Source organism: Mus musculus, chromosome 8, assembly GCF_000001635.26.
Source record: "Mus musculus strain C57BL/6J chromosome 8, GRCm38.p6 C57BL/6J".
NCBI classification, from domain to species: domain Eukaryota; kingdom Metazoa; phylum Chordata; class Mammalia; order Rodentia; family Muridae; genus Mus; species Mus musculus.
In genome coordinates, this window is record NC_000074.6 from 40,282,879 (window position 1) to 40,412,764 (window position 129,886).

The 129,886-nt window shown below is 39.0% G+C and overlaps 2 protein-coding genes and 1 non-coding gene across 5 annotated transcripts in view; 1 reads left to right on the forward strand and 2 right to left on the reverse strand.

The window, feature by feature from the left end:
• The window catches only part of Fgf20 (fibroblast growth factor 20), a 7,788-nt gene extending 3,713 nt beyond the window's left edge, over nucleotides 1–4,075 (reverse strand). The window contains exon 1 of the mRNA NM_030610.2: nucleotides 3,544–4,075. Within this exon, the coding sequence (NP_085113.2) occupies nucleotides 3,544–3,829 (286 nt within the window). The 5' untranslated portion in view covers nucleotides 3,830–4,075. The remainder of the gene's footprint in view (nucleotides 1–3,543) is intronic.
• Nucleotides 4,076–24,559: 20,484 nt separating this feature from the next.
• On the forward strand, nucleotides 24,560–105,904 carry Micu3 (mitochondrial calcium uptake family, member 3). Of its 3 annotated transcripts, NM_030110.2 has the most exons (15): nucleotides 25,145–25,532; nucleotides 52,932–53,085; nucleotides 57,420–57,451; nucleotides 66,062–66,140; nucleotides 69,158–69,205; nucleotides 71,425–71,507; nucleotides 73,978–74,049; nucleotides 76,532–76,570; nucleotides 83,271–83,366; nucleotides 92,659–92,759; nucleotides 93,218–93,389; nucleotides 95,954–96,062; nucleotides 97,794–97,951; nucleotides 99,231–99,299; nucleotides 101,731–103,430. In NM_030110.2, exons 1-14 carry the CDS (start codon nucleotides 25,173–25,175, stop codon nucleotides 99,297–99,299), a joined length of 1,572 nt encoding a protein of 523 aa, NP_084386.1. In that variant the 5' UTR covers nucleotides 25,145–25,172; the 3' UTR covers nucleotides 101,731–103,430. The 3 variants fall into 3 exon arrangements, with proteins under 3 accessions (XP_006509585.1, NP_084386.1, XP_017168502.1); XM_006509522.3 differs by lacking the exon at nucleotides 76,532–76,570 and having other exon boundaries at nucleotides 24,560–25,532; nucleotides 101,731–105,904; XM_017313013.2 differs by lacking the exon at nucleotides 57,420–57,451 and having other exon boundaries at nucleotides 25,146–25,532; nucleotides 101,731–105,904.
• Nucleotides 24,997–25,051, reverse strand: Mir7666 (microRNA 7666). The gene has a single exon (NR_106126.1). It is a non-coding gene; the product is annotated as a microRNA 7666 (primary transcript).
• Nucleotides 105,905–129,886: the final 23,982 nt, after the last annotated feature.

A 129,886-nucleotide genomic window follows, 5' to 3' on the forward strand; every position in this document is an offset into this window, starting at 1 on the left:
CAAGGGATCTTACAGCACATAAATAGCCTGTAAATGGCCTGAAAGAGTCAGTGTCCCTAATGGGGAGGTTTAAGTGGGGAAGATAAGATGTAGCAGGAAGGTCTAGGCTCCACAGGACACAAGCACTCTGACGACTATGGATGGGGGAGTAAAGGGGAATCATATCCACTACAAATCTTCTCAGTGGAAGATTCATGTCAGGAACAAAAACATGAACCTGAAACATAATTGGCATAAATACATATAAATGGAATCTCACCCAGGATATAATTATAAATGTGTAATTACTTTAAATTATATTGAATATTCACTCAGATTAAAAAGGACGCATGGCTGACGAGCACCCAATGTTCCTACCCCAGGACACACTCCACCTACGCTTTAAATCTTATCTTCAGATAATGCTGTCCAAAATATGTAATTACATAAGTAAAAATGATTACCCGTGTCTTTAGAATAATTATATCCAATAGTTTTAACTTTTTAAACAACTTATAAAACCATATACACAACCAGGCATAAATGATTTTTTGCTATGGCTAATGGAACTGATGGGGAAAACATTACATGTGGGATTTTTTTTTGTGCCCCTCCTAAAGATTTTAGCCACACTTTTAAATTCTGATCCTTTTTCTCACCAAAGAAATAGTATACCACCTAGTAATTTGTAATCGTTTGATTCTTAAATGAGATTTGACAAGTCTTTCTTATTTATAATATGAGGTGGCAACTAAGCTAATTCTTTCCCAAAGAATAGACATGAAGAACTTTCCTTAAGAGGTAATCACAGATTTTAGGTAGATTTTCTAATGCCCAGTGTCCCATAAAAAGACTTGGAGGTCCTTTGTCTTTCTGGTATCGTTTTCAAAGCCGGCCTTTTCTTAAATCATAATAAACAGGTGAGTCAATCCACAATGCAACCACATCAGACAAATCTAGGGAGAATAAAGGGAAAAGCTTTAAAGGACTATGTTTGATCTCAGGCTACACTTTTTTCTCAAGGAATGATTCTATGTTTACGTGTCAGGCAAAGTCTTCCGTCTATACTACTGTACAGAAAAACTCTGCTAGAGAGAGTCAGGGAGCTCAGGTAGGGTATTCTTTTAGCCTTACTGAGAACTCTCTGTTAATGTTCATTTGATATAGTTTTAAGTTTTTAAGTATCTGAGCTTTTATTGGTTATGTTCAGATTAGTATAGCATTATTTTAGTGGTATTTAATATCTTAAATAGTCATCCTTGAGGGCTTTTTTTCAAATATTTAATTATCACAGAAGTGAGTTTTTTAAAGGGTGGGGGATATCATTTAATACTTAGCTACTAAGGCACTAGTAAAAGGAGAATTGAGAAGCACACAGTGTTGCACACATTAAGTATGACCTTATCCCTTACCCTCTGGCAGTCATAGTGTCCAGACCACTCAGAGCACTGGAAGGTATAAAGAGACTGTTCCTTTACTTTCACATACTAATAAGGGTTCTTTTATGTAACAGTGAGTATTTTTTTTCTCTATAGAGTCTCTCACTAAAACATGACTTAAGCCAACACAGAAACAAAGTCATATTTTCCTAGACATTCAAAATATAAGCTTGACGGTATATTAGTAAGAATACGCCACACCCATTCCTAAAGGATCAGGTTTCAGTACAGCTCCCTGAATCTCACCCCATCTTCTAGTAGTCACCAATCTCTTCCAATAGAATCTGTCTTCCAAGGAGACAGAACACAGTGGAAGAGATACCACCTACGTTACAAGAGGCTTAGAGGAAGCATTTCCTTACCCCGTTGGTATCTGGCAGAAAAGTCAGATGTTGCCTACAGCCCACCTTTAACTTCTGGCTGCTTTGCCTGAAAGTGTTAGCGCAATTGGGGGCAGGGGGTGAATTTTTTAATGTAATGAGTACAGTACTCTTCTTAAAGAAAGAAAACTAGACCAGCTGGTGTCAGGCAAATTCTTTAGAATCATAATGTCAGCCTCCTCCATTTAAAAAAAAGAAAAAGAAAAAAAAGAAAAACACTTTCCAAAAGTGACCCCAGGTTGGCCACTAGGTCATAGCACTCTTGACTCATTGTCAGTGGGAATTTGGAATGGATCAGTGAGAGCTGCAAACACGTGGGGATTTTTAAAAGTCAGTTTTCTAAGCCCTTAAGTGCTGCCAAATGACCACCACATGCCGCTCCTCCCATCTAAGGTTACACATGCTTCCCCAGCGGAGATTTACACTTCGACAAAGTTTTAATGAGCACTGCAAGTGCACAAAGAAATGGGAGTGGAAGAAGAAGAAGAGGAAAACGAGACCAGGAAGAGCCACTACGAAATGAGATGCTCTGGAAATATCATACTGAAAAAGAAAGATGTGTGTCGCGATTCCTCATGATGCTGACAAATAAAAGACACTATGTTGTGTGTGTGTGTGTGTGTGTGTGTGTGTGTGTGTGTGTGTTTTTTTTTAAATAAAATGACACCCTTTAATGACATCACAGGTTAGATAAGGAAAGTCCCTTGAGTGTGTTAGCAGGTTAATTGACGAAAAATGTAGCCACAGGGAAAGTATCCTGGGATATTAGGATCAGAAAGCACCTTTAGCAAACTATCTGATTTAACCTGACTTGTCTGTTGTGCGGGCCAGAAAGCAAGACTCACACTGAGGGGGGCACTTGCTAGCTACCTGGCTGGCTGGGGAGTCATTAAGACTAGATACTTTACTGATCTAATCTAGAGTCCCTTCATCCTATTAACCCCTTCTGCTCCCGGGCATTGCTGTTGTATGTAGAAAAGATTCTCTGTGTTCCCAGCCATATCTTCTTTCGCTTCCCCCATTTCCTCTTACCTAAGGTCAATACCAAGATCTCTGCTTTCCAGTTTCGCAATTTCTAAAGAGAATCTTGGCCAGGTGGGCATGCTCAGTCCTTCTCCCTCCTCCCTTGCTCCATCTCCTTCACTCTCCTCCCCAAACCAGAACAGAGAACTGCAGCCAGGCAGACCTCTAAGTAGACACGTGAAGATTCACATCCTGTTTAAGAACCATCCCTTCGGAGAGAGACAGGGGCAGAACTAGCTGCATAACTGCGGGGCATGTTTTAAGAACTGGGATGCTTCCCGTTACTAATTTTCAAAAAGGTAGCCACAGAACTGCAAGTGTGGAAGGAAGAGAACTCTGAATAGGGACCTCCTAAAATAATAAAATTGACTGTGAAGGAAGGAGTGCAGGCAAGGTTGGGGGACAGATCATGGTTCCTAGTCCAACACTTTGTGCCCCAGGCAGTAGAGCAAACAGAGCAGCATTGTACCAGGAGTGAGGGACCCATCCGCCCTTTCTCCCTCTCCCCACCCTCCACCCCCTGCACCTAGAGTTGCTCTCCTGCATGGCAGGACAATTTCTCACACGCCCTGAGCCCGGGACCTTGCACCCCAAATGTCTAGAGGCTCAGGTTAGCACACAGCTCCCGCTCATTCCCTTCTGCCAGGGTGGTGGTGGGAGGCGAGAAGAGGAAGAGGAGGAGGCGGGGGTTGAGGGCGTAAGGGCGGGATGCTTGTACCTACCGAAGAGACTGTGATCCTGCCGGGTGCCCTGCACGGTGCCGTCGGGCAGGATCTGCAGGTGGAAGCCGGTGCGGCAGTAGAGCTGCCGGCGGCGCAGGATGCCGTGCAGGTGCGCCAGCTCCACGGAACCGGGCCCGCCGCGGGCGCCCCTCTCCAACGCGCCCCGCCGCTCCCCTAACAGCGGTGGCCTCTCCCCTGCAGGAGGCAGCAAGAAGTGCGACCCCACCTGCTGGCTCAAGCCCTCCAGGCCGCCCAAGAAAGCCCCGACTTCGGTCAAGGGAGCCATGGACGGGCCGGACAGGATGACTGAAATTCCAGAAAACAGGAGACTTCCCTCTGCACCGCCAATAAAAAGTGTAGCAAGGGTGGCGAGGCGAATGCAGAAAAATTATAGCCAAATAGGTACCAAAAAAGTTAAGGCTGGGTTACTCCTGTGAGGTCCCTGTGGGGACGGTGCAGTGCACCCTCTTAGATTGATCTTCTCTCCTTGGGTAGGAGGATGCTGGCTGCTGGCCTTGCAGAAACATCTAGAGCTGAGGCTGCTGATTTGGGGCTGGAGCTGGGGGCTGAGGCTCCAGCTCAGCAAACTGATCAGATCAGAGTCCTGTGTACATACACTCCCGGTATATATGCGGGTCCTCTTGACATATGCTAATCAAGTCCTTTCATGCGCGCCGGGGAGGTTGGTTTTGTTTGAAATCTTAAACCAGCCTCCTCTCTCTCTACACGTTGTGCTCCTCGGAAGTGACTAAAACGGAGCACTTGGAAAACTCTTTCCTTGCACTAGGCCAAAGTCAGTCAGCTAGCAAATTCGGGGAGGCTCAGCCAACAACCTGGTATACTACGTTGTCTCTGGGACAACCATGATGTTGTTTAGCCGCTGCTGAACAAACAACCACCTTTGATGTGAGCTCATTTACAGAGATAGATAGCTGGGAGAAGGAGCCCAACTTGAAGAATACTGAAGAGAGTGGGGGGGGGGGCGTACAGAACCGGAGATGAGTGGGAGGAGAAAAATGAAGGCGCTAGAGAATTGGACTCCTTGGAGCTGCTGGGAGCCTGCAGTGGACAGGTGCAAAGAAAAGCAAGGAGGAAGAAGGGGAAAGGGCGTTACCTGAGGCTTAGACCTGCCCAGACACACATGAAAGGAAAATCAAAGCTTTGACAGTTTAACTCACTAATTTTAAAACACTAATAAAATGTACAAGCATTACTCTTTTCTTTTATCATTTAGATGGGGGATTTTCTTTACATAATCAAGCTTAGGGTAGAAACGCCTTGCCCCCCCCCCACCTCAAGTTCTCTTTAATGTTTATCTTAACTCAGCAAATGATATAACCAGGATTCCCTTATGTCTATGGAAATGATAAATTGTGTGTGGAGGTCCTGGGCTCATTAGAATAGTCAAATAGCACAATATAATCATGAGGGGGAGGGGAGCGAGAACAGTCCACTCAAGTAGGCTCGCTCACATTCTTATAATTTGCTATGAATGAAAAAATACTATCTACAATAGTGAAATAAACGATAGCTGCTTCTGTACCCTTATCCAATCTAAGAACATTTCCTTTTGTCTTAGCTGTAGCTTCCTAGAAGCTAACCCTTTTGTTGTTTGTTGTTGTTGTTGTTGTTGTTAAGTTCACACTTCAAGTATAAAAATCTCAAAATAACTAGCCAGAAATAATTTTGGTTCTTGATGAGTATCAGAGATTTCAAAATTACTGGTAAGCTTTAGGAGTTCCTACTCATACTTGTAAAATAAATAAATTGGCCTGAGGGAGTTAGATATGTGTTAAAACTTATATAGATATATGTTAGTTATATGTTAAAACTTTGTTCCACTGGCTGGCCTAGGGAAATCCATAGGTGGCTGAAAAATTGAGAATCACTGGTCAGATGTATTCTTTTCCTGCGCATAGGGTTTCAAAGACTGGCTTAAGATTAGAATTTCCGTCTTGTTTTGTGCCCTATTCAGAAAAAGCCTAAACTTGTGAGTTCAAATGGATTTGACTGGTTTATTTTATTTTCTCTGAAAGCTGGCTCTTCCTCGTCCCTCCCTCCCTCCTCCTCCTCATCTTCCTCCTCTTCCTCCTCCTCCTTCTCCTCCTCCCCTTTTCTCCTTCCCCTTCTCCCCCTCCTCCTCCTTCTGCTTTGGATAATTAATTGGCAGGTGCTTTAAAAGAGGTAAAGTTACACTTTTTTGTCACCACAGGTCTAACTACTGACCCTTGTGGAACCAGGTTATAAAAGAGACCTTAAAATAAGTGATTTACTGTTGATAGATGCAGAATAAAACAAAAGCCCAGGCTAAAAACAACAAGCAGATCAATTACTTTAGAAACATATATCAATAAGTTTCTTCTAAAGGATGCACCAGGTAGATGTCATATTATTTTACCTTTCAAATAACCGCAGCCTGTTTTGTGGTGGGACCCCCAAATCCACCCCAATCAAGATTTCAAAGCACATCTGTGTAAACACTATCACATCAGTGTAAAGCATCAACCAATGAGCTTTCACTTTGAACCAAATCTTCTTAATTGCAGTGTTAAATCAAAGAAAGTTAGATCAAAGTTGTGTGAATCTCATAGCGGGATAACTAAAGTAGCCAGAACATACATTGATCACTTTTAAAGAGGAGGCGCTTAAAGGTTTTTAAACTTAGATCAAGTGCCTTTTAAATGAGGTCTGTTTCAAGATCTAAGTTCTATGCGAAGTATAACACTGTTAATTATTCCACAACATATTATTGTCACCTGCTCCTGGAGGTATTAGTTCAGTGTGCACTTCCTCATGTGAACATTTGCTGTCCTGCTGTGTAATTTATAGACATTAGAATTCTTAAATCTCTTGTATCTCACACAGAGAGAGAGAGAGAGAGAGAGAGAGAGAGAGAGAGAGAGAGAGAGAGAGAGAACCAAACTTTTCAGGAATAGTCATCAAAGTCCAAATACTGTAATAGTAGACCTCGTCTGTTCTTTGTCTTCGTGAGCCTTCGCACTTGTATGTGTTTTCTATCACAACAATGCCCCAGTATGATAAGCATAACCAAGTTATTGAGGAGGAAAGTCCTGTATCCAGTTGGGTTTCAGTTCCAAGTCTAACATCCTTTATTTGTAAAGAGAGCCCCATTCCTTAGCTCCCTGTACTCAAGGTTTCCATGAGACATAAATGTGAAAATACACATTGGAAAGAGGTTTGAAAACAGCAAGGTTTCCTGTGTATAATGCCCTACACTACTTCAATTGTCCAGCAAGGTTTTTTTTTTTTTAACTTTATAATTCAGCAGGTGCAATTTGTCTGAAATGCAAAATAAATCTTTTTTTTTTTTACCCAAACCAAAGCTTTAATGTGTAGATTTTGAATGGTGCCTAATGCTATTTTATAAAAGACCAGAATAGAAACAAAAAGATAAGGATTTCTTTTGTTTGCTCTAGTCATGTGACAGGAAAAGATAACGTTAAAGATTTTTTTTTTGCACATACTGTGATGATATCATGGGAAGTTAAATAATTTTGAAGAGTGTTTTACAAGGGTACATTATTCAACTTTTAAGTATACACTGCAATCTAATCAACTTTACCTGTGCTTCCTAGAGACCACACTTGCTTTGCTGTTGTTCAAATATGTGGTATGATTTTTACTCACACAAAATGTAGTTTCAGAGCACATAATCATATACACCTTTTCAATCAGTGTAGTCTTGTAACATTTGGTTTTACACATTCAATGACTCTATATGTGATTCACTTAAGAAAAAAATAGCTCCCTTAAAAGTCATGATTTATACTTTCAATAAAACAAAAGTCTCTATGTGCAACATTATTTATAACTTTTAATTATAAAACATTGGTAGCAACATAGATATCTGTATATAATAAACTAAATAAATGATGATAAGCATGAGACATTACATAGCTGGCTAAGAAGAGTAATATATATGAACTAATATCCATTATCTTTAGAACACAATATAAAACTTAAAAGTGTATGACAAAAGATTATATACAGAGAGCTATCTTTCTTAGAAAAAAGAAGGAAAGAAGAATTTTATATGTATTGCTTATTTTAAATTAATTAATTAGTTAATTAATTAATTAGAATACATAGAATGGAGAATGGTGGTGCTTCTCTGAGAATTATTTTTACAGAACTTTGTCTTTTTAAAAGTGTTTTTTTTTTTCAGGTAAAATGAAATAAACAAAGGCGATTGGGAGGTAGAATAAAATCAAGAACAAAAGAACCTAGTCTCATAATTTAAAGTGAATAGCATCCTACAAGCCTGTGAGTGACAATCACACAAAAAAGTCATGGAATTCAGAAAATAAGCAGTTCTGCAAACCACTTCTTTGGTTAGAGAATCCAGTTCTAAACATCTAAATAAATAAATACTGAACTTCACCAATACTGAGCACACCTCACATCTAGAACTTGGTCTTTTTAATTTATTCACCTCCTGAAATTATCTGGGAAGCTTGGAGAAATTATTATACTGGTTCTAGGATTGGGCCCTTTTTTTCCCAGCTGACAAGGAAACAGAGAAAACGATGAGAAAGTAAGATCTCTGTGATGATTTGAGCATCAAAACAAATGATACGCTGGGCAGTGGTGGCGCACGCCTTTAATCCCAGCACTGGGGAGGCAGAGGCAGGCGGATTTCTGAGTTCAAGGCCAGCCTGGTCTACAGAGTGAGTTCCAGGACAGCCAGGGTTACACAGAGAAACCCTGTCCGAAAATACCAAAAAAAAAAAAAAAAAAAAAAAGATACAACAAGATGTTTATAGAACATAATAAGAATATCCAAAGGCAACCACCTAAAGAAACTATCAAATGATAAAGGGAAACTTTGTCCTGTGGAAAAATACCAACTAATAAATAGCAAATTAATAATAATAATAATAATAATAATAATAAATATGGAATTAGAGAAAGACCACATTTTTATACTCATCAAAAGAACACTGCTGGTTCAGACACAGTAATTAGTGAATGGTAAAGCTAATTAGTAAGTTTTGACAAAATCAATGACAAAAACTACTGGAAAATGGGGAGGAGGGATAAAGAGTGTCTAAGTGTCTATTACACCGAGAACAGTAGCAACAGTTCATTACTGTGTTGACTACTGTTCTACCCAAGTAATAATGACAGCCATGTGACAGAAAAGTCCCATTTTCCTTTTATGATTACATTAGTTACCTGGGAGAAATATTTAAGCGAGGAAAGTTTCTTTGCTTCCTGGTTTTGGAGGGTTCAGTCCATAAGTGCTTGGTCTCATGTGTTTGAGTAGAACAACGTAGCCATGTAAGCATGGGCTGGATGTGATTCACCTCACTGCAAATGGAATGCTGAGTGAGAGGAGATAAAGAAATAATCCCATGGGCTAAAGAGATGGCTCAGCAGTTCAGCGTGCTTGCTGCCCTTCCAGAAGACCCCGGTTCAATTCTCAGCATCCACAAGGCACCTCATAAGGGTCCGTAACTCCAATTCCAGGGATTGACACCTTCACACAGACAGGCATGCGGGCAAAACATAAAAATCAAGAAATTGAAGGAGAGGAAGGAAGAAAGGAAGGAAGGAGGGAGGGAGGGAGGGAAGGAGGGAAGGAAGGAAGGAAGGAAGGAAGGAAGGAAGGAAGGAAGGAAGGAAGGAAGGAAGGAAGGAAGGAAGGAAGGAAGAGGGAGCCCAGGGCCCAATCTAGCCCCCCAGACATTTCCCTCCCTTCTCCCTTTCACCTCTTCACAATAATATTGTCATGTTTAACCTCATCAAGGGATCAATCTGCTGATTACATAAGAGCTGTCATGATGTAGTCCTCTCTGAAAACACTCAGTGAAAACAGGGGAGTGCACTTTACTAATTGTCATAGTATCTCTCAATCCTGTCAAGTTGACAATAGAAGGTGACATCACAAACACAAGAATACAATGCTACTTCTGTCTTATACCAGTCAAGACTTCACAAACTGATCTCATCATGATAACAAATAACTCCAACTGAATGGCAGTGCACAAAACAACCGACTTGTGCTTCCTTCAAAATGTCAAAGGTTCAATGTCCAGATTAATGAGAACTAAAGAGAAATGTATTGTAAAACATTTAGAAACACAAAACCATTCGCGTTTCATTTACATGAATTAAAAATTTGACTATGGGGGTCCACACTTTTTTTTTCTATAAAGATGAACAAAATAATTGTAGCACATAATTTAATTTTGACTTTGTATTTTTCCTTCCCTTTCACATTTGTTACTCTTTTATAATTTTTTTTTTCTGTCCTTGCCTTGCTCAGTGTAACTAGGATGATACCACTGGTTTACTATGAGACCTTGGAAAAATTCTATTATCTCCACAGAATTCAGACTTTTTCTTTTCATAAAATTGCAATAGTAAAACTTTATTTCTCGGCTTGTGTGAGAAATGTAGGAATCAAATGGATTAATATGTATGAAAGTGTAAGAAATGACTTTTAATAACAACTTTTGTTACCAATTTTTTCCCCAAATGTCAGGTCACATAATATTACAAATTTTGATTTAGGTTCCAAAAAAGAAAACATAGATCATGAAATTTATAACATCATCAAACCTAACAATGATATTTGAAGCCCAGAAAGAAATCTATGTTTTCTGTTGTAGAGAGCATACTCAATAATTGTGTTTTCCTTTTGTGAGACAGAGTCTGCTATGTTGCCCAGGCTGGTATTGAACGATCAGGCTCAAGTGGTCCTCTCACTTCTGCCCCTGGAGTAGCTGAGACTACCCTTTTGAAACGGGTATGAAAGAGTAGACACTGAGACCCTCAGCAGAAGCCGATTTCACAGCATCTGGATAAACATACATCCTTCATCAATGTCTCACATAACCTTTCATTATCATTTCAGAACTCATAAAAATTCACTGTAAACATTCTTAATATTAATTTCGTGTGAGAAACTTACCAGATCACCACAACTGAAGAGCTTCATTTGACAATGTGAAAGGTAGATTATGTCATTATCATCGTTAGTACTATAAAGCTAATGAAAAATATAATATTTAAATTCATTCTACTTGTACCCCCTACTTGTCTTGAGGCAGATCAAAGAAGAAAAATCAATTGCATTGCTAATGTTAAGAACACAGATCATGATAGCATTGTTATTTGAAACCGGCCACATTGGAACGCTGTCTGGGTTCAGGGTTATGCTAAAGAGAAACGCAGTCTCTACTATGATGAAAGCTCAAACAGGGAAGGTTTTGTATCTGTTCTGCTCATTAAAGTTCACTCTATTCCTAACAAATCAAGCTACAGAGACCTAAAAAGGTAATAAAGGCTTGTTTTCTATAACAATTGAAGTATATGAAAAACTGGTTCAAAATGGCAACACGGCTTAATCTACAACTGAACAGTGGATTAGGGAACATAATTACAGCAACTTTCAACGCTTTTTATTATCTCACTATTAACGTGTCCAGAGATGCTACGAAATTGTTTGTTTGTTATTCTTCCATTTCAAGTAAAGAAACTCTTCTTTAACTAGACTTCCTTCTCTGGAATGAACACCACAGAGATATTTTTATTGTGATGACGTACACATTAGATCATCACATTCAAGGAAGTTAACTTTTCCAAGAGAATGAAACTGCCACAAACACTCCCTCCTAAGTGGCACTCTTTCAAACAAGGGGTCTGTCCATAAAATGTAGGGAATAGTTTTTAACAACTAATGGATTTGTTGTCTCTTTAGAATTAGGTAGAACTAAAACTGGCATTACAGAGAGAGGGGTACAAGTTTAATCTATAGTAACATCAATAATGAGAATGAATGACATTCATTTTGAAAATCAGAAAATGGACTAGTGGCTTAAGCTACCTCGAGATTTGATATCGTGACAAGCTGACGAAAGCTTACTTATTCTTCCCTTAATGAAAACTCTGAGCTAACTAGTACAGTTTATGAGAGACTGGAGCCCAGCCTGTAGTCAAGCTGCCCAGAAGTTTAGCCAGACCAGAGCGAGGCGAGTAGGGAAGTGTCCATCCCTTTTGGACAGGTTGGGGGGGCGGGGAGGGCAAACAAATAAGAGGAACGGAAAGAAGTCTTAGGAGTTTCTTAAACTTGGCAGCTGTTCGGAAGACACAACTCGTCTTTCTACAATGACCAGTCTAGAGTGAGAGGCACCGGCACACAGAAGTAGAAGAGATGGCTGAAGCTAGTATCAACTACGTAAGCAACGACACTGCCAGTCACCGCTTATTTGTCTTGAAAGTAGGTTGGAGGAGATAAGACAAAAACCAATTACAGTGCGGATGTTACGAGCACAGATCATGAAGTTAATTTTTTTTAATTGTCTGATTTACAAATGGTCTGGTTTGAATTCCATCCTAACAAAGAATGCTGATTCGCCATTACAGCCCCGCTAAAATGTAAGGTCCGTGAAGGTAGGGAAAAGAAATTAATAGAACAGGAAAAGTAAGGGGGTGGTGGTCGGGCATGGTGGCGCACACCTTTAATCCCAGCACTTGGGAGGCAGAAGCAGACAGATTTCTGAGTTCGAGGGCAGCCTGGTCTACAGAGTGAGGAGTTCCTGGACAGTCAGGGTTATACAGAGAAAGCCTGTCTGGAAAAAAAAAAAAGTGGGAGGGGTGGGAAGATATGGTGCCAGATATGAGCTACCTCTTTTTGAATTGTTGGTTATTATGGTACCATAGATGCTCCCAAAGCATTACATTTGACCGCCATTGCTCTTGATTATCCTCCAGAACCTGAGGGTAAGACCCTATCGCTGAAGATACCACACACTTGAGTCCTAGGACACAGAGGAGTCAAGATGGTATGGACCTGGAAACTTCATCCTTACTGGCTGTGTTCCAGATTGACATGTGCTATGCAGGCCACTGGGGTAGGAAAGCAGTCAACAGTGTTACATAACTGTGAGCTCGGTGAGTTACTGTAACCACAGGCCTGGCAAGATACACTCACTGCTACATTTGTGGCATAGATAGCATAGGCACAAACAATCACCAGCTTTGAAGCGCTCTCCACAAGACAGGACTCAACCCTATTACCACTAACTGGAATCACAACCCATGACTGGCCAGGTCATTGGGCCTAGGGCAGAACCTAATACTATTTTCCGCAAAATGGACATAGTGATAAACTGCCCAATAAGTTCTTACATTTGTATCCATTGATTAATGCATTTCTCAAGCTCATCAGAAGTCTTTATTTGGTTGATTCTGTAGTAGACCGCAATTAATACAAAGCCCCATTACCAGTCAACCTGCAGAGAATAAGACTTTGTAAAACTGAACTTAAAATGGGATGTCTATATGCCCTGCCTCCAGGATCACATCAGAAGGGGATGTGTAAAAATAATAAGAGCCAGAAGAAATAGACATCTGCAGAAAAACAGTATTTCCCAGATATGACAGCTCCTCTGCACAGGTGAACTCTCAGGGGCGTAACTTCATATACATGACCTGCTCAAAATCAAGCCAGTTAAAATCTTCCAAAGAATGGGGAAGAAGCTGGCTAAGTTCTGACCTTAGATAAGGAGTTACTGTCAGTTGACAACTGCTAGGACAAAGACTGAGTTGGTTTTCTTCAAGGCTGTGTTCTGTGAGAGGCTACCCACCCCATGCTCCAGTCCGGTAGCCCAGCCTGCCGCCTATGCATACACAGGCAACACTGTGTGGACTCAGTAGCTTTTAGGAAAACAGAGCACATGAAGATGACAAAGGAATGTTGGGAAAGAGATGGGGGCAGGGAACCGAGAGGAAGCTTGTATGGGGTGGATTTAAAACACATTATATGTACGGACCAAATCTCCAACAATAAAAACTAGAAAAGCTACCAGTCCACATCAGACGTATGTAGCTATGAACTCTGAGGTATTGTAACAACTGGCCTTGGAAAGTGCACTACGATCTCTGGCATATTTTCCACGGTCAATAAAATGCCTATTCGTTTAATTGATATGCATGTTTAAAACTTTTTCAGAAACCTCGAGCACTTGCTTTAATTTCTTGAATTTATTATTGCTCACAATTAACAATTATTCTGTTATATAATCCAGAGAGGTAAAAAAAAATGTAACTTGACTCTCAAAAAATGGGTACATTTGGAGAAATGTATCCTTAGTCTTGAAAAACAAGCTAGACATAAATCCACTTGCTGCTACTGTGGAAAAGCGGCTGCTGGCCTCACCTGGGTCAGCCACTAGAGGACGGTGTGCTCACACGCCACGACTTTGCTAAAGCCCTGCAGGGATCCTGAGAGACTGAAATGATTGCTGCCAAGTTTCTTTGCCCAGCTTCTGGTCCTACCCTTGGCAGATCCTGCATGTAATTCTGGCTTCCAAATGTGGAGAGGAGAAAAGAAAAAAGTAGCAAAGTTAGAATGCGTTAGGTGATTGGCAAGATTAAAAAGTCACATAAAACTGTGACAATGTCAGGAGTCTTGATGGGGAGGAAAATGCAGGTCAGCAGCCACCGTGCAGCTGTCAGGACACTGAGAAAGTGTTGACGCTGTGAATATTTGACTCAAGCTATTCCTGCAAACAGGCTATAAGGTTCTAGTGCGCAGTGAAACTTGGAGCGGAATTCAAGGACAAGAGCTGAGTCAAGTAAACGGAATGACTGGGAGCCAGTGGCTGGGTTTGGAGTCCACTGCTGTCAAGTATAACAACTACTAGCTTAAGAACTGTAAAACTGTAACTCTCATAAAGCTGTGTTTGCTGGAATCGGCAACAAAATAACAGAATTACAGCAGCAACACATGCAATGGGTTTTGTAAAATAAGACCTGAAAAAATTCTGGCAGCCTTTTATGTCTTTAGCAAACTGGGATTCATCATAGCTCCCTCAAAGCTGTCAATTGTAAGCTGTGTTTCTAAGGAGCTGTTCCCACTGAAATTTATTTTGAAGCTCCATCTTTTGTTCAGCTGGAAGACTGCTGATGTGGGTCTCTGAACCTGGGATAATTCAATCGCACTCTTGCTACCCTGAGGAAAGAAGTCCTCTGCCCATTAGATTTGTATAGATTCTAGGTAATTTTATAGAAAACAAATATTTTTATTCTTTCATAAATATAACGTTCTGTTTGTTTGTTTGTTTGCTTACTTGCTTGCTTGCTTGCTTGCTTGCTTACTTACTTGTTGAGACCGAGTATTGCAATACAGCCTTGGCTGGCCTGGAACTTGCTGTTTAAACCAGGCTGGCCTCAAACTCACAGTGATAGCCCTGTTTTATCAGTGGCAAAAAGTTACATTTTGGGGGGAGGGAGGGGGATAATAGATTCTTCTCTCATTCAATACATCCCACATCTCGATCACAGTTTCCCCTCTCTCCACTCCTCCCAGCTTTCTGCTCGCCCAGATCCAATCCTCCTCTATCCCCTCTTCAAAAAAGATCAGGACTCTAAGAGAAGACAATCAAACAAGACAAACCAAGATCCAGTAGGACAAGATAAAAGCCATCATATCTAGTCTGGACAGAGCAACCCAAAAGCAGGAAAAGAATCCCAAGAGCAGGCAAAAGACTCAGAGATACACCCACTCCCACTGTTAGGAGTTCACCTTTTAAAATAATCTAGGATTGAGCCTAGGGCATCCCAGCTCCCCAGATTTTAAGTTCTTACTGCTTAATAGGCAACGGCTATCCTCTTAAAAGGTAAATGCTGTGGAACCCTCCTGGAGCTGTAAAGTCTAGCTGTTGCATACAAACAAATGAGGAGGAACGCAGAAGGAATGGGGAGTTAAGGTCCTTCCCTGGAACTAAGGAGGTTCATAACGCCGCCTCTGGAGAAGGGGAAGCATTTCAGTTAACACACAGGAGTCCCGAGGAGAGGGCCAAAGAAAGCAGAGGCTGAGAAGGAAGCCAGATGAGCCAGTTTCTCCTGGCAAGTATGTCTTAGTTAGGGTTTTACTGTTGTGAACAGACACCACGGCCAAAGCGCGTCTTATAAAAGACAACATTCAATTGGGGCTGGCTTACAGGTTCAGAGCTTCAGTCCACTATCATCAAGGCAGGAACATGGCAGCATCCAGGCAGGTATGTGGTACACGAGAAGCTGAGAGTTCTACATCTTAGTTTGAAGGCTGCTAGCAGAAGACTGGATTCCAGGCAGCTAGGACGAGGGTCTTAAAGCCCATGCCCACAGTGACACACCTATTCCAACAAGGCCACACCTACTCCAACAGAGCCACATCTTCTAATAGTGCCACTCCCTGGGCCAAGCATAAACAAACCATCAACAAGTAGGAATTAATTCTGTTGTTTCCTCTGAATCCATGTCTCTAGTACCACCCAACCTAACACCCTATGATACTCCTTTCAAACTTCATGGAAAAATTTAGTAGAATAATATCGATGGTAAGCTGACTTTACAGACTAAGTTTTACAAGTCTGTCTCTTCAAATTCTTTAAATTCTCCTGCCCTTAGAGTCAGAATTCTAAGACAAAGAAGGGAAGAAGATTCTAGCATTCAGACTCAAATACCAACACTTCATCAAAACAAACCCATAGATAAATGTTTTATATGTGCACGTATAGGCTTAGTTTTTTTTTTTTCAAAATCTACTTTAATTATGGTTCTCTAATGCTTCACTCTCCCTTCTAGCTCACCACTCACCAGAGGTAGGGAAAGGAAAAGTTATTAGGAAACGGGGTGGTGGACCTGTTTAGAAATAGTTCTTTGGGGCGATTCCAATCTTCGTTGTCAGCAGTCCAGCCCACTAGCAAAACACCAAGCATGAATCAGTAGCTGCAGCTTGATCCAACTATTGGCAGGAGTCCTCTGAAGTGGCAAAAAGCAGTTGAACACCACTAGAAGTTCTTTGGTGTGTTTCTCTCTACAAAGTCATGACAAGGAAGGATCATTGTCTCATGTGTCTGCTTCAGAAAAACATCCCTTCACAAGACAGTTTCCAGAAAAACATCACATGACACAACTGAGGCTCCAGGGAAAACAGAAATTCCCACGTCATGTGTGAACAAAGTTTCTGTAGTTCTCTTTAACACACACAGTATTTCCGCAGGTACATCTACAACTTCCCATTTGTTATTGTACAAATGGGTATCTATATAACAAAATCTTTTTTATTTTAACATTACCCACTTTCATATAAATTTTTAAATCATGAGTTTAAATAAATACTGCTTTCAAAACTCAGCTTTCAAAATTTTGCTTTAAAGATAAAAGCTAATTTCAGGTAATTTTTAGGCAATTTCTTTAGGCAGTAGACACCTAAATTTCAGTAACTACATTTTTATGATCTCTATGTCAGATATGAAGCAACTAAAATGCTCATACCTTGTTAATAAAAATGTAAAATGCTTTTGTTTTTATATCTATACAATTATTAAGCAATTCTACATGTAGGTATTTATCCAATAAAAGTAAAAGGATATGCCCAAACAAACGATTGTGGAGGCTAAAACTGAATATAGTACATATGCCCATCAACATGAGAGCGGAATACTATACCACAGTATAGACAAGAAGAATTCTACTTTGCAAAAAGAATAATTGGTATAAACAGAAACAAGGATACATTTTAATAACATGCTGAGTTAAAGCACCCAGGCAATCAGGTTAATTGAAAGTGGTAACATCAATTTGTATAAAACTTCTAAAACAGTAAATACCACGGGATACAATGACAGTTAATTATAGCTATCAGATCAGTGTTACCTTCTGGATGTGGAAGGTAGAGAGTTAATTGGGAGGGGCTGAAGGGAGCTTGCTGAGGTGACAGAAATAGTCTGTCTTGAACTATCTTTGCCAAAACTATCTGAATGGAACCTTTGACATCTAAGTGCTCCAGATTCTCAATGCATGTCAATTACATTTCAATGAAAAAAAAAATGAGCATGGATTGAACATTTCTTGCAAAAGAAAAAGGAGCCCTCCCAATGGTACGTTTCTTCTGGTGTAATGTTGTGTCAGCCTGCGTAGTCATCAGAAAAAAACATTTGACGTAAATTTCACTTCAATAAACAGACCTAAAATAAGACCAAAGGAGCATTCGAACCCCATTTTGAGGTTTATTGCTCAGGCTCTGTCCTGTTAAGACTATTTCAACCCTTCCTTCTTCACTGGGGTAATTTCCAATTTGAAAGATAAAGTTATCTTTTTGGAAAATATTTTGAACTTTGAGGGTTGGCTTTAATTGCACCCTTTCATCTCAGCAGATCCACCATCAGGACAAACTCTGCTGAGGCATATCAGTCAATCAGTGTAACTTCTGTATTTCACTGTAGCCATGAGTGCAATGGTTAATTGTGGGTATTACAGAGCATAAGTCTCTATGACAGAAACTATGATCAAAGTATATGCCTCAAAAAAAGGGGGGGGGGGAAATCAAGATTCTAGCCAAATGTGCCTCCCTTATATTGCACTCAAGGGATGAAGGAACAGATTTCTTTATTCTAGAATGTTTTCTTGTTCAAGGATCCCTGTACACCTGCGTGATGATGCTATGATAGATTGCCTAGTGGCTTCCTATAAGGTCTTATCACTAAGTGAAAAGTCTACTTCTTTTCCCTTGATGTGGTCACTCGGGGTTTGTAGGGGGCTGAGCACAAGATTTGAGATGACCTTGACAGATTGGAAGCCATTTTTGAAGTGTGTGGGTTTTGATAAGCTTCAGTTGCCAAAGCGCTTGGGAGCACCTGTACTTTCAAACTTTGTGTTGAGATCAATCCCTAATTTCTGAGACACAGTAATTTATTTAAAAAAAACACACTCATTGAATAAATGATTCAAATATTACTTTTGTTTGTGACCGATTACCTTCATGTGGACAATAGACAGATTTTAAGTGGAATAAATGTAAGCTTTTGTTAAATGCAATACATCACTGATATGTGAATTTGAAACCTATGTTGATCTAATCTAAAAAGTATTGTTTGCCTATACAAAACCCTCATATCCTGATATTATTAAATAAAAATATTGCTCTTAGGTGGATTCTTGCAGATCTAGTCGCAGTGGCCTCTAGCTGGTGTGAATAGTATGCTGAGCCCATGCAGTGTCTGCAGGTTTGAAGCATTCCCAAATTCTTAAAGAAGAAACAGTGCTGTGCAGGTTACTGGATTTAAGGAACAGTCTGGTGGAAGTGGGAAGAACTGGGGTCTTCTTCTTCTTCTTCATTAAAGATGAACAAATGCATTTGGCCATTTGTGTCTAAATACAAATCCTCACTTCTGTCTTGTCTACCCTGTCTCCTTCTTGTGTCAGTTGTTGAAATTTCTGAAAGGTTTCTAACCAGTGATTTACCATGGATGGGATCAAATGCTGAATTATAGACACTTATCATTAGGTAGATCACATAACAAGCTAATATAATTTACATCCATCGGCTAAGTATGAATACAAAGTGTACTGAGTTCCAAGCTCACCACTTCTTGTTTATTTTGCTGTCACTGTTTGCACCATTCTTTTGCAAAGAAAATAGTAAAACCTCTTCTTGTTTATCTGTCTGTTCCTGCTGCGGTCTCCATCATCTTTTTTTTGGAGGAGTTTCAAAGAAACCATGGTGATCAGCCTGATTTTCATGGCTCACTCACCCTTAGCACACCTACTCACCCATTTTCTTCATGTGAATTCTGAGCTTGCCCTGGAGTTTTTACTTAGTCCAAATTCTGGGTAAGCAACATTAGATCACAGATGTTGGCAAAAGATGAAGCTCCTTTGCTAGCCCCCTAATTTTCTCTATGCACGCACACTGAATTCACCTTGCTGCTTCTCTACCGATTCCCTCTTTCTGCTGAGTTGTCCATCTGTTCTGAAGGTTTTCCTCCTGTCTGGATATCTGCCCTTAAAGCAATTTCCCAACTGACATATGACAGTCTGGGGTCAGCGCCAGAGACAGGAGTGTGCACTACTTATACTACATCTTAAGACCAGGTTCCTACTGAGTCTGTCCATATGGACATTTTAGAAGAGAATAATGCAGGCCACAGAAGAGGAAGCACTGAGTATTTGCTTACAACTCCTTTTGGCTTTTAATAATAATAATAATAATAATAATAATAATAATAATAATAATAGCTAAGGACCATCTTTTGTAGTTTCCAGACACTGAATAGGACACTCTTCAATTAGTGTTCTGTAGTCTGTGCCAAGATCATCTACACATCCTTTTAGTTTTGAACACTTCAGTTAATTTTATGGTTTTGGTTCACACTAAGATCCAAATGGTCCTAGATTTATATCTTGTAACTCTCTAAGATTTTCCAGTTGTTAAGATGTAAGAGCATCAAGAAGCATTTTTTAAAATTCATTATAACATTTTATGTCATGGCGTATACAAAAAGGGCTTGCAAAATTTGAGAGTATAGCTCTATGAATATTCAGAACAAAGACACTCTTTCATCTCACCCAGAACATTCACAGGACTCTGAAAGTATCTCTCCCTAACTAGTCTTGTCAGCAGCAGCATCCAAGGGATACCGACTACCCTGAATTTTTGTATTATACCTGAATAGGGCTGGCTGAGAGCTCAAAGGCACTTACAGCCAAACCTAAACACTGGAGTCTGATCGCCAGGAGCCATGTGATGAGAGGAGAACCTCTATGTGCACATGACTTATATCCATTTGTGCACACACATACTCACAATATAATAAATAAGCTTAATTTTTAAATTTACTTTTATGCATATGACTATTTTGTCCACATGTACATCCATATAGTACATCTGTGCCTTGAGCCCCTGGAGGCCAGAAGCAGGTATTAGCTCCCCCATGAGTTACAGACAGTTGTGAGCTACTGTGAGGGTGTCAGGACTCAAACCAAGTCCTCTGGAAGACTTGCCAATTCTTAATAGCTGATTCATCACTCCAGCTCCATGAATGAGTTTTTGTGTTTGACTTCTTAGACTCAGTTTTATCCTATGAAATTAATCAAGATGATTACATACAATTGCAGTTTAGAATTCTTTTTTATTTATTCTATCCAGTTGCTTAGATAAACTATTTTTTTTTACATCCACACTTCCACTGAAGGATATATGAGTCGCTTATAGTCTGTTGACAATTACAAGGGATGCTGCTTTGAATACACACCTATGACTTCTGGAGACTTACGTACTTGCTCATGTTATTTCAAGGAGAAGGAGAATTAATTGGCCACAGGACATGCATATGTCTTAGCAAAATATTGCTGACAGTTTTCAGAAGCTCATTAGTTGTTTTGATACTTGGGTATTGCAGTTGTGTGATGGATGACTAGCAGTGAACTAGGAACCTATTTTCTGCCAGAAGACATCCTTTGATGGTTATGAACCTTTAATCACTATCACTTCTGTGGTAATCAACATTGGAAGTATCATGACCACACAACTCTTATAAAGGGAAACGTTTCACTGGGGCTTGCTTATGGTTCAGAGGTTTAGTCCATTATCATCACGGCGGGAAGCATGACCGTGGGCAGGCAGACACAGTGCTGTAGAAGGAGCTGAGAGTTCTACATCCGGGTGGGCAGGCAACGGGTAGAGAGAGGGGTACTGGGCCTGGCTTGAGCATTTGAAACCTCAAAGCCCACCTCCAGTGACACACTTCTTCCAACAAGGCCACACCTACTGCAACGAGGCCACAACCCCTGATAGCACCAGTCTGAATTTATGGAGGCCATATTTCTTCAAACCACCACAACACATGAACAAAAGAAGAGTGACTAAGATGGTTTTGCTTGCTTTGGATGGAGGAGGGGGGCTTTGCTGGTAGTAAGTCTGAGTGGCTATTCCATATTATTCTTTAAATAATGTAAAAGTCCCTACCAGCAAGTGGCAAGCAAAGATGGGAATTTTAAGGACTACAAAGGAGGAGTTGGACAATAAAGCACCAATAGAAAAGACCTTGAAGTTGTGAAGAGTTCCTTTTAAAAAACTAAGTAGGTGTGATGGTCATGGTTAGAGTTCTACTTGCCTTGATGTTAGAATATTATATGCATCACTAAGAATTTGGTTACTGCTAACAAAGAGATACATAAGACGAAAAAGGACATGTGACCATCAGGCCAGTGACTTGTGGCAATGGATAATGGCAAACTTCTTTAGGGAACTTTAAGAACTGAGATTTAAGACTCTAATCCATTGTGATTGTTCCAGGTAATCTTAAAGTGCTAGCTCTGAAAATCTTAAAATCTCAGAACTTGTTCTTGAATAACCCTTCTCCATGATCAACTTCCTCTTTTGAGTCTTTCCATTTTCCCTTTTGGCCTCTACATTGAGCAATGGCTCTCTGGAGAAACAGAACCACTAGAATGAATGTATATTATAAAAGGGGAGTGTATTCGTTTGGCTTACACGACTGATCAGTATGGGTTAGGGAGTTCAACAATGGCTGTCTACATTCGAAAGAAGCTGGAGAATCCTGGCACTTTCTCAGCCCGTGAAGTTCATGGGCCTCAGTAGTTCCAAACTGGCTCTGAAGGCTTTCCCTAGAAAGCTGCTGGCATTCAGTCTACCTTAGAGGGCTGAAGAAGCCGGCATCTGACATCAGTAGGAGGACTATGGTAGCTGATACACACAGACAATCAGGAAGAAGCAGCTGGAGGTAGACAGGAGCATACTGCTTCCCCTGAGGCTTTTGTTATCTGGGTCAGCTGTTCTGAGGTGCTGCCTAAGGTATCTGTCCTTTCTTAGTTAATCCGATACCTGCCCCCCCCATCTCCTTGATCATTCCAAATCCTGTCATGCTGATAATCAAGATCGACCATCACAGCCTTCCATTTGAATCAATCACATCTCCAGATGTGCAGCTTGATCTTTCAGGAAGGAAATCAATTGTTTATTTATCGTGAGCTCTTTGCTGGAGTCTCATGTATATAAAAGGGGTCACTCTACTTCTGCATCCCCTTACTATCTTCCCCACTTCATGATCATAATAAAACCCCTTCCTTTTAAGGAGCACTATTGATGTCCTGTGACATGTGGCGGGGATGGGATACATAAATGTTCTGGGGTAATGGTTGGGACAAAGGTCCTCAAAAGGAAGATTTAGAAGTTTGTCACGGTCCTGCTGCTGTTGTCAGGACTGAGGGAACCGTGTGTGTGTGTGTGTGTGTGTGTGTGTGTGTGTGTGTGTGTCTGTGTGTCTGTGTGTCTGTGTGTGTGAATAGCATGCACAAATCAGGGCATATGCCTCTCTTATAGCTACTCAGGCTTTGGGAGCTCGGGTGCAGACTAAGACAAATGGTAAGCTACTACAGGAGTTCTGTTAAGTTGTTCCTGATGAGTCCACATTGTCAACAAACAAAGGTTATTCTCTTATTTGCAAGATGGCAGCTAGCAAAAGACTAACATCACTAGGTCAGGAGTTGCAGTTTCTAAGTTGAAAACACAAAGCAAGTAGGACAATTGCAGATTTGAAGAGATAAGATGTGAGAGATACTATGTGCTGTAGAATTGGAAAAAACCCAAATGCTATTATATATATATATATATATATATATATATATATATATATATATATGAATGAATGAAAGAGATCCATGAGGCATATATAGCCCTGATATATATGTATTTGAAACTGTGGCCTCTGAGACATTATAATAGTTGCTATACAGTCAGGATGAAAGGCCAGGTCTCTAGCCTGTGATTACTAGTTGTATAAGTACACCCATTTCTGGAGAATCATTTCTGGGTTAATTCTTGTATGTTTTCCAGAACATTCTTTTTCACTTAGACAATAGTGAATGAATGCAAGTGACTGCTTCTTTGACTATTTTGAGTTTCACTGTGAAGCAGGGGTGGAGGGGAATCGCTGATCTCTTTAGAATTGATCCAAGTGAGGAATAAAATTTAGGCTGAATCTATACTTACCTGAAGTTTCAAGAAGTACCAAATTCCTAATACCATGTTTTGTTTTGTTTTTAAAATCACTTTGGGAATTAAACTTAAAAAATTTCCAGATAGCATAGCAATTTGGCTATTTTTCTGTAGCAACTGCCACAGAGCAGATAACTTGGGGAGAAAACAATGATTATTCTTAACAGAGTTTGGGTTTCAAAGAAAGAAAGTACGGAAAGTTCAATAATTTCTGCGCATGAGACATTTTAATCTACATTTGAATACTCTGTAGAACTCTGTACTTCTTACAGCTGAATTTGGCTTCTCCCCAGAGAAAATAGAAATATGGCCTATAAATTATGATTGAAAAAAATAACTATGTGCATATGTCATATACATACCATTGTAATGACAGTATGTATTACTTTCCTATTTCTCTTTATAGCTTCTTAGCTTTTTAAGTGCCATGAATAAAAATCTAGTCTGTCCAAGATTTCTGGTAATAGTCCATGTTGGAATATTATAAAAATACCAGGAAATTGTGCTCAGGTCAAAGACAAGTTTAGAGGACCTATGGTACACACACATCGCCACACACACACACACACACACACACACACACACACACACACACACACACACACACACTTATACATGCATACCTTAGGGAACTAAATGCCTAAAAATGTTTGAAATCAGAGACGACAAAAAAAAAATTCCTGGGAAAGTATGGAGCTGCCATAAGTCATGCTAGTGGAATTAACAGGCTTCAGTGGAAAACAGATAACCTAAAATAGATACTGTCCTTATATGTCACAGATATCTTTTTTACCATTTTTAGGAGCTTTAAGGAAGTAAAACTGTATTAATCTCTATTAAAGCAAAACGTAACACAGCATATATAATGGGTTACTTGAAGATAAGGGGTGAGGGACAGACATAGTAGGATATAGGCCAGAAAACCAAGCAATTAAACTTGGATGTTGCTGACTATCCTTCTAGATCTGAAACTTTTCAGGGGTTCCTGGCACCGTTCCACACAAAGAGCAATGCAGGCATAACTCAGTCAGTAAAGCTGATGCTGGCAACGTGTACACACACACACACACACACACACACACACACACACACACACTGTATAACGTGCATAAAAGAGGGCACACTGCACTTCTCAGTTACATTTATACCATCAGTCACCCACACACACAATTGAGTCATAAGAATGATGAAAACCCGTTGTTTCACATATTTGACGGTTTTATTGAACTGAGTAATGTCACATACACATACTAGTAGTTCCTAAAAAATATTAACACTAACTATAAATCATTAGCCTGTCCTTGCCCAAAGTCCAGAAGCCAGCCTTATGGAGTCCAAAAATATTCATTCAGAACTGCAGACTTTATGATTGAAGCAACGGTCTGCACGCAACCACAAAGCGCTCGGAGCATCAGAGAATTCGGCACCGAGCAGGGCACCCAGAGCAGCGCGGCCTGTCTTGGAGGGGCGCCGGGTCACCCCGCAGCTCGGCTCCTGGAGTTCCGCCTCCCAGCGGTTCCCCAGGGTTGGGGGTCCCTTGCCCACAGCCGTGGTTACGGGCGCCGTCCTCTACCACGGCGTGGCTGGGCTGAGGAAGCAGGAAGGAGAACAGCCTGGACTTGGGAAGCTTTGGAGCTTCTCTCGCCCGTGCGCTGCATCCCACGGCGACTCTCGGGGAAGCACCGCCCGGGCTACGGAGGACCGCGGGTCCGCTCCGAGCTCCAGCACCGCGCCGACTTCTCGCGAGATTTCGGCCCGCCCCTCCCGCCCCCCTCCGTCCCCTCGGCTCGGCTCGGCCCGGCCCGCAGCTCCCGCTATGGCTGCGCTGCGGAGGTTCCTGTGGCCGCCGCCTCGGCTGTCGCCGGCGCTCGCCCCTCAGCAGCCCTTCCTCTCACCGTGGGGGCGGCCTGCGGGGACGGCTCCCGGGATGTCGGGCCGGCCCTTCTCCTGCCGGGAGGAGGACGAGGGGGCCGTCGCGGAGGCGGCGTGGCGGCGGCGACGCTGGGGCGAGCTGAGCATCGCGGCGGCGGCTGGCGGGGGGCTGGTCGGCCTTGTGTGCTACCAGCTGTATGGGGACCCCAGAGCCGACCCCTCGGAGCTAGCGGCCCCGGAACTCGAGGACCCGCCCCGCGGCAGGGGGCTGCTGCCCATCCCGGTGGCTGCTGCCAAGGAGACGGTAAGTGCCTGAGCGCGTGCGCGCACCGCGCAGGTGACGCCAGAGGGCTGGACTGCCAGGTGTGCCACCTGCCCAGGGAGGGCTTGGGGGTCGCGGTGACACTTGACTGACACTTGACAGTGGAGGTTGTGGAAGCACTGCGAGCTCCTGTAACAGAGAGTGAGGAACCTCCAGTGAGCAGCGTAGATCCACGCCAGGCACGTCTCTGTGCACTAGGATGCTCTGGGAGAGATGAAGATGATGCTGTCACTCATGCCTCAGCACCGTTCTGGTTGCTGCAGCTACCGTCGAGCAACCAAATACAAACCAGACACCCCACCCCACGACACACAGTGTCACAACTAAAGGACTTGACAGGCATAAACACGAAGAAGTAAGTGATGAGTGAGAGACAGCAAGAGCAAATATTCCTGGAAGCGAGTGCTGGATGCATTCTGAAGGCTTCTTTAGATATTGGAGTCTGCCAATTAGTGTACAGCAGTCCCAAGAGAGGTGTTGCTATACTGGGAAGGGAAACGTTACTCAAAAGTAGTACACCTCTCTTTCTCTTTCTCTCAATAAACCCAGAATCCCTGACATGATAGGTTAGAACAAACAGGAAGAGAGGTCATGAAAGGTGGGAAACTATGAGTGAAGCTAACTGCAGAAGTATCATATAAAAACGTTGAGCTACAATGTAGTTCTGATATAAGGTAAAGACTGTTAAGGCAAGAAGAGTAAGGGATGTGTCCTGTGTCCCCCTACCCCCCCCACTCCACTCCAACACACACTGTTCTCTGTTTAATTGTCATGTAAATGACTTCAAGAATTAGCCTAGGGAATATTTCTACATCAAGACTAAAAGGATATGACAAGATTGGGTGAAATAGTGCCCCTTTTAACCTTAATGAAATTTTGTATTTTTTTTCTCCTGTATGTAGGTCTGTAGTGGCCATGTACAAGTACCCAGCTTCTTGTGTATGTTTTGGATCCAGGTTGGCAGTGCATTTAGGTTAGGGGATCTCTGCTATCCACCTTTGCTTAGTGATAAATGACACGCACGCTGTGTAAAGTACTTTTATACAAATAAATAATCAAGTACTAGCAAACACTGTCAGCCTTCAACCCCACACATACAGACATGCTATTTTGTGGCTTAGGAGAGTAGCATGACATTTGTCTTTTGACCACGTGAGAACTTTTAGTCAACTGGAGTTGGTCTGGAAACAGATTAATGAGGTAGGGAACATGCAAATAGTGTTTTCTTTCCTCCCTTTTAAAAATGAACGTTACCTTTAAATTGGAGAAACTGGATCACGTGGTTCCATGAGTGCTCTGAAAGCTAGACTCTGACTCAACAACACTGTGGGCGTTAACTAAGTTAATAGATCTGGAACAGAATGGACCACCTCCTGCGTAGTAAACATTTGTCCGCTTTGCCTTTATTCATTTATTTTGTGGTTTTGTTTCTTTTTATGTTACTAGTGGCCAAGTCCAGGACATCATGCATGCTGCATAGTGGTCTATCACAGCCAGACTAGCCTCCCTAGGTCCTTTATTGTCTATTAGTATTTACTTACATTAGTATTGTTTCATCTGCATACAATTTTCCATGTGGTGTTTTAGAAATAAACTGATACTAACATCCCATGTCTTTTCCATCCCAGTCTCTGCTTCAACATTATAGTTGTCATACCTTTTGCATGTGATAGTTTTTCCTTGTGTAAACCGTGTTATTGTCCTGTTATTATCCGGATATTGGAATTTTCACGATAATGAGCTTTGGCTTGAACATTTTTTTATGCTTGTACTAGGTGCTTTCATGACAAAAGACCTTTCATTGTGGAAATTCATGTCAAAAAGGTTCATAGACTGTTAAACTATTTCTTTCCTCTTTTTCTTCTCTGGAAAGAGGGTCTGAATTTAAGCCTGACATCCTAATGCTAATTTGTGTCTTTTTAAAATGCATCCACTGGGCATTATAACCAGGCTTCAGCATGTCTACAAAAAGACATGTTCACTTGTAGAAGTCTAGGTTTGGTATATAACCTAGAGGAAGAAACATTTTTCTTCCAGATCCTGCAGATTTGGGATTTGTATTAGCTGTATCATAGTTGCCATGAATAGTACCTGACAGGAACAGTTGAAGGGAGGAGAGTTTTATCTTGACTCACAGTATCAGGGGATAGCCGCCATGACTGCAGGCGTGTGAGGCGCTGGTCACCTGGCACCCACAGTCAGGATGCACCTGGCATCCACAGTCAGGATGCACAGAGAGATGCATGTTCGTGCTCAGATCACTGTTTGAAGGCTGTTTGCAGTCCAGTCCAGTGTGTCACCCACAGTTGGGCTGGATCTTTGCCAACATACCTGATCCAGTCAAGAAACTCCCTGGGAAACATGCTCAGAGATTTGTCCCCCTAGGTAGTTTGGGGTCCTATCAAGTTGATAACCAACATCAACCAAGGTGGGACTGTCTTAAAGAAAAATAGCTATCCTCTTGGAAACTCTGTAATTTATCTTTAATAACTTTAAAGAAGTGAAGATATTCTACCTAAAGGTTAAAAAGGACAATTGAAATCATTAAAATAATTATATTAGCCCTATACTTTATTGCATTTAGGTATTTATGCATCACATGGTATTTTTACCTACATATATATGACACACATGTATAGTATATGTAATATATAACACATATATAATGTATATAACATGTATTATATATATTACATGAGTATGTAATATGTAAGCTTGAATATGAAATTTCCTCAACAGCCTCATTGGTTTGAATGATTGGCCCCTAGCTAGAAGCATTGTTTGGGAAGTTTATAGGTCTGTAGATGCTAGTGCTTTGCTGGAGGAAGTATGTCTACTGGAAAGAGTAGATTTATAATCTAGCCCTACTTCCCATTCTCTCTACTTCCTGCAGGCATATGAAATGTGATCGCTTTGCTTCCTGCCAGACTAGTTTGTTCCTCCTGCTACAGGCCTTTCCCACAGTGATGGACTGGAACCTTAAGCCCAAATAAACCCTGTTTGCCTCTAGGTTGCTTTTGTCAGTACCTATCTCTCTTAGTTAAGGTTTTGTTGCTGTGAAGAGATATCATGAGCACAGCAACTCTTACAAAGGGAAACATTTAGTTTGGGATGGTTACAGGTCGGAGGATTAGGTTATTGTTGTCATAGTGAGAAGCCTGGTGGCATGAGGACATAGTACTGACAAAGAGTGATCCACTCCACAGCCAGCGGGAAGAGAACCTGGCCTGGCTTGAGCTTCTGAGACCTCAAAGTGCACCCTCTAGTGACACACTTCCTCCAACAAAGCCACACTTACCCTAGCAAGGCTATGCCTCCTAATAGTGCCATCTGCAAGAGCCCACTGAGTCATTTACATTCAAACTACAACACTAGAATAGCCCCAGACAAGTAACTCACATAGACTGTGTAGAATAATCAAGTTGAGCTAATTTACCTTCTCTACCAAACTTTCTCTTTTTCCTTTACAAACTTAAATTATTAAGTTAAGGCATACTCAAGAAGAAACAGTGTCCAGTTTCTAATTCCAGTTGAGGTTACATTCTAAATCACTTCTTTGGGAAAATTCAAATCACTTTTTTTTTCTGTATATAACAGACACCCAGCACCAACATTGGAACAGGCACACTGTGAATATTTCAGGGTAATGTGTAAGTCAAGTTTTATTGGTAGATGAGAGATAGCAGATATTGGGCCTGTTGTCATTCTTGCTGACCCTCACCTCCAGATGTAGTGATCTTCAAGGGAATAGTTTAAAATTATTTAGGTGAAAATAGTTTTAAAAATTAGTGATGAACATGAAACGGTAGAATACATTGTAAACCTGTATAGTTGTACAAAAAAAAAGTATCTCGGCTTTTGAACCTTAATTCCCATCATTTTCAGGATGTTGTCTGTCCCAGGATCTCACCCTCAGGGCGGCTTTGACCTTGGAGTTTATGAGAGGTCATATGGGTGGCTCAAGGGAGACCAACTATGGCAGGATGTTTGGCTCTAATCTTCCATGAAAGTCCGCTTTAGTTCTCAGAGTCACTTCTTAGTTTTCTGCGTCTTAATTTTGGGTACTATTTTGCATATGAAAGTTAGTGCAAATTAAAGCCCATTGTGTAGCACCTCATGAAAGTTGACAATGGCTGTTGCCAAAGTATACTGTAGTATATGCCTGAGATTTCACCCAGGCCCCTGAGCAGACAAATCCCATGCTGTGCCACATATCCATGAGGACTAATGACTAGAAATTTAAGTTATAGCATTGGAAGGTATGGACAGAATAATTATAGGGATTTTTGCAATAGGTACAAAATGTGTACATTTATTTTTTCATCACTAAGCATATGATAAAGTGATTTTCTTTGTAAATATATTTAACTTCTCAGCATTAGTATTTCATTAAATGCTTTTATGTTTTTCTTGTTTTGAGATGGATATATGTGTAAAATTATATATTGAAACTGTTCACCACCTGGCTCATAATAGCTATCAATTTAGTAATTCTGTCAGCAAGTGGCTCCTTTCATCCCTAATTAGTTACTTCTGCATCTCTTTGATCATACAATCTGACATTAAAAAAATTAAGCTAGCAGAGATTTATTTTGGCTCCAAGTTTTGAACATTTTCAAGCTATCATGGCAGAGAAAGCATACAGAGCAGCCTGTTCACAGCGCAGAAACATGTGGAGACAGTGCACTATGAAACAGCCAGGAGGAAACTTCTAGGCTGCTTAGTGACACCCGCAAACACACACTCACCTGACCTCAGAAAGACCCCTTGGGCTCCTTAAAGAGCACCACCAACTTGGGAAGATGTCTTCAGAACAGAGGCATATGAGTGCTAGTTCACACTGAAACGACGACCGTCCCCTCACTTCCTGTTTTTCTCTTTTTAAAATAACATGCAACATGTTAATTATCCTTGACATGCTAAAGGATAATACATTTTCTAAAGGTGATCATTTATGGCAATGCACATAAGTCTGTGTAAATAATTGTTTTTTATTTTATTTATTTTGATGATGCTGGAGATCATACCCAGGACCTTAGGCAGGCAAATTACATCTTCTATTATGATTTGTGTCTCCGGCAATAAGTGCTTAATATTTTTTAAACTGTTGTACCATTATTCCTTTGCTTTTTTTTATTTCATGGATATAATATCAAGATTTCTGTTTCATGTTCCATTTGGAAGTATAATAAATATATCAATCTGGCCATTGTTCATTTAAATAGTTTATTCATAGAATACTTACTAGGGACAAGTATGGTAATGTACATCTGTCATGTTAGGTTTGGGAAGGCAGAGACAGGAAAATTTTCTACAGCCTGGGCAATATAGTGACTTTGAGCTCAGCTTGAGCTATATGGCAAGGTCCTATATCAAAAATAAATGCATTTGAAATTTTTAAATAGGTACTAGCGATTTGGTGATAAATGAAATAAATGCATATATGTTCTCAGTTTATAATATGGTGAAAACACAGAATATAACATGCTAACCTGACGTGATGGGAAAAATAGAATGTATCATGAGACCACACAGGTAAGACATATACCCCAGACACCACACCTGAAAATGTGTCTTCCTGGAAGAAGTAGCCTTACAATGGCACTTGAAAACTGAATAGGAATTATTAGTTACAGAATGAAATGAGGGCTGGTAGGTAGTATTGTAGCAGAGTCCTTGCCTAGCGCTTAGTAGGCCCTGGTTTCCTAACCCAGTATCACCACCAATAAAATAAAATCAATATTAAAGAGTGGAATGAGGATTAAGATGAAGGACAACTTTCCAGTTGGATACATAGGTCAGAATCTCAGTGTCTTTGTGATAGAAATTAAGTTGGGAATCATCAAGTACTAAAACTCCTAAGATGAAAAGCAAACCCCAGACATAGGCTCAGGGGAGAGGTAGGAACTACAGACCAGTTATCCAAATGGTAGGAGCATGAGTGACATTTGGCAATACCTTGGGTGAAAGTTCTCATTGTACTTGGGTACCCTGAGAGTAATGGTAAAGAAAGGATGCTATCAAAGAGATAGGTGTTGACAAGGCTTTCAAGAATCTGTCCGTGAAGAAGCAAGAGCTCCCAGGACACAGAACTGAATTCATTTCATTTAGATGAGAGACTCTGAACTATGTTTAAATGCTGAAAAAGAAGTAAAAGATTAAACTGAAACAGAGGTTCGTTTGTTGCCAAGCAGACAAATGGAAATGGAGATTAAAGTGGGGAGTTTACTCTTAGGTAGTGGAGGGTGTGGGTCATTTCCTTTCTAATGGGGGAGAGAGGGGGAAATAGTCTATATGACTGTTCATTAGCAAGGAAGAGAAGTTCTTGACTAATGTCTTGTGCTTACTGTATGAAATAGGAGGTAATAGCATTCTGAGAGCAAACTGTGCACACAAGAAACAGATTTGGGGGAGGGTAAAGAGTCGCTGTATGATAGCCTTCAGGGGGTTGGATTTTAGCTCATTGGTAGAGTGCTTATTAACACACCTAAGATCTATATTTTGTCCCCAACTCCAAAAAAGAACACTTGCAGAATCTTTTTGTCTCTCGTGATTCATATTTACAGTGTTAACTATGATTTTTTTTAATAATGAAATTTTTTTTCACTTTTGTTTGAAATGCAGCATTTAACAGGATCACAGCCTTGGCTGTTCTAGTTGATAGATTTTCATGTTGTTGTTTTTATTGAGATGCAGAAACCTTAAGAATCTGGTCTAATAATTTATACCTGTTAATTTGCATAGAAGATGTATCTAATTCAAAGTATAATACAGTTTTTTTGGTTTGTTTAAACTTGATTGTCTGGGTTTGTCTACAAAATTTAGACTGTACTATAATTGTGCCAGACACTGAGAATTTGAATAATAACTGTATCCTGTAAACACTTGTGTTTGAGAAAACGTCTAAAAGTCAAATAAATTCTACTTATTTCATTATCTGGCATTAAAGAAATCATCTAGTAAACTATAGCAGAATTTTACAAACATGTTATTTTCTTTTTCTGGAACCGTTTTTTTCTGTGGATGTAAAAACACAGCTCTCACCCCCACGGGAAGAAGCTAGGTTATTCAGGAGCCAAATGTGAGTGGCTGTGCTCTAGGGGACAACTTTAAGCTTCCCCACCCACCATGTTCTAACATGGTAGTAGTTTCGTTCATGAAACTGACATTTCTGTTGCTAAAGAACAAAAGAAAGGTGCCTTTCAAAGAGTTGGTCGGAATACCAGATGGAATACGAGAGGCACAAAATCTACGCTCTAGGTTTTACATGTCATCTGATGACAAGCATCACTTTTGGGTGGAAGAAAGCTGATGTTAGTTAATACATCCCCCAAATTTCAAGTGACAGTCACAGAATGGTAGGTCAGAAGTGGGTAGACAGTTAACAGCTATGGCAGAGACTAAAGTGAGCCCAAGATACATTGGCTCTGGTTTTGTGACATTCCAACTCTAAACCATCATGAATTTCTATATTGTCAGCCTTGGAGAATCTTCAACATAGGTGTGGCTTGGAATTCAGTTTACCCCCTGTATTCTATGATGTATGGATGTAGACTCTTGCTGCTGCATTATTTATTTGATAGGCAGTAGGCATGCTTATACAGTAGTAGTAGTATTTGCTTGCAAGTTCTTTTTTTCAATTGGAAAAGTAAACCCATGTTTTTCATATTCCAAATTCTCATTTAAACAGCTCAGTGCTCAAACTTCTTCCCTAAAATTTGGAATATAAAACATGTTCTATTTCCTGTCCTGAATATTCCAGGTTGAATATGTATGTACAAGAATTTTAAGTCATTCTATTGTTTTCTACTTTTTCATTATCACGATATGTGTGTAGTTGATACAGTGTATTGACTAAGATCTTCGTAGTATTTTGTTCTCTAGAAAGGTTGAGGTAGAAGGTACTTGCACCAATTCAATTTAAGATAGCTTCACCCTATTACAAGTTATTATACTTAGGCATGGTCACCTAAACTTTTCCTATGCTCTTACACATCTGACAATGACATGGGACTTGTCTTTGTCATGTGAACACAGTTCTTAGTAGATTAAGAAAGAGTGAAACAGGGCCTATCCTAAATGTGGAACAATTATTTTATGCAAATTTATACAACATTATTAAAATCCTCTATGTGGTAAACATAAATAAATAAATTTCTCTTTTTCATGATATGATCAGAATCCAGTTCAAGTATAATAGGGTCCTACATGTAATAAGTAAAACTTAAAAATATTTAGAGGAATATGTCGTTTATTTGTTTGTTTATTTATTTGTTTGTTTGTTGTTTTTTGTTTTTTCGAGACAGAGTTTCTCTGTATAGCCCTGACTGTCCTGGAACTCACTCTGTAGACCAGGCTGACCTCGAACTCAGAAATTCGCCTGCCTCTGCTTCCCAAGTGCTGGGATTAAAGGCATGTGCTACCATGCCCAGCAGAGGAATATGTCTTACTGATTTTTAAAACAAAAGTAAAACCCAGAAGGGGAAATACACAAAGAATTTTGGAATAGCAGAAAATGTACCACAGGATTCAGACAGAACAAGTGTGCAGAGTGTATAATGAGGGGCTATAGACTGATAAAACCTCAGCAGAGAGTGGCCAAAGCAAACAGGTAAATGAAGATAACAATGCTCAAATGACCAAAGGACTCATAAAAAGGTATTTACCACCACCGATAACAGAGAAATATAAATTATAGCTACAGTGAGGAATTCTTTCTTACCAATTTGAATGATTAAATATGAGCAATACCAACTGTCGTAAGCAATGTGGAGCAACACATGTTCTCCTTTGCTGGCTGTTGTTGTACACATTCAAGAAAGTGGTTTGGCATTTTATCATCTGATGAGGATTCACAGCACTCTTACTCCAGAAATTCTCTCTAAAGTTGAGGTGTACCCCTGGTAGTACTTGCCTAGTGTGGTGGTTTGAATGAAACTGGCCCCTATAGGCCCAAAGAAGTGGTACAGCAAGTATCTGTGGCCTTGTTGGGGTATGTGTTGGCTTATTGGAGGAAGTATGTTACTGGGAGTGGGCTTTGAGGTTTCAGATGTTCAAGCCAGGCCCAGTGTCACTCTCTCTTTGTGTTGCCTTCTCATCTAGATGTACAACTCTCAACAACCTCTCTCTCAGCACCGTGCCTACCTGTGTGCCGCCATGCTTCCCACCATAGTGACAATGGACTAAACTTCTAAACTGTAAACCAGCCCCAGTTAAATGCTTTCCTTTATAAGAGTTGCTTTGGTCCTGGTGTCTCTTCACAGCAATAGAGATACCTGGCATGCACAAGGCCTGACTGAAGAAAAGACCAGAAAAGAAGAAGAAAGAGGACAGAGAGCAAGAGGGAGAGGGAGAGTGAGAGACTGAGACAGACAGAGACAGAGACAAGTAGGGGTGGGGTAGATTGATTCCATGTTGTCCGAACTTGAATGAAACTGGAATATGTGCCACCTGACATCGGGGTGAGACTCCTCTTAAGACAGGTACATGTTCTTTATTTTCTATGGTAGAAATGGACTATCAGGTAGAAATTCTCTCAGCTTATTACTTCCTTACAGGTAGGTTTGCCTACTTTCTGAGTTGCTTACTTCTGGTTCAACAGGAAAGAATTCTCCCTGTGGCATTAGTGAGAAAAGATCCCAGTTCTTATATTTACACTGCTGACATTTATTAATACTTGAGTTAGAGCTACTCTAGCTATAGGGCGATGCAAGGTACTTACAGAATCCTTCACCTTGTCTTGTTATTAGATGTCAGTAAGCTTTGAGGCTGTTACTAGACAAGCAATGTGCTTGAACATTGGAGTTATTTCTGATGAGACGTGGAGTGGTGAGGAAGGTCATGAGTTGTATATGGAAGTCCTCTTTAACAGTTGAGTAGGAATGCCTACAGGTTGCTACTGACAATCAATATATAATCAGTGCATATCTGCCTTTATTAGCATTCATGGTTTAGAACTGCCAGCTATAAATGCCAGGTGAAATCAGAGGCAGAGATGAACAGGGTACTTTCATCATCATTTACCAAAAATTGGTTAATAAATAACAAGAGAATTACTTAAGTATGTTAAATTCTTGGGGATAGATTGAGTTTCCAAAGGTAAATGAAAATTGTTAAAAATGTAAACATTTTAATTTGGGCCAACACAAAATCCTTTAATAAACTCCCCTTAAGGACTAAATCCCATTCTAGGAAGAGTTTCTTTTCCTTGAGTTGTGCTTTTCTCCATAAAGAACCCTGAGTATGTTATCTGATTTCATTTTGTTTCCCATTAAGACATTAATATCATTCCTAAGACAGTCAAGTTAATATGCACTATAGTTTTCAAAATCCCTGTATTAGCGTAGGTCAGTTTGCAATAACAATTATACCTTTAGTGGATTAACTCAATAGAGGTTTATTAGTGTGACCTCTTTTGGTAGGTAGGTATATAGTTAACAAGGCTTCTCCATGTTTCATGTTTCAGGCACCCAGAATGATAGGTGAGGTCTTTGGTTTTTAGTTTGTTTTTGTTTTGTTTTTTAACAGTCAGCTTGCAAGATTAACCAGAATGATGCCATCATAAATAGTTACAATATTTTAAAGAAAGGAACATAGATGAAGATATTTTATGAATCCAGCCTGGTAATGATATATATTCCTTCCATCCATTTTACATTTTCTAAATTTAATAATATGGCTATATCTAAGTGTAAGAGATTGAGAAATGTACTCCAGACACATGCTTAGGAAGCAGAGAAAATAGGTTTGGTTGGACATTAGAATTTTTCATGACGAACAGTCTCAAGAGGAAACAACTTTTCCTCCAGTGCACAGTATGGTGACTACCCTTTTATATCTTCAGTTTCCACCAGTCTGGAATAAGGAGATGGGAAGAATCTGGGAAGAGATGGGGGAGAGAGAAACACTCTCAGAATATATTGTATGAAAAAAAACTTTTCAATAAAAACACAACAAATTCGATCATTGTGATAAAAATGTTTCTCAAATGAGTTAGGGTATATAACTTAACTTTTAAGTTCTCTTTTTAAGAACTAACAAAATTTCAAATGTATGAGTTTTAATAAGCAATTGTATATCACATATATAGCACTATATGTGTAGCATGTACAAGGCCATGTACTCAGTCCCTAGTGGAGTATAAATCCAGAACAATAAACACTGTTTTTCAATGAGTTCTGTAAGGAAAAACATGAACATTATTTTTATTTTTATACCTTTTAATTATTTATTTAGTTTTCTTATATGCTTTTATGTATTTTTTCTAAAATTAAGAGTTAAAAAGTTATATATTTATTCAAAATTAAAAATTAATTTTGTGTCACTTTTACACTATTTTTCAGAAATACATACTCCCTGTGTGTGCTGTATTTTTAAGAGCAAGATTGACAGAATTTTCCTCCTTCTTTAAGAAAAAAATGGACATCTTAAAACAGTTTTAAATTGGCACAGAAAGTATAGAGTTCCCATGCACCTACACGTGTAGGCTCCCTTCCTCCCAGTATCTGGCAGCATGGCGATGTGCTTGTTACAACTGATGGACTTACATTTACAAGTCATTTCTACCCAGTACTGCTCTATATACAGCCACAAATGGCAAGTGTGTCCACTATTGTAGTTATACAAAATGATCACTGTGAGTGGTTAGCTATGAAGAAGAGATTAAAGTTTGAAAGAATAATCTAGACATAAGCAAACGTGGAAGGAAAACCTTCTCCCTGGGTCAGAATTTGGGTCTTCTCAGTAGTTGCAGAATCTCCAGATGCTGAGCCAAGGTTAGAAGACAAATAGACTGGCATCCTTGGACTGGCAGTTTGAAATCCTACCAATGGGGGTCAATGCAGTCATGGAGGAGACTCCTTTCCAACCCACGGGGCTTCAGGAATTTCAAGGGAGTTGTTGGCTAGGTAAACTTGGCATAGGACAAAGAAGCATACAGTTCCATTGACACACACTAAAGGCTGTCTAGTAGCTAAGGATTCTGGATCTGATCTTAAGAACTGTCTTGTTTGTTTGCAGGTGATCTAAAACAGTCAGTGTTCCACAGAGTGAAATGCCCACTTGGTAAGAATGACCTGCTGGAACATTTATAAAGCTTGCATGAGAGTGTAGAGAAGTGGGGGTGGGGCAGATGACTTGCTTGATGTATGTACTGAATATTGGTGTCCTCCACAAATCCATCTTGAAGCTCTAACCTTGAGTGTGATAAGTAGCAATCAAGGGTAACTATGGCGCAGAGATAGCATCATCTCACCTCTTGACCTTCGGAGAACAGAACAAGAAGTGGGTATCTGGAAAGCAGTGAGAGAACCCTTACAACCAAACAACTGTGCTGCACCTTGTTCTCATATTTTCCATCTCCAGAACCATTAGAAACGGATCTCTGTTGTTTAAGCTGATTAGTATGTGCTGCTTGTTGTTGTTGTTGTTGTTGTTGTTGGACAGCTCATGGTGACTAATATAGTGATAAGTTCAGGGTGATTTACTTGGAGGAAAATAGTGTAAACACTGATGATATATCTGTGTTCCTTTCTTTTAATTTCAGCCTATAAAAACTTTCTTGGAGCCTATTATTAGTTTTTGTACCTGTCAGCAAAATATATGCAAAAGTTAGATTCATTTGGCTCTGGGGTTCACAGATTTCGGTGTATGGCCTGGGCTCCTTCCCCATAAGGAGAACCGCCATAGGCAGAACACCATGGCTGTAGGAGCATAAGCACGTGCAAGCGGTTGCTGCTCCTGTCGGAGCTGAAAGGAGGCAGTGAGGTCAGAAGAGAGGCCTGGGAATAAGACACTCTGCAGGAACACTGTCCAGGGACTGACTTCCTTCATTTAGGCCGCACCTCCTCCTAAAATAGTGCCTCCAGCTGGAGACCAAGCCTTCACCACATGGGTCTAAGGGGGTGGGGAGTATCTTCCTCTTCAAACCACAGTGGAAGCATTGTATAGCCAGTCCTTTGTAGCCACGGTGAGTGTATAGCTAAAGATTTTGCCTTGGAAAGCTAGCCGTGACTCCCAAGTAGTAAAATCACCACATTGTATATCTGGACGTTTGGAACTAAGTGAGACTGAAAGACAAGTGGTAGACCTTAAGGCAGATGAGAAGCCCGAGGACATGCAGGGCAGGGTATTTGGAATAACCATGGACAAACAGAATGAGCGCGTTGAACCTACAGCAACACAAAGACTTAGTCAAACCAGAGGCATGGAGCTGAACATCTAGACTGTTTCCAGAATTAGCCAATGAATAGAATGGCTAATTAACGGCGACTAATAGAATGGTTAGAATGACTATCAGAGAAAGAAGCATTCTTCCTACTTTTTTGCTTAGTCTTTATAGTTTGTAGGCTTGGTATTTATCTATTTTGAAGCTAAAGTTCAGAGAGATTAAGTATTTTTCCCAAGGTTACCTAAATAGAAAGTTGTGAAGCTGACATTTGAACATAAGCCTGAGGGATTGCAAAAGCAGCACACTTTTATTCCAATACACCAAGTTGTGTAATAGGAACGCAGATTGAATTGGTGTCAGAACACCCGACTTCAAGTCCTAGATTGATCTGCTGTCTGTATGACCCTGGTGATGACCTCTATAGACTGTTAACCCTTTTTTCAAAAAGACTAACACATTTTCTACTTCCTTGTTAAAAGATAATATATTGATGTAATTATAATCTCAAAAATAAAAAAAAATATATTTTTATAAAAGATAGCACACTATTCTTAAGTGACAGTTCAGTGCTCAGTCCAAAATAAAGGGCATTTATACCTCTGTCTCCAAGGCTAGGGAATCATTGCTGAAGAGAGATGGAAAGAATACAAGAGCAGGAAAATATGGAGAAAGGCTATGAAGAGTGACTTTATAACCTCCAAGCATCTGTGGGTGTCTGTCATGGACCTTACACAATACTGAGTCCATCAGCAGTCAGTCATGTATTAGAAAGGGGCCCATATGGCCCACCTCTTCCTGAAGGAAGTTAAGTATTGCTTACTGATGGATTTTTAAGGTAGGGACAGTGAGTGTCTTCAGTTGTGTATTCACTGAATTCTCCAATAGGCTGCAAACCCATGGTCACACAAACAATCCTGGTTTAAACCCAGTGGGTGTCAGAACTGGGAGTTGAGTATTTGACAGGGGATTGTGAGAGGAGAGGGGCCTAATAGGAGTGCTGAGGAAATTTGAGAAGAGGGGGTTACAATAATTAGAACATACTTGATAACTGAAATTGAGAACAAATTCAACAAAAGTTATGAGTTTTTAAACAGATAATAGACCATTTTAAAATTTCTAGTTTTTCTGCATATAAACACATATATTTCTATAAACAAGACCGACTTTCTCTAACTTTTTTTCCACTATATGTTTTGTTAATTTTATATTATCCCTAAATCTACTGTATCTGTTTCATTGTCCATATTCCTTTAAAATGTGGTTTTACCAGGATAGACTTCATATGCAATTAGTAATATGCTTCCATATTTCATATTCCACTTTCATTTAATATTGTCCAGTAATTTTTGCACAGTTTGCTTCCTGTTTTCCTGTTAATTTGTGAGTAGTGAGATTTTTTTATTTTTATTTTAAGATAAGGTTTCTCTGTAGCTTGGGCTGGCTTGAAACTTATACATAGACCAGGCTGGCCTTGAACTCACAGAAATTCATCTGCCTCTGCTTTCTGACTGTTAGGATTAAAGGCATGAGCTTTAATTAATAACTTACTTAATGGGCTTTTAATTAATTGCAGTAGAGAACTTCTGAAAGTTTCTTTTCTAGAAATGATCTAGTTATGTCTTCCATCTATTCTTATATTCTGTTTGTTTTATTATTTTCATGCATTATGAATTATATATCCATGAACTTTATGTATGAATATCTACTATATAAATATTTCCTTACACTGATATAACTTCCACATTTTATGTTGTTGATAATTTTGTGAAGACTGATAAATGGTCAGTTTACACAGTCTCTATGCAAAGTGTTAATAATGAACATATACATTCTGTTATCGAGGCCCTATATGGTTTCTTCCCATTTTAATAGAGATGTATTAACATCACAATTTTGAATTTTTTATTTGGAATTCATTTAATTCACAATACATTTCTCTAACAGTTGCTCTGTGATCTATAGCGATTTGTTTCATGGTTGATTATGAGTTTTTCACCATTACATTTAATACTTCTAACCTTTAATTCCATGTATTTTCAGATATTTTCAGTCATGTTTAGCTGTGACAGTCCTAAGGGATACTGTATGGACTTTTGAAAAGCATACTCTGAGAGCTTCTCTCTCTGTATTTGGGTATACTGGGAATCTTGTACATAAAGAGCACCCCCTGTCCTACTGAGCCATCCCACTAACCCTGTGAGGTGCTTCTTATTTTAATGAGGCATTTTATCACTATTTCATTTATTGTGATTAGAAACATGTTTACATTTGGTTTGCTGTCATAGGAAGATGTGATCCCTCATCTGTATTCCCTGGCATAGACTGGATCCATTTTCTTGGTTTTTGTCCTTCTAGAGCAGTGTGTCACAACCCCATTGGGGCTCAATGACCCTTTCACAGAGGTCGCCTGAGACCTTTGGAAAACAGAGATCTTTACAATTCATAACAGTGGCAACAGTATAGTTAAGAAGCAGCAACAAAAGTAGTTTTATGGTTGGGAGTTACCACAGCAGGAGGAACTAACTGTATTAAAGGGCCACAGCATTAGGCGGGTTGAGATCTTCTGCTCTAGAGGTTCAAAAATTGAGCATTCTGTTTTTAACTTTCAATTGATTGGCTAAACACAAAACTGAATAGTTTATAATAATCAAGGATCTTAGCCTACACCTTTAATCCCAGCACTTGGGAGGCAGAGACAGGAGAATCTCTGTAAATTTGAGGCCAGCCTTGTCTATAAATCACATTCCCTATCAGCAGTGTCTACATAATGAAAGCCTGTGTCAAATAGTTTGCAATATATGAATCTGAAAATTAAGGATAAATCATTAAAAGGAAATTTCCCATTCCAGGGAATATACTTGATTAAAATGTTTTACACAGTTATCTTCTGCTTTCACAATTTTCTGAAGTCAACTAAAGTATTTATAAGACATATGTATTGTTGACTTTCTCGTTTCTGTGACCAAATGCCTAACAAGGAGCAACTAAAAGGAGATGAGGACTACACAACCTATAGTTGTGGTAAGATGGAAACATGCATGCAGACAAACACTTAAACATACGAAAATAAGTATATTTTTTTAAAAGAAATTACCAAAAAGGAACTGCTAAGACAGGGATATCAGAAGAAAGAAGTTTGGGAACTTGACAAAATAAATTTTTTCAAGGGTGTTACTAACTCTGTCAAAAAGTGTAAGATGAAAACTGAGAATTGCCCTTTGGAGTAAATTACAAGAAGGTCATTGACAACCTTGACAAACAGATTTAGTGAAGGAGGAGGATAGAGCCTGCTTAAGTTCAAAGGAGAAGGAGAAGAAATCTGAGACATGGAATGTGGACGCCTTTCTCCAATAGCTCTGCTGTGAAAGATAGGAAAGAAGTAGACAGGAGAAGGAGGTTAGCTAACTGGGGAAGTCAGAAGCTCTCTAAGATGGGAGCAGTAGTGCAGTGGCCATACTTAGAGGGAAGTAGTCGGCAGAGAAAGAAAAACATGAAATTGAAGGGCAAGGGAGAGCTTTAGGAATAGGAGATATTCAGCAGGCAAGAAGAGATAGCTCCAAGCAGTAGTTCCTGATCTCACACTACTTTAAGAATGGCTTATATCCTATAAGCTATTTATATAAGCATTTATATCTTATCAGCTATTAAGAAAGGTGCTTGACAAATCTATAAATAAGCTACCACACTGCAATATGGATAGAGACTAAAAGTATGGCACTGAAGAGATGGCTTGTCAGTTAAGAACCTTGGCTGCTCATTCAGAGGACCAGGGTTGATTCTTAGACCTACGTGGCACCTTACAGCCATCTGTAACTCCTGTTCCAAGGGATCTGATGCCCTCTTCAGGCATTTGTGGGCATCAGGCATGTAAGTGCTGTATTAACATACATACAGACAAAACAGCCATATGCATAAGACCCTCATAAATGGCCATTTGTTTATTAACACCTTTATTCTTATCTGATCTCAGCCAGGAATACACTGCTGGCTTGTCTTCAGCTGTGTGATATGTTGGTTAAGCATCAAAACATTTACCTTGAATACTTTGGGATTTTCCCACACTGGGAATTTGATGTTTAACCTTTGGACCACCCATCGAGCTAAGAAAGTGTTATGTCTTTTATCTTCTTAGATGCTTAAATTAGCCTCAAGCCATATGAAAAAGTACTACCATGAACAACTTTTCCAGCTACTTGAATAGAATATGTCCCTTAAGATTCTTGCCTGACAGCATATAAAATGTAAAAAAGGTTATTTGCTCTTTAATGTCTTATAAAACTGTTGATACAGTTGCCAGCATCAGATAGAACCTGTTACCAGATGTTCAACTTCCTATGTATAATTGAATACATTTTTTATTTTGAAAATTTAGATTATTTGATTTAAATAAAACCAAAGTATTTTAAAGGAAACTAGTAATGATGTCTGTTCTCAATAATCTGGTTAATCCAAATGATATTAACTTTTCCTACTATTCTTCATTCTCATTTTTATGTTTCTTGATTGCTAAAAGTAAAAGTAATGCTATGCTCACTGTTTAAGTAATTGTTTCAAATTACCTTTTTATGGTATTATCAGCTTGTAGGCATTAATTTCTCTAATTGTCTGGCAGTAAATCTCTTATCTGGCATTTAATCTTGCCTCCCTGGGAAAACCAGACCTTACCACAGAGTAAATTTTCACATTGCTGACCTGAAGTAACAGGAGACTGTCTTGGCAGTGAACCTTTGCTTTCTGTTATTCATAGGAAGGATAATGATGTACTCTGTTGCCTGGAGGCCCTAGTTAAACTCCGGTAATAAGTAACGTCTAAATATTGTTTGCAAAGCTCTGCACTTGGAAATTCCAGGATGATAATTGCATTGACATATTATTTTTGTTTCTTTTTGGAAAGCACAAAAAAAAAATACAGTTTTTTAAAATTTCTGCTACTTTGGAAGGAAATCTTAGTTCTGTCAGCCTGACTTCAGAACCATGATTCTCAAGCTGTGGGTTGCAACCCTTTTGGGGAAATCACATCAGATAGCCTGCATATCAAATATTTACATTGCAGTTCATAACAGTAGCAAAATTACAGTTACAAATTTTGAATTCATATGAAGTAGCAATGAAATAATTTTTATGGTTGGGGTTCACCACAATATAAGGAACTGTATTAAAGGCTAACAGCATTAGGAAGGTTGAGAACCACTGTTTTAGATGACACACACAGTAACCTAAAAGTGGTCATTATGAAGTTTTATTACTAAATATTCTCTCTCGCTCTCTCCCCCCACCCATAATATTACTCTCGAGCACATACCCATGGCTAGGAGATGCCATCAGTTGGGTGTCCTAATAGCCCTCTGTTTTATTCCCTTGACAAAAGGTTTCCTGAAGCGAGTCACATGGCCATTAAGCCTCAGTAATTGCCCCCGCCCCCAGCTTTGGAGTTATAGGAGCGCATAAGCCCACACCCAGCTTTTATATAGATGCTAGGGTTTGAAATCAGGTTTCATTTTTGTAAGACCTGCATATGTATTTTTATCTGCTGTGCCATCTCCTCAGGCTCAAATTCTCCATTTTTTTAATGTGTAGAAAGCTCAAGATTAGAACCTGAAGTGAAGCTCACAGATTCTTAATAATAAAGAAAAATACATTTTTTCTAGAGATAGAGTTCCTAAACATTTGTTGCTAATGTGAAAAAGAATGTCATACTGTTATTATTTTGTAGAAAGTATAAGATGTAATTTCTTAAAATAATATAAAAAGATAAGTCTAAATTTTCTGATAACTCTACAAGTCTATGATTTTATCTACTACTCTGTGGTCTTGTTAATACAAAAAAAAATTCATGTGCCAATTTTGAGGCCTGTGCTTGAATGGTTTTAAACAGGTATTTTATAATATCTCTATAATGTGAAATTTTCCAGTTAATTAAAAATTTGCTACATGTAAAAATCCTTTGGGACTAGAGATGTAGTTCAGTTGGTAGAGCACTTGCCTTGCCAACTTCCTCTAGAAGGCTCTGGGTTCAAATTCTAGCACCACAGGCAATGAGATGTGGTGGGACTTTCTGTACTCCGTGAATTTGAGAAGTAGAAGAAGGAGGCTCAAGCTCACTATCCTTAGCTGTAGAGTCAGCCTGGACCTCATCAGACCATGTTTCAAAACTGCAAAGTTTGACAGTGCTGCTGCAATGCCTTCTCTTAAATGTTTGCTCTCTGTGTCTTCCTGTAGTGTTTAAAAAAAAGTATTATAAGATTTTTTTCAGTGTCTATTTAGAATATTTCAATGTAAAGCTAAAAAAATTTCTCATTGTTTTATACTTAATTGGTAATATTTGTCAAATTATTCATGTATTTCATTATTTTGAAATATGATACTTTATTTTCAGAGGGAAATTGGGCTAACAATGATGAAAGAAATTTAACTTTTAGAATTTTCGTGTTCTTGATATAGCAACTTGTCACCAGATTTAGTTTAGAAAAATCCCAGGTTTCTAATTGTAGAGTAAACTACAAAGATCATGGCCTGCTTAGCTGTTATTAGTTGAAATTATTTTTTAGAAATTATAGGGCAGTAATGCTAATTATTGTTAAAATTCCTCTAGATACATAGATAGGTTTTTGGAAAAAGAACAGAAAACTTCGGTGCATATTAAGTATCTCAATATGAGTGTATAGAGAACCAGATCTCAGTGTTTATGGGAAAACAAACAAAAAACCCCTAAAGAACATTTTGAGAAATTTGGAAACACAAAGCTAGAAGAAAGGTAAGTGCACACATGAAATTTCAAGTCTATGGTGGCCCTGTTGAAGACAGAAGAACATAGCCTTCGTGGTGATAAATGTGCGTGGAGACTGTCAGCCAGTGAGCCCAGAAACTTTCTGTCCCCTGCAGACTGATGAGGACAGTTAGATAGTACCTCACGGAGCGTTGAATACTGCAGTTTGGGATTATTTATGAAATTAGTCTCGGTTCCTCTTAACATATCTATTGTTAGTGTTTTCTCCTTCAGCCTTTCTATTCCATGTGTTTACTGCTCCAATTGTGGAGTGAACCTGGGAGAGCAGAGCAGAACCTAAGAAATAGGCGGACTGAAGTCTCATGCAGTGGCCAACTTTATTCAGAGCATCAGATAGCTTATGCTGAGGATTAAGAAGAGTCACCTGAGTAATGTCCAATCACAAGGGCAACCTGCATGTAGCAAAAACAGGATTTTCTTTGTGAAGGGACATAAACAAATAATAGCCAGCTGTAATGAATAATCTGAATTAATCTCACCTCTATCCAGTACACCTGGGAGGGGCATGAGAGCTCTTGTCAAGAACAATTCCATGATTTGAAGAAACAGAGATCACAAGATTTTCGTCTTATTTCTTAAGAGTTTTCTTGTGAACACTCGGGATTCTCCTCACACAACTCCATTCTTAGACCGTGTTCCCACACGTGAGTACTTGATGTTCCAAAAAGTACTGTGACAGATAAAAGAAACTTAACCATGATCTCTTCTTTCTTCCCTACTAGATAGGATATAGATCTCGATATAGATTGCTCTTTATTTGCCAGCATCAGTCACACTTGTGTGACTAAGTGACTAAGCTCTCTTGTGCTCATTGTGAGCAGAGCAGGTTAACCTTTGCTCAGCCTGGCCAGGCGTACTTCACACATGGGCTTCTTGCAGTTCTTTCATCCTCTCCTTGATGGACTGCGGCAGTCATTCAGTGTGCTGGGTTTGAGTACTGCAGAAAGCAGATTGCCTGGAGCACACATTTAATCCTAGTCCTAGAATATTCTTTCTGGATCCATAGGTGACAGAGAAATGAACTCTTTTCTCTGTAGGCAAGCTAATTATTATATTTGAAAATTGAGACTTAAGTGACTAACTGAAAAAGTCAGCTGTCATTTCTAAAATTAACTTTTATTCTCCTATATAATTGTCATCTCAGAGGCTTACTGCTGAATAAACTCACCCTTTCTAGTTCTTTCTGAACTCTGGCTAGCTGGTTTAACTCAGCTATTCTGGCTCAAACTCCAGTTTTGTTTTGTTTTGTTTTTTTCTCTCAGCTTTTTACTAAATTGCTCTGCTTGGCCTCATACTAACTTTGGCAATCTCTTCTAATCTTCTGGCCCCTTCTCATTCTCTGGCTTGCCTCTCTTCAACAGTGTCTCGCTTGTTCTCTCTGGCACCTGTTTGTCAAACTGAGGCAAAAACTACCTCTCAATTAGACATCACTTTCAAATCTGGCTGCTTCCTTTTACCACCTAACCTTAGCTACATTGTTTGGTTTGATTAAAAGTGTGTACAAAGGGTGTGTCTGCATTCCAACTGGATTACAGAAACCTCGAAGGTCTTTGAACATAATCCCTTACCAGAGCAGCCATGTTGCTGGATTAAAATACCTCTAAAATCATTGGAAAAGGAGATGATTTTTTAATTTCTTATTATTTTAATGTATTCTCTGATATATTACATCCCTACCAAAACTTCTCCTCCCTCCAACCCACACCACCTCCATCCCCCTCCCCCACTTCTTTCCTCCCTGTCTGCTGCTCTTCTGTTTCCCTTCAGAAGAGGGCAGATCTCCCAGGAATATCAGCCAAACATATCATATTAAGTTGCAATAAGATGAGGCACCTTACCTCATACTAAGGTTGGATGAGGCAACCCAGTAGAAGGATAAGGGTCCCAGAAGCACTAACAGCATTAGGAACAGCCCTACTCCCTCTGTTACAAGTCCCATAAAATACCAAGCTACACAACTGTAACATACACAGGCCCAGGTGTGAGCTATGCAGGCTCCCTGATTCTTAGTTCATTCTCAGTGAGCCACAGTGAAACCAGGTTTGTTGTTTCTACAGCAAGCCAATGGCCAACATCAAATTAAATGAGGAGAAACTCAAAGCAGTTTCACTAAAATCGGGGACAAGACAAGGCTGTCCACTCTCCACATCTGTTCAATATAGTGCTTGAAGTTGTAGCTAAAGCATAAAACAACTAAAGGAAACAAAGGGGATACAAACTGGAAAGAAAGGAGTGAAAGTATTGCTCTTTGCTGGTGATAAGATAGTATACATAAATGACCCCAAAAATTCTACCAAGGAACTTCTACAGCTGATAAACACCTTCAGCGAAGGTGCTGGATAAACAGGCAGGGAAACAACACCCCTCACAATAGCTACAAATAATATAAAGTATCTTGAGTAACTCTAACCAAATGAAAGACCTGTATATATGACAAGAACTTCAAGTCTTTGAAGAAAGTATCAGAAGAGAGAAAGATCTTCTATGCACATGGGTTGGTAAAATTAACATATTAAAATGGCCATCCTATCAAAAGCAATCTAAAGATTTAGTGCAATCCCCATCAAAATTCCAACACAGTTCTTCATAGACCTTGAAAAAACAATACTCACCTTCATATGGAAAAACAAAATAAAAATCCTGGATAGGTTTTATTTAACTCTCTCAGCTTGACTAGTTCACCTAACTGCCTACCTATAAGTCCAACTTCACCACAAACACTAAGACCAGTAGAAATATTTAAAGAGTGAGTTAATTGATCATGAGGCCACTTAAACATTGCTGATGGAACTGATCCCTGTGATCCAGTCCTTCCTAGTTTTATATCTAAAGGAAGTTATACTAATTTTCCAAGGACTAAATTCCTTCTTCCCGACCCAGGCTGCGCGTGTCTTGATCCACTCATCTCTGAAGCAGCCTGCAGCAATTTGCATGCTGCCGAGCCTCTGAATGTCACGTGTCCTGGATGGGCTCCAGAGCCAATTACGTCATACGCTCCCCCTTCCAGCCCTCCTGTTCTGCTGTTTCATTCCCTGTAACTGCTTCTAAGACCCTTTGTGAAGCTGCTTCTGTATGGTGCCAACTTCAACCCCCTCCAAGTTAAGTTGAAATTTGTCTTTTTGTCCAACACCTAAAGGCTTTCCCTATGTCTAAACACCCAGTATCCATTCAACTTAGAAATCTAAATTTTCTTTCTTCAGAATTTCCTGATATATAAACTGGTAAGGTTCTCATAAAATATAAAGTCTGTTGCTCTTGATACTTTTGAATTTTATGAGTTCTTTCTGAAAAGAAATATTATGGAAGAAAAACCTATTTTGCAGTGGGAAAGATGTGTATAATCAACTGTAGTTTTATATACCTCATAACATTGTGTTTACTTGAATTTTTTTTTAAATACATAAAAGCCTCTTTTAAAACCTTAACTCTGTAGGGCCAGGGAGCTGGCTCAGTGTGTAAAGGCGCTTGCTACCAAACCTGAGTTTGACCCCTGGGATAAAAGAGAACCTGCTGCTGTGCATGTGCATGCATACACACACACACACACACACACACACACACACACATGCAGGGTTTGCAGACCCACTTTTGGCCCTACAAAGCCTTTGGGCAGCCTGCTTCTGGGCAGATTGGGCCCACTGGAATTAGCCAGCTCCCTGTATTCTCAGACACTGACAGGTACTCTGCTACTAGGAATTGTGCATCACACTGCAGTCTAGCCTCTTTGTGACTCACAGACACTAATGGTCACCCTTTTCCCACAGCTAAACACACCAGGCAGAGACTAGCATACTTATTATATGTGTGTGTGTGTGTGTGTGTGTGTGTGTATACACACACATACATATATATTATATATATGTAATATGTGCTGCTTACTCTACCTAACAAGTGTGTCTTCCTATACTTAAAAGCTACCCTAGTAGGGCTGTTGACTGTATCAAAAGCATCCAGGGGCAGGAGTACATGCAAGAATGTATTTCTCCTTATAAAATCTGTGTTGAAGAAGCGTCTCCAGATTTGTAAGGGTGGGACTGGGAGTTGAGGAGGGACAGAGTGGGAGATTGGGATGTTAAGTAAGTAAATAAATAAATAAAATAATAAAGATATGATACAAGGTCATTGCCATCTTAAGGCTAATAAAGTTGGCAAGACTAACCTGGCTTTATGCATTTTTTTTCATTATTGGTGGAATTGGTAAAAAAAAATTATGAAATTTTTTTTCATTGTTTCTGAATGATCATTAAGGTGATATTAAAACTTTACATGATTTACATTTTATTTTATTTGTGTGTGGCTTTTTCCTTATTTGTTTGTTTTTTAGCATAGTTAAAAAGCAAAACCAAGTCTTTTAAGAACCTGAGTGCCTTCTGAGACTTCTGTAGTGTGTGACTTCTGTTCCTTTCCTCTGAGATTTTGGCATGTGAGCTATTATCGGGGCTCTGCGGGCTTTTACTTACGAGTTTCCTATCCACCTTGGAGTTTAACAATACCGCATCACCTTGGGACAGATTAAACGGTTATCTTGGGCTACTAGATCATTCTCTGAGAAAACAGTCTCTGGAGAACTCAGAGACATAAGCATGGAAATGGAAGTATTTGAAAATAGTTAGATGTACGTAGGGAGAACATGATTAAGTCAACCCTGTTTACTCAGATATGTCCCGAAACAACACTAGGTAAAGTCAGTAACCTCCTACTTGGCTATTTTATTAGTCCATTTGTATATGAGACTCACACCAACTGTTTATCATAAGAATGAATCTATATTATCTAATTTGTTGGTGTTAAATATTCATTTTGGAAACTACATGGTTAAACTATAGAGAATGTAATTATAAACTTTTATACAGTATATTTTGAGATTTTCTTTAGAGATTTCTATACATTTTTTTTAACTTGCCAATATTTTTAAGACTTTTTGTTTGAAGATTTAATCAACTTTTGCTGATTTTTATTTTTCCTATTCTGGTACAAGTTTAAGGAGGCGAGAGGAGTAAGGGGTTCTAAGAGCTGTCTAAAGCTACTCAGAAGGGAACCATGTAAATGCCCCTTCCTGTCTAAGACACAGCCTGGATATAAATTTGAGTAGGAAAGACTGATTTTATTGGCAGTTCATTAGCATTTCTGGTATTATTAAATGTCAGTTTACATGCCTAGACTTTTAAACTTAAGCTAGTTAACATATATAAACTGTAACTATTAACTTTTAAGAGAACTTCTAATTATTTACTTAGAAAAATCTAAGAAAAGTTAAACTGATGAAAATATTTAATAAGGTATATGAATGCAAAGCAAGTGTATGAAAGTCAACACTTTTGCTATTCATCATAAATAACCATTTGAATTGTAGATTGATGGTATGCTCCTATAGCCTCAGCCCTCTAGAAACCAAGATAGGAAGATCTTAAACTTAGGTTTAGGGGAACGCCAGGGCCAAAAAGGGGGAGTGGGTGGGTAGGGGAGTGGGGGGTGGGTATGGGGGACTTTTGGTATAGCATTGGAAATGTAAATGAGCTAAATACCTAATAAAAAATGGAAAAAAAAACTTAGGTTTAAGGCCAACCAATACAGCATAGTTAGGGTATCTGACAAAACCAAAATTTAAAACAAAAGAAATAACCAATAACCAGTTAAAAATAAAAGTAGAAGTAAAAGGTCTTGTTCCAAATTCAAAGCACACAGAAATTAAAGTCTATGTGTAAACTATCAACCATTTTTAATGTTTAAAGAAGAAAATTTACCAAAACATAGTTGGAGATGACTAAATAGACATCTGTATAACTGGATTAGAAAAAAAATTCATATTATGAGGCTGTTTTGACACCTTAAATTAAAAATATAGTATATATTACTTGTTATAACAGACTTCCAAACAAACATCAGAAAAGACAAAGATGGCTTCACATTCATTAAGAGACAAGACACCAGAAGGATATTAGAGTTTTAAACACTGGTATGGTCAGCTTCATAAAACAGATAGTGCTACATATAAAAGCATGGGTTAACTGAAACAAAGTAATAGTAGGTGACTTCAGTACCACATTCTCACCAATAAGCAGGTCATCCAGACAAAAATCCAAACAGAAAGACTGTAATTAAGTGATATAGAAAATCAGTTAACAGAAAACTACTAAACTTTTCACTAAAACAAGAATACTTATTCTTCCCCACATTCTCAAAAACTGACCATAGATAGGACACAACGCAGTTCTCAGTGAATCAGAAATACTGAAATTATCTAATCACAGAGGAGTAAAGCTAGCTATCAGTAGCAATGGAAACTCTGAGGGGTCTGGTTAGTTGATACTGTTCTTCCCATGGGGTTGCAATCCTCTTGAGCTCCTTCAGTCCTTCCCTTAACTCTTCCACTGGGGTTCTCAGGCTCAGTCCTATGGTTGCCTGTGTCTACATCTGTCTCAGAGGACAGCCATACCAGGCTACAGTTTACAAGCCCGTTTTGGCATCAGGGTTTTGTGTCTGTGGATGGAATGGATCACACAGTGAGGTGGTCTCTAGATGACCTTTCCTTCAGCCTCTGCTCCATTTTTGTCCCTGCATTTCCTTTAGACAGGGACAGTTCTGGGTTAAACATTTAAAAATGGTTAGGCAGTCCCATCCCTCCACTGGGAGCCATGTCTATCTACAGAAGGTAGTCTCTTCAGGTTCTATCTCCCTACTGTTGGCTAATGTCATCCTTATCGGGCCCTGGGAGCCTCCCACATCCCTGGTATCTGGGACTTTGTAGTGGTTCCTCAAGTTCCACCCCACCCCCACACAAACACTGCTACTTATTTCTATTTGGTCTTCTGGCCCTCTGAATTTCTATCCTGTCTCTTCCCATACTTGGTCCTGCCCTTTTCTTCTCCTCCCCCCTCTCACTCAGGTCCCTCCCTCCCTCTATCTCCTATGATTATTTTGTTCCCTTCTAAATGAGTTTGAAGCATCTACACTATGGCCTTCCTTCTTGTTAAGCTTCATGTGGTTTTTGACTTGTATCATGGGTATTCTAAGCTTTTGGGCTAGTGTCTACTTATCAGTGAGTATATATTATGTATGTCCTTTTGGGTCTGGGTTACCTCACTCAGGATGATGTTTTCTAGTTCCATCCATTTACCTACAACGTTCATGAAGTCATCATTTTTAATAGCTGTGTAATATTCCATTGTGTAAATATACCACATTTTCTGTATCCATTCTTCGGTTGAGGGTCATGTGGTGGGTTTCCAGCTTGTGGCTATTATAAATAAGACTGCTATGAACATGATAGAGCATGTGTCCTTATTATATGTTGGAGCATCTTTTGGGTGTAATAGTGGTATAGCTGGGTCTTCAGGTAGAACTATTTCCAATTTTCTGAAGAACTGCCTTCTTAAAGGTGGTAGTGTTTTTCCCAATTAATATTCCCCTACTTCCTTGACCATAGGTTGCTACTGGCAGAGCCATTACTGAAGACTTGGACCTCTATGCTACATCTCGAGAGAGACGGTTTCGTTTATTTGCATCTATAGAATGTGAAGGACAGTTATTCATGACTCCATATGATTTTATTCTGGCTGTTACAACAGATGAGCCCAAATGTAAGTAAAGATTTTAAATTATCTGCATAATTTTACCTTCAGCATCATAAAAATTTTCAAGAACTTCCAAAGATAGTGGTAGAGTAGATACTATAGATACTAAGCAATTCTGGCCAAGTTAAATAGATGACAATAGAAGTGAAGTTTTGTAAAAATATGAAACAGCATATATATATATATATATATATATATATATATATATATATATATAGAGAGAGAGAGAGAGAACATAACAAAAGTAATGTGACACTTGAAAATTCATTGCCTTATGCTGTGTTTGCAATTGGATAATTCTTTATATCTTTTTTTTTTAAATATGCATTGATATGAGCAAGTCAGATCCCCTGAAACTGGAGTTACAGACAATTGTGTGCTGCCATGTGGGTGCTGGGAATTGAAGCCTGGTCCTCTGGAAGAGCAGCCAGTGCTCCTAACTGATGAGCCATCTCTCCAGCCCCAGCACAATAGTATTTCTTTAAAATCTTTATTATGTCTAACATTGTAGAGAATTTTTGAGTCATTCCCTCATATGTTGAACACCGCCTTACTTTAGATAGTCTTATAAGAGATTAACATTCTACCTATTATTTTGTGTATCGAAAATAATATAGTAATTCAGAAGACCAGCACTGCTGTTAGCCTTGCTCAAGAATTGGACATTTTTGTCATCTGCATTTACATAGCTCCTGAAGTATAAAGATGGGCTAATTCTTCCCCACTTTTTCTCATGTTAAAGGAGTGGTTTTAAAACATTTGGACAGCTGCACATTTCTTGGAAATGCTTTATACCTGACTTAATAAAAAGCAGTGAGATTCTTGTGTATGGTTTTTATCCAACCCATTTTAATATGTGCTTTTCAGTAAAATGTATAAAGAAAATGCACCTCACAGACCCGGGTGCTTAAGAAAGGGAAGAGGCTTTCGTTGTGTCTTGTGAACTTGGGTATTCTCTTTGGCTCTGCCACAGCTTGTTTGTGATATTCAGGCTTTCAAACTCTCCAAGATGGTAGTGAAAGAGTCTCTCGTATGAAAGGGTTTGGCTTAGGTTAACTGGATGGATGGCTTATAAGAATAAGGTTGAGGAGGAAAAACAACACTCAATTTTTGACTGATGTTTTTGAGGTACATTGAATATGTAAAAGTTGAATTTGTCTCGTTTCAGCTCATTGAAAGATAATTCATTAAAAATTAATGTATCAAATAAATTGTTTGACTATCATTTCATAAAATTTCTCAGAAATTTATAGCCATTTTCCTCCATAGCAAAACCAAACTTTGAACAATTTGGCAAAAGTGGACATACTACCTTTTCATGCTTTCTTTCCCCCTCAGTGCTGGGCATTGGATCCAGGGCTCTGTATATGCTGAGCCAGGACTTTTCTGATGAGTTTTGTAGAGGAAATCTCTTCAAAATGTGTGGAAGCATCACCTGCCAATAAAAAGCCACTGGCAGGAAGTAATGGATGGGAGTTCTGGTAGAGAGATTGGAACTCTGGGAGTTAGACAAGAGCTGGGGAATCAGCCCTGGACTTCTGAGTAAGATAGACACATGAAATAGAGAAGTAACTAGCCTTATGGCAGACATAGACTAGTTTAAATGGGATAATTTGAGTTATGAGCTAGTGGGAACGAGCCATAGCTTATAGCCTGAGGATATATTCATAAATAATTCAGTCTCAGAGTTGTAATTTCAGGAACAGGGGAATGGGTGGAAAACCCTGAACTTACAAAATTTCATTCCAAACTCAATGAATTGACTTTTGATGCTTTGAAGTCTCATCAGTGAAGACCAGGGAGAGGTCTGCACATACATATTTGGGATTTGTCTGTACATGATTAATAGTTAATGCTATATATATTGAAATTGTCCAGAGAAACATTGTACTATTTTAGATGACCAGGAGCCAATTCTTGAGGAACTCTTACTCATTAAAAAGAAAAATGTACAAATGCTGGAAAAGAGTAACCCTCAAAGATACGATCTAGAAACTCAAGAAATATACCAACAATGGTACAGAGTCCCAGAGGCCAAAAGGAAATGGCTAGGATGGTCTAGTGAGTGGGACACTGCCAAGACGGTGAAGACAGAATTTAGTCCAGACTTAAGAAAATGAAGGCTGCTGATAATTTTTAAAACTGACATTTCAGGGAATTAACTAAGACAAAAACTAGGTGGCAGAGTGGAGTGATAAACGAAGAAGTGAAGACTCTGACAGGGAAAGGAAACACAGCCGGACTGGAATTTGAGGTAGACACTTGATCATACAAGATTTTAACCCCAAATCAACTTTAAAAGTTTGACTTTCAGGAAAGCACTGAGAAAGAATCTACCATCTAGAGAGTAATGGTGTATTTACAGTAGCAACTGTGGAAATGTATAGGGCAGAAATGGCTGAAAGTTAAGATAGGGCTCCTTTACATAGTAATTATAAGGCTAAGATAAGATTTATAGCCCTTTGACTTAATTGATTTGGTATAATGTGGGTTCCCTATTCTTTATTTTTAAGAACTCTAATAGTTTTATTAATATGAAAACAATAGTAATCTTATGAAGAATTGCTTGGGAGTGAATTGTGTGACTAGCAGCACAGGGCCAGCTTTAGGGGTGTCATCACTTTTACTGTTTGAATTCATAATTAAGGTTCTTAACATCTTTGATAAAATGTTATGAGACAGCCAATAGGAAAACGCATTTAAGGATTTTTCCAATAATTGTAATTCAAATAAATGTTAATTGTAAAATATACCAGATTGTTGGTTTTAATTTTTGGAAACTAAAAATTATCTTATTTTCCTTTAGAATAAAATCTGAAAAGTGAATTTTCTTCTAGGATTAGAATATGTAGTTATTTTCCTATACATCAAAAATCACTTTGATTTATATTTTAGAAATACTATTAAATATTTCAGATATGAAAATACCACAGATATGATAAACATTAGTCTACAGCCTGAGAAATATTTCTAATAGATTCAATGCCTCTCTTCACCTGTTACTTTATATACTCAGTGATTTCATATGAAATAAGAATGTTATTTTATATACTCAGTGATTTCATATGAAATAAGAAACTTAGAAAGTCAGCACACCCTTTGAAGACTTATCTTAATGGCTCTTTAGTTTTTATTTCTTTAACAGCTAATAATATTGAACATGGTACATTTCCTGCAGAATGAATATGTCTTTTGTGAATAATCTACTGTGGAAATCTTATAAAATCACAGTCTGGAGAGTAGTCTAACTTCCTGGCTGGATAAATAGTGTCTGAGCATTGCATAAGAGCATGTCCATGTATTTGTACTTGTGAGGACTCCTTCAGAACTGTTACTTCATTGTTCTAGTCATTCAAAAGAGCCATTACAAAATTCTGTGTACAGTAGCATCATTAAGGTTACATGCAAAATTCCTGTAATTTTACAGCTTGATTACTTGGATAAAGAAAGATTTTATTATAAAATAGAAGATAAATTGATCTCTAAGAAAAATTAGTTTCCAAATTTTATAAAATTATTTCTTCACCTTTGATCTCAAGATGAGTTAATATATTACCTTAAAGAGAGAGTTGCATTTCAATGTGTTCCTTATATTTTTAAATTTAATATAATATTAATTATACAGAATTGCTATGTAGAAGCAATTATTGATAGCTCACCAGTTTTCCTAATGCAAGAATACTGTAGAACTTAACAGCTACCAACTTAGAGACAGCTCTTACCATTTACAATGTTAGAATATGAGCAAGAGAAACAACATAGATGGCGGTGCATCTGTCTCAGCACTTTCCTGATTAAACTGAGATATGACACAATAAAGAAAATGGTATTCTATTCAGCTACCATACTTTTGCCCCCAAGACCATGAGTAGAAGGAGGAATCCAAATTGGATAAGAACTTCCTTTCATGGCTCTTCTTATGTCTTCTCTGTGCCTCTGTCACTTTTATCCTGGACAGACATCACCTATGAATTATTTTCTGAAATACTAATGCATTTGATTCCAGGTGATTGTTTTAGAAGTATCATTAAATAGTGTCAGAAGTGGCCTTTAAATCCTATAAAATAGTTGTAACTTACCTTATGAGTCCAGAAGGGCCCAACCATAATCTGGTTATGGGGAAAAATTCCTATGACACTTATTTCATTGATTATAACTTTACTGTATTAGAAACAAATAAATAATATGAAAAGAATATATCTTAGATTCAAATATTGAGGGTAAAAAAACCTTTGGCTTTTGAACATAAAAGCTTAATTTTGAGTTATGATTATATATGGTTACTAAATATGGATATACATTACATACAATATTATCTAATTATTTTATATTTATTTTAGTTGCTAAAACGTGGAAGTCACTTTCTAAACAGGTAAGTTAAAGCTCTTGGTATACAACATATGCATGTACACAACACATGATACACACATGTGTAAGCACACATGCACGTTATCTGAATCTATATAATTATGTTTTTATATATGTGTGTGGTTTTTATAAATAAAAGTCATATATTGGTGGTATTTTTAATCTTCATAATGTCGTAAATAAAGAAGGTGGGCAGTCCATGGGCTAGTAAAGGTAATGGTAATTGTCATGTATGGATGTAAATTAGTAACCCTTATTAGAAACAATTAGCATTATCCACTAAATTGAAAATATACAGACTCTATACCCAACAGTTCCATGCCTGAGGTTAAATTCTACATCAACACATTCACATGTACCTAGTAAAACCAAACTTTATATACTTTATGACTAGGTAATTTCACATAGAAATTCATAACTACAGAAACCATCAGTTACATAAAAAAGAAGAAGTTCATAGGCTGCTCTTCATGTTTTTTTTTTAAAGCACATAGATAGTAGACTTAAGGGGAAATGCGACCAAAGTATTTAAGGATTCAATCATAGTTGGCAAAACTAAGGGATAAATTAACATAACGTTGAGGCAATAATCCCTTCTTGGAGAAATGGACAGGACTGACAGTACAAAGAGGCTTCTAATGTACTGATGACTGTCCGGTTTTAATTTAGCTACTTTTTAAAATTTTTTTTTAAATTGGATATTTTCTTTATTTACATTTACAGTGATATACCTCCTGTAACAAGGCCACACCTTGTTACTTTCTTTTTTTTTAAGATTTATTTATTTAATGTATATGAGCACACTATTCTTTCAGACACCCTAAGAAAGCATCAGATACCATTAGAGATAGTTGTTAGCCACCATGTGGTTGCTGGGAATTGAACTCAGTACCTCTGGAATAGCAGCCAGTTCTCTTAACCAGAGACATCTCTCCAACCCCCCAAGGCCACACCTTCTGATGCTCCCCAAAGAAAACCAAAAACCAAATATTGAAACATGACCACTATGTTCCATTCCCCGGCCCCTATGGCCTTATCATAATGCAAAATCAATTTAGTCCAACCTCAGATGTCCTCATGGTCTTTCAGTCTCAACTCCATTTTAAAGACCAAAGTCTATAACATCTCTTTTGAGACTCAAGGCAGTCTCTTCATTATAACCACCTGTAAAGTCAAACGCAAATCACCTGTTTCTGACATACAGAATATACATTGTCTTTGCATAAAGGAGGTATTGTAGCATAATAGTGAAAGAATTAGCAAAACTGAAACCCAGAGGGGGAACCTCCAGATCCTGTAGCTTTGTGTTTGGTATCAGAGGGCTGAAATGGCTCTGTCCTTCCAGCTTGGTGGCCTGCACCAAACTTTTCTCTTGGTCTGCTTCCATTCCATGTTGGTAGCTCTCCTTGGAAATTATCCCATGGCTCCAGCACAGTTCACATCTTTGGTTTCCAACAAAATCCAGGCTTCAGTTTTACAGCTTCACGCAATGGCCTTTCAGAGCCTTCATGCTGGGACAAACCTGTCACATAGTGCCTGGCCTCAACTGTTCTCCCCTATACTGGTCATGGTTTCAAAGCCAGAAGCACATGGCTAGGCTGCCAGGCTTAGCCACCCACTGGGATGGAGCCCTTGAGCCACCTTGCAGCAGTGTTGCCCTGCTGCTGCTTTTAAGGAGGGGAAGTTTTTAGGTCTTTTCCCTTTGCAAGTTGAAACCTGATTGAGAGCTCGCCCTGAGGACACCACTCCCCTTATCTAATTTAGATCAGGCTTCTCCTCAGTTATATCTCTTTCAGCACAAGCCTTGACTTGACATTAAATTTCCTGATGTCATTCTTCTCTTCCAACTATACATTTCATATTTCTTTTGCCCACTTGTGGTTTTTCATTGTAGCCCTACATAATAATAATTACAAATAACCATGTGAGGAATCAATATTAGGCTTTCATGAAGTCTCATCTCCCCCTACCCCCCCCCAAAAAAAAATCAGTCCATTGCTTTTCAATTTAGCCTCAGGAGAATTCTCAGAACAAGAGCAGAAAGCAGCAATTCTATTTCAAATGCTTCCTTTATGGGCCTCCATGGTCCATGTGGCTCTCAGGACTGCCTTCTAGGTTTTTACTACGATGGACCATTAAGACCTGTTCACTCAACCACTTTTCTAGTCCAGAACCCCAAACCACATGGTTAAGAATTTCACAGCAAGAGCCAACCTCTGGTACCAACCTCTGTCTTAGTTACTTTTCTACTACAGTAACAAAGTACCATGAACAAGACAACTTATAAAAGATTGAGTTGATGGTTCTAGAGGGTCCGAGTCTATGCCGACAAAGCAAAGGCATGGCATCAGGAACAGCTGAGAGTTCATCGTGATCTAAAAGGAGGCCGAGAACTAACTCAGAGTAACACACATCTCAGGAAACCTCAGACCTGGTAACCAGTGGTGTCCTTCCTCCAGCATGGCCATACCTCCTGTCTTCCACCAAAAACAACCACCACCTGGAGCTCAAATATTCAAACCTGAGTCTAGGGGCCCATTTGCATTCAGACCGCCACGTATACTTAACTGAGTATGCACAACATTTTATAATTCTCTTTCAAGAAAAGGAGTCCATATATAGTATACATGATACTATGGGTACTAAACTATGATACTTATCTCCAAATTTATCTTTGCATTAGTGTTAATATGAGTCTCTAATATAATTTGAACAAAACAGATTTTAGTTTTTACTTTTTAAAACATTTGAGTAAGAACTCTAAAATATTTAGAATGGTTTTGAAAAGGAAATAATGAGGTGATAGAGATGAGAGCAAGGAATTCATATTACTAGGAGAGTGATAAAGATTAATAGTAGATTGATAACTAAAATAACATTGTATCATTACAAGGATATTTTTAAAACTAGATAAAGATAAAAAAGTAATAAGTGTTAGAATAATCTAGAAGCAGGTCTGGGCATATTAGGGAAGATCTGTAAATCAGTGGAAAACAGACTGATGCCCCAATTATGTGTAAGAATAATGCGCTTTCTATGGAGGTTCTATCCTCAGAACCCACCACCATACATAAAAGCTATTACAAATGGGTTTGTGGTTTTTTCTTCCAAGCACCATGGTTAGTAACTTTACTCTTCATAGAAGAATATTTCATAGGCCTAAAAGAATAAACACATCATAATATAGCACTGTAATTATGTACTATAGAAAATCATTTCAACTTTGTAAAAATACATTATTCCTAACAGCATACATACCAGTAATGTTCATTTTTTACTAGTGATTCATTCACATATATGGTGATTATTTTTAAATAAGTATTATATATCAAATACTGTCAGAGGTATATAAGTAAATTTATAGTCTACTGAACAGTTGGTTGTAATTATAAACACCCATAAATATTAACATATCAATGGTTGTTAGTACCAAATAATGTCTTCTCACACAGAAGTAATGAAGAGAGTTAAGTTCTAGGGAACTGGGAAATAGAATTGGAGATGTTCATTTTTGTCTTTGCCTTTAATTATATTTTTTACCCTCATTAATTCTCAGGAGTATACCTCAGTTCATATAAACCTAACTGGGGTCCAGAACTGAAGCTGTCTTGATTTAGGAGCACTCTACAGAATAACAGTTGTTTCCTTGTGCAGGAGAAGAATACAGTGGCAGCAGCTGAGCTTCTCAGTCCTTGCCACCAGAATGCCAGCAGTGCAGGGGACACCCAGACATGCTTTAAAGTCATACCTTCTCTATTGCCTTCAAAATGTAATAAAAATGATAATTTCTATGCACCCAAGTCTCAAGTCCTACCACCTTAGAATTTCAAAGAAAAAAGGTAAACTCTCCCCATAGGTACAGCTTAGCTGAAAGACCAGGACTGAGTGTCATGCTTCCCATGGGTGGGAGATTAGACACAAATGACAGTTAGGGAGAGTCTTCTACTGAAAAGGGAGGCTCACTCCCTTAAGAAAGGGATTGATTGATACTTGTACCCCACTAAAGAAAATAATTGTTTTGAAAAATATATATGATTATTGTTGACAGAGTAAATGTCAAAAACTTTTATCTAACTCTTAAAAGAAGTCTATAATGCCCCAACTCAAAAAATGTTTAAAGAGTGACATAATAAATATAGACTTGTTACCTGGAGGAGCAAGAAATCTCCAAGGGTAATATCCAAGTTCTCAGTGTCAGTTGGGTTTTTGTTTTGTTTTGGTTTTAATATTGTGTTTTTTATTTATGATTAAAATTTTTAAATGGTAAAAAGCAAAAATTGAAAAACACACAACATGATCTTTTTAGACAAGATTATGAAATCAAAGGAAATTACTGGCAAATTTTACTAAATTAAATATTTAAACTTTCACTAACAACACTAAAAGATACTTATGCATGGGAAAATGTCTTTGTAATTTATTATCCAAAAACAACTTTAAAAGAGGATCTTCTAGTCCTCTAGAACTGGAGTAAGTTGATATTAAAAAGATAATGATCTCAATAGGAAACAAAGGGACAGCCATAGCTAGAGTAGCTAGTAAGTACATATAAAGGGGTTTAACTCACTGGTAACCAAGACGTGCACATTAAAGCAGTATGTTCTATTTCACACCCGCCGCATGGCTAGCTTCCAGAATGTGAGTGTCAGTGATGAACAAGGGCATGAAGGAACCAACAGAAAAGACAGATGATGTCTTTCTTCACTTTGGGGAAGAATTTGGTAATGGCTGATGAAATTTACAAAGTATGTATGAGATCCTGTTTATAGGTATATATGCTACAGAAATGTTTAAATGTTTATACCTATTGTTCATGTCTCCTATAACAGTGAGTGGAAGAGAAAAAAATTAGAAAACCAGTATTGTCACTGGGGAAATGAATCAAATAATTGCGAACCAGCATACATACCATAGAAAACATAGTAGTACAAATAAATAAGTGTGTTAGAGTGCATGCATCCAGCCTTAGACCCAACAGATATGGCGGAGCAGCAGCAGGTGGGAGGATGCTGCTGAATTCTAGGACCTAGGAAATTAATTGTCCTGACTGCGAAGCTGTGTGCTCTACTCCCACTCATCCTCTCAGAGGTCGTCTCAGGAGAGTTCTCTAAAGACTATCTGATGATGTATGGTTGTGTATACTTATATTTTTGATTTTTTGTTTTTTACATTAATAAATAAACATTGATGAATATAATACAGACAAACATCTTTTGTGTCCTTAGTATTTTAAAAATGTAAATAGCTGACTTTCAAAAGTGCTGTTATAAACAGCCACTTTATAGGCATTAATATCAAAATTAAGGCTAATTGGCATAAAGATATGTCCATATTATGCAAAAAAGCAAGGAGTAAAGGATAAAGTAGTATTTATAGAGTAAAGATTTAACGTTTACAATAATAAAATGCTGCATAAAATGTCTATGAGAGGGTTCAATTAAAAGAATATTAAATAAAATGGAAGTTTGGTTTGTCTTTGAATGTTATTTTCCTTTTCTGAACCTATAATTTTCCTGGAGCAAATGGAGGCATGCACTTTGATTAAAAAAAACTATACTTAAGAAAATTATGTAAGAGTTTAAAAAACACCTAAAACATTAGGAAAGTAAAATTAGTTCAGCAAATGTGTATTTGTTCCCTACTTGCAATACTGCAGTGTAATTCTGGCATTGGACACCCCAGAGTTAGTGTCTGACTCCGTAGTTTGAAGACCTCTCTCTTTTCTGATATGTACCACAGGCTCAGAGGTCTCCCGGCCGCCATACTTCTTACCTTAGTCCTCACAGTTTCAGGACTTTCCTAATGTTCCCATTTGGTTTAATAATTTACTGAAATGACATATGGAACTTAGAAAATGCTGTGGTTGTGATTACAGATAAAGAACATAAACTAAGCCAACCTCAATGAGGAGCTAAAGCAGTAGACCTGGGAGCACACTGACAGTGTCTGCCCTCCCATGAGGAACAGGGTTTGCTATGCCCCCAGCATCTTGAGCATGGTGACTAGACTTGCCTTGGGTTTTATTTCTGAGTTGTAAGTGAGGAAATGCTTGACCGTGTTTTTGCCTCCCAGTCTCTGTCTCCTGGCTCCCACCCTTCTTCTGGTGACCAAGCCCCACGTTCAGTGTTTCTTTAGTGAACACTGAAGCTTGACTCATGGATTGCATCTTCCTCCCAGGAGCTGGCGACGAAGGCCAGATTCATTTTGTGTAGCACAGGAATATGTAGAAAAGATAGGCGTTGAGGGTGAGGAAACAAATTCCCAGCATGAGTGGATATACAAAGCTTTTAGTAAATGGTAAAATGTTTTTTAATTAAAAAGAAAAATAACTTCTTGGAGTATCATTTTCTATAATTTACTACTATGTGCTTAACAGGCAAATTACTTATCCAGTTTAGGTCTAAGTTAAAATATGAGAACTGCTTAGTAGAATTAAATGAGCTATTATGAGTTCATTGTTAATCACATGGGGGACCCTCGACAAAGGTAATTGATTTTTAAAATCAGAACAGAGATTAGGGGACATAGTTGTAATGGGAAAATAATATTTTTACAACAAATTCAATTATGTAAAATATATTGAAGCCTTTTACAAATTTAATTATGTATTGAAGATTTCCTTAATTCCTTGCTGTGATTATTTTTTTAGTTTTGTCTGAATGGCAAACATCCCAGTTTCTCATTCCCATTCCCGCTCTGCTGTCTTACCTGTTTGCCGTGGTCCCCTCTCAGACCCTGCTCATGGTGTGCAGCATCTGTTACTTGTACTGTAAATAAAACTCCAGGCAGGAACTGAATACACATGGGTATCAGGAGTCCATAAAGCCCCTAGGAATGGCCTGCTTTTCACATCCCATGGATACCTTAATTTTCTGATATCTCAGTTTTACAGTTTAAAACTACTGTTTATAAACGACACAGAGAACCTTCTAGATTCCACTTATGAAAAAAGACTGTTTGAAGTATTCTCAAACTTGAATGTGCACAGAAATCACCTGGAAGTCTGAAAAAGACCTGAGCTAGTGGTGGCACAAGCCTTTAATCCCAGCACTCGGGAGGCAGAGGCAGGCAGATTTCTGAGTTCAAGGCCAGCCTGGTCTACAGAGTGAGTTCCAGGACAGCCAGGGCTACACAGAGAAACCCTGTCTCCAAAACAAAACAAAACAAACAAACAAACAGAAAGGAAAGGCTACTCTGCAGTTCTGTAAGCTTCCAGATGACATCAGGAGTATAGGAAACCCGTAGTAGTGGAAACAATGTAATAAATAAAGAAAAGATCTAGAGAAAGAAGTGGTTTCTACATTAAAAATGGGTTACTAAAAATATGTTACTGAGAAAAGTAATTTTTAGCTTCAAATTATTTCATTATTTTACCAAATCTTTTTACTGGTTTTCTTTACAGTCAACCATATTATAGTTGTTGCTTTGTATTTTTATTTGTTGTAGAATATGCATAATATATTCTAATATTCTTATATAAGCAATGACTCAACTGTTTAAATTCTCAAATGATTTCTCATCAGCAGCGATAATTTACTTATAGAAAGATGAATGTAAGTCAATATTCCCAGTTTACCCAGTATTAAGATTCTTTTTTTATTATTATTTTTATTAGGTATTTTTTTCATTTACATTTCCAATGCTATCCCAAAAGTCCCCCATATCCTCCCCCCAACTCCCCTACCCACCTACTCCCACTTCTTGGCCTTGACGTTCCCCTGTTTGCAAGACCAATGGGCCTCTCTTTCCACTGGTGGCCGACTAGGCCATCTTCTGCTACATATGCAGCTAGAGACATGAGCTCCTGGGGAGTACTGGTTAGTTCATAATGTTGTTCCACCTATAGGGTTGCAGATCCCTTTATCTCCTTGGGTACTTTCTCTAGCTCCTCCATTGGGGGCCCATGGAAGGAATTACAGAAACAAAGTTTGGAGCTGAGACTAAAGAATGGACCATCTAGAGACTGCTATACCCGGGGATCCATCCCATAATCAGCCTCCAAACGCTGACACCATTGCATACACTAGCAAGATTTTGCTGAAAGGACCCTGATATAGCTGTCTCTTGTGAGAATATGCCGGGGTCTAGCAAACACAGAAGTGGATGCTCACAGTCAGCTATTGGATGGGTCACAGTATTAAGATTCTTGAAGTCACCATTAAAGTTCTCTATTCGTTCCCAGCATATTCAAACTCAGATAAATCCAGGCAAGCAACAAAGATGACTGTGGAGCCAGCTGGTCACCTGACTGTGATGGTGATATCTACATACAGTCCCTTCGTTCCTGCCTCAGGACCCAAGCTTCTGTCCTGTCTTAACCTAGCCATCTTGGCTATCTGCATCTAGTTAGCAAGTTTATCGCAAGTTTCGAATAGCTCTAATTAAGTTTAATACAGCATCCTTACTATTTATTTTATAAATTTGTTTACATTTATTTATGTTACAGGCGCATATTGTGGTGGAATGAAGCATAGGTACTGAATACGATGTTTAATGTTAAATTTCTGATCATTTAATGGCGAATTTCCTGGAAAGGATGCTTACATTTTTTTAAGATTCTTGTTGTAAGAAAGTGATTTGACTGCTAATCAGTATTCCAATCTTTCTTTTGTAGGAATTAAGTCAGATGCTCTCAGAAACTCCACCAGTTTGGAAGGGATCATCAAAGCTTTTTCGAAATCTTAAAGAAAGAGGTAAGCTAATCTTACATGCCTATGCATTTTAGAATTGACGTGGATTTAAAACTGCGTGTGTTTATAAATATACATTTAATATATATTATATATTTAATAATACACACACACACACACACATATATATATATATATATGTACACACACCACCAAATACAGAAGATTCCATTTTAATAATGTTATTTTGGTATAGTATGATTAAGAACTATGTTATCACGATATACACACACAAATATACATATATATATTTCATCACCTCTTTAACTTCATTATTTTTAACCATACTGAAAAGCATTTTTATAATAGAAAGTACTTTTAAAAATATTAGATATTCAAATACTAGTTTTCTCCACTTTGCTTCTAGAGAATTAACAGTTATTTCTTCAGTTAATGACTACACAAAACAACACTCACTGTAAAAGCTTCCTGTTTCTGTATCCATAAGGTAGTTGGTCATGTGGACATTCGCTTGTTCTCAAATTATGGGGCATATCATATCTAGATATCATGGTTCATGTCTATAAGCCCAGTGTTGGGAAGGCGAATGCAAGATCAGATATATAAGGCTAGCCTTGGCTACATAGTAGGTTCAAGGATATCATGTGTTACTTGATGCCTCCATAAAAGAAAAAAGCAAAAAGTCTTGTTTTTTCATGTGTAATCTGAATGAAAGTCATGTGTCTTTATTGTGGACATCTCTTTTAAACTAGGATTTAAATACTGGACTCGAGTACATTAAAATAAAATAGTCCTTGGAGAACTGGGCATGGTGGTACTAATCTCAGCTACTCTAGAGCCCGAAAAAGGAGGAATTTTTGAGTCTGAAGCCAAACTAGACTCCATAGCAAAGATTTATCTCACAAACAAACATATTCTTAGAAAATGTATTCATATTTTAGAATGAGATAATAGTATTGGGAGTATTTAAAACTCAAAGGGAAGGGAATAGATAAATATAATGAATTTTAACTATTTTACCTTAATATATCTTATAAGAAAATATAGATTAGACCAAATATAATTGAGAACAAAAACAAGAAAACCAAATGCACAGAGGAAGGAAATCCATTTTCCCTGAGAAAAGGCTAAACCATGGTCTTATAAGAGTTTAGAGCTAGCTTGTTAGATGTTAGAGAAATACTGAATTACTTAATTTACATGTATATGAAGATTAAATGGTGGCAAATTTTTAAAGCTAATTATTTAAAGCTACTAAATATTTAAAATGGATTTTATCTTCTTAGCTATTACTTAGTAAAAAAAATATTAAGCAACTTCTCATAAAAGCATTATGTAACAGGAAAACATAATAGATCAAGAAATGTAGTAATTTAATGATGTCATGCTTTTGAGGAAGTTCTTTAAAATTTTAGTTGAAAACCTAATTTTTAAAACCTAATCGTCAATTCTTCTCCCTTTCTTTCCACTCGTCAAGACAGGGGGCTCTCCAAACTGCTCAAGGCTGTACGTGAACTTAAAGCCCTACTTCCTGAGCCTCCTGTTGACTGTCGTGTAGTTGATGTCTTCTTTACCCTTTACTTTTAAAGCCCGTACCATTATTGTATTAGTAGTATTTGACTTCATTTTTTTGTTTTGTTTTGTTTTTTGTCCTGGGTGGCCTTAAGTAAATCAAAGGATTGATCTTCTAATTTTCTTCTGGCTTTATATGTTTATAGTTAGGAAGAACTATGAATCTATAGTTCATCTTCAGCAGTATTTTCTCTTTCCTTGACCATTTTCATTTAATTATATCACTTTTTTTCCCTTCCTATATGCATATTAAATGAACTCAGTAGGCAGGTGGCCCTATAGACAAATGCTGACCATGACCCTCTGCATTCAAGGATTTCTCCCTTAAGTAATCCTGAATGAGGGAGACCTTGAATTAATTATCAATTATATGGCATTATAAAAGTTCTTTATATTAGCTAGAGTAGTTTGTCATCCTCTAAGTGAATCAGAGTGGTAAGAGAACTCTTAAATAATTGTGTCTTTACAGCCGTTGACCATTTCAGAATCGTTCTCCCATAACATTCATTGCAGTCATCCACAACTATCTGACTATAGGTAACAATATTCTAGAATAAACAAGACAGAATGCTTTCAGAGCTTCTTGGGTAGTTCCCTTCATGTCTGTGACAGACTACCTGACAGTGACTCCTAGTCTCTTTGTTCTGTAACAAAGAGTAGTGGAGCCTTGAAGAACATCAGATAAGCGGAGATCTAAAGACATGTATTTAATGTTTTTTTTTCCCCCATACCTTTTACCAAACATCAAGAGTGACTGCAATCTAGAGAAGTACTGTAGACTTATTCCTGAACTTAATTCTTTCAGTCTTTTCTTGGTCAGTTAAGCATAAAGAGTAGTGAAGAGTGCAGGAACAGTGTGTGTATTTATTTACTTCATACAAACTCTTGGTGAAACTTGCAATTACAGGGTACAGAGAATTCATGATGCAGAAAACAGAAAGTAAGACCTCTGGGAAAACTCTTAGAGTCAACTAGGGATAAAAGCTGTTATAAAGTAGCAAATGATCATTTGACAGGAAAAAGGTAAGTGTAAGGTTTTAGTTTTAAATGTTACACATCAAATTTCTAAACAAGTGTCCATTTTTATTCCAGTGTCACTAAAAAGTGACTACGTTCTTCATTGCATTTCTGACCTCCTTATGTTAGTTTCATATAGTAACAAGTAACAAGTTTAAAATATAAGCTATAAATAAACACTAATGTAATAAATAAATTAATAAATTAATAAACAAACCTTTGCTGCCAATATATCTATCATGAATGAAAACTTCCTTAGAATTTTTAAAGAGGCACGTGTAACAATTTAAATAAAATGAATTTTGCTACTTTTGCAATGATTTTATTATGTAGTCTCATTTAAAACAATATTTAGCATATGCATTAAAACTAAATTAGTCATAGTTTTTATTGTAGACAGTATTTTACTTTGATATATGTCAAAGATAAGTTAATATTTTTCAAGCATAATTGATATTGTTTTCTTCTAGGTGTGATTTCTTACACAGAATATCTTTTTCTTTTATGTATTTTAACAAGTAAGTATACTTATTAAACTTATTTCTATCTGTACTTTTCCTTATGACCCTAAAAATCTTTCTTAGCATGTTATTGTAAGTTACCTTATGTGTATATTGGCTCTTTTACAAATTTATACCTAAATATCACAAAAAAACGTTAAGTATAACACTGTAACAGTCAAAAACCTACATACTTGGCTTCTGACAATAATAAAATGTTCAATAATTATAAATATGTAACTCTTTGGAGTATCAGCTACATGAGACCCTAAAGGTCAGAATTTATTCTACCAAGTTTGTATTATATACATTTAAGCCAGGTTTTCTGCAAGTCTAATGTGAAAGAGTAATAAGTTTGAGTCCCTTAACCTCCTATCTGTCCACTGCAGTGGTGTGCTCTCTCTGGCACATGGAGTAGTATTTATGGAATACATGGCAGGCTTACTGAAGCCTTGGGTTCGGTTTCTCAGCATCCAGGAGATGGGATTGCATGCTGTACTTGCTGTGCTCCGGCCCCCAGGCCTTTATTTGTGGGACTCCTTCCCACGGGGGAAATCTGCTCTCTGAGTGCAGTTTTGTCTGCCCTTTCCTGGGAGTGCATCATTCAGGCTTCCTTTCAAAACACAAGAGTCCTCTTCAGTAGCTCTCTTGCCTTCTTTTTAATCTTTTTGTCATGTTTTATTTTCTTCATAGAATTTAGATTATTTGAAATTATGTTTTACAAGGTCAGTCTTTCCACACTGCTGTGAAAGGTCTGCAGTGTCAAAATGCTACCTTCTTTTGGGCCATCTGTGTCACAAACAATGTCTTATTCACGGTGTCCTTTAGGAAAATAATTGGTGGATGGAAAAAAAAACAAACAAACAAGGAAGAATTGACTTCAGGAAATTTCAGATGATGAAGTCTGGAGATGTATACAAAGGAGCACTAGTAAAACTCACTTTAAAATCCTGTTTCTGTGCTTAGAAAGTTTACACTACTGTGCTAGTTATGAATGATGTAGCAGCAGAAAGAGGGGTGTGAATGCATATATATGTCAAAAAGTATCTTTTATTTCTCTCATGTTGTTTATTCTCTCATAATGAGAAAAAAATCTTAGTGTTGAAAACAAGCATTCTGCCGTTCAGAGTAGGGCCACCTGAGATTGATCTAGCTTGAAAATTAGTTGATGATAGCAATTAGTTGATGAGACTTATTTTACATATATTCATATACTTTATCAAAATATTTTAAAAGATTTTGTTGTGTTAGTATTTGTGAAAGATAATAACAGTAAATGCAGAATCCTAAACTCCTTATAAAAAGCAAGTTATCATAAAGCAGTGGCTTCCCTTGGTTTTTTTCAGAGACAGTTCTGATGGCTAACAAAGTAGGGCCATCTGCTTCTTCAGAAGGATTTCCTCAGGCTGGTCAGTTTTCTTGGAGATGGGGCATTCAGATTTTTGCTAGCTATTTCGATGGACAAAGGTCAAGTCTTTTCTTAAAAACGTCATTGACCTCCTCCCTGAAGGATGCTTTTCTTCTCTCCAGGTTTTCTTGTTTACACTCTAGATTTTTTAAAAAAGAAAAAGAAAACAAAGATAAAGTATGGGACTTCAAAAAGCTCATAAATTTAAGTCAATTCATAAGCATGATAGTCTTTCTCAAAAAGAGACCTGATACTTGGGTATTGGAAGGCCTGGGATTACACACTCACACATTTTATAACACCTTCTGCCTTTTCAGGCTTCTAAAAATTTAACCCCAAATCTGTACCCTCTCATGAGCACATTTATCCCAGGTGATTTCATTTAGGTTTTCCTGAAGAATTGGAACTGGTACATTGTGTTATATCTTTATTCTTTTTTGCCACTTCACGTAGTTGAACATAGTTCAATTTAAGAAGAAACCAAGACAGTGACCTGGTGTTTGTCTTTGTTAACAGAGAAGCAGGAGCTGGACATTTATTCTTAGAGGGACAGTTGTCAGATATGTCCTTTAACACAGTGCAACAAGTAATAGGTACTTAGCAAGCTTCCTGTCACTTCTGGTACTGAGTCTGCAGTACATAAAGCAGAAATACGTAGTCTTCAAAATAACTCTCACTGTATGTAACTTATACTAATATATTACTTTGCATTTATTTTGTTCAGTGTATGTATCTAACTGTTGAATGCATGGATTTTGTACTTTTAAGTATTTTTTTCCATCTTATGAAAACTTGTTCTGGTTTTTTTGTTTGTTGTTTTTTCTGGCAGAGCCCCATGCAGGTTTTAGAATAGCTTTCAACATGTTTGACACTGACGGAAATGAGATGGTGGATAAAAAAGAATTTTTGGTGGTATGTACATTATATGCTGCATTTTCCTAATAATTAAATATTGCTCCCTTACATTGTTATGTTTTGTGTTAAGACTTATGGAAATATAAGTTATATTGAGTGTTTAAAGATGACTGTAGACAGATGTTTGGACTCGGTGGGAAAAGGCAGTCCTGAGATTATGTCTTTCCAGCTGATACGCAGGTATTGTCACAGCTCTGCCACAGGAACTTGTCTGTATCAGTTTGGACTCATCTTCCCATTTCCCTTTTTCTTCTATTTCCCAGTCCCTTAGAGTTAACCACTTCCTGCTCCTTTCCTTTTCTTTGATCTCTGCTCCTCCTGTGTGACCATTTATCTGACAGTGTCTTTGGTTGCTTTGTCCTTTTCCCATTCATTTCCTCCCCTTCAAGTCTGTGTCTGTTACTTGTGTATCCTACATCTGTTTCTGTGGCAAAATACTTTTTTTTTCTTCTGAAATAAAAAGTAATACTAATTTATTTCTTCGAGTAGCAAAATATGCCAATAATATCAATGTTCTATTCTCATTTCTTTCATATCCTCTATTTAAAGGTAAGAGAAAAGATGTAAAGAGCTATTTTATTTTATAACAAGCCTGTTTATCTAAATACTGTGACTAAATATTCTGTATCAGCACTGACTTTTGGAGATCACACTTCCCGAAAGAATTCTGTGCCCGTGTCTTTTGGGATGTTGCCTGCTTCTGGGATGGAGTTAGAGGCATTTGCATCACCTGCTGTTTGTTCCCATATACTCTGTGCAAGGGCTGCAGTTACCCTAGAGCTGTAATCTGCTCTGTTTGGTTGCTGCAGTGTTTCCCTAGTGTGATGTTTGCCTGTCTGTGTCAGAGACTCTGAAAACAGGAGTAACTGGACTCTCAACTCTCAATGCACACAGTGCTGTGCAGGTGGCCTAGTCAGTAAAGTGCTCACCGCCCAAGCAGGACTGCGTTCAGATCTCCAGCACCACACAGATAGCCAGCCTGCACCGTAGTCTCATTGCTGAGGAGGCAGAGATGGGAGGATCCCAGGGGATTGTTTGCCAAGTAGTCTAACTAATATGTCAGCTCCAGGTTTGGCAAGACATCTTAAGAAATTAAATGGGGGATGATTGAGGAAGATACCCAGTGTTGGCCGCTGCCCTCTGTCGATGTGCACACATACACACACTCCTGCACTAAAGTAAAAGAAATAACTGAAAAAGGGGAAAGTTATAGAGTTAAGATTGCGATCCAGATTCTACAAACAAGAATAACAAACTATTCAGAAAACTGACAAACCCATGTGTGTTAGAGGAGTTTCTGCAGACACCACAGACAGCAGAGTAGGACCTGCACGAGGCAGGAAGAAGGTCCCATGCAACAGGACTGACAGAGTCTGACACTGGGTGGTTTATTTCAGTCATATTAAAGCACAGCACAATTTGGAAAGTTCCCCGGTAATAATTAACTCAATCCTGTGTGCACAATAAAGCTTAAGGCATAACTACATCAGGTATAGCTACTTGTAAAGTACACATGACTTCTTCCATAAAGACAGGCTCTATAAATTGATACATGTGACACCTTAAGGCTCTGGAAGAGTGTCTGCTGTGGTCATAGAAATAGCATTAAGGTCACGAGGCTATAAAGCACCTTTGCTCCTGTTTGTAAGAATCTGGGGACCAAGTATGGCCTAGCCATACAGATGGCACAGAAGCCTCCATGCTGTTAGGCACATCCACTCCCAGCTTTGAAGAGAGACATTCCTGGATGGTTAACATTCCTGATTCCCTTAGTGCTTACCTGTGAGCACAAGCACGTCATGGCCTCGACAGTAAAAGCAGCAGAATTAAGCTTCCATTGAAGACCTCAGAAATTCAAAGATTTATAAACAGTATGGATACTGTTTGTAGCACTAGCTAACACTTATGTATAACAGGCAAAGTACTAGATAATTAGTTTTGATACTTAGTTTATGTAGCACTCTATACAGTTTTCTTATTTTCCAAATACAAAAAAAAAAAAGAGCTATAGACAGTTAATCTATCTAAGAAATGATGTCAGCAGTCTCTTCTCTACCATGTACAGTTAGTAGTTAGTGCAGGAACTTCACAGGTGATCGCGTCCATTCTTATATAAACAAATTAGAACCAGTCTACTGTAAGAACATTGAGACAGAAGCCTGGCTCAAAGCAGAGTCCGTGAGGACTGCTTCCCTGCTCCTTACAGCCCACCAGGTTTCCTCTCTTTCTGTGTGTGCCTCAGACTCAGTGTCTTTGTGTTGTAGAGATGAAGTAAAACTGTAATACTCAATACATTTTAACATAACTGTGAACTGCCAGTACCAAAGGAGATGGTTTTTCCTGTGAAAAATGATACAATCATAAAACACAGAGTAGTTTAAATGTTGAAACTGCTTTGTTTATGTGTAAGATATACTTAGTATAGAGTAATATGTAGGTATTTGATTCCTGATTTATTTCTGTATAGCTTCAGGAGATATTCAGGAAAAAAAATGAAAAGAGAGAAACTAAAGGAGATGAAGAAAAACGTGCCATGCTGGTAAGAAATACTTTATAATGGTTTCAAGTGGGTTTTTCCAGGTGAGAATTATTTTGTACTTGTTGAAACAGTGTCACACTTAGAATTTGGATCGTTTCCTTTACTGCAAACATTTTGAAGATTTAATGTAGAATAATTATTTAAGTATCTTATGCATCAATATCAGTATCAATATTTGACATAAATATTGATATTAAGTATCTGTACCCAATCATATTCATTAAATCATTTTCATCCATACTGTCGTTATTTGTGAGATATGAAGGGTATATATCATATAATAGATTAATAAGATCATTATGCATGTAAAAATTTAAAGGTGAATATGCAAAGATTTAATTCTATAAGTGAATTTAATGATAGTGTAATATAATGAATGGTAAATATAAGGAAATGATGTAGGCTTTCTGCATCTCTTAGAAATAGTATAGACTCTTCTCCTGGGTCACATGTTAGTGCCTCATTCTGCAGTTAGAATTAACAGTATTTCATCTTTACAGTCTTCATTTTATTTGTCCCAAATAATCCAGTCTTAACCACAGGCCAGTTCACATAAGCAACAACAATGACAAAATAACAGATTGGTCCTAAGCCCTTACTATCAGGCACAAGGCTATGTGCTTTTCATGCATTTAATCTATCCACCAATACTCCTGTTGCCCACAGTCCAACAAGGAAACTGACCGTTATAGAGTTTAAGTATCTTATGCAAAATTATAATCCTGTTCAGTGACAAAGTCACAGTTTCAACCTTTGGTGGCCTGCTCTGAATTCTCTACTTTTATCCATCTTAATTTATTCATTTGCTATTTAAATACCAAAAATATGGTACATTTCATTGTCATGTAACAAATACTTAATTAGAAATATAATTTTAGTCATTAACATTTACTAAAATATATAGGTCAGATAACATAGTGGGGAAAGCTACAGTATCAACACAAAAGCCAAGGTAAAGAAATTGTAAGACACATTGTACAAAAAAAACATACAAATTGTAAGATACAATATACAAAGAAATGTAAAATACATTGAAAGCAAGCATTTCATAATAGTGATGTAATTCACATTAATTTGAATTAATTAGGCAAGTCTAGGTAAATTATGAAATCTATATTATATGACCTTATCCTAGGTGATATGTCTTATATTCCCTAGCAAATATATTGGGAAATAAACTTAGTTTTAAAGAACAAGTAAAAATAACATATAAGTTGTGTGTAACTTGATATATATGAATGACCTCATTACAGTAATTAATCTACAGGTCCTCAGAGGTGTTGATCTGAATTTAAACAGCCCTGCTCAAAGCTCATTAGGTAACGTAGTTATCAGGTGTTCCTCCCAGTGACCTCTCCCTGACAGCACCATTCAGCAGCAGAGCCCTCTACAATTCTTCATTGCCGTACTTGACATGGCAGTCCTTGCTTTCAGTGCATTAGTCATATTTTAAACAATACAAGTCTGAATTGACTTTGACTAGTCTATCTAGAGACGACCAAGTAAAATTAAAATGTAAATGGCTTTGGCAAGTTGATAGAAATGATAGTATACATGTACACATATTCTAAACACTAGATTGAACTTAAAACAACTAAAATTTATCTCATAGTAAAAAACTGAGACTAAGCCCAAAGATAAAGTAAGCCAGGCCCATGAGCCAGGTCCAGAGGATTTAAATATTCCCTCTGTGATGCATTACTGATCTTCAGTAAGATTCTTATTCTCTCTGTCTCAGTATTTTTACATTTACAATTGAAATAATAGAAAAACGTTGTCACCACCAGTAATTTTATGAGGATTAAATGAGTTAAAATGCTACTTACCAGTATAATACATAATTATAAAAATATAATAGACATCAACAATGTTAGCTGATAGACTTGATAACAAGCTCCTGGTTTCTTTAACTGAAAATTAGCATTCCAAACAAAACTCTAAAATACGTCCATGTCATTAAAACTCTGAAATGAACACTTTGTTCTAAGGTCTATGCTAAGACCATAATGAGTGGTACTCCTTGTATCCCCAACTCATTCCTGGCAGGTAAGTGTTACTACTGCTCCACAGGTGAGCAGAGCCTACATCAGGGCAGTGAGCATAGCAAAGAATAGGGTTCCAGGGCAGGGCCTCATCCCATTGTCCACATCCATCCTGCTGCGAGCCCCGCAGCCCCACCTCCACTCGCTCAAGCTCACGAGGAACTGCTTGCTCACAGCAGCGGTCCTTTCATGTACAGTGAAATGGCTGAAATGAACACAGGCTATAGGCTCAGTCAACATTTATTTATACTGAGTTTAGAAACTTTGCTACTCATCTTTAACATTTATCTCACTTGTGTGTGTGCTTTATAGAGAATGTAGCATAATGATTTGCCCTTCCTAATTGATTATTTTGTCGTCTTTTTCTTTTTTTTCTTTTGCTATACTTGGGTTCATTCTGAAATGTGACACTTCATTTGGCCCTTTGTGCTCTATGTCAGCGTCTTCAACTTTATGGATACCATTCTCCTACTAATAGTGTATGTACAATACTTTAAATGTTTTTATGTATATATCCCTTACCTGTTATATTGAATAATGTTATTTCTTTATATAAAACTGTATATGCCATTTAAAGTGTATTGGAGTTTGTTAAATACAATAAGATTCAATCAAGCCAGAATTTCTTGATATGTGAAACAAAATGTAGAAAGCAATTGTATATCTTTATTAGTTTTATATCTATAAATTAAAGTAAGTGTGAGTAAACAACCACCACATTTGGTAAACATTTACCAGGCATTCTGGTAAAGTAATTGAAATTTTATATTTTTCAGCAATATATGAAGTATTATACAAAAATACTAGAACAGATAGGCTTTCTTCCTGAAGAACACAGGTATTTTAAGAATTAACTCTAAAGACTGGTCAATGCCAATAAAATCATGTTAGAGACTTTTTCATTTGCAGTTTTCATTTTTTTTCTGAAACTCTATTGCCTGCCTACTTTCTCTGCTCTATTAAAAACTATATAAGATTGTTCTTGTTACACACTACACAAACATGACTATGAGTTTCATTCTTTAGTCCTGAAATTTTCTGTAAGTGCTCTTCCCAGTCGTGACTTTTCTGTTCTCTCCAACAAGCTTATTGGTTAGCCCAGCACGTAAGAACCTGCTCAGACTAACCTGACTGTGTCCCATAAACGTGCCGTTTACTGCATTTCCTAGGTACCCTTCAGCCTTGTTAAGGATTCCTCAGACTATAGACATCTACCTGAGAAGTCCCTTGAGTTTGGGGACAGTGTTTAATTAGCTACTATAAACTATAGAAACACCTACTTTAGACCTGAGCACATCCTGGAGGTGGTGTCAACATCAGATGAGCACAAGGTTTCCTGCTTATTCACAAGGAGTGACACAGGATAATTGGAGAGCAAGCCACATCTATGGGGCCTACACAGTCTTTAAATTTGTCTAAGAAATTGAAAACATTTTCTATAAAATCTACTGCTACTTCCCAATAAGAGAAATTTCTAATTACTTTTAAAAGTGTTTTTCTGATAATTATTTAAATAGAGCTTATAAAATGAAAATCTCACATTAGAATATCATACATACTTGTAAACATAGTTAATAGTATTTATGATTTTATGGCTAATTTTTATTGTCACAGTGGGAACCACTTTTTAATGGTGGCAGTTTCAATGTCTCCTTTAATTTTTAACTAGTTACCATATAGTATAAACTGCATAGACTTTACATTCATATGCATTAAGTTTTTTTCAATAGCCAGATTTAAACTGCATATTTTATTCATATTATCCTTGATGAGGGAAACATTTGTTATTTTTTATTTTATTGGTTCACAAATTTTTCATTTCATTTTACTGAGGACAGTTTCTGTCCTTATGTAAAACAAATGTTAATGTGATATAACTTCATGTTCTTTAATCTTCACTAAGTAAATTAAATAATTTAACTGTTAAAATTTGTTTGATTTTCTTTTTTTTTTACAAACTTTTTTGTACAATAGAAACATTCTTAAATTACTTCACTAAAGTGCCTTTGGGAAATGAGGTGAGGTCTGGACAGACCCTCTGAGCTCTCAAATTGCCTGTTCCAAGATAGTGCCTGCTACAGTCACTTCTGCCTATTTTCATTCTTCCTGCTACAGTGAAAGATTGAGTCTGTCCTCCTTGTGTCTGTGAATATAGTAGTTACCCTCAGTACTTGTCCACTTCAGATAACCCAGAGTCTTTTTATATTTTGCATGTAGTCAAGTCTCAAATTATTTTTCCACAGTGATGAAAAAAATAGAAAAAAAGAGTTCAAAAGAATAAGCAATTCAACTAGCTCAGAGGTCAAGGCTGTTTTACTTCAGCATCCCTTATATGATTTTTATGATATCAATTTTAATTAACCTAATGATATTACTATCAAAAATGTGTCAATTTTTAATACCACTTCACTGGTATTTCATCATATGTTGAAATGTGGTTTTGGACTAAATTTGATATTTGTAAATAATGTTTATTTTTAAAAGTGAGTCTTCCCCAGTTTTTGATGCAGAATTGTAATATATATTGTACATATATTTACACATATATATTACCATGCATGTTAATTATGTGTTTCAGTCTTGTCTGTCATTACTGACATTTGTTTCTACTTGATTATCAATTGGTATATTAAAATTAGATTAAATGTTATAATTATGGATTTATTGTCTACTCATAATGTTCTTCATTTTTATGTTATCTAATTTGAAACATTATTACATGTGTAAAAATATAAATTAATTATGCCTTAGCCAAATTTCTGGTAGCTAGTATACTAGATTTCTGGTTATATTTTGCCTTATAAAATCTTTTGTAATCAGTATAGACTACCTTTTAAATTAATATTTTATTTTATTATTGTTCCCTTTAATGATAATGAAGCTTTTCCTGATTTTAAAAATGTACTTTAGAAACGTTTTTTAATATTTTTAATTAGATATTTTATTTACATTTCAAATATTATCTCTTTTCCTCATTTCCCCTACAAAAACTCCCTATCCCATTCCCCCTCCCCCTGCTCACCAACCCACCCACCTACATTCCCATCCCTGGCATTCCCCTATACTGGGGCATCATAGCTCAGAAACTTAATGCAAATAAAATGAATAATTATAAAGTAGCTTAAGAATTAAAATTTTCTCATTCCCACAATCTCCAGGCATAATTCTCCTCCCAAAAATTATTCTCCCAAATGATTGCTGCAGCTGTGGTTTATAGATAGATCTTTGCTTTGCTACCTATGCATTCTGAAAAATATGCTTTATGGAGATTTTTGTAGGCAGGCCCAGCTCAATCTCCTTTATTGCTTTAAACAGTGGCTTTATCAGTTGTCCTACCCAGAGAAAAGGGTTGTTCATGAAGAAAGTAGTTCTTCAACTTGTAACACGGACTGTCACACAGATGTCCTCTTGCTGGGCAGTCCCAGCTCTGAGTATGCAGCAGAAGAACTTCATGAGTTCTTCCTGTTGCCACTCCAGATACTGAAAATCTGTGCTTGGAAGTCACTGTCTCATTTGTATGACCTTACCAAGACTTCTAGTCATTTTTACTATCAGTACAAGTAGCAAAACAAAGCCAAAGGCAATAGCATTCGTAAGAGTCTTTAAGATGTGTTAGGTCTGGTCTGGCCTTTTCATTCTCATCAAGCAAGCTAGTGCTCTCATCAGCATGGCCTGCTGCGCCTTTTTTTTTTTTTTTTTAAGATTTATTTATTTATTATATGTAAGCACACTGTAGCTGTCTTCAGACACTCCAGAAAAGGGCATCAGATCTTGTTACAGATGGTTGTGAGCCACCATGTGGTTGCTGGGATTTGAACTTCGAACCTTCGGAAGAGCAGTCGGGTGCTCTTACCCACTGAGCCATCTCACCAGCCTGCTGCGCCTTTTTCAGCTTCACTTTCCTCATTAAGTGGGAAATTTTGATGGTATATTTTGTGAAATGTAATGGTCTCTTTTCTCGTGGCCTCTTAATTAGAAAATTCCATTAATTTACAATCCTTAGTAATATAGAATTTAGGTGTTTTTCTCTGTAAACCATTCTTTTCTTCCTTGCTTTACCTTGCCTTCTTTTTTTTTTTTTCCAGATGATGGCTTACCTTTTTTTTTATTAGGTATTTTCCTCATTTACATTTCCAGTGCTATCCCAAAAGTCCCCCATACCCTTCCCCCTACTCCCCTACCCACCCACTCCCACTTCTTGGCCCTGACGTTCCCCTGTACTGGGGCATATAAAGTTTGCACTACCAAGGGGCCTCTCTTTCCACTGATTGCCAACTAGGCCATCTTCTGATACATATGCAGCTAGAGACACCAGCTCCAGGGGTTACTGGTTAGTTCATATTGTTGTTCCACCTATAGGGTTGCAGATCCCTTTAGCTCCTTGGGTACTTTCTCTAGCTCCTCCATTGGGAGCCCTGTGATCCATCCAATAGCTGACTGTGAGCATCCACTTCTGTGTTTGCCTAGTCTCACAAGAGACAGCTATATCAGGGTCCTTTCAGCAAAATCTTTCTAGTGTATGCAATGGTGTCAGCGTTTGGAGGCTGATTATGGGATGGATCCCTGGATATGGCAGGCTCTAGATGGTCCATCCTTTTGTCTCAGCTCCAAACTTTGTAAGTTAGACTTTTTTGAGAACTTCCTCTGACCTTTTTCGTTCCTCCCGCCCCACTGCCTTGTCTGCCTTCTCTGCACTCCTGATTTTCTATCACAAATATCAGTGACAGGATATTAGAGGATTATGGTAATAGGACCTTGCTTAGACAGTTAAAAAAAGAGATGTAGAAACTCTCAAAATTGCCAGGTTTAAGGGCTTGCATTAATAAATAGCCTCGTTGACATAGGTAGGTAGGTAGGTAGGTAGGTAGGTAGGTAGGTAGGTAGGTAGGTAGGTAGGTAGGTAGATAGATAGATAGATAGATAGATAGATAGATAGATAGATAGATAGATAGATAGATAGATAGATAGATAGATCAGATTTAGAAGGTACGGGGCATCAGTTTGCCTGGTCCATCCTTTTTGCAAGTTCTTTTGAGTAGGTGGGGGGACAGCACCCTCGTAGAAGCAGGGGAGGAGGGATGAGATAGGCAGTTTGCAGAGGGGAAACTGGGAAAGAGTATAACATTTGAAATGTAAATAAATTAAATATCCAGTAGAAAAGGAGAGAGGAAAAATAACAAAAAAGAAAGAAAGAAAGTCCACCCTTAGCTTGTTCTACTGGTAAAGGCCTGAAAGCTGCGATCACTCAGCAAGAAGTTTTCAAGGAGTCTTTATGTGCCACCTTCCATTTATACACTGGAGCATGAGAGCTGTCTGTTTCATTGACGTCTTAGAGCCTGGTAACAGGTGTGCATCTCACGTCCTTCTTTAAGTTTTACACATATGGTCCAGTGTTAAATTTGCTCTACATTTCTTCCTTTTCAGTTCTAACTTGAGCTTCTTATCTCTTTGAAGCTTGTTGCAGTGCCCTATTTATATTTTCAACTTTTAAGTCTTGTTAATCTTTTTCATATTAAAACATTTATTCTTATTTACATCATGAAAGTTATTGATTAGAAGTGGAATACTAGCTTGAACTCAGACAAATACAGGCATCAGTGAGTCTGCCTGGTGGGTCACTGATCTCACAGCTATCTTTTATTTGCAATAATAATTGCTGGGAGAGTATTGGGCCTTCTCTCAGAAGCCTTATATTTTAAAAGATGGTATAAGATAAAACAAAAAAGTACAGTCACAGTATCCCAGTCATATTAGCTCATTTTATATATTTGCTTCTTTACTACACATGTAGAACCAATTAGCATGGATTTACTAAGTTGTTTCTGTATCTTTTGCAATAGTGACCAATTAGCCATATTTCCTAGTATAGTAAATTTAATAAGCCTTTTTAAAAATCATGTGTTAATCTTCTAAGTTACAGGTCTAATGCAAAGAATATTCAAAATAAGTCTATTAAAATGAGAGTACAGTGTTAATCGAGCATCTGTCGAGGCTGATTCCAGTTTATACAAAGGAAAACAGACAGTGCTAGTTCTGTATTTAGCTGATTTTCCCTGTGTAATTTACTACTGCTTGTTTTCAACTCAGTTATTTAGAAGAAGAGGTAATTACAATCTGTGTTGTAGTGCCATGTTGCTATAAGTATTTATGTCATATAATATATAAAGTTAGTTAAAATTAGAAAAATATTGTTTGATATATTCCTAGCACATAGTATAATTTTAATATTCCAGATTGTTGGCTATTTGCCTGAGACAGAGGTTCACTATGTTGCCAATCAGGCCTTGAACTTCTAGAATCAAACAGTCCCCTGCTCTGGGCGCTAAAGTAGCTGGGAATGTAGCCACGTGCACCACACCTCACTGATACCTGCCTTTTAAAAACTAAGACAGAAGAAAAGTAGAAAAGTTCTATTCTCCTGCCACGGTGCATTTTCTTTCAGTAACCATAAAATCCATAGGCCTGGTAACTTCAGTACCCACTGTATGTCCCAACAGAAGCGAAAGTAATTATTTCTCTTGAGTCTCAGGTTAGGATTGTAGTTTTTAACCTGAGAAACTCTGTCACGTAGTCAATTCTGAGAGGAAAATGAGTGCCCTGCCCTTATAAGCATCAAATGAACCTTATCTTTCAGAGTAGACACACCCGTCAAATCCTAGAGTAGGATCATCTGACTTAAACAGTTTTTATTTTTACAAGCGTTATATTAAAGTTTGTGTCAACAAGGTATGGATGAGTTTATTTTGATTATGTTAGTTACAAGATAGTGATAAAAATTAGTGATAAAACAACTAATTTTGAAATTAATTACGCATTAATAACTTACCACAAATTTTCAAAAGTTTTTTCCATATACTACTTCACACAAAGTATAGACAAATTTTGTCATACTTTTATAGAAGTCACTTATGTCTCAAAAAAGGCAAGCAAGATTGCAGAGTTTGAGTCTTTTTGACATAGCCACATTGTGCTTAGAAAGAGGTTATATACCATTTCATCTCTGAAAGCACCATGGGCTAGCTGTGTAATGTAATACTTTGTGTGCAACTGAAAGACAATGAAGGTAAGCCAGTGGGCTCGTTTCCCTTCTGTGGCTGGTTAAAGGAGATGGAAAGCATATAAGTTGTCCTTCTGTGACTATTGTTTAGATTCACGTCATTGTCCTTAAACCGTCTACAGGTACTTAAAACAGATGCTGGGGAACTTGTCTCCAGAAGCTACTGGGATACCCTGAGACGTAGCACAAGCCAGGCGCTCTTCTCAGACCTCGCAGAGGTACAGTGAACCAGCCGTGCGGTCCTCGTACTCCTGTCGTTTGTTAATCTGATCTTCACTTGGTTTTAGAGTCACAAGAAGAAGCCCAAATGTAGTATTTTTCTATTTCTTTTAGCTTTTTTTAGTATAAAAGGAGTGTGGTGGCGGCTCAGCACTAAAGGCAGTATCTGTGTGCCCTCATTGCAGTGCCCCTGCAGCCGCCCATTCTGAAGGCCTTTTGTTTTCAGATAGATATAGATTCAATTTCAATAACAAATACATAAGGGTATGCCATGTTACAACCCTTTTTTCAATTGCCATTGAAAAGTTTTTGCCATCTAAGTCAACTCTTTAAACTTGACAAAATTAGAAAAACATGGTTAGAATATATGAATGTATGTATGTATGTATGTATGTATGTATGTATGTATGTATGTATGTATGTATGAAAATTTTTTCAATTGAAGGAAAAAATCTATCACCTGCTCCATCTTGGTAGCTTGCAGACGGGTACACTGGTTGTTCATGCTAACAGGCTAGTGGTGCCCATGCTTAAATCACCTTGAGCATGCCTCTGACATATCTGCCATACCCCAGTTACACTTAAGCTTGTTGAGGCAAAATCAACTGATATTTGCATCTCTGACTACAATAGTAGCGTGTGTACACTCTATTTATCTTCATATTGTAGCATTCTCCTACAAGTTATTATAGACAGGATTATTCCTGTCCTCAGATAAGGAAGCTGAATGTCCAGAAGGTCACTGAAGTCAAGACCTCAGATTTTAAATCCTGTCCTTTTCCCATTAGAAGGGTGTGCCTCACCCACCCAGTTCGTGGTGACATAGTGTCTTCCAGGGTTACTCTCTCCTCACATGGGACTCTGAAAGAAGGGTGGGTACCTCGCTCATCCTTCAACATTCATAATATGCTTTGTGAGCAAATATTTGTAAAGATAGTGTGTGATACTTGGCTACCTGTATTATTTTCTCCTCTAGCCAGCGGATGGGACTGCTGTCTGATCATTGCGGTGTGGGAATGTGGGCACGTGGCTTTTCTCGGGGACTCTGACCACTGAGGATGCGGTGGCTTGTCGGGGAATTTAAATGAGAACGAGTACCAGAGATCCCCCAGACTGTACAGAAACTATACTGGGGACCAGTAAGAAATCCACCCTCAATTACTTAATTATGAGCAGAACATTGGGATCATTCCTAAAGAATTTCAATAACTACCTTATTCTCTACAAGATAGGAGCTTAGGGCAGTTTTGTCTGGCTGCATTTGGGTTTGGGTTTTTTGTTTGTGTTTTGTTTGTGTTTTGTTTTGTTTTGTTTTGTTTTGTTTTGTTTTGAGATAGGGATTCATATATCATATAGCACCACTTAGCCTGGAACTTGAATTCTTGATTCTCCTGCCTCAGCCTCCCAAGTGCTGGGATTAAAGGCATGTGAAATCACATCTGGCTCAAAAGTCAAGTTTTTGATATAAATAATCCAAGTAGCATAGACCACTTTTTAAAAAGCAGCTAAAGATGGGCATCTAAGGGGAAATAGATGATCTACTACCTACAGCATTCTGATTCTTAGAAGAAAGTATTTGACCTGTGGAGGAAGAAAAAGAAGATCCTAATGTTACTAGAACAACTACCCTGTGAAAGACAGGGAAGAAGGCTTGGAGGAGTCTGTGTGTCTTGTAGATGATAAATGAAATGCACCTGCCACTAGACCCATCTTTTTTAGAACACCCTGCTTCAAGACTTCTGATAAGCACTTTCTCAGCTACACAACATCAGACAGACACAACCATTTATATTACTGTCAAAAATGGTGGCCCTGCGTTATCTTCTTACATTTCCTATGAGTTGTAATCACTTGAATTTCCTGAATTGTGTACTTGAATGTATGAAGTAGTTGTGAGCTGATGACAAAGGAAAGAAGAGGGGAAGACTAATGAAGCAGTAAAGTGGGAAGCTGCATAAGTAATTCCATCTGGTGAGGACTGCAACAGACACATTGGGATATGTTTATGGAAATGTAGCTTATTAAGTTGAGTAAAGAAGAGAAAATCCGGACAAAAGCCCCTTCTGCTCCACTCCAGCCCAGGGCTTCCTGGCCAGCGGAGTTGCCTGACACCCGCAAGGGCCCACACAAGATTTCCCACGGGATCCTAAGACCTCTGGTGAGTGGAACACAGCGCCGGCCCCAATCCAATCGCGCGGAACCTGAGACTGCGGTACATAGGGAAGCAGACTGCCCGGGCCTGACCCGGGGCAAAAGCCCCTTCCGCTCCACTCGAGCCCCGGGCTTCCTTGCCAGCAGAGTCACCTGACACCCGCAAGGGCCCACACAGGATTCCCCACGGGATCCTAAGACTGCTGGTGAGTGGAACACAGCGCCGGCCCCAATCCAATCTCGCGGACCTGAGACTGCGGTACATAGGGAAGCAGACTGCCCGGGCCTGACCCGGGGCAAAAGCCCCTTCCGCTCCACTCGAGCCCCGGGCTTCCTTGCCAGCAGAGTCGCCTGACACCCGCAAGGGCCCACACAGGATTCCCCACGGGATCCTAAGACCTCTAGTGAGTGGAACACAACTTCAGCCAGGAGTCCTGTTCGAACACCAGATATCTGGGTACCTTCCCTGCAAGAAGAGAGCTTTCCTGCAGAGAATACTCTACCCACTGAAACCAAGGAGAGTGCTACCCTCCCAGGTCTGCTTATAGAGGCTAACAGAGTCACCTGAAGTACAAACTCTTAACAGAGACAACTATAACAGCTGGCTTCAGAGATTACCAGATGGCGAAAGGCAAACGTAAGAATCCTACTAACAGAAATCAAGACCACTCACCATCATCAGAACGCAGCACTCCCACCCCACCTAGCCCTGGGCACCCCAACACAACCGAAAATCTAGACCCAGATTTAAAAGCATTTTTCATGATGATGATAGAGGACATCAAGAAGGACTTTCATAAGTCACTTAAAGAATTACAGGAGAGCACTGCTACAGAGTTACAGGCCCTTAAAGAAAAGCAGGAAAACACAGCCAAACAGGTAGAAGACCTTAAAGAAAAACAGGAAAACACATCCAAACAGGTAATGGAAATGAACAAAACCATACTAGAACTAAAAAGGGAAGTAGACACAGTAAAGAAAACCCAAAGCGAGGCAACGCTGGAGATAGAAACCCTAGGAAAGAGATCTGGAACCATAGATGCGAGCATCAGCAACAGAATACAAGAAATGGAAGAGAGAATCTCAGGTGCAGAAGATTCCATAGAGAACATCGACACAACAGTCAAAGAAAATACAAAATGCAAAAGGATCCTAACTCAAAACATCCAGGAAATCCAGGACACAATGAGAAGACCAAACCTACGCATAATAGGAGTGGATGAGAAGGAAGATTTTCAACTCAAAGGACCAGCAAACATCTTCAACAAAATAATTGAAGAAAACTTCCCAAACATAAAGAGATGCCCATGATCATACAAGAAGCCTACAGAACTCCAAATAGACTGGACCAGAAAAGAAATTCCTCCCGACACATAATAATCAGAACAACAAATGCACTAAATAAAGATAGAATATTAAAAGCAGTAAGGGAGAAAGGTCAAGTAACATATAAAGGAAGGCCTATCAGAATTACACCAGACTTTTCACCAGAGACTATGAAAGCCAGAAGAGCCTGGACAGATGTTATACAGACACTAAGAGAACACAAATGCCAGCCCAGGCTACTATACCCGGCCAAACTCTCAATTACCATAGATGGAGAAAGCAAAGTATTCCACGACAAAACCAAATTCACACAATATCTTTCCACGAATCCAGCCCTTCAAAGGATAATAACAGAAAAGAAGCAATACAAGGACGGAAATCACGCCCTAGAACAACCAAGAAAGTAATCATTCAACAAACCAAAAAGAAGACAGCCACAAGAACAGAATGCCAACTCTAACAACAAAAATAAAAGGAAGCAACAATTACTTTTCCTTAATATCTCTTAATATTAATGGACTCAATTCCCCAATAAAAAGACATAGACTAACAGACTGGCTACACAAACAGGACCCAACATTCTGCTGCTTACAGGAAACCCATCTCAGGGAAAAAGACAGACACTACCTCAGAGTGAAAGGCTGGAAAACAATTTTCCAAGCAAATGGTCTGAAGAAACAAGCTGGAGTAGCCATTCTAATATCGGATAAAATCGACCTCCAACCCAAAGTTATCAAAAAAGACAAGGAGGGACACTTCATACTCATCAAAGGTAAAATCCTCCAAGAGGAACTCTCAATTCTGAATATCTATGCTCCAAATGCAAGAGCACCCACATTCATTAAAGACATTTTAGTAAAGCTCAAAGCACACATTGCACCTCACACAATAATAGTGGGAGACTTCAACACACCACTTTCATCAAGGGACAGATCGTGGAAACAGAAACTAAACAGGGACACAGTGAAACTAACAGAAGTTATGAAACAAATGGACCTAACAGATATCTACAGAACATTTTATCCTAAAACAAAAGGATATACCTTCTTCTCAGCACCTCATGGGACCTTCTCCAAAATTGACCATATAATTGGTCACAAAACAGGCCTCAACAGATACAAAAATATTGAAATTGTCCCATGTATCTTATCAGACCACCATGGCCTAAGACTGATCTTCAATAACAACATAAATAATGGAAAGCCAACATTCATGTAAAAACTGAACAACACTCTTCTCAATGATACCTTGGGCAAGGAAGGAATAAAGAAAGAAATTAAAGACTTTTTAGAGTTTAATGAAAATGAAGCCACAACGTACCCAAACCTTTGGGACACAATGAAAGCATTTCTAAGAGGGAAACTCATAGCTCTGAGTGCCTCCAAGAAGAAACGGGAGAGAGCACATACTAGCAGCTTGACAACACATCTAAAAGCTCTAGAAAAAAAGGAAGCAAATTCACCCAAGAGGAGTAGACAGCAGGAAATAATCAAACTCAGGGGTGAAATCAACCAAGTGGAAGAATTAACCAAACGAGGAGTTGGTTCTTTGAGAAAATCAACAAGATAGATAAACCCTTAGCTAGACTTACTAAAGGGCACATGGACAAAATCCTAATTAACAAAATCAGAAATGAAAAGGGAGACATAACAACAGATCCTGAAGAAATCCAAAACACCATCAGATCCTTCTACAAAAGGTTATACTTAACAAAACTGGAAAACCTGGACGAAATGGACAAATTTCTGGACAGATACCAGGTACCAAAGTTGAGTCAGGATGAAGTTGACCATCTAAACAGTCCCATATCACCTAAAGAAATAGAAGCAGTTATTAATAGTCTCCCAGCCAAAAAAAGCCCAGGACCAGACGGGTTTAGTGCAGAGTTCTATCAGACCTTCAAAGAAGATCTAATTCCAGTTCTGCACAAACTATTTCACAAAATAGAAGTAGAAGGTACTCTACCCAACTCATTTTATGAAGCCACTATTACTCTGATACCTAAACCACAGAAAGATTCAACAAAGATAGAGAACTTCAGACCAATTTCTCTTATGAATATCGATGCAAAAATCCTCAATAAAATTCTTGCTAACCGAATCCAAGAACATATTAAAGCAATCATCCATCCTGACCAAGTAGGTTTTATTCCAGGAATGCAGGGATGGTTTAATATACGAAAATCCATCAATGTAATCCATTATATAAACAAACTCAAAGACAAAAACCATATGATCATCTTGTTAGATGCAGAAAAAGCATTTGACAAGATTCAACACCCATTCATGATTAAAGTTTTGGAATTTCAGGAATTCAAGGCCCATACCTAAACATGATAAAAGCAATCTACAGCAAACCAGTAGCCAACATCAAAGTAAATGGAGAGAAGCTGGAAGCAATCCCACTAAAATCAGGGACTAGACAAGGCTGCCCACTTTCTCCCTACCTTTTCAACATAGTACTTGAAGTATTAGCCAGAGCAATTCGACAACAAAAGGAGATCAAGGGGATACAAATTGGAAAAGAGGAAGTCAAAATATCACTTTTTGCAGATGATATGATAGTATATATAAGTGACCCTAAAAATTCTACCAGAGAACTCCTAAACCTGATAAACAGCTTCGGTGAAGTAGCTGGATATAAAATAAACTCAAACAAGTCAATGGCCTTTCTCTATACAAAGAATAAACAGGCTGAGAAAGAAATTAGGGAAACAACACCCTTCTCAATAGTCACAAATAGTATAAAATATCTTGGCGTAACTCTAACTAAGGAGGTGAAAGATCTGTATGATAAAAACTTCAAATCTCTGAAGAAAGAAATTAAAGATCTCAGAAGATGGAAAGATCTCCCATGCTCATGGATTGGCAGGATCAACATTGTAAAAATGGCTATCTTGCCAAAAGCAATCTACAGATTCAATGTAATCCCCATCAAAATTCCAACTCAATTCTTCAACGAATTAGAAGGAGCAATTTGCAAATTCATCTGGAATAACAAAAAACCTAGGATAGCAAAAACTCTTCTCAAGGATAAAAGAACCTCTGGTGGAATCACCATGCCTGACCTAAAGCTTTACTACAGAGCAATTGTGATAAAAACTGCATGGTACTGGTATAGAAACAGACAAGTAAACCAATGGAATAGAATTGAAGACCCAGAAATGAACCCACACACCTATGGTCACTTGATCTTCGACAAGGGAGCTAAAACCATCCAGTTGAAGAAAGACAGCATTTTCAACAATTGGTGCTGGCACAACTGGTTGTTATCATGTAGAAGAATGCGAATCGATCCATACTTATCTCCTTGTACTAAGGTCAAATCTAAGTGGATCAAAGAACTTCACATAAAACCAGAGACACTGAAACTTATAGAGGAGAAAGTGGGGAAAAGCCTTGAAGATATGGGCACAGGGGAAAAATTCCTGAACAGAACAGCAATGGCATGTGCTGTAAGATCGAAAATTGACAAATGGGACCTAATGAAACTCCAAAGTTTCTGCAAGGCAAAAGACACCGTCAACAAGACAAAAAGACCACCAACAGATTGGGAAAGGATCTTTACCTATCCTAAATCAGATAGGGGCTAATATCCAACATATATAAAGAACTCAAGAAGGTGGACTTCAGAAAATCAAACAACCCCATTAAAAAATGGGGCTCAGAACTGAACAAAGAATTCTCACCTGAGGAATACCGAATGGCAGAGAAGCACCTGAAAAAATGTTCAACATCCTTAATCATCAGGGAAATGCAAATCAAAACAACCCTGAGATTCCACCTCACACCAGTCAGAATGGCTAAGATCAAAAATTCAGGTGACAGCAGATGCTGGCAAGGATGTGGAGAAAGAGGAACACTCCTCCATTGTTGGTGGGATTGCAGGCTTGTACAACCACTCTGGAAATCAGTCTGGCGGTTCCTCAGAAAATTGGACATAGTACTACCGGAGGATCCAGCAATACCTCTCCTGGGCATTTATCCAGAAGATGCCCCAACTGGTAAGAAGGACACATGCTCCACTATGTTCATAGCAGCCTTATTTATAATAGCCAGAAGCTGGAAAGAACCCAGATGCCCCTCAACAGAGGAATGGATACAGAAAATGTGGTACATCTACACAATGGAGTACTACTCAGCTATTAAAAAGAATGAATTTATGAAATTCCTAGCCAAATGGATGGACCTGGAGGGCATCATCCTGAGTGAGGTAACACATTCACAAAGGAACTCACACAATATGTACTCACTGATAAGTGGATATTAGCCCCAAACCTAGGATTCCCAAGATATAAGGTACAATTTGCTAAACACATGAAACTCAAGAAGAATGAAGACTGAAGTGCGGACACTATGCCCCTCCTTAGAATTGGGAACAAAACACCCATGGAAGGAGTTACAGAGACAAAGTTTGGAGCTGAGATGAAAGGTTGGACCATGTAGAGACTGCCATATCCAGGGATCCACCCCATAATCAGCATCCAAAAGCTGACACCATTGCATACCCTAGCAAGATTTTATTGAAAGGACCCAGATGTAGCTATCTCTTGTGAGACTATGCCGGGGCCTAGCAAACACAGAAGTGGATGCTCACAGTCAGCTAATGGATGGATCAAAGGCTCCCAATGGAGGAGCTAGAGAAAGAACCCAAGGAGCTAAAGGGATCTGCAACCCTATAGGTGGAACAACATTATGAACTAACCAGTACCCCCCGGAGCTCTTGACTCTAGCTGCATATGTAACAAAAGATGGCCTAATCGGCCATCACTGGAAAGAGAGGCCCATTGGACACGCAAACTTTATATGCATACAGGGGAACGCCAGGGCCAAAAAGGGGGAGTGGGTGGGTAGGGGAGTGGGGGTGGGTGGGTATGGGGGACTTTTGGTATAGCATTGGAAATGTAAATGAGCTAAATACCTAATAAAAAATGGAAAAATAAATAAATAAATTCCACTGCAAATAGTAAAAAAAAAAAAAAAAAGAAGAGAAAATCCTGTGGAATAACTTCCTGAACATTCAAAAATTATATGATGCTTATCTTTGACAAAAAGTACCAGTGATAAATTACTACTGTAGTTCATTTTTCTAAACACATTATCACATATTTTAAAATTGGTTGTAATATAATAAGTGTGGTTAAGGAAAGCTTCAGCTCATTCCCTGTCCTTCCCATAGAGTCAGTCAGTGCTTCGGGGAAAGCTCTCTCAGCTGAATTGTTCAGACTGTTTAGGAAATAGAAACTAATCACTTAGGTAAAAGTGGCAGAATTAAATGATGTCTAAATAACTACTTGATACAGTCAATAGGATAGGTTCCCTATATTCATCATAATTTTAGGTAGAATACTTTTAAACTATAACTGATGAACATTTTCAACAATAAAAATCAGTATTGCTCAAGTTTCTATTTTAAAATTTGAATATTTTAGTTATAGTTCCATCTATGATTATAGTCTTTGCTCTTCATTCTGATGCTTGTGCCTTTTCGTGCTTGGATTTGTTTTACACATAAAAGTGTTTCGCCTGCATATGTATATGCATACCATGTATGTGCCTATGCATGTGGAGATGAGGAGGAATAGGAGATGCCCTGGACCTGGAGGTGTGGGTGGTTTGGAGCCATCATGTGGATGCTGGGAACCAAAGCTGGGTCCTCGAGAACAGCAGGAAGTGCTCTTAAACAGCGATCCACCTCTCCAGCCTTTCCTGACTTATATTTTGATAAAGTTCTTGGAAGAATATTTAGTATGCTGTCTTGTTTTGGGCTTGTTTGGTTGGTATTTTGTTGCTAATTTTAAATTATGTTTTTAAGCGTGCTGATGACATCACAAGCTTAGTAGCAGATACTACACTTCTGGTACACTTTTTTGGAAAAAAAGGAAAAGCTGAGCTCAACTTTGAAGATTTTTATAGGTGAGCTAAATTTCTGTTTAAAATTATTAGACTGCTAAGGTCAGGTTGTCTTGGGAAATCATCAAATACAGTGAAACTGATACTCTGGTCTTAACAGAAAATATTCTATGTAGTGTACAGTGCCATTGCTGTCTGCCAGCATATTAATAATGATGCACAGCGTCTATAAGATAAAAATGAGTTCATATGCATTATTATATCATGTGTGTTTAGAAGAGATTCCTCAGTAGGTTCCTCAGTCATAATAAGCCGCAGTGAAAACGGCCAGTATCCTCTCCGCCCTACAAGATGCTGGCAACCATTTTGCAGGCAGGCAGGCTTAAACTCCGAGAGAAAGGCTACTCGTTCAGGTACCACAGTCACTGAGCAGTAATAATTAAATTATTTCCATATAACCTTTCCTAGGATGCTAAATGTCTGATCACTTATTGTGCTTATTTTTCTTTATTTTATCACAGATTTATGGACAATCTACAAACAGAAGTTCTAGAAATAGAATTTCTTTCCTACTCTAATGGAATGAATACTATCAGTGAAGAAGATTTTGCCCATATTCTCCTGCGGTATACTAATGTGGAAAATACATCAGTATTTTTAGAAAATGTGCGCTACAGTATATCTGAAGAAAAGGTGCTTAATCCTTTGTTTATTTTGTTATAGCCATTATCTTGAAACACTACTTAGTAAATGCCATTTTTTAATGACTTACTAAATAACTTTATTAATCTAACTCCTCTGTGAATTAAAACCTATGTTTGGATATATTATATTTAAGTATAGATCATTAGTCTTAGAAATACTTAAAAGTCTTTAAGGTTATTAAATTGGTTTGTTTTTTTTTTTAATTATGACTTTTGCTGTTTTTCAAGAGAATTCTGATCAGTTCTTCTGGTGTTTTGACTAGTACTAAATATGTAAAGCAGCTGTTATTGACATTATTTCTGTCACCCATTATTGATTTCTATAGCACCTCTAATAAAAGGTCACTTGGAGAGTGCCATTGATGAGTGAATGATCTTATCTACATTTGAAGAGGCTTTTCTGCAGCTTTTGGTGGTGTGAATGGTTAAGAACCCAAGACACATCCTTGTCTATTTGCTTGGTAGCAAATGTATTGTCAGCCCTTTTGAGCAGTTGCATTATCTGATGGTGTTTGAATGCTTCATTGCAACCAAATAGAACTGCTGTCACAAGTATCCCTTTAGGCCTGGGATGTTTGCCTTCTGTTTGTGTTTATGGAAGGATCAGGTTAAACTGTTGAAGAAAACTTGCAAATAGTTGGAGTTTGCTTAGAGAGGGTCCACTGTGACAATGTTAACAATTCTCAGACTCCCCTAAGGATCTGGGGGTGGGGAGGGGCTTGGTGCATTTGGCTATTAGTTTATATTACCTTTTAATCAAATGACTTATATCTGTTTTACTCACAAAGCTATATTTTCCTGACCAGCAGATAATTCCCTAGAAATAAAAACCATAATTATGCTATTTAAGCTACTATAGTATTACATAGGACTTTTAATCTGTCATGTTTTTCTAAATGGAAACTTGAAAAACTAGCTCAGAAGGTCAAATTGCAGGATGACTTTATAGAAAGTTTTCAGTTTTACAATTAACTTTTAATTTTTATATTTAAAATCATTCCAAAATTTTAAAATCTGAAGTTAAATTCAGCTTTTCTCTAAATTTAATTGTAGAAGTATCTCTACAATTATTCTCGTAGCAAACAATCACATCATCATGGATGCAGTGTGGTGATTGCTTGATCTGCATTCCCTCAGCAACTCTCAGAGCAACCTTGCAGGCATTGACATATTTCTTTTGAGAATGGAGATACTAACGACCTAAGTATCTCTCCCTTCTGTCCATCACTCATCCTTTTTCCCCCAGTAAAAGAAAAGGTGATATTTGAATGGCACTTAACATGTCTAAACTACTTTCATTTTCATTCATAGATATTAAATATTTATAAGCGTTATTATAAGAACAAATGATAAAGAGACAAGATAGGCAAATCTTTCTTTAGTAGGAATGTACACTGTTAGAAAGGCAAAATAAGTACAAAAAGAGATATTTTCAGATAAAGGCAAATGCTGTGGGCAGGACCAGGAAGGACTTGGAGACTGGAAAAGAAGGCTGCTGTATTGGAGAGTTCTTGAGACGCAGCTTTGAGCAGAGCCAGTATGCAATGACTATGCAGAGACCTGGATGAAGAGTGTTGTAGACAGAAGAGCCACAACGGATAGGGGCAGAGGAGGGGACAGGCTTAGGTTCTTTGAGAAAATGCTAAAGACATTTCATAAAAACCAGGAGAGTACTTGCTGATGAGAAGGGAGTAGTTGTGTGTGAGGTCTGATATAGCTCTATGGACAGAAAGAGACAGGGCTTAGGTTTCATTCTAATGGAGCTAGTAAGACTGATAGGAAGCTGTTGCCATGTTTAATTTTAAACTGGGGGCCTGGAAAAACCACCTGCCTAGTTAGTGCCCAGCACTGTTACCCATGATCCTCTTCCCTTACCCTGCTGTACTCAAAGCCAGGATATGAGAAGCTGGAACCGTGGGCCCTATGTTCTCTCCCTTTTTTCTGTATATTGAATTATTTCAATTTTGTTGATTGTATCCAAACTTGAGATATAGTATTTTTATTTCAAGTAATGTTCCTATTAACTGAAGTAGCACTTGGGGTAGAACCACAGCCTGTGAGCATTAACAGGCTGTTCTGAACAGGGCCCTTCATCCTCAGCGCCCTCTGCGCAGGGCCTCTCAGGGCCTTTTCCTGGAGTCCCTGCGCACCCCCTGCTGTCATGGCTGCATCTTCATGGCTGAACAAGATCAACTCAATGACAGTTAATGCGGACAATTAGATTTTTGTATTGTCATTGTAAACATGTTGATGGCCTGATGCTGAATCATGTGAAGGAATAAATATGCAGAGCAAATGTGTTTTTATGGGCCCTTATGGGTTTAATAAGAGAATTATCATAATCAGAACTTTCCCAGTCATTTTTATTAAAGCATGTAGCAGTGCTACCCAATAGAAATAAGTGTGCCTGAGTCCTAAGTTTTTCCAAAGACACCTGAAGTGCTTGCTTATGAAATATATTGTAGTTCTTAATGTTTCCTCTTACCAAATGTGTTAGACTTATTCTAATGTCTGTCAATACTAACTTTTCACAAATTTATTTTCCCAAAATAGGGCATCACATTTGATGAGTTCAGGTCATTCTTCCAGTTTCTGAACAACTTAGAAGACTTTGCAATAGCTCTCAACATGTATAACTTTGCAAGCCGCTCTATAGGACAAGGTAAGAGGTCGTCTTTCCAAAGGTCAAAAGGTCAGCATCAGAGCAGCCCCGCCTTGTTCCCAGAGGCTCTGGTAACAAGCTAGTGAGAGATGTTTGACTGTACCTCGGCTTGCCTGAAAGCCTGCTTTTATCGTTTCTGTGGGAAACCGAGTCTAAGGAATTTCTTGCTGGGTTTATATTTGGCCTTTCATGTTATGAGGAAAAACTAATAATATTTATTGTAAAAGGTGTAAGAAGAAACCTCATGACTACTAGGGACCATGAGGGAACCAATGTGTCCTCGTAGAAGCTGCAGCTGGCCATTCACCAGTTCCAGAAATTCTCATGATCTTTCCCAATCAGAAATACATGAGCCATTAGCTTACACTAACCAGTTTTTGAAATTGATTATATATTTTTTAAATTTACAAAAAAACACGTGTCATATAACTTCAAACATTGTTGTTCTTGGGACTGCCTCAGTCTTTGTTTGTGGGTTGGCTAAGAAGCCAAATCCTTCCAGGTTCTCTCCCTTACCACCCTGTCCTTACTGAAAGGACCCTGCTGTGTAAGGTCTGTTCATGTCTTTAAGGCAATTTCTCTGCCTTTGCCAGAATCTATTATGTTAAATTTCAGATTATAGTCTGGAGAATTTTTTTATGTTCAGCTTCTAGGGGAATGTGAAGCTGTACCTAATGTTGATGCCAGTTATTCCTCTCAGGAACAGAGAAGAGACAGGGCAGTGACCATGGGGGTGTGAGTTCAACTCCCAGCTGCAAAAGCACTCAGCGCCCACTCGGTGCATCTATTGTGTGGCCTCCCTTAGTCACTGGATAAGAGAAACCTAAGCATCTCCTCCTATCCATTCTTTCTCTAAGCTGTGTGTTCAAACACTGAAAGGCATGTCTCAACAAATGAAATCTAGATACTTAATATATAGTATATGTCATATATTTAATATCTTTAATATATAATGTATTCTTTCAAAAAATTAGCATCACTGTATTTGGTTCAGAGCAGAAGGTTGTTCTCTTGTTTTAAGAACTAGAAAACAGGAGAACTTCGTGTCACCTTTTCCCATGCTTAGAACACTATCCACGTGTCCTCTCCTTGCTTCTTCCCGTGCGCCTGCTAAGGGCTGTTGCAATAGACACCTAAGCAGCACCCCTTCACCAGCTCTTCCTAAAACTCAGAACGAAAGTCAAAACTGCTGTGGACAGCTTGTCCAGTTTCCCATTGTCTATAGGAGAGCACACAGGTTCCCAGCCCCACCATCTCCACAGCTCCTCCCTGGGTCCTGTCCTCTGAGAGCCACCTCTCTCCCTCACAGTGTGTGCTCCTTCAGGTGCGCTTATCCCCACGGCTGAAACCATCCATCCATCCATCCATCCATCCATCCATCCATCCATCTTTCAGAATTTATCACTCATCTCCAGATTCGCAGAGCACTTTACCACCATGTTTTGTATGATCCTTTGTAATGATGATTTCTGAAAATCCTGTCTCCCATCTGAACTGTTGGACTGATTTACCATAATAGTGTCTCTTCCTGAGGGTAGCTGCGCATTCAACGTTCCTTGGTAAGAGTGTAGTATTAACCCCGTAACTACAGTGTCGTCTTTTTCCCTGAATGAAAGTCATCTGCGGTAAACCATCATGGCTCATGCTTACACTTTTTACAACCTTTGCAATAATTAGCATCTTGTACTAAAAGAAAAATACTGCTTTTTCTTTTTCATGACCTTTATCTAGATGAATTTAAACGTGCTGTATACGTAGCTACTGGACTGAAACTTTCACCACATTTGGTGAACACTGTCTTCAAGATTTTTGATGTTGACAAAGATGACCAATTAAGTTATAAAGAATTTATTGGAATTATGAAAGACAGACTCCATAGAGGGTTCCGGGTAAGCCTGCAGATTTCAAACCTCTTGATAATTTGTTTTTAAATCTGAGTTCAGAAAAAGTTTGTGTGAAATTTTAAGACTATAAACATGGAATGCTTTTAAAAAAAAAACTTTGTAGAGCCCTTAATCTGCTTTCAAAAAAGTGTGAGGTGATAAAAGATAAATTTTTAAAATATATTAATAAATTTCATTGTTTAATTCATTCCTATGTTCAGTTAGGGAGTGTCTTTATCGCTATGTGGGGGGATGGTATGCTGGTTTGGTTTGGTTTTTTTCCATAGTCTTCCCATTAGCTTTTAGACTCGCTAGTAAACATCCCTGCTCCTCCCTACACATCGGATGCTCACTGTAGGGAACGGAGGCTTGAAGTCACTGCAGTCAGTTTTGTTCCTGTACTATTTTTATAATCGACATACTAAAAAGTCACAGAAGTTCACTTGTCCTTTTCTCAAAATTATTTTTTTAATTTCTATTATAATGTGGCTTACTAATTATTTACATATCTAACATATTTAGTGGATATTCCAGAAACGTAAGAGGAAAAAAAATCCTTTTAAAATTAACAGCTGCTATAGTCAGGGATAAACACTTGCAGTAGAAAAATCCATATATAGAAAAAAATATCATCTTAGTCATTGAAATTCAAAGATTTGTTGAAGGACTTTGCCCAAGCTGTCTTGAAAAAGCTGCTGTTGTACTTAAGTGCCACCTAGTGGACACTAGAGACACTCATAAGGACAGATGTAAGAAATAAGAAAGCTAAGGTTCTTGTGACCCATGCTGTAAGCCTTTGGCACGGTTTTCCCTCTGAAGCAGTGACTCTCACTTGTGTTCACCTCTCCATGTGCGCCTGCGCTTCTGTCATGGTTTCCTTGTGTTTACACACATTCTTACAAATGTTTAAGGGGCAGATACACTCATTGCATGTTTTTATGGGATACAGAGTAGAATCTTGTTACATAAATACTTTGTGGAGTGATAATCTAATTAATGTAATCTCATACTTGCTTGTAGTGCGAGCCATTTGATTCTATTTCTAAGCAGGTCTGAAATGCACATGGTTGTTAGCTTTGGTCACCATTCTGTGACCATCTTGAGAAGGGATTTCTCTTGTGTGACTAGAACACTGTGTCTTTTTGTTTACTTGTTCTTGTGTCTACCAACCCTCCCCACCTCTGGTAACTAACTTCATGCTGTTTGCACAAGTTTGCTTATAGTCAACATATAAATTAAATAATGCTGTAATACATTTGGACATTTGTAATCCTTTATTCAACAGGGTTATAAAACAGTCCAGAAGTATCCGACCTTCAAATCCTGCCTGAAAAAGGAACTTCACAGCAGATAAGTATGTTAGCTTAGGTTTATCCTAATTGTTTCAGTAACTATAAATAACCACCATTATTTTTTATAATGTCTAGACAATAGCTGGGAAGGGGTCGGGGTTAGATCGTAATGGTAGAACACATGTTCAGTCCTGTGTACCATAAGAAAAGAGAACAACTGATAGAAATCTAATTATCACCTGCAATTTGTAAAGACAAATGAAGGTGTTATATACTTTAAAAACTGTATGGTAAGGAGCTGAGGCCATGGCTCGGTTGGAAGGATGCTCAGCCAGCACGCATGAGGCCCCGTGCTCTGTCCCCAGAACCATGTAAAGCAGGGCTGGTAGGCAGTGCATTCCCTTTCCCAGCAGCTGAGACGGAAGCCCAAGGCCATGCTCAGTACCATAGCCATTTCCAGGCCACACTGGGCACAGATAAACTCTCTCAAAGGAAAAAGGAAGGAAGAAGTTGTTTGTTAAATGTGTAGTTCCATTCCTGTGCAGGTACAGTGTAATAAATCTAAGCTGTACTTTGTAACATAACCTGTAGCACCTACGGAACATGTGTCACTGCTTTGGAGGAGCATGCTTCTAAATGGTGGCCACAAAAATGGCAGCTTTACTGTTAACGAGTTTAGGTGCATGACAGTATCACGACAGTATACTGAGCATCCCGCTTCGTCCTCACACAGAGATATGTTTCTCACCCTTGCCTGCATTGTTGAGGCTCAATCCTACAGCCTGGGGCATGTGCGGCTGCCGCTTTACCAATGGTTTACATCCCTAGCTCTTGATCTTTGTGGTTTCCAACTCAGGAGTCTCTTGCTTCTCTCTGCAGAGTACAGGGATTATAAGCCTCAGCAACCATGCCCCGTTCTAGATTGACAACTCAGTTAACAACAAAAAGAGTCAAGAATTAGAAAGTGATCTCTCAGGGCAACTTGCTAGTGAGTGACAAACCATGATTTGAGCTCCCCTTGTTCTTATGGTCAAATTATTTTTTTACTTAATATGTTATCACCCTTCATTGCAGTAACTGAGGATGAATCAGGAAGTCTGTCCTGTTTTTGTTTGAATCAAAGAAATATTTAAAACATATTAATCTCCAGAAAGATTAGTTTTGTTTTTTTTTAACATCAATAATAACTATATCCTGTTGGTCGGCTATGTTAGATTCCTATGATGGAGGTTTTGTTGCTTATTTTAGATGAGTATATGTTCTTATGTATATGTCTTACTAGTTCTCTCAAGTTTGAGGCATTTTATCCGTTCCCTAGAGTGGTTTGTAAAAAGAACAGTTTCTTAGAATCTTTATATTTCCTGTGGCTATGATAGACTACTTTGGCAAAAGCAACTTAAGGGAGAAAGGCTTTATTCTGGCTTGCAGTCTAAGGGAACACAGTCTGTCCTGGCAGGAGAAGCAGCTGCTCACACCTCATCATAGTCGGGAAGCAAAGGGCAGTCACTGCCTCCTGCCACTTACGTCCCTGGCCCCGTTCACACTGTTCACAATCCCAGCCAGAGAGCGGTGAATCACTCACCTCACACTATACAACCACTGTACCTCCCACAAGCATTTCCAGAGGCCTGTCCCCCAGGTGACTATAGCTCCTGTCAAGATGACAACACTAACCAGCCATCACACTTTGTCAACTCTGAGACGTGTAAAAGAAATATGTATCGGCTTTCGGAATGCTACTGTTTGTTTTTATCTTTCTAAAAAGAACCTGCAGTGTCAGCATTTTGTGAAGTAGCTTTGAAGTCTCACATTATGTGGAATCCACATTGGAAAGCTGTGGTTTAAAATACTGAGAGAAGAGCAGGCTTATTTATCTGTTTGGGTAACTGTTGGGATTCAGCTACCTAGGATCTTCCATACTTGTATTCTGAGAAGCTGTGTGCTGCCTTACAGAACCAGACCAATGCACTGAAAAAGCAGTGCCATCCCTGAACATAGTGTCTAACTCTGCTTGTAATAGCTTCGCACCAACACTGATTGTCCATATAATAGACCATATGGCATAGAACCATAGCTTAAAGTGATTGCCTAAATCTATACCTCTCTGAAACTGAGTGTCAAAGGAGTTTCTTAGCAAACTATGAACCCAGGCCACTGAGATGTCTTAGTAGATAAATGTTACTTGCCACAAAACCTCAACCTGTATCCTCATGATGGAATTGATCATGGACTCCCACATGCAACCATGGCACATTCACATTCTACCTCCATGCACAAATAGAAACAAACAGATAAATACAGTGTTTAAAAAGCTATGCACTTTTAAACTAAAGTTTTTTAAATACTTGATTCTTTTGTTTTATATGTATGTCGTTAATTAAATGCCTGACTGCTTCATATCATTTCTGTGAAAGTTTAAATTAATATAATTACCTTGACTTACATAAATATTGCTTTGGTGTTAAATGTGTGTGTGTTTTTTTTTTTAACTAGATCGTCCTAAACAAGAATTGAAGGATTATGTCCTATGTGACCAGGCAAGGAGCAAGATTTTGAGTGGATCCAAATGTAAGGTCAGAGCACGCAGAAAATGAAGGGAACGTGAAATGCTATGAAATTTACATTTTTTTCCTTGAATGGAGTTTGTCAGCGTCCAACAGGAAAACTGCATCTTCTAATTACAAGCATTAGCTGGCGTTGAGCCTGGGCACCACCAGAGAAAACTTGCTGCAAACACTAAATCAGCCGAGCTTTCAGAGCAGTGACCGGCTGCTCTGAACTTCTTCATTCCCTACACCTCGGTAGTCCCAATGACTGTCTAGTCTCATATTTAGATTATTTATTTATTAGAAATGTCCTTTATTTCAGAATAATTTATGAATGATAGAATATAGATGGAAACACATTTTCTTCAGGTTTGCACTGTGAGCGTGTTTTCATACAGTGAATATTGCTTCAGATTTGTCCTGGGCCCTTAAATTGTTAGTCTCTGTTATTTATCTTGTATTTAATTATACTGAAGAAATTTCAGAAAACAAGTGAAAATTTACTAAGCAATAGGATGGTTTACATTGTACTTTCAACTTTTAAAAGTACTTATGTAATATATGTTGTTGGATTTATGTAAATTTTTGTTTGTTTTTGCTGTTCTTTGTGTTTTGTTTTTGTACCAAAGCCAACAGAGATTCAGTTATTTTATTTTAACAGAAAATTAGAATTTTTTTTTTTTTTTTTTTTTTTTTACGAAAACACAGCAGTCATGTACTGATGTTAGTAACCACCACCCTGGGATTTCTAGTCGCAGGTGTGACATATGGAACTAAGAACTGTAACATGGGCTATTTAATATATGTCTATAGCGTCAGAACTAATGTAAATGGCCTAGAAGGTTGATGTATATTTATTTAATAGATAGGAGATAATGTTTTGTTTCTTGAAAAAAAGGACCACGTTCAAAATTGATCCAATCAGTCAGTAGTGATGAATCATTGGTATGTAATCCATTACATCAAAATAATGTGTCTTAAAAGAGAAAATAAAACTTTCTCTTGAAAACCCCACTTGAGAGACTGGCCAGCATGGGTCACCTCAAAGTCTGCCTGGCTGTTGTGCAAACTCAAGCCATCTTGGCAACTTAGAAGAACCCTGCCAAAGATAAAAACCACTGGGAAAGTACGTAGCTTAGTGCAGAGGGTTTGCCTGCCGTGCATGAGGCCTTAGGTTTAATTCCCAACTCTGAAAAAGAAAGGGAAGGCAAGAGAGGGGAAGGGAAGGGAAAGAAAGAAGTAGAAAAAGAAAAAGAGGAATCCTAGATTTTTATGTTGAAAAATAATTTTAGAATATTTAATAGAACTTTGGCTACCTGATAAAATTGGTTTATACAAAGGTACTATAAAATACTGCAATGAGTTTAATACATCTATGTATTGCATGTCAAAAGATTAATAGATTCGTTTATCTTCTTTTGTAAGAAGCACGTAGTACACACTGCATACACTCCAACCATTACTTTGCTTTTGCATAGGAAAATAGGAAACACTGGCTTTAAGTTATTGAATGTGAAATTGATCTGTATCAGCCTATTTGTAAACTGTTATTTTGGTGTTATTATTATTGATTATGTTTTCTAGACCTTTCCACATTGTTCATCTGATATTATTTATTGCACCAATAAAGAAATAGAAATGTGCAAATGCAGCCGAGTTATACTTACCCAATTTCACCTGCTTTGAAACTTTTGTCATCGATGGCTAGAGAGAGATAGCTACCTACACATTTATCATGTCTTAGGCCTAGATTGTTCTTGGTGTGTAGAATAATTGAAAAAATACAAATTAATCTTTGTCCACTACTTATATTATCGCACATACATGGAAACAAGGTTTCCATTGTTAATATGGATTAAAAATTAAATAACCTATTTAAAGATCCATTATAAATATGTCAGTGTCCCAAGAAAATAGCATAATATAGTCACACTAGTCCTTTTTTTTTCTTTTTGTATTTGATTTATTTATTTATTTTTAAATTAGATATTTTCTTTATTTATTACCAGGAGACTAATCACACTAGTCCTTATTGCTTTATTGTGAATGGGTTTGTTTATAAGGTGGCAAGATAATGTAAAAATGAGAGTAAATAAGATACGCTGACGAGTTAATATGGTGAGAGAACAGTGAACGACTGTGGCTTCCCTCATGTCACTTGTAACCCTTTCTGCCGATACAGTGGGGCAGAGATAACTCACTGGCGCTGGCTACGTCACCTGAAATGGGTTTGAATGTTTGCAAATAACACTGATAGAGCTGACTCCTGAGAGGCTCTCCTAGATCCTGAAAAACACAGAGTCGGATGCTCGCAGCCAACCATTGAACTAAGCACGGGGTCCCCAGTGGAGGAGTTGGAGAAAGGACTGAAGGAGCTGAAGGGTCTGCAGCCCCATAGGAAGAACAATAATATCAACCAACCAGTACCCCTAGAGCTCCCAGGGACTAAACCACCAAGCAATGAGTACACATGGGGGGGCCCATGGTTCCAGCTGCATATGGAGCAGAGGATGGCCTTGTCAGGCATCAATGGGAGGAGAGGCCCTTGGTCCTGTGAAGGCTCAGTGCCCCAGTGTATGGGAATGCCAGGACAGGGAGGTGTAGGGGGGTGGGCGGGGGAGTACCCTCATAGAAGCAGGGGGAAGGGAATGAAATAGAGGGATTCTAGAGGGGAAATTGGGAAAGGGGATAATATTTGAAATGTAAATAAATAAAATATCCAAAAAAAAGTTACTATGAAATTCATCTTTCAAGGATAATTTTGTCCACTTAGTGAAGGACAAGAAGTTAGTAGAAAAAAAAACAAAAACAAAAGACAAAACAAAAAAAAAAAAAGCAAGCACATGGAATAGGAATCTGAATGGGGAGAGATTTTTTTTAATTGAGACTAAGTAATAGGAAGAATAATTTTAAATGCATGTACATAAAGGTAAGATGATACTGTGTGTTTTCCTGTGAGTTCCAGATGGCAGACATGGTTTTAATGAGAATGTGGTGTGGTTTGCTGTCCTTCGCCAGTGCTGGGGAAGCTTGTCTGAATAACACAAAATTGTTACCTCAGCCTTTATCTCTGGATCACAGTATCCTGTTGTATATTCTTATAATTTATAATTTTAATATGCCCGTAAGTTCAGTGAAATGGTATGTAATGGAAAAAGTAGCAAACTCATTTATGGTGTTGATGTGAAATTACCTACAAGACATTTATATGAGAACACTGTAGGGTTTAAAATGTCTACTGAGCTACAGTTGTACTCCAAATATATTTTAATTACCTAGTACTGCATTGCAATTGAATTCATTATTCAGTGCTTCTCAACCTGTGAATTGTGACCCCTTTGAGTTTTGAAAAACCCTTTCACAGGGGTGGCCTAAGACCATTGAAAACACATACATTTACATTATGATCCATAACAGTAGCAGAATTACAATTATGAAGTAACAACAAAAGTAATTTTGTGGTTAGGGGGTCACCACAGCATAAGGAACTGTGTTAAAAGGTTGCAACATTAGGAAGGCTGAGAACCACTGCACTATATGTGTATACTTTAAAAGGCAAAGAGCTATAAAGTTTCATTTTTAGTCAAAATTAATAACTTTCTCCATTTCAATTTGCTAAAATGTTCATATATCTAATTTACCTGTCACTAATTCGTTAAGATTCATCTCTAAAACTGTGCATTGTTAATGAATTTGAACACATCTGACTGTACTAAAGCCCTTTATTATTCTGAAAAATCCCTGCAGATGGTTTTCATCTCACTGACCCATCATCACTCGTGGCCCCACTCCCTGGAATAGAGATGGCGTTCTGGGGCCTCCATCCCCAGCACAGCCTCTGTACCTTTCTCTTTCTGGAGTGAGAGTGCCCTGTAGCCCCTGAAGGAAGTTGCATAGTGAGTGAATTATTTAGCTCTGTGCCTTGAACGGTTGGGCAATAGTCCACGCAGAGACAGCTCTGCCTCCAAATTGTGAAAGCATTGTCCCATTGCGTTCTCAACAAGTTTGATGTCATTATGAGGCCTCACTGTTTTCCTTCCCTCCTGGAAGCTGCTGTCTTTGCTAATTCTGGTTCTGTAAGGTTTCTCCTTGCTGTGCCTCAATACAGGTTTTGTATCCATTGCTGGTGCTGTGTCTTGCACTCCATTACTTACGTCTAATTGTCTGATTTCAGTGTCTTTGGCATTTTCTCCTACTTCTTTTACTGCCTCGTTGTGTTTTGTGTGTTTGGGTATGCCTCTCACATTACAGGTTTTTGTCCAAATTCTGATGGTACTTTGCTGTACACTCGTATTTCACAGCACGTTGGAATCTGTGTGGATGGGATGAGCCTTTAATGGATGCATCCCACTCTCTGCTCTCCTGGCCAGCCTGTTTGCCTATAAAGCCCCTTCCTGTTAGCACTGACAGACCCTTTCTCTGGCTGCTAGAATTCTGCCAAGTAGTTCAAAGCTTCATTTCTATTTTGCTCAGAGCTGAATACAAAAATATCTTGACTCCCCCTTTCTTTCTCTGAGCTCTTCCATCTGTGCATAGTCTCCTTTAGAAACGTTGAAGCATTTCCTGCCAGCATATGATAGGAGAAGAGAGAAGGCAAGACCCTGAAATCCAAATGGTTCTGAAATAGTGCTCCGGCCAGCCATACTATACAGAGCAAGCTTGGGGAACTCAGCTGTGGGACCCACCTCCTTCAGAGTTCTCCCCGATTACAGGCAATTTGCATTCTTTGGAGCTAAGTTAGTTATCTATTGCCCATTTCGGAATATTTTTTTTTAAATCCTTTTCCATGTTTCTTGTCCATGACAAAGAAATCTTTACTTTAAAAAAAATGTATTTTTATTGTTATTTTAGTATCGTTTCAAGGAATAGCAGAAACGTGTGTTCCAGACAACATATAGTATTTAAACTAATATGTGTTCAGAATATATCTGGAAATATACATAAGAAACTTAAAAATGGTTGCCATTGAAGATTGGGAATTTTGTTATGTTTTTATGTTTATATTATTAAGCCACTGCTGAACAGTGTTTAATATTTTTAACACAACTGCATTTATGTTTTTGAAAGGTTTATTATTTTATCTTATATGTATGATGTTTACCTATAAGTCCGTGTGTCACCTCATGTGCTTCTGATGCCCTGAAAGTCTAGAAAGTAGAGTCAGACCCTCGGGTACCGGAGTTAGAATTAGTTGTGCTTCTCCAAGTGGATGCTCAGAGCCAATCGTGTGTCCTCTGCAAGAGCGCCAGCTGCTCTTAAACACAGCCTCACCTCTCCAGCCTCATATTGACTTCAAGGATCTTTAAAGTGTGGCTCATATTTTGATTATGTGTATATGGGGGAGGGGGTACCCACAAAGTCCTGAAAAAGGCAGCAGATAGTGTGTAGTTGGAGCTACACAGTTATGAGCCATACAGCACTAGTGCTGAGAACTGACCCTAGGTGCTCTGTAAGAGCAACACTTGATCTTTCTTAATCACTTCATTATCCACCAAGACAAGCAGACTCTTCAAAGTTTAGGATCTCAGCTCGATAAATATTTGTAATCACATTTCTTTGTAAGACACTAAGCTTAATGACAACTGTACTTCAGCATGGTGTTTCTGAGGGAATATTTCTAAGCAACAGCTTGACTCCAGCAGGTAGAGGAAGCAGGTAGCTTAAACAGATTACTATGATAGCAGGTTTTAGGGCAGGTAAAATGAGAGTTTAGGCCTGAGTGGAAGACAATGAAAACATCTACTTCATGCTGCTTATTGCTCTACGTGTACTGTGTGAGTTAAAAGTTCACGCTGAAACCTAAAGGTAAGTGCTGTGAAATCTATCCTCTTCCATGTCATCGCTCTGTGCTGAGAAGTTCTCAAGAAAGCGGGTATCTTATATACCGCTTGTGCCGTAATATTTAATTACAGTGAGTGTACAGAAGATTAGCTGTCTGAAAGATCCTTTTGAAATCAGATTGCACATCAAACCTGCTTTGTGCCCGCTAAGCAAGTACATTTCAGAAAGAGGAGAAGGTGATGTCAAGACTTATTGCAAAACCAACAAATAAAAGAGTGGGCTTTGCCAGTTGTTCAGCCTGTAAAAGCATAGCCCCAAATGTCAGCCCTCATTTGTCATGTGCGTTTCTGAAATGTACCGCAGCTCAGCCCATGCAAAGTATTCTTTAGCTTATTATTGCACTGAGAAATAAATTAGGAAACAAACCAATGCTAGATAGGTTATGCCAACACTTCAGTTTTCTCTGCTTCTGATACTCACATTGCTGGCCAGAAAGTTAACATGTGCGGTTTTGCTCCCAAGCACGTGGCAGCTTCAGAAACTAAACGTAGTTTCTATCCACAGTCGGTAGACCGCAACTGCATCATGGTGTGTCCCAGTGGTTATAGTGTCCAGGGATACCCTCCACCCCCGTTCAAAAACAAACAAACAAACAAAAAAAAAAGGCAAAAAGTACGTTTTAAAAATCTGAGAGCTGAGTTCCAGGTAGCTCAGAGCCTGAACTGGAGCGGCTGTAAGCACGCGGGGACAAGACAGGCAGAAGAGAGCCTTCGCCAGTACAAGAGTTGAGTGGAACTCGAACAGTAGTGAGCCTGCAAGCTGGGGGTATGGAGGAGCAGTTTGCTCTGAACCCACGGTTTTATAGTAATAATATGAAAATAATGTGCTTGAAGTAGCAATAAGTCTCCTCTGGATTAGAAATCTTCAGGGGTCCTGAGATAAGTATGCACAAGGCCCTATATGTGCCTTATGCACACACACAACAGGCTGAAGCAGAAAACAACATTTAGGAGATTTTCATAGATTACAGACAACTCTGTGTGTGTGTGTGTGTGTGTGTGTGTGTGTGTGTGTGTGTGTGTGTGTGTGTGCGCGCGTGCGTGCGTGCACCTATAAGTGTTGCTGGATATTAAAACAAGGGCTCACACTTGCTAGACAAGTACTCTACAACTGGGCTATATTCCTTTCCACATAACTTTTTTTTTATTAATTAATTAATTTATTTATTTATTATATGTGTGTACACTGTAGCTATCTTTAGACACCCCAGAAGAGGGCATCAGATATCATTATGGATGGTTGTGAGCCACCATGTGGTTGCTGGGATTTGAGCTCAGGATCTTTGGAAGAGCAGTGAGTGCTCTTAACCACTGAGCCATCTCACCAGCCCTCCACATAACTTTTTTTAAAAAGATTCTTATGTTGATTTTATGTGTATGGTATTTTGCCTGTAAATTCTTGCAGTTCCTGTGAAGCTGGAAAAGGGCATAAAATCCTCTGGAACGAGGGTTCAAAGGTCATTAGCTGCCCTGTAGGTGCTGGGAACCAAACCCTGGGAAACCGGCAAGAACTCTCACTGCTGAGGCATCTCTCCAGCCCCACGCAGAACTCTTCAAAAAAGACTGACCAATCCGGAACAGGCAAGCAACCAGGAATCCGAAGGAACAGCAGCACCGAATCTAGCCTCAGAGGATGCACATGTTTGTTAGGACGGAGGACAAAATCCAAAGGAGATACACATGAAATAAACCGAGGAACTGCAGAGAATATTTTCTTAAAAACTAGGCCAAAGAATACACATGGAGGGACCCATGGCTCCAGCTGCATATCTAGCAGAGGATGGCTTTATCTGGCTTCAATGGGAGGGAGGCCCTTCGTCTTGTAAGGCTTGATGCCCCAGTGTAGGAAAATGCCAGGGCTATGAGGTGGGAGTGGGTGGGTGGGTGAGTGGGGGAGCACCCTCATAGAAGCAGGGGAGGAGGGAGTGGGATAGGGGGTTTTTGAAGGGGAAACCAGGAAGGGTTGTAACATTTGAAATGTAAATAAAATAACCAAATTAAAAAAAAAAACCCTAGGAATTAAGTAAGTTTAGTTAGGTAAAATTTCTAGAAAATATTAGCTGAAATCTAAATCACACTGGATAGTTGTGGCCAAGTACGTGGTATCAAATGGATCTCCCACCATAAACAGCTACAGCATTGTACAGTAAACTATGTTCCCCTCGTCTTTCAGTCTGGCTTTCTGCCTTGGTGTCCACTGTAGGTAGTAAGAACTCAAAGGAGAAATAAATTGATGGAATGGCAGAAACGAGGCCACAATCCAAGGTCACTTTGTTAGTTTGGGGAGAGCACCAATGAAAACTACACAGAGAAGCCCCAACATCTGCTGAGTACCGGGAGCCATGAAATTAAGGCCAACAAAATCCCTACCTTCAAGAAAGTGGCATTTGTCTTAGTTGTGGTTTGTTGTGTGATAAAACACCGTGGCCAAAGAGCTTATTGCCACTTACACCTTATAGTCAGTCCATCCTCCCAGGAGGTCAGAAAAAAGACTTAAGTTGGGAACCTGGAGGCAGGAACTGATACAGAGGCCATGGACAAACACTGCTTGATGCTTGCACAGCCTCCTTATATACCCCAGTCCCACCTGCACAGCCTGCGTCTTGTATACCCCAGTCCCACCTGCACAGCCTGCGTCTTGTATACCCTAGGCTGACCTGTGCAGGAGTGGCACCTTCCACAATGGGATAGGCCCTCCTACATCCGTCCCTAATTAGGAAAATGCCTAACAGACTTGACCACAGGCCAGTTTTATGAAGGTATTTTCTCAATTAGTGGTCCCCTCCTCTCAGAGTATGTCTAGGTTTATGTCAAGTTGACAAAACCCACCCAGCACAGTTTTCATTGCACTCATTATGAAGTAAATAGTTTTATACCTACTAAGAAACTGAAAAATATGTCCCTCAGGTACAAGGGAAATTTCAAAGAAGTACACATAGAAAAGACCCCAGTATTTGAATTAGTGGATTAAAAATTCTGAGTAAGAAGAAAAGCAACATAAACTGAAAGACAAAAACTTTTAAAAGTCAAGGGAAATTATAGGACTAAAATTTTTTTTCACTGTTTGTGGTATATGTCAATAATCCCAGTACTAAGGGAGCAGAGGCAAGCAGAGCTTTGTGAGTTTCAGTCCAGCCTGGTCTACAGAGTTCCAGGCCAGCCAAGGCTACATAATAAGGGCTCATTAAAAAAAAATTTCAAGTAAGTATCTGTATGAGTCAGTGGAAGACTGGGAAAGAATAAAAGACTGCTAAACTTGAGGGCAGGAAGATACACACAGGAAAAATACATTTAGCTGTCACAGCATCTTAGTGACATGCAGCAGCACATAGAATAGCTCCCTAAGGATAACAGGAGGAAGGAAAGTGTAGGCACCAAAGGGACATTAGGGGGAAACAGCCAATTTCTATTCCATGAGCCAGAATCTCAAATTTGATAGCTCCTAAACAAAACCCACACTTGATGACATTTCTGGGAAAGTAACTGTCTTGAAAGCAGTAACCAAGCGTGAAGAGCACAGAGTGACATTCGTTCAAGTGACAGAAGCTGTGGGTGCCTCACCCATAAAATGCAAAGAGGAGGCTTAACCTGGTAGGCTTTATCCGAGAGAGAATCGAGAGAAGAATCGCGAGAATCGCCTTTCATCATCCTGGCAGTGGGGAAAGCGCTTGGAGATAAAGATTATCAGAGAGAAAGCAGCAGCAGACTTGCACCCTAGGAAGAACCAGTTGTCCAGAAGTGAAAAACAAAACCACCCCCAGAAAACCTGGATAGGTGCAAAATGGTCTTTCAGTAAAACGATGGTCCTCTTAAATGTATAAAAAGGTAATTAACTGATTAGAGCATAACAGCGTATTACTAAATTTATCATCAGAAAATAGTAAGTGGAAGGAGGATGCTGTGAAATCCTTATATCACTCCTGTGACATAGCAGTTACTTCAGCTAATGCGCAGTATAACCCATACGGCCATGAAGCAGATTAAATGCAATGACGGAAACGTGACTACCCATGAGCAAAGAAAGGACAAACAAGGGGAAAAACACTAAATAGAAAAATAATTACATAAATCTAACACGCAAACAATTGCATGCTATGGTGTGTGAATATGGTTGGACTCTGAAGGACGGGTTCATGTGTTCCAGGTTTGGTCCCTCGTGTTGTCCATGTTGGGGTTATGGGACTCTTTGCAGGTAGAATGTAGTGGGAAGCTCTTGGTCCTGGTGGACCCTGCTCTCAAGGGAAGACTGGTATCTTAGAATGAGTTGTTTAAAGAGAGCGCTAAACCCTGAACCATGCTTTTTTGCCTCATGTGGCGATGTGACCTTTTCCTCCCAACAACCAAAGCACATACACTGGTTGGACCTGGGCCTCTCGCACACATGTAGCAGATGAACAGCTTGGTCTTCATGTAGGTCCTGAACAACTGGAGTGGGGGCTATCCCAACAGCTGTTGCCTGTACATGTAGTATGTTCTTCTAGCTGGGCTGCCTTGTCTGGCCTCAATGGGAGAGGAAGCACTAGGCTGGGGGTATACCCGGGGTGGGGTGGGGGGAGGCACCTGCTCAGAGGAGAAGGGGAATAGGGGAAGGATTGTGGGTGGAGATGACTGTGGAGGAGGGCGGTTAGCAGGATGTAAAATGAATAAGTAAAAACCCTGAACCATGCTTATGTCTCATCGGGCGATGTGACCTTTACCTCCCACATAGGGTTCTATTTATAGCCCCAGCCACTCTGAGGCCTTTACCAGAGCCAAACTATATTAGTGCCATGTTTTTCAAAATCCAGAACTGAGAATTGAATAAATCTTTATAGTTACAAATATTGGGGTTGGTACTACAGCCCCATCAGTAAGGCACTTGCTCGGCAAGCACAGAGCTGACTGTGATCGTTTTAGCACCGCCCACACCTGTGATCTTAATGCAGGCAAGGAGATACGGGGTTCAAAGTCAGCCTGTGAGGTGTAAGAACTCTCAAAACAAATGAATAAACAAAAGTAAAAACAAAGTCACCCAGTTTCAGATATTTAGCTACAGCAATGACAGATTTTACATTAAATAGAATTCAACTCAACATTCCAACAAAATACTGGATTTTTTAAAATGGTCTCTCTTTTACCTTATTTTATATATATACATGTGAGACTCTTGTCCAAATATATGTCTGTACACACTTGGCCAGATCTCCTAGAACTGAAGTTAAAGATGGTTGTGAGCCAGCACGTGGATGCTGGGAATTGTACACAGGTTCTCTGGAAGAACAGTCAGAGCTAGTAACTGCTGAGTCATCTCTCCATCCCCTAAGTACTGAATTTTTAATGAATGGTATTTACTATCTAGTGATGATACACTTGACTCCTGAAGATATAGATAGTGTATACAAAAGATGATAGGGAATAAAAGCAGTAACAATAAGAAACTAGGATGCTCTGGCCTCAGGCAAAGTAGTCAACAAGGCCAGGAAAGCCACTAGATACCTTAATTGGAGTCATTAGGAGACAGAAGATGTAGAACAGTTTCAACAGGGAAATAACTTAAGCTCTTTTATCCATCTTAAAAGTACCAGAACAGGGGCTGGAGAGATGCCTCAGAGGTTAAGAGCATTGACTGCCCTTCCAGAGGTACTGAGTTCAAATCCCAGAAACCACATGGTGGCTCACAACCCCCTTTAATGAGATTTGATGCCCTCTTCTGGTGTTTCGGAAGATAGCGACAATGTACTCATATACATAAAAATAAATCTGTAAAAAACAGTAGCAGCACAATGGTAAGTTGACTAGCAAGAGCTGAAGAGAGTCCTAACAAAGGAACACCCAACCAACAACAGGTTTATTAGTTACTGTTCTCATCACTGTGACAAGAATACCCTACAGGAGCAATCGTTCTGCCTCCCAGATGGAAGGTGCAGTCCCTCAGGGCCCTACAGGCATGGAGTTGAGTTGTGATAGCTCTGTCACCTACCGGAGGAACATGACTGAGCTTTCATCAGGCCAGAAGCAGCAAGAGATGGAGGCTGCCTCCCTCCCTCCCTCCCTCCCCCGTTTCCTTTTTTAATTTTATCTTCCCAATTAATTTTTTTCTCTTCCTTTTCTTCCCAATTTTAGTTAGTCTGGCACAGCAGCCCATGGGATAGTCCCACCCACAATCAGGATGTGTCTTCCCTCCACGGTTAAACTTCTCTGGAAATACCCCCAGTGTCAATGAGAGGATTCCCAATCTAGCCTGTGGTCTGAATTTCGGTTCCCAGTAATGGGGGGGGGGGGGGAGGGAAACATCTGCAAATAGGCAGAACTCAAAAAGAAGAAAACGGGAGCAAATATTCTGTAGTTTAATAATTATCACAGTAACTTCACGTTAGGGGCTCCCTGCCCCCCCCCAGTCATACATTGCAACTTACTTACTTGCAACTTAATGATATTAGGGGAGCCTTTTGGAGGAGACTAACTGTGAGGGAACACCCCCTGCCACTTGATGCAGTACAAAGGGATTTTGGAAGCAGAGAGGCCTCTCCCAGACACTGACTATAGGGACCCAAATCAGAGTGGACCTGGACTCTTCAGCCTGCAGAACTGTGACGACTTCATATGGCTTATCCATTACCCAGTCTAGTGCATTTCATTACAGTAGCCCAAGACAGGTATGGTGGAGGAGCCGCTCTCACCACCTGGTCCTGACCCTTTTATTCTGGCTAAGGAAGAACTTGCCACGTTGTTTTCTCTAGGGAAGGTTCAGTCAAGCTATCCCACCATCGATGGTAGAAACTTCCTTACTACCGACTCTTTTGTTTGCTTATCATTGAGAATTTGGTGACTTGTAAACTGTATGTTCTTTTTGTCATACACTAAGGTCTTTCTTTTAATCTAGCCCTTCACTCTCTGTGTTTTAAATATGTATTCCTTGACTGCCAGTTAATTTGTAAATGTTCCACAGTGTATAGTTTGAGTTTTATATGTACCAAAGTTTTTTTAAGTTTCTTTTCTTAAACATCCATTCATTTATTCATATTTGTATTTAATGTATGAGCGCCCTATCTGCATGTACACCTACATGCCAGAAAAGGACATCAGATCCCATTACAGATGGTTGTGAGCCACCCTGGGTTACTGGGGATTAAACTCAGGACCTCTGGATAAGCCTACAGCGCTCTTAACCTCTGAGCCATCTCTCCAGCCCAAAAGGTTTTAATTCTTTGTGTTTAGGAGTGATCTGTTTATTTGCCATGTCTTCCATTGCTTTCAAACTTTGAAACATCTCTTCCAGTTTAACATTTTTGCCATGTTGGTTTTTTGTTTGGTTGGTTGGTTTTTGGTTTTTCGAGACAGGGTTTCTCTGTGTGTATCTATGGCTGTTCTGGAACTCACTTTGTAGACCAGGCTGGCCTCGAACTCAGAAATCCACCTGACTCTGCCTCCCAAGTGCTGGGATTAAAGGTGTGCACCACCACACCGGGCTGCCATGTTTTTAATGGTCTATATTTTCTTTTCTCTTTAAACTGTCTGGCTGTCATCGCAAACTCATGTTTTAACTACTTTATGCTTTCATATTCACCAGTGAGCTTTTCTAATTAAATAACCACACATGGATTTTCCTCTTTTTTAAAAAAAAAATCTAAGTATGTGTAAAAACACCACAGGGAAAAAACACCTACTTCATAACAAAACTAAAAACACTTTTGAGGTCTTTTTTTTTTATTAACTTACCTTTCAGATGAACTATTAAACACAGCTGGTTTGTCAGAATCATTTTTAGATTATATATTAATTTGAAATAATCCACCCTTATCCTAATATAGCTCTCCAGAGAGCAGATCCAGTAAGGTGTATTTACCAGAAGAGTTTTACGAGGAATTAACCTGGGTCAGTGGGGGCTCAGAAACCCTCAAGCTCTTCAGAGAGAGCGGACAGCTACAAAACTCTTAGTGGTTCCATTTTCATCAAGGTCCCTGTGGCCTGAGAACTGAGAGGCTGAGATCTAGTCTGTCGGCTGGCAGGGCCAACGACTCAGAAACCTGATGGTTCAATCAAAGACAGTCTTATGGAAGGGTTTCCGCTCACTCAAGAGAGCAATCTCTATATTCTTTTCCTGGATGCAAATGATTGGATGTGGCTTACCCATTCGGCAAAGACTGCTACCGATTTTAACGCGAATCTCATTGAAAAATATCCTCACAGAAGCATCCAGAATAATGCCTGACCAAATATCTAAATATCGTAGTCAAAATTACACAACATTCAACATCAGAATGCCTTTATAATTTTATCTCACCATCTCAACTATTTATTCTGCTCTCCTAAGATATACTGACTTCTCATATAATCTTTATTAGACCATAAATACTTATTAAGAGAGGAAATTTTCTCATCAACTTTTCAATCTGGCTGTTGTTGGTAGATGACAGAGACAGTTGAAGTCTTGGTCATTCTGAGAGTTACTCAGCTGATTCCCTTCAGTTTGGGGTTTTGTTTGTTTGTTTGTTGTTTGTGTTGTTGTTCTATAGACAATCATGTTATAGGCAAATGATCACAGAGATAGCCATGTTATTGTTCTTAGTGCTGTGTTTTGTATCATTGACTTATTAATGTCTTCCAGAACAATACAAAATATTAATACACACAGCAGAGATTGTTCCATAACCCAAATTTATATCTTCAAATCCTTCTGATTCACCTCATCAAATAATACAGTGCCTCTTCAGCTTCCTCACCTAACCTGTGGGGTTGGAAACACCGCAACCTGAGACTTCGATGATAGGTCAGGCCTTTGTCCAAACTGAGCGCTTGGAAGCTCTCAGCAGGATGAAATGTCCACAACTCTGAATTTCTGGGTTTTTTAAGAAGATTTGTTTATTTTATATATATGAGTGCACAGTAGCTGTCTTCAGACACACCAAAAATGGACATTAGATTCCATTACAGATGGTTGTGACCCACCATGTGGTTGCTGAAAATTGAACTCAGGACCTCTGGAAGAGCAGTCAGTGCTATTAACCACTGAGGAATCTCTCCAGCCCCAGAATTTCTGTTTTAATAAGATTTTTATTATCTCAAGTCAAAATGTGGCTATTAGTGTTAGACAAATTTCTTTGGTCTCCACCAACAGATTGGGAAAGGATCTTTACCTATCCTAAATCAGATAAGGGACTAATATCCAATATATATAAAGAACTCAAGAAGGTTGTCTCCAGAAAATCAAATAACCCCATTAAAAAATGGGGCTCAGAGCTGAACAAAGAATTCTCACCTGAGGAATACCAAATGGCAGAGAAGCACCTGAAAAAATGTTCAACATCCTTAATCATCAGGGAAATGCAAATCAAAACAACCCTGAGATTCCACCTCACACCAGTCAGAATGGCTAAGATCAAAAATTCAGGTGACAGCAGATGCTGGCAAGGATGTGGAGAAAGAGGAACACTCCTCCATTGTTGGTGGGATTGCAAGCTTGTACAACCACTCTGGAAATCAGTCTGGCGGTTCCTCAGAAAATTGGACATAGTACTACCGGAGGATCCAGCAATACCTCTCCTGGGCATATATCCAGAAGATGTCCAAACCAGTAAGAAGGACACATGCTCCACTATGTTCATAGCATCCTTATTTATAATAGCCAGAAGCTGGAAAGAACCCAGATGCCCCTCAACAGAGGAATGGATACAGAAAATGTGGTACATTTACACAATGGAGTACTACTCAGCTATTAAAAAGAATGAATTTTTGAAATTCCTAGGCAAATGGATGGACATGGAGGGCATCATCCTGAGTGAGGTAACCCAATCACAAAGGAACTCACACAATATGTACTCACTAATAAGTGGATATTAGCCCAGAAACTTAGGATACCCAAGATATAAGATACAATTTGCTAAACGCATGAAACTCAAGAAGAACGAAGACCAAAGTATGGACACTTTGCCCCTTAGAATTGGGAACAAAACACTCATGGAAGGAGTTACAGAGACAAAGTTTGGAGCTGTGATGAAAGGATGAACCATGTAGAGACTGCCATATCCAGGGATCCATCCCATAATCAGCCTCCAAACGCTGACACCATTGTATACACTAGCAAGATTTTGCTGAAAGGACCCAGATATAGCTCTCTCTTGTGAGACTATGCCGGGGCCTAGCAAACACAGAAGTGGATGCTCACAGTCAGCTATTGGATGGATCACAGGGCCCCCCAATGGAGGAGCTAGAGAAAGTAGCCAAGGAGCTAAAGGGATCTGCAACCCTATAGGTGGAACTACAATATGAACTAACCAGTACCCCCCTGGAGCTCATGTCTCTAGCTGCATATGAATCAGAAAATGGCCTAGTCGGCCATCAGTGGAAAGAAAGGCCCCTAAGTCGTGCAAACTTTATATGCCTCAGTACAGGGAAAAGCCAGGGCCAAGAAGTGGGAGTGGGTGGGTGGGGGAGTGGATGGGGGAGCGTGTGGGGGACTTTTGGGATAGCATTGGAAATGTAAATGAAATAAATACCCAATTAAAAGAAAAAGAAAAAATTCCTTTGGTCTCTGGAGTTCAGAAGAAAAGGAATTGAATCCTGAATAATCTCGAAGGTACTTCAGCATCCACAGATATGTCATTTTCTAGTTTGACCTCCACAGGAGGTGTGTGTTTTTTATGGACACCTTGTAATAATAATTAATCACATTACATTACTCTAAAAAATGTTGGTCATAGTAAGCTTTTTTTCTCTCTCTTGGCATTGGGAATTTTCTTTTCAATATTTATGTCTACTCATCCTGGGAAGAGTGAAGCCAGAGTTTTTATTATTTATGATGTAGGAATCAGATGAGGTAATTCATAAAAAGTGCCACACGTAATGTATAAAAATTGGGTACATACAGCTAATATTACTGTTATTGATAGTAGCCAACAGGCTTAAATGTGATTTGAATTTATAAAACTGTATTCTTTTTAAAATTTATTTATTTATATTCATGTACATTGGAGTTTTACCTGCATGTATGTCTGTATGAGGGTGTCAGACCCCCTGGAAGAGGAGTTATAGACAGTCATGAGCTGCCATGTGGGTGCTGGGAATTGAACCTGGTTCCTTTGGAAGAGAAGCCAGTGCTCTTAATCTGCTGAGCCATCTCTCCAGCCTGTAAAACTGTATTCTTAAAAAGATTACTTTTAAAGGTATATTTGCACGGATACCTCACCTGCATGTATGGCTGTGCACCACATTTGTGCCTGGTGCCCTCAGAGGCCAGAAGAAGCGCTGGATCCCTTGGAACTGGAGTCACAGGTAGCTGTCAGCTGCCAGTTCGGTTCTGAGAATTGAACTCAGGTCCTCTGCAAGAGTAACCAGTGCTCGTAACCACTGAATCCTAAAACTGTATTTCTAAAGGGCTTTTGAAAATATTTATGAGAGGGGTGATTTAAAAATAAAATAGTCATTTAATTGTGTGTGTGTGAACTATAGGGGACAACAATTTTAAAGTTACCTTCTCAGTTTTATTTTAAAACAGTTATTTGTTTAGACTTTATCTCTTTGTGAATTACATACCAACTCCTTCATGGTGTTCCTGGGCAGTTTGGCTTCACGTGGTGGGTTGGACAAAGTCTCAATCAAAAGACCCACACAAGTGGATATTATGGTCTGCAGCACCCCTCCTGAAAGTCTTCACAATTTAAAGATTCATTTTGCTTTATTATTTTTAACTACGTGTACGTACGTGTATCTGCGTGTTGGTATATGTATGGGATTCCAGGTGCCTGTGGAAGCCAGGAGGCATCAGATCCCATGGATCTGGAATTACAGAAGGTCCTTTGGAAGAGCAGCAAGTGCTGAGCCTCAAAGATTCTTAATAATTTGATTCCATGCTTTGTTTTGAAGTCGGTGGGAGAGTGAAGTTTGTGGATCAACTTACAGCCTCTGCTCACATGATACTCTCCCTCCTTCCCACTCCCTCTCAATCTGGATAGAATGGTTCCTTTGCCACCCTGTGCCTTGCCTGACCTAACCTACACTTCCAAGGCTATTTCTGCCACCCTCCATACCCTGGCAGAGCCCCGATAAAGGGGTAGGTTGGGAGAAAATTAGGCATCTATACTAAACAAAGCGAAGGCCACTGTGTCTTCACTTGCCCGTGTCATGGTATATTAGCTGGTTTCCATCCAAAGACCAAGCCAGTGAAGATGAATCCTCTTCACTGGTTTGGAGCCTTATAGGGTGAAGCTTGCAGTATTCTAGAAGGTTGTATTTTCCCATGGATTGGGGCAGCAGGACTAAGCAAGGACATGTCTGCCCTGACATCTCCTGGACCATGATGCTTCAGTACAGAACCTGGAGCCCAAGCTCGACCAGCAGCTCATTCTTTGGTGACAAGTTCCTGAGGGGGGGGATAGAGGGAATCAAAAAATGATGAATATAGGAAAGTTTCAGATCAGAAAGTCTTGAACAATCTATGCCTTATGCCAAGCAAGCTTGTTAAGGAACACAGCATCTTATATACTGTTTGCAGGGAGAGAACGGGACAGAGAAAGCTGATTAAGCAATGTTGTCACAGAGAACACAGGATAACTCAGACCCAGCTGCACTAGGGCTGACATAACCAAAACCCAAGGGTTAGAGGCAAGTTCCCAGAAACCACAGATTGACTCTTTTGAGGGTTTGGCCCCTGCCCCAGACTGGACCTTGTCAAGTCTGCCCCTGGGCAAAGGCACAGAACTAATATTTCCTTTTTCCTTTTATGAGGGCCTCTGAGAAATCCTCAGATTGGCCTGGCTCCCAACAGACACCAGAGATAACTTGACAGCAGCCAGCCCTAAGCAGAGGCATGCCCATCCTATGTCATGGGATAGAGTTCCAGGTACCTACGATGACACCTTGCCCACATCCTGTGTCAAGGAAGTGTTTCCTCAGCTAGTCTTATGAGGCATTGATGCTTTCCTCTGAACCTCCCTGAGCCTGGCTTGTGTGTGTGGTCTGAGCAATTGGATACAACATTTAGTACTGTGTCATGAGATAGATGTGTGATTTCAGTGAGTCTTCAGAGTAGTTGAATATTCTGAAATGTTTTTAAGGTGACATTTTAAAATACAAATGGTGAAAGTCATACTAATTATTTAACCATTTAAAAACAGTAACAGGGCCTTGCTATAGAGCCCTGACTGGATGAGAACTTAACTATGCAAAACAGGCTAGTCTTCAACTTTAGTAGTCTTCCTGCCTCAACCTCCCAGGTATACCACCACACCTGGCTATAATTATTTAACATTTTACAAATTTCATTGACATAGAGTGATGCTTAGTAGTAAGTAAAGAACATTAAAAATTGAGAGAAACCCCAGAAAAGTAATAACCTCTCTCTCTCTCTTCCTCTCTCTCTCTCTCTCTTTCTCTCTCTCTCTCTGTCTTTCTAAGTGGCTCTACATTTTTATTTTACTGTGGGCTCCAAAATTTATCTAGCTGATTCTTTCCTGAGATAAACTTTTTTAATGATCGTTGTCTTCTGTGAAAGGAAGCTTCATTGAGGGTGGGTGAAAGGTACTTGACTAGTAGAGAGAACAAAAGTACTTGGGGGTGAACTTAGTAATTCCATTGGTTTAGAAAACTGACAGTCATAGTTTTCTTTAGACTCCATGACCTCACCAACCAGCCTTACAGCACCAGGCATGAATTTTCTTGTTGAAAAGGCCCTATGTCCCCTTACATGACTGCTGGGTACCCCTCAAATGTAAGTGTCATTATGGTACCCTTGGAGATGTCTTGCCAGACTGGTGACTGGTGTGGGTCATAGGCTTTACAGTTGGGTGATTCTGCACAGCACCCCCAGATACTGTGAGAGCCAAGCCCTCCGTGAAGTTGTCAGGTCAGTCCAGCCTGATTCCTCCAAGTCCTGTGCCTAAAGTGTGTGGTGTCTTCAACAATAATCGCCAGCTTCTGAGAGGCAACCAATGGCTACAGCCTATAGGTTGTTGTTGTCGTCACTGTCGTTTTTAAGTCTCTTGTACTACCTTGACCAACAACTCAAAGGAAGGTTTCCTATTGGAGTTTTTTATGGCTCTTGGGGGAACATTATCACCGAAAGTAGTATAAGTTTACTCAACTATACACCTATATGTATATACATATATTTATAAAAACTATATGCGTATTCCTAGATAATTACAAAATAGTCCTATGGGTCTTTTTTAAGCAAGCCTAATGCTCTATGTCCCTTTACTGTCTTGCCCTTCCTACCCTTCTCAGTTACATCCTCACACACTTTCCCTATCCCCCCACAGTGCCTGTGTCCCACTACCCCTCCTTTAGAGTTCCTCCCCCACCTCCCATGACCCATATTTACTTTCCTGGAAACCATTACAGCAACCCGTAACTGGTCAACAGACAGAGACCAGCAGACGGATGCCCAACACCAACTTGTAGATCTCCAGCTCAAGCTCCACACCTAAGGCTCAGGGAACAGAGGGGACGAAAAGACAGTAAGAACCAGAAGATAGGCTCATATGTTGGAAAATAATGTCTTCTATATAGGACAGGGAAGCTGTACCCATGAAATCTCAGACATGTGATCACTTAAATAAGATTTGCAGGATGACAAAACCAGTTGACATTCCAACAGGGATGAGGGCTCCCACGCTCTGCCCCTAGATGAAGAGCTATAGTATAGGCAATTGTTTTTACATATTTTTTTCTTTTCTTTTTCTCCTCTCATATCATACATCATGAACTCAGCCTCCCCTCCTACCAGCACCCCCCTCACACCTACCCTTTCCCCAGATCCACTGCTCTTCAGTTTCCCTTCAGAAAGGAGCAGGCTTCCCAGAGATATCAACAGATTTGGACATATAATAAGATGCAATAAGAATAGTCACGAGCCCCTCATATAAAGGCGGAACAAGGCAATCCAGTGGGAGGAAAGGTGCCCAAGATCAAAGAGTCAGAGACACTCCCACTCCTACTCCCACTGTTAGGAGTCCGACAAAAAAAATCCCAAGCTAAATAACCACAGCATGTATGCAGAGGGCCAAGCGCAGACCTCTGCAGGCTCTGTGATTGCTGCTTAGTCTGCCTGAGGGAGCCCCTAGGAGCCCTGCTTAGTTAGTTCAGTAGGCATGTTCTCATGATATTCTCCCCTCTGGCTCGTACAATCTTTCCCTCCTCTTCAGTGGGGCTCCTTGAGGTCTGTCTAATGTTTGGGTATGGGTCTGAGTAACTGCTCCCATCAGCTGCCGAAGGAAGCCTCTCTGACTGAGCTACGCACCGATCTGTGAGTATGGCAGAAGGTTATTTCAGGGAGGAGGGAAAGATGGCTCAGCAGGTGAAGCCTGCTACCAAGATGCTGATCTGAGTTCATGCCCCAGGACTCACTTGAAGGAGGTGAGAGTCACTGCTACAGGCAATTATTAACTGCTGCTAAGAGAGGGGGAATAAGTCTTTCACAGGGTTTAGCACTGGAGATATTATCCATTCCCAGTGCTTCACTCTGAACACAAATATACAAGCAATACTAATTGGACTAAGACTGCGTGTGTGTATCAACCACATGTGTGCACATGCTTGCACACACACACACACGTTATATATAATGATAATAATAATGATGAACATAATAACAATAATAATGAAAGAAGCCATGAATTTGAGAGTGAGTGGAGGAAATGATGATGCATTGTAGGAAATTTAATTTAAGAAATTTAAATGAAGAAAGATAGTTTGGGTCCTTGTGTGAGTGTGTCTGAGTTTTAAGAAATAGAGAGTGTTAAGAAGCTATTAAAGGAGAGATTAATATTTTATGCATTGACATATCTTGCAAGATCTTGATGAAGAAAAGTACTCGTGCAGAATGCAAATTTACAACAAATAAGGATCAGCAAGTTGCTGTGATTTTTTCTTTTTTGCAAGAGTTTACAAAGATGAGCTTTTGAAAGAATGCCTTTCACCTGACAGTAGACCTGTGGGCTATGGACAAAGGACTGCGTCAGATCAGCTGGGATGAGGTATGGGAAGAAGTGTCGAGTCAGAAGGAACAGGAAAAGGAAGAGAAAGATGCAGGGACTAACAAACTATGACAATCCATCTTTATCCAATGCCAGGAAGATGCTGGTCACCTCACCTCTTAGTGATAAATAGATGCATCATCATCTTCAAGCACAGCAGAAGAAATGTTTGACAGCCATGGCGGTGCCTCACACAGCCTGTACCGCATTGTTAGACAAAGTACTGCCAGAGAGGAGAGTCATTCAAGATGAACATGTAGCTAATTAGCACTTCAAGAAGACTGAAGTCTCCAGGTACTAATTTCTCATTAAGATGATTCATGAAAATTTTTGATTATGCCCCTGGTATATTTTTTAAAGTGGATTTGGTTTTTACCTTTCAGGGAAACGAATGAGTCAGTATATCATTTGGACAGGTGTAAGCTTGCATAATTACAAAGTTAAATGACCCTGGAAGAGAACAGAGAAAGTAGGGCAGGTCTCAAATCCAACACATGTAACTGTTTCAGAGGTGGGGAATTAGAGCACACACAAGCGGGTCTGCCTTTGACCCACCCATCTCAAAGAGCATGGTAAGCAAATCTGGGCTTTCAGTGTGTCCTTAGCCACCTTGGTGGGGCTGGGATTCAATGCAGTGATGAGGTAAGTGCCCACCTTAGCCTAAGACCTGGGGCTTGATTTCCAGCACAAGAAAAGTAAAGACCCAGTTTAACATTAGGAGTCACCTTTGTAGCCCAAAGCCTGAGTGAGCTTCCAGCTCCAGTATCACAAAGAACTGATCATCCCAGTATAAAGCATGGTGCTCATAGTTCACAGCGTTGTCACGTGTGAGGTGATAGTAGTGTACTGGCTGGTTTTGTGTGTCAACTTGACACAAGCTGGAGTTATCACAGAGAAAGGAGCCTCCGTGAGATTCAGCTATAAGGCATTTTCTCAATTAGTGATCAAGGTGGGAGGTCCCAGCCTACTGTGGGTGGTGCCATCCCTGGGCTGGTAGTCCTGGGTTTTATAAGAAAGCAGGCTGAGCAGGCCAGAGGAAGCAAGCCAGTAAGCAGCATTCCTCCATGGCCTCTGCATCAGCTCCTGCCTCTAAGTTCTTGGCCTGCGTGAGTCCCTATCATGACTTCCTTTGGTGATGAACAGCAGTGTGGAAGTGTAAGCTGAATAAACCCTTTCATCCCCAACTTGCTTCTTGGTCATAATGCTTTGTGCAGGAATAGAAAGCCTGACTAAGACAGGTAGCAACCATGTCCAAAGGTGCTATGAGAACTGAACAGGAAACTCTCATAAAGCCGTATTGTAGCACACAATAAACAATAAATGTTAGTTACTATTCTGCAATGAGACTGTTCATGCAAAATCAGCTTATTTATAACCAGTGCTAACTTGACCTTGAGAATGGCAAAAGGCAGGCACGTCATGAGTCATTAGAGATATAAAGTAGTACTCATGGGCACTGAGAGATCGAATGAATTTAGCCAGTAATGTCACTGTGTAAATGTTGCTGTGACACTGCTCTGTCAGGGAAAGATGATGAATTTTTTTAATGGGCATTGCCACTTTTCTGTGTTGGCGTTCCTTGGCTTTTAGGCACTTGAGTTTGTTAAATATTTTATGCTGTGCTTGTAAGAATACTCCTGTATGCAGGAGTATTTCTAGTTCTATCTACTAGTTTTTCTGGTTTCTAAAAACAGGAACGAAGAGGGGCCTCTGGGGGTAAAAACAGAAAGAACGGAACAAGGAGAAAGTCTTCTGTCAGCTCTTTTCGCTGGAATCCCGAAGACTTCAAATTATACATTGACAAAATGTGCATTTTCCCACACTTGGTTTAAAGAAAAAAGAAATTAAGTCAAAAGCTAAAATAAATTCCTTTTATAGAATCAAATTAATTTTATTGCTCAAAGCTAATTTGAAAAAAATTCAATCAATGAAAAACATGCATATATATTACACACACACATATATAAATTTGGCCTCAGACCTTTAATTAATACTCCCACATATACTTTTTAAGTTTAATCTAATAGGTTGTCCTTTCATAAGTGGAAATAAAGCTTTTTCTTTCTGAAAATCATTATTCAATTCTGTGCATTATATAATACCTGGCATTTGGTAGATAACAGATTAACTTGTTTTGAAAGAGTAAATGAAAGCTAATGTAACAAAGAAGGAAAGAGGGGAGGAAGGGGAGGAGGGAGGGAGGGAGGAGAGAGGGTGGAGGAAGGGAGGGAAGGAGGGAGAAGGAAATACTATTTTAGTCTGACTTTTAAACTCCTTGGCACATTTCGTAAATTACATCTGTGTCCTAACATTGAAATTATAAATGCAGTTACCATTCTTGAGATTTTTGTGGTAAAATTCATGCGCAAGCTCTAGTGTTCCAGTGTTAAAGAGGCAGGTCATTTTTTGTGCAATAAATACTGATAGAGATAGATAGGTAGATAGATAGATAGATAGATAGATAGATAGATAGATAGATAGATAGATAGATAGATAGATAGATATAGAGAGATATAGATTTGGTAAATACATAAATATATAATAGAATACATAACATTATATATAATACACATAAAAGTCTCAATATGTACATTTATATACTATTATAGTAAACATTTTATACGCATAGTATTATCAGTATCTTCAACAATCCTATTGAGGAATGATTAGTTATTACATTCCTCGTATTTGAAGTTTAAGGTAGTCAAACTTCAAATCCCCTAAGTATGAGGGGGATAAAACCACAACTCATCTTTAAATTTGCCTAATTCCCAAGGCAGGCTCCTTTTTTTTAAAATTGGATATTTTATGTATTTACATTTCAAATGTTATCCCCTTTCCCGGTTTCCCCTTCGAACCTTCCTATCCCATCCCCTCTCCTCCTCTTTCTATGAGGATGTTCCACCTCCCACCCACCCACTCCAGCTTCCCAGCCCTGGCATTCCCCTACACTGGGGCATTGAACCTTCACAAGACAAAGAGCCTCTCCTCCTATTGATGTCCAACAAGACCATCCTCTGCTACATATTCGGCTGGAGCCATGGGTTCCTCCATGTGTCCCTCTATGTTTGGTTGGTGGTTTAGTCCTTGGGAGCTCTGGGGGTTCTGGTTGGTTGATATTGTTGTTCTTCCTATGGGGTTGCAAACCCCTTCAGCTCCTTCAAAATAGGCTCTTAATACTTGTGATAGATTGCTTGCTCTGGTGCAAGAACTTGGCAAAGTGAGTTGGAGCAAAGAGGTGTTCCTAAGAGGTTTTGTTTCTGTGGGAAGTTGAACCACCCCAAGCAGTGTCCCGATGATGGGATAGATTTGGCACAAAGCTCTGGGAAAGGTAAGGTATTCCAGAAGAAAACGGAGTTGGACCTAGGAGATGGCTAAGATGGTAAAGAGCTCACTATGCAGGCGTGTGAAGTTGAGTTCAATCCCCAGAACCTATATTTAAAGGGCTGGGCTGTAATCCTACCTCTGGCACGGCAAAGAGGAAGATCAGTGAGGCTGGCTGGCCACATGGTCTAGCCAAGTCATTGAGCACCAGGTTCAGTGAAAGGCTGCATCTCAGAATAAACTGTTTAAGAGAAACTGAGGAAGACACCTTGGTCACCACATGTGTGCCTAGCCTGCAAACACGCCCATGTACACATGTGCACACACACTTGAGTTGGGAAATTTTCAAAATACTAGCCTCTCTCCGGGATATATAATTTATCATCCAAACGAAGTCTCTTCTAACTGTGAAAAGGTGCTCTGCAGAGTCGCATCAGGGTAACCCCCCAAATGAGAATTATCCAACGTAAACTAGAATATACAGTCACTTTCCTTGTTTCCTCTCTTGCTAATATTTATTTTCCTCCATTTTTTTTCTTTTCTTTCATTCATTTCCCTGGCTGGCTGTTTTCTAAGTAGCAATCATTTGCTAACTACTTTTGAGTTGGGATGCTTGCTCCAGTGCCTCATATTTGAAACCAACGCTATAAAGCACTAGGTTCTCTGCTGCAGCAACATCTATTAAAACTTTAAAAATTACCCCAGAATGCTTTGGAAACAGAGTCCCTCCTTGAATGTCTCATTCAGGGGCAGTTTAGCTTAGCTCGTGAGCTTACTACACTCAGTGCCAGATGAAACTGGTGACATCTGAAAGACTAATCGCAGAACTGCTTATTCAACAGGCTATAGGCTCATGACCTGGCTTCTTCCAGGCTCTCAGGGATCCATGACTGAGAGACAGAGAAGAAAGTCACAGTGGCTTTTCCTAGTTCTAAATGACATCAATTCCAGTTCATTCTGATAAACAAGGGTGAGACACTGACTTCTGCAATCTGAATGAGTCAAATGCCTGTGCTGAAATCCTAGCATCCAAAGTGATGCTTTGGGCTATAGAGCCAGGACAGGATTAGGTTGTAGTCCTGGAGCTCTAAAAGGGTCATGACCTTTTTGAAGGAAGCCAAAGAAAGCTTGTTTGTCCCTTCCACCATCGGAGAATATGGCCAAAAGATGTGTTCTAGAATCAGAAAGGAGCCATCACTACACCAATGCCTTGGTTTTTGTTTAAATGTTTTCGTTGTTTTGTTTGAGTTTTTGTTTCTCTATTTTTGAGACAGGGTCTTACTACATGGCTCAGGGTAACTTCCGATTCTGAGCCTTCCTTCCTTGGCTTCCTGCATGGCTAGAGGTATATGCCACCATGTCTACTGAGCCTCCATTTCCTGAAGACTGTCAGTGAATTTGTGTATGTATGCTATCATTTCAACTCTTAGCTAAGTAATCAAAAGAGGCCAAGTGGAAGCAAAGTCAAACAACACATGTCCTGCTATTCTTGAAATGACAATAAGTTTTTACCTTTTTATTGTTCCAGATTTTCTGTATACGACTATTGTGTATTATTCCACAACATATAATCCTCTTCTGGGGTTTTGTTTTTATTGTAATAGAGATAATTAAAAATAATACAAACTTTCTAAATAAGAGTTCAGTAGAAATTTACATATTTTACATAGCAAAAATAGCTGCAATTTTCACATAGGTTGGTTATGTTATATTAATAATGTAAGAAGCAGAAAAGAGATGACACAATTAGAACTGAGAATTGGAGAAGAATTTAATTAAAGCAAATGGAGAATGAACACCTGGAATAGTTTGGTGATGTTGATGTTTAATATTGATTGTCATGTTGACAGGATCAAGAACTACCTAGGAGAGCATCATGTAGCATGTCTATGAGGGGGTTGCTTTGAGGGGGAAAATTGCACACTAAATGTAATACCATCCCATGGGATGCTGGCAGAATAAAAAGGAGATGATCTGAGCTCTGCCACTATTATTCTTTGCTTCCTAACAGTGGGTACACTATAAGCAGCCACCAAGCTTTCCCCACCGTGGTAGATTGTGCCTCATAATCAGGAACCAAAATAAGTCCTTCCTCCCTTGCTTTGTCCAGATATTTTTTCACAGCCTCAAGAAAACGAATACAGGGAGCCAGATTGATGACTCAGTGGTTAAGATCATTGGCTGCTCTTGCAAAGGACCCAGGTTCAATTCCCAGAACCCACATGATGGCTCACAACTTGTTTGTATTTCCTGTTCCAGGGAATTCATGTTCTCTTCTGATCTCCATAGGGACCAGACACCCATTTGGGAAATATACATACAAGCAGGCAAATGAAAAGTAATACAGTGATTGATGTCCATGCAAAGGGAGGGAGTGGACATTATCTCCCATAAGCTATGATCCTTTGTGTCAAGTTCAAGAAGATGGAGCAGACACTCCTAGGTTATGTTCTGACCCTCTAGTCTTCCTCCTAATGAGTGAGCCAACTAGAATCCAGAATGCAAAATGTCCATTGAGATGAATTGGAGATGAGCCTCCTATAATACAAATCAGGGTACAGAGTAGATCTGTAAGAAGAGCAAATGGAAATATCCAACCCAGAGGATTATTCAAAAGCACTGGAGATGCTCTACTTTGATGAGAAGATTTCAGAGATGTTGCATATAATTTACACCTTTCTCCTCAAAATGGACATCAGCAAGTTCTGAGAAATAGATGTTGGCATCAAAGTGTTCATGGAAATATCTCCAGGCGTTGAGTTATGGACAATTTTACTTTTAGACACAAAATGTCTCTGTTTTAGGTCAGAGCAATTCAAAGTTGATTCTGAATCTTTTATATGTGTATTTTATATCAAGTTTTATCTAACTTTAGAAATATAATTTTTAATGATATACACATAAGGGGCTATCCCTATAAACATACCTTTATTCATAAGAGACATAAACTGGGATGTTCTCTTTGCTGTATCTTTGCTATGTGTATTCT

What these genes read in the sequence shown, in the direction of transcription:
- Micu3 (NM_030110.2), top strand. Translation starts at nt 25,173, where the DNA reads ATGGCTGCGCTGCGGAGGTTCCTGTGGCCGCCGCCTCGGCTGTCGCCG. An exon ending in TACAACAGATGAGCCCAAAT is followed by an intron (nt 53,086 to 57,419) that starts GTAAGTAAAGAT and finishes TATTTATTTTAG; the next exon opens with TTGCTAAAACGTGGAAGTCA. An exon ending in ATAAAAAAGAATTTTTGGTG is followed by an intron (nt 71,508 to 73,977) that starts GTATGTACATTA and finishes ATTTCTGTATAG; the next exon opens with CTTCAGGAGATATTCAGGAA.